Source organism: Channa argus, chromosome 4, assembly GCF_033026475.1.
Source record: "Channa argus isolate prfri chromosome 4, Channa argus male v1.0, whole genome shotgun sequence".
NCBI lineage: Eukaryota > Metazoa > Chordata > Actinopteri > Anabantiformes > Channidae > Channa > Channa argus.
Window position 1 is genome coordinate 25,329,149 of NC_090200.1, and position 121,896 is coordinate 25,451,044.

At 38.3% G+C, this 121,896-nt stretch overlaps 6 protein-coding genes across 11 annotated transcripts; 2 read left to right on the forward strand and 4 right to left on the reverse strand.

The window, feature by feature from the left end:
* The first annotated feature begins 2,476 nt into the window (after positions 1–2,476).
* Positions 2,477–33,951, forward strand: fa2h (fatty acid 2-hydroxylase). The gene is made up of 7 exons (XM_067502248.1): positions 2,477–2,898; positions 26,077–26,208; positions 30,084–30,226; positions 30,858–30,958; positions 31,133–31,305; positions 32,199–32,451; positions 32,548–33,951. The coding sequence occupies exons 1-7, from the start codon at positions 2,590–2,592 to the stop codon at positions 32,613–32,615; spliced, it is 1,179 nt and encodes a 392-aa protein (XP_067358349.1). The 5' UTR covers positions 2,477–2,589; the 3' UTR covers positions 32,616–33,951.
* Positions 33,952–36,328: 2,377 nt separating this feature from the next.
* Positions 36,329–50,069, forward strand: ano10b (anoctamin 10b). Of its 2 annotated transcripts, XM_067500793.1 has the most exons (17): positions 36,329–36,482; positions 36,574–36,622; positions 36,810–36,892; positions 37,608–37,882; positions 40,642–40,815; positions 42,381–42,518; positions 43,628–43,744; positions 43,893–44,009; positions 45,227–45,562; positions 45,754–45,936; positions 46,066–46,121; positions 46,218–46,292; positions 46,931–47,095; positions 47,173–47,364; positions 47,469–47,606; positions 47,693–47,809; positions 47,895–50,069. In XM_067500793.1, the coding sequence occupies exons 4-17, from the start codon at positions 37,615–37,617 to the stop codon at positions 47,916–47,918; spliced, it is 2,100 nt and encodes a 699-aa protein (XP_067356894.1). In that variant the 5' UTR covers positions 36,329–36,482; positions 36,574–36,622; positions 36,810–36,892; positions 37,608–37,614; the 3' UTR covers positions 47,919–50,069. The 2 variants fall into 2 exon arrangements, with proteins under 2 accessions (XP_067356894.1, XP_067356893.1); XM_067500792.1 differs by lacking the exon at positions 36,810–36,892.
* A 1,646-nt stretch (positions 50,070–51,715) lies between these two features.
* On the reverse strand, positions 51,716–65,405 carry snrkb (SNF related kinase b). The gene is made up of 5 exons (XM_067500794.1): positions 65,106–65,405; positions 63,773–64,129; positions 63,047–63,441; positions 56,428–56,569; positions 51,716–54,409 (listed from the first exon to the last, which is right to left on the reverse strand). Exons 2-5 carry the CDS (start codon positions 63,994–63,996, stop codon positions 53,368–53,370), a joined length of 1,803 nt encoding a protein of 600 aa, XP_067356895.1. The 5' UTR covers positions 63,997–64,129; positions 65,106–65,405; the 3' UTR covers positions 51,716–53,367.
* A 1,281-nt stretch (positions 65,406–66,686) lies between these two features.
* Positions 66,687–77,234, reverse strand: LOC137125414 (probable E3 ubiquitin-protein ligase HERC4). The gene is made up of 23 exons (XM_067500835.1): positions 76,955–77,234; positions 76,756–76,876; positions 76,491–76,567; positions 75,864–76,082; positions 75,687–75,778; positions 75,370–75,500; positions 73,029–73,153; positions 72,225–72,301; positions 72,018–72,139; positions 71,840–71,899; positions 71,652–71,757; positions 71,347–71,542; positions 70,499–70,659; positions 70,258–70,377; positions 70,079–70,174; positions 69,733–69,888; positions 69,499–69,639; positions 69,129–69,298; positions 68,960–69,023; positions 68,786–68,856; positions 68,481–68,664; positions 68,287–68,389; positions 66,687–67,451 (listed from the first exon to the last, which is right to left on the reverse strand). The coding sequence occupies exons 1-23, from the start codon at positions 77,169–77,171 to the stop codon at positions 67,234–67,236; spliced, it is 3,027 nt and encodes a 1,008-aa protein (XP_067356936.1). The 5' UTR covers positions 77,172–77,234; the 3' UTR covers positions 66,687–67,233.
* Positions 77,235–78,364: 1,130 nt separating this feature from the next.
* LOC137125415 (probable E3 ubiquitin-protein ligase HERC3) lies at positions 78,365–91,494 on the reverse strand. 2 transcript variants are annotated; one of them, XM_067500836.1, is made up of 24 exons: positions 91,322–91,494; positions 90,735–91,004; positions 90,534–90,645; positions 90,295–90,371; positions 89,918–90,139; positions 89,710–89,801; positions 89,288–89,418; positions 88,484–88,608; positions 88,315–88,391; positions 88,121–88,245; positions 87,914–87,973; positions 87,481–87,586; positions 87,169–87,364; positions 86,388–86,536; positions 86,143–86,259; positions 85,829–85,924; positions 85,566–85,736; positions 85,341–85,481; positions 85,057–85,223; positions 84,873–84,939; positions 84,714–84,784; positions 84,115–84,298; positions 83,886–83,988; positions 78,365–79,739 (listed from the first exon to the last, which is right to left on the reverse strand). In XM_067500836.1, the coding sequence occupies exons 2-24, from the start codon at positions 90,955–90,957 to the stop codon at positions 79,522–79,524; spliced, it is 3,030 nt and encodes a 1,009-aa protein (XP_067356937.1). In that variant the 5' UTR covers positions 90,958–91,004; positions 91,322–91,494; the 3' UTR covers positions 78,365–79,521. The 2 variants fall into 2 exon arrangements, with proteins under 2 accessions (XP_067356937.1, XP_067356938.1); XM_067500837.1 differs by lacking the exon at positions 86,143–86,259.
* Positions 91,495–97,916: 6,422 nt separating this feature from the next.
* On the reverse strand, positions 97,917–118,836 carry wt1a (WT1 transcription factor a). 4 transcript variants are annotated; one of them, XM_067502590.1, is made up of 9 exons: positions 117,884–118,836; positions 114,695–114,817; positions 113,203–113,305; positions 109,542–109,625; positions 104,293–104,392; positions 101,642–101,786; positions 100,860–100,949; positions 100,363–100,446; positions 97,917–100,034 (listed from the first exon to the last, which is right to left on the reverse strand). In XM_067502590.1, exons 1-9 carry the CDS (start codon positions 118,353–118,355, stop codon positions 99,913–99,915), a joined length of 1,323 nt encoding a protein of 440 aa, XP_067358691.1. In that variant the 5' UTR covers positions 118,356–118,836; the 3' UTR covers positions 97,917–99,912. The 4 variants fall into 4 exon arrangements, with proteins under 4 accessions (XP_067358691.1, XP_067358689.1, XP_067358693.1 ...); XM_067502588.1 differs by having other exon boundaries at positions 100,354–100,446; positions 117,884–118,835; XM_067502592.1 differs by lacking the exon at positions 109,542–109,625 and having other exon boundaries at positions 117,884–118,832.
* Between the last annotated feature and the right edge of the window lie 3,060 nt (positions 118,837–121,896).

Consider the following 121,896-nt stretch of genomic DNA (forward strand, 5'->3'; position numbering starts at 1 on the left):
TACTGGTGTTAAGTCTGTAATTTTTGGATCATGAATTAGCAATGCACTTAATTTTGTGTTGCTTTAAAAAAAAGCAAACCAACAGCCATGTGAGAACATGTGACTTAATGTTTTACCACCTTTCTCAGCTTTTACTTCTCTTTCAGGTTCACATCCACCCACAATCAACCTCCACCACTAAACATTAATTTACAATGCACTGTATTTCTTGTCCTTTTCTGCCCCCTGCTGCTTTCTACACCACCCCACCACTCTCGTAGGACTTACAAAACATTGCCTATTCTCCTATTTATATAACTAATATGGTAGTTGAGAATATTATGAAGCATTCTGTTATCTTGCGAAAGCAATTTTCTGTTTTGCAGCTAAACGCAGGAAATAGTGCGTCAAACGGGAATTTCTACACCACTTTGAGAAACTGGCAATTTTATGGAATCCTTATGTAGCACTACAGATTACACAGTAAACCACTACCGGATGTTATGCTTTTGTTTGTGGTGTGACCAAATGCAGATGTAGAAATGAGAGAAAGAGGATCTTAGTGTCTGTTACTGATAAGAGATACATTTCAACATCAGTGAAGCCTAATTTTAGATCAAGAGGAAGATTAGTAAATGTTGCAGTGACATTTTATTCAAGATTAAAGTTCTGTCATATAGGCCCATACATTGCTGTATTAGGGCCTGAATACAGACTTTTCCTCGTCACGTCACCTGTTGGGTTCTGAAAAACCACAACAGTGCTGATTACTCCTGGAAATACAGTTCAACAACAGTGAAATAACACACGAGAGTCGACTTTTGTCTTTTACTTGCACAAGGGGAGCCCGGCGTGGTCTTAGTGACTTAACACTTCACCCGAACTCAGCCAACTCCACCGGGCTCTTCCTTGTTCTCACTATTTATTGGAAAAAATCAAAGCAGATAGTGAGTTCAATGCAGAAAAACAACTCCTTGCACAAGGGGAGCCCGGCGTGGTCTTAGTGACTTAACACTTCACCCGAACTCAGCCAACTCCACCGGGCTCTTCCTTGTTCCCACTATTTATTGGAAAAAAATCAAAGCAGATAGTGAGTTCAATGCAGAAAAACAACTCCTTGCACAAGGGGAGCCCGGCGTGGTCTTAGTGACTTAACACTTCACCCGAACTCAGCCAACTCCACCGGGCTCTTCCTTGTTCCCACTATTTATTGGAAAAAAATCAAAGCAGATAGTGAGTTCAATGCAGAAAAACAACTCCTTATAAGTATAGGCCAATGTGAAATATAATCACATAATGATAATATAGCATTGCATTGTTTCCTTGACCACTGATTACTAAATTACTTTGAACAAACCCTAACATCACCTATCTCTGGTCTAAACACCAGTGTTATTAAGTGTTTTCATTTACACATCTACTTGTTTAATATTCACATAACTTTGTTTTTTACAGCACATTTACCAAGACACACAGGACGGTGCTGGTGGACAAGTGCTCTGTCCAGCTGCCTTCAGTATTACATAGGAGTTGTTGTTAAATAAAGACCTAAATGTCAGTCGTTGTGTCTGCGCGCTAATTAAACCACAAATAAATACTTCTTAGCGTGACTATCAGCATAGTCTCGTGTGTCATCTTTTGACACTCTTCACGTTATGTAGATTAGTTCTTCCGACGCAACTTGAAGGCAGCAGCCACACTATCTGACACGCTACAAAAGAAATAATCCTAACAACAAGAACAAGAAAACAATAATAAATAATAATAAATATTAAAGTTATACATTTTCTATTTAGGAAATTATTATTATTTAAATAGACTATGTCCTTACATGCGCAGTTTTGTTGTGCAGAATTTAAAACTGCCATCAAGGAAGTTGCCAAAATAAAAATGCTTTTAATTATCTTTGGTGTTGAGACTTTGCTTTACAAAAGCAAAATTTACATTCTGTTACATTTGTCTATACGTAAACATTAAATGCATCAGAGGCGTGGACCTATAGTGTGTTAATGACGAGGAAGTGATGACCGACCACATGACACCTCTTAGTCTACATGTTATGTCACCCTTCAGATCATTTCTATTATAAAACTATAAATAGTTTGAATAATTCGCTCTTGTAAGTCATTGATGTGGTTAAAAACTGTAGATATTTTCTTTTATATATCAGACTCGAGGAGGCTCTTAGGACCAACAGGTGAGTTTGGATGTAAACTGACGCTGCCTTCACAGCTTATAGGAATCAGGCCGCCTTCGTATTCTTTCGTAAAACAGCTGTGGTCTTTGGTTTAATGTTGGTAAAAGTGCTAGATTTTTTTTAAAGAACAATGCTAAAGAGAAGCAAATGTTTACACGTGTCAAGTACTGAAATATTAGTCTGTAACATCTGGATGCTGTGATATTCTCCTATTTGAATACCTCGATGTTTTTGCGAGTTTTTGAACGCCTCACTGACCCCGCCTCTCTGTTCTCTATCCTCTGGTGAACAGGTTTCAGTTTTTTTAGAGCCTCTGGGTGTCAATTGTGAAGCTGAATTCGGTGCAGTAGTTAGGTCGACGGTCCTCTGAGGAGGTGTCTGTGCTCAGTTTTTGGTTTAGGTGGAAACTTCGTATGTCCGCTGTGAGGATGTCTCCCTCCACGTCCCCCCGCTTCTTCACAGAGAGGGAGGTGGCTTGCCATACCACCAAGGACTCCTGCTGGGTGCTGCTGGGGACCAGGGTCTACGACGTGACCGCCTTCCTGCGGATGCACCCAGGCGGGGAGGCGCTGATACTGCGCCGGTCGGGCACCGACGTGAGCCGCGAGATAGAAGGACCCCCACACCGGCACTCGGAGAACGCCCGGCGATGGATGGAGCAGTACTACATCGGGGAGCTGGTCAGAAACAGCGGCACCGAGCAGACGGAGCAGGAGGAGCAGGTACGGAGCAGATACCTCTGACAACATTCAGGTTCAGAGAAAAGGACTGGAGGAGCAACACCTGTTGCCAGGTGTCCTCTGGATGGCCACTAAGTCTTTGCTTATTAAAACACAGACGTTTTTTTTGGGAATCTTTGTCCTACTTCAGTAGCTTTCTCGCAAGCCCCAGGAATAAAGAAACAATGTCTTCTAGGCAAGGCTGTGCCCCCCGTGGGAAAAGATTGGTTTCCCATTATGTATACAAACAAAATGACACAATATTCAGACCTAATTCAGATCTTCAAATAGTTTGTCTGGACGTTTCTTACGCATTTGACGCAATTTGGCAAGCAACAGCTCTGCTCATGTGTTGATATAATGGTTCTACCTTAGGGACCCCTCCCCTCACTTTCCATGGGGGACCAAAAGGTTTTCACACTAAGCTAATACGCTCCCTGGCCACTTCATTAGGTACACCTGCACAATCTACAAGGTTATAATTTCTCAGTTTTAAGGAGGAACTGTCAGAAAGGTGATAATTCTATGTGCTTATTATTGTGGTCATAGTGGGTGGTGGAGATTATTTTAAAAGGTGGTTCTAATATTTAGAATTTATTTTAAACAGGGTTTCCCAAAGAATAATTATAACCTCGTACAAGTAAAATTCATGGCAGAACTGCTGTATTGGATTGCATTATATTGTGACGTGGACCTAATCGGGTGGCCAGTGATTGCATGTTGACAGTCATGACATGCTTTGGGTTCTCAGCAAGTTTGTCTTATGGCTGCATGTGATATCAGACACAGTGACTTTGCTGAATGCCTAGTGGTTTGAGGTAGCAGAGAGCAGATAGGACACTGTTGGCTCAGGGAGTAAGAGGTTGATAATTGTCTCTCACTTGACTTTACTGGGCGTTTTCTGTGAGGAACTCGCAGGGGAAGGTGGAACTCCCTGCTCTCCTCTACCTCCTCCACCCACACCTGGCCAGTATTGATTATAGGGGAGGGACTGAGGAGTTGGGTGGAAAAAGACACTCAGGGATCAATGTAGCACTGCTGCTTGTGTAACTTTAGTGAGAACAGGATCAGGGAGGGATATGGTGCTGGCGATATGGTAGGCTTGTGGGGTAGGAGTATGGTAGGTGTTTAGTGTTGGCAATGAATGCTTTAAAGGGGGTGTGTGTGTGTGTGTGTGTGTGTGTGTGTGTGTGTGTGTGTGTGTGTGTGTGTGTGTGTGTGTGTGTGTGCGTGTGCGTGTGCGTGTGTGTGTGTGTGTGTGTGTGTGTGTGTGTGTGTGTGTGTGTGTGTGTGTGTGTGAACAAGGAAGAGAGAGAGAGAGAGAGAAACTGGTTTGTCTTGTTGTGACCAGCTACAAAGGGGACTACAAACACCATTGAAATTTATGGGGAAACTGGAAGCTTTCTGTCAGACAAATCCACGCCCAGATTCCCCTGTGTGTTTTTTTTTTTTTTTTTTAATTTTTTTCCATGTGTCAGAAATGAGACAGTTTGCATAAAACTCTTGTAGACCAGTTTGACATTTACATGGCTTGCACACTCTCACGAGTCCCTTCTAACATGCTGCATCTCTGTGCACCAAGTTTACACAGTGTCACAAATAAATGCATTTTCTCCTTTATCCTCTCTTGAGCTGTGTGCTTAAACTAGTATGTGAAGTATTCCAGCGGTTAGTTTTGATGATCACCTCAAGCACCTGGTTTCTGTAGGTTTGACAAAGTAGCTTACAAACTTAGCCTCTATTCACAGTTTGATCCGATTGTGGTTTTTCTTTCCGAGCCATTATCAGCATGTGGTCCATTGCAAAAGTGAATCACACATTCAGCATCTCACACAGGTCCAGCTCAGGTGCAGTGGAGAAAAGCTTAGGGTACTACTGATGATTTGGTGTCATTCAATTACTAACACTATCATATGATGTTGCTAAAGAATGATAATTGGTTCCTGAGAGCGAAACCTTAGTGTAATGTAACAATGGAGGTCATGAGATCAAATCCAGGCAGCTGACTGAGTCGACAGGACATTCCTGTTTTTAATGAAGTATCGGCCTTGCATAATTTGTCCTCCAGGTATGGCTGTAGAATAAATAATACACACTTTATCATCTCCTTTTCTTCAGTCCCCTAAGCACCTTTGACTAAACTGCAAATATCAAACCTAATGCATGTTTTGTTTATTATTCATTTCCCCTCTGGCTTTTGGGGGTATTTTGGCCAAGCAGGCAAAGCATAGAAACCAGGTGTATGAACATTTCTGCAGTATGACTTTGTGCATCCAACAGAAAGGTCAAGCACAAAAGTAAGGATATGTTCAAGTCTGGTGCATTAAATTAAGTTTCACTTGCTGCAATTTATTCTTTCTGTCCATAAAAGTCTTCAAGAACTTCCTTCAACTCAAATGATGCTCCAGGTGGAAGTGATGGAGGGAAAAACCACAGACACCTCCCCTTTCTACAGTTTCAGCCTTTTGACTAAACTTCCTTATTTTTATTTTTTTTTGGTTACTGTAATATCTCTGCAATGCATTTAGCAAAAGCAAAAAAGGGAATTTTATACTAAAAAGACTTAAAGAAAAAATGAACTGTTGTTCCCTGTCACTGGGCACCTGACAGCGGGTGAGACCTGAACATTCTGGGCTAAAAATACAAATCTCAGCACTTTATTTGATCCGTCCTTGTTGAAAGTCTTAAGTTAGTGAAGTGATGAGATTCATTGTGACGTGTCATTGATCACGTGTCAATAATATCCTGAGGTTATTCCCCTTTTTGCTGCACACATTTCTCCCTGAACTCTTCTGCTTTCTGGCAGTTCAGCTTTTCATTGGTTTGTGCTTGTTAAACATTTGAATGGTGTTACATTTATAGATGCTACTGCATCTGTGGATGATTTAGGGCTGCATATGCCTTTCATTATACATTCATCTGCACATAATCTTTTCTATTGAATGCTGTGGTTTGGAGTATATCACATGAGAACATAGGGGAGTTGTTTGATACATTCTAAATTTCCAGTGATTTCTTTATTTTTGACTGCCCTGTTTCTCCAATCAGCAGTTCATAAGCCAAGGATTATTGATTTATTCCTTACATGACTAATAAATGACTGGGCAATCCATGTATTTGTTGCCATAATGAACCATGTTTATTGTGGCAAAATGCCCCAGTCCTGCTTTTTGCTCCTACATTGTGAAACTAGTAACATTAATAACGTTGTGATATCATCAAGCTCCACCTGATGATAAAAGGCTAATTTGGTCTTTTTGTGGCAGTAGGTGCCAGAATATACCATAATGATGTAGTGTTCTGTTCTTTAAAAGAAGACCCCTCATCCCAAAGGTTGAAAAGCACAAGGAAAGACTTTATCTGTACTCATCTGTGTCTCAGAGGAGCCCGGTCATTCCTACAGTACCAAGTGTATGAACAGCTCAATCGACAGGCATGTTACAGGACTTGTTCAGCAGCTTTTGAGATAAACAGAAGAACATTAATGGAGAGATAAAAAGAGATGGTATCCCTGTGGATCGTATAGGAGCCAATTCATACTTTTCTTGTGTCCACGTTTGTATCCATGATGTACATTTCGTCATCTCTCCAGTCAGCTAGGGTCTGGGCAGGGCAAAAATTTGTTTGCAAGGACCGTCTGCAGCTCTAGTCCACCAGCTGTGCATGTGTCAATAACGTAGGCCAGCAACTCATTTCATGTATTAAAATTATGTAATGTTTATTTCAACATCCATAAAACCATTTATGTAAAGAACTTCTACGCAACTACTACAGTTTAGTAAAACACAACAAACAAAGCAGCGCTTCTCCTGATATTGTCAAGAGTGGCTGGGTGTTTTGCAATGAGCAACATGTTTGTATCCCCGATAGTGGTACACCCTGTCCGTCTTTAGATCGGACTTCTAGAATGTAAGGGAACAGCACTAAGGAGTTAACATACACATCCTGTGGTCAAAAGAGGGATTTTCTTTCTTTTTTATTAATCGGGAATATGAGTTAATCTCACATTGTTCTTACCTGAAAACATCAGTGGAACACCAGACAGGAAGCCCTGCGAGAACCCAAGATTTGCTGGTCCACATCCGTGCATTTGGCAGCAGATTTACAGTCAAACAACTGTGCTGCTTACACTGTCAACATATTAAACTGGTGTGTAATAAATGCTGATTGTTTCTATTCTGAACCAGTCTTTGTAAAGGATTTTTTCTTGATGAAAATCAAACCCTGGAATTGGCCCAGTTCGGTGTAAAGTAATAACTCAAATGTGTCATATATTTTAGTTATCTCTGTAACTTATGCCCCTTATTGTACATGATTTATTAGTTGTGCTAAAAAATCCAGGGACCAAAAATACACAGTGTGTGCACAAAACCCATGCAGACACCTTTCCCCCCGCATATTCTGGTGTGTGTCTGTGTATAAACACAAAATGTGCACAGCTCACACTTGCTTCAGACCATGTATACAGTCAGCTGACGGTGAAATGATAGAGAGATTATAAAATAAAAGATGTAATCTTATACTAAAGCGTTACTGTTTTCAAAATCTAGACAAATATTACTAAATGAAATTAAATCAAATGTACATTTAGATGCTTTATTATAGATTACTGTTAATTGGTTGATGGGATGGATCTTTATAATCTACTGTATTTACAGTAGTGCAGTTTATTTTTATTATTATTATTATTACTGTGACGTAGCCTATGTTGTAAAGTGTTTCAGCATGACTACTGTAAGTTAATCATTTTCTTTCAAACATGTATTAATAGTTATTAAGAAATCACAGCTTTACAGATCACAGTTCAGTTGATAAATCAGTTGTACGGGAGCTAAATATGGCCATGGTCACGTGTACTAGTGGGGAACCTAATTTCTGCAGCTAACTTAGTAATACTGCATGCTCCTTTTACTTTTCTTCACATTGACAGATCTGAGGAGTGGAGGATTCCATAAGGGCACATTTTTCTTGCTGTAGCCACTTCTTCTGTTAACATAGGCCTAAGACATCCCACCAAAACATGCTCCCTGTGTAAATGATGGCCAAAATCCACAGTCCCCCATCTGTTAAAAAACATTACAAGGTTTATCTGATGACAATAAAAAGCTTCAGCGTTTTTGCTTTTTGCTAATTTTATCTTTAGAACCAATGGATTGGATGGATGGCTTTTCGGTCCCCATTATGTCCTGCCATGCCAGGCAGGGGCCATCACAAAGAGCTTTAGGAAAAGGTGTCTCAATGGACATGAGGCTTGTGCATGTGTGCCCAGTTAACACAAACAGGCTCACATGCAATATATAAATCTAACAGAAATGTATATGTTCTTGTTTTTGACTCGGAGTTTAAGTGAATCCACAGGGAGTTTAAAGCATTTGGCTTCTGGTTTGCACTAAAGTTTTCCTGTAAGATAACCTTTATGTTGGTTTCTGACAACCACAACAGCGCTGATTACTCCTGGAAATACAGTTCAACAACAGTGAAATCACACAGGAGTCGACTTTTGTCTTTTACTTGCACAAGGGGAGCCCGTCGGGGTCTTAGTGACTTAACACTTCACCTGAACTCAGCCGACTCCACTGGGCTCTTCCTTGTTCACACTATTTATTGGAAACGGAGATTAAAGCAGATAGAGTTCAATGCCGAAAAACAACTCCTTATAAGTATAGGCCAATGTACACAAAGACCAAATGCTTTAAATGCACCAGCTGGCAAAATGTCCCATTGCATCCCATTAACATCTGAGTTAGTGAAGCATGAAAGGGCAAATAAATAGCAGTTTCAACTAATGGTTTAAATGAATGATGTGATTTATTATGTGTTAGTGATTAAAGGTTTTTTTTAGTATTTTTTTTTTTTTTAGGCTTATCCTGTGAGTTCAGGGTCACCACAGCCAATCATTGTCCGCATGTCGATTTGGCAAAGTTTTAATGCCGGATGCCCTTCCTGACGCAACCCTCCCAATTTCTACCAGGCTTGGACCAGCACTGCACAGCTGGGGATGGGAATGGGTTGTTGGGGGTTCAGTGTCTTGCCCAGAGACACTTCGACATATACGCTTCGGGACCGGGGTTTGAACCACTGACCCTGTGGTCTGTGGACAACTGCCTTACCAACTGAGCTACAGCCGTCCCCGTTAGTTACTTTGCACTTCCAGTATTTTTGTCTTGCTTGGGATTAAAAGAGAATCAACTAGTCTCATTCAAACCCCAAAACAGGTATTAGACAAAATAATGACACAGCATAATATCGGGGGCCTGGTGACTCAGCGGAGGCCAGCAGAAGGCCACAGAAGCAGAAGGCCACAGATTCAAATCCCACCCCACAAGGGTTGTCCTAGCCACCAAGGGCCAGTTTTTAATAAAACCTTCATTTTCCATTAGGCAGCTTGATTGCATCTTCCTGTTGGAGGTGTTCTACTTGGTTTCTGGAGCTTTTCTACTCAGATCCTTCCAAACCCCAGTTCATTACAATTACTTTCTGTTAAGTACCTCTCGCCATGAACACCAGAGTCATTTTCTCAGAAGGTACAAAGCCACAGAAGCTATTATAGGCTGATCATTGCTCATGTTGACCTTTTTAAATTAATTTTTATGTTTAAAATTGTTTTATTAAGTTAAGCAAGAAATTATAAATAACAGAAGTTGTTATCAGTAGACACTTCCCTGTAATTGGTGTGTGTTCACACTCATTGTGTTTTGGCAATATGGATCCTAAGGCAAATGTTCATTCATGTGGAGTCTGTCAGGGAACATTCCCTTTAGCAGTGATCATTCAGTTCAAGCGCTGGAATATATTGTCCATTTACACATATTGTCCACTACATTAGTTCCACCTGTATTATCTAATACAATCCAATACAGCAGCTCTGTTTTACAATAGAGGAATGGAGCTGAAACAGTGTTCGGAGAGGATGTGGAAGTACTATTACCAGCACTTCTTTCTTTAAACTTTCTTTATTTTTGTTTCACTGGGTTTTTTTTCTTCTTTACATGGACTTAAAATGTAAATTCATTCTAAAGGGGGCAAACAGCAGAGGCAGTCATATGTGCCCTAATGTAGAGCACAATGTAGCTAAACTGGTAAATGCTGCACATGGTGGCAATCTTAGGGAGTATAGTACACACATTGTCAGATGAGCAGAATCACAAATGAGTGATTGTGTGTGTTTGTGAGTGAATGAATGGACAAGACATAGTATGTAAGAGATTAGCAGAATGCAAGCATTTGAGTGCAGACTGGAAGCAAGTGCCACAAAAATTTTAGTGAAACTTGGAAACAGCACAAAAAGAAAAACCTTAAGCCCAGCTCAGAGAAACAGACAATGACAGAGTGTGAACCGGTAGATTGACGCTCACATTGTACTGGTTCAGGGCTGGAAAGTCGACTTTTTAGCTGCGTGGATCCTTTTCTGCTCAATGATGTGATTGTCTTTCACAAGAGGATGCAAGTAGGATGGGGAAAAGGAGACTGAGGGAGTTAAGGAAGGACTTAGAACAGTGTTAAAGTTCAGTATTAACTCCTTCTTTGTGCCAAATACTGGTGCCAATTATTTCTGGCAGCCCACTAGTTATTTATTTTTTTTATTATTTAAGAGTTGTCGTCACGGCTCTCTCTCTTTCTTTCTCTCTCGACTGTCTCATCAGTTTCCCCAACAAGCTGTTCAGATGAACTACCTCTTTTACAACTCTCGAGAGCAGCTGTGACTTTATCACCATGGTGATCCATTACCCCGCACACTGTTTACCTTTGCTACCTTAGGGACTAGTAACATGGCAATTAGCGTTAATGCGCTGGCCTCGGGTGGCTCTCCTCATTGCCACGGTAACACTTGGGAAAAGAGAGCATTAGATGGAGGGAAGTTGGATGGACCATCCATCCAGAGTGGATGGAGATGAACATATGCTTGAAAGGTGTAACTTAATAATTTCAATTTTGTGTGACTGTGTGTGGGGAAAGGTTCTCAGAGGAGTGTTTTTTTGCGCCTGCCATCCTGAGAGGGTGATTTTTACTTTTTTTATATCTCCATAAATTATATTCCAGTGCTGTGTTCATTTAGATTGGACAGTGGTGGTGTGATGTGAGGCCCTGCTAGTCTTTGCTTGTGATCCAATTTAAAAGTACAGAGAAAAATTTGAATGGAATTTTAGCTCCTGAATTGTTAAATAAACAACACTGGTATTGCAAGACAACTTTTGAAGTCATCTTGTGAGATCTGAGCTGAAACATTTATTTTCTGTACTTTTTTGATTTTAAATAGATTTTGCCACACAAATAAGCAGGAACATTTGTTTCTGTGTGCTTCAATAAATAGTAAAATTAAAATGTACAATAATAAATACTGTAGCTAAATTGTCAATTAGCCAATGGTTATTTCAGTATGTAGATCTTCTTGTTTACTTTACTGGATAGAATAAGTAGAATAGGTGTTTGCTTGTGTCTGTGTTCTGTATTTATGAAAGTGACAGTTAGGCTTATAGCCCTGGGGAACCTAAGACACATGCTCTCAGAGGTGTGTTGTCACAGAAAAAAAATACAAAAATAAGAAGAATGAGACACACCGATGAAAGGGAGGATGGGATGGAAAGAAAAGTGGGGTGGAGGAGTTCAGCCATACTGTAGTGGTGTTTACAGGACATGGACAGAGGACATGGTCACTGCTTGTGCTATGGAAGTTTTGCATACAGTACAACCAGTCTGCTGGAAATTTAGAAAATTTGTAAAACACTGTAGCTAGACAGAGCTAAAGGTAAGGCACGGTTAATGAGAAAGGAAATGAGTTTTATTCAACCTGAATTTAATTCAGTATTGAATTTGCTTATGTAATCCAACTCTGGTAAATGTTTGTGCCAAAGATGCTCAGTGAAGAGTGTCCTGACATCACACTGTGTTGAATGTTTGTTCTTGTGCACCATCTTGTGAGGATGTTCTGTCTTTCTGTTTGTGAGTTGGAGTATTCTGAAAAGCCTCAACACAGTTTCTCAGTAGAGGACCTACCTTACCTTTGCCCCATCTCCATCAAATGTAAATAATTTAAACAACTGTTTATTCAAACAAAACATATGCCCCTAATCTATCACATTTACATTATACACATTATAAATTTGAATCTGCTGAATATTGTTGAAGGAGACAGCAGTTCCCAGAAAGCTGAAGTAATGTTTACATTTATCACATTTAACACAGTGTGAACTCTGCCACTAAAAATGTGTGAATATGCATACTTGTAGGGGATCAGGATAGAGAAGTAGACCCGTCTGCCCCCCATATGATTTTTTTAAACTAATTAATTTATTGCTGACATAGAATGGATCCCCCATTAAATGCCTAAATTAGGGAAACAAAAAATTGATTTTCAAAATCAAAATACAGTGTTTTGCTTTTGTCTTCTGAATCAGATTTGGATTTTGTTAATTCTGTTGCTTTCCCATTCCTCTTTTTGCTCAGTTTTGTGGGTGGTCATGGCATGGCAGTGTTTTGTAAAATTGTCTAAAATGGTGGACAAAACATTTTTTCCTAACTGGTATCCATAAGTCTGTATCATTTGTTTCTATTTTAAGTAACAATTATGAAAAGAAATTCGAAGACTGAATGTGAAAAAAGTTACTCAGAAATCAGCTACTGGGCAGTGGGGCAGACTTGCAGTATAAACCAATTTTTTGAATAATTTGGCAGCACATTGAGTCGTTGGTATGTTACAGTAGTTTCTGAACAGAGACTCTGATTCTCTCACATATACAAACATGCAGACAGAGAGAGAGAGAGAGAGAGAGAGAGCAATCTTAATTCCTGGTCATTCAGGTTTGACTAGTTCCTAATAGTTAGTGGGGATGAGTGATCTTGTTATCTGCATCACAAAAACACACGCTCGTCACTACCCTCACTTAGCTTTTGGTTTTTATCCTTGTTACTTTTGTCTACCAGTTAAATAACATTGACCTGGATGTGTGCTCCTCAGCAGAGCCTTAATAAGGGTCCTCTGATGTCAGATTGTCCACTAAATTGGACGTAGTCAGGCAGCAGCTCCACCGTAACACCATATCAATCGTATTATGGATGTGCTGTATAGTGTCAGGCAGTGTCATGTCTATAGAGTATACCTGCCGGTTTGTTTACATTATGTCATTCACCATGTGAAAGAGCATTAGTCCACACGTTTGCAAAGGGATTTGGCAACCAAGGCTCAATTACAAATGTGTCAGAGAAGTGAAAAGGAGATTACATTCTTTTATTTACACTGTGACAGTTTCTTTGCATTAGAAATGGTTTAGTCAGATGGAAAAGGAAGCTGTCACAGGGCTTTCTTTAACCTGCTGTCTTCACTATCAACAGTCTCTACCAGCATTGGAAAGATTTTGATAACAACCACTGTGAAAATGTACTTTCTCTCATACACTCGCCATTGTACAAACGCACCTAGAAACACACACAAGCAAAGCAGAGCAGGCTCCACATGTCAGAGATGACAAGACCCTTTGATTATCTGGTGGTGTGTAGGGGTTTTTCATAATTATCCCAGTCTCACTGCATGAGTCTCATTTGGGAGCAGTTGTATATTTCATCTTTGGATAAAAACACTGTCAGGGGGAGATGTGAATGCGGCTGAGTCCAGAGAGAGGAGAGTTGTGTACATTACTGTCGTTCACAATCTAGCGGAGTGCAAGCCATGAGAGCGCTCAACCTTTACACACATTCATGTGATCTTCCTGCTGACGCTGTTGTTATCATTGTGAAACTTGAATAGTAAAGCACTGGCTTGCAAAAATAATAAAATAATAATGTGATCTATTTTTTGACTTTTTGAAGATTTGTTCATACCACTGACACATGGAACAGTTTAGCCAGGTTATTATCATGCCTGTCGCCAGTGTATTTGGCTATCAGCACATCAGTGTTTTAGTAAGAGCTGATAAGACTGAACACTGACAGGTGCAGATAGTGGTTACAAGCTGAACCCTGGTTTCCTGATCACCTCTGAAACCCAGATGAGATAATGAAACCTTTTAAGTAAATTTGGACTCTGTTAGTTGCCACTGTTGGTTTAGTGAATAAACCCTTTTCATTGAGATTTTTTTGTAAAGGTGAGAATGCAAAAACATTCAGCACTCTGAGTCTTTTCAAACTTATCAAACTTTAATCCCACTCTTTGCACACACATCCTACTAGAGAGCCGTTGCTGACACACCCTCAGAAGCACACACAATTGCCACAAAGCCCAGTTTTGTCACATGTTGAAATACACACATATAATTTTACATAATACAGATAATAGTAGATCTAATAATATTATATTATTCATAAAAACTATCCACACATTAGGTTTTATCTCATGTAGGTCTCAACACTGTTGTCCTCTCCTAATACTCCAGCTATATAGTGTATGGAGCCTGGTCTATAATGCAAACCAGTGCAAACAAATAAGATGCATTCATGTCACTGCTGTTCAATGTGCATGGATCACAGGAAGCTGCAACGGCACCTTTGCACATTAAAAGAAGCTTGGAAGATCTTTCTTGTAAAAAATAGTACTAGTTATATGCTGGGAGTGGTTTGATAGCTGATTAGTTAGAGCACATTCCACAACTACAGTGTCACAAGTTTGAGTCTGACTTGTTCTGCTACATTTTGTAGGTCATCTCTCCCCTTATGTTTTCTGTCTGCTATCCACTTGGTCCTATCTAATTAAGACAAAAAGTAGGGAAAAATTGCATACTGTAGGTTTAAGCAACTGAGGCGTGGATGCACCAAGCTGACATTCACCTGTCAGACAATAGTGGGGAGTTTGTTAACCTTTGTACAGAACTGTTGACACTAGTCATATGCATGTTCGTGGCTTTTCAGCCAATTCATCTCTTTGACTCCGTAAAAATCCCCATCAGTGCGAGAGCCCACCCTGATTGGCTCTTCATCTTAATTAATCAGTGCAGAATAAGAGAGAGAAAGAAGTGACAAATGAACTACGAGGGCACACACAGACATCTTTATTTCTCATCCTCTCCTCATCTGAACATTCAGTACGATAATAGTTTTACAATGACGCATCAGTCTAAAGTGAACAAAATGAAAGACATTTTAATTGTGGATCCAGATATTTATGGCACAGTCTGCTTTAACCTGCCCGGCATGAAACAAGAGCAGCAAATAGGAAACTTGAAACAAGTAAAACTGAAGCCTGACAAAGTCAGAGCGAATAAATATGAAATTTGTCCTGTCAGGATAGAAGTAACCATCTCAGCTCCACAGGCTGACCGTGTGGCCTTTCTTATCTCCTGTGTAACCTAGAAACCAAAGGGGTTATGACTGCTTCAGACCTGTAGAGCTGCTGACTTTGATGATTTTTTTCTATCAAGTACAGGAGGAATGATCAGCTATGCCTTACTTATCATGGAAGGTGTATGAAAGAGTAGAAACTGAAATATGGACCTAACAGCAGATTCGCACATTTGGCCAGTGTGTTAACCTAAATTAAAAAGGCAACCAAAAAAATATATTTTTACACATTTTACAGAAACTATTCTATCTAATCAATCTACTTTTCTCACTAGAAAAACTAAAATGTGGTCAGATGAATAGTTGTAGTTTGCCATGTCTGTGACTTTCTATACTTCAAAGAAGTAGGTCAACCACAAGGCAGAGATGGTTCTGTTGGTTTGTGCTAGGCAATTATAGATATATGAAACCGTCGTGCACATTCTGTTATTTTTTTGCCATGCTAATAATAGCCTCTGGATCTAGCTTTGTAGCAGGTTTCTTCAATGAATGAATAACAGTTAATTAAAATGAATTGTGATAATAGTGAATAAGACAGATTAAATAATGGGCAAATAATGGGATTGATATTAAAATAAAACTTGTATTAATCGAAACCATGAAGGTACGATGACATGCACTAAGGCTGTTGCTATCAAATACAGGAGGAATGATCAGCTATGCTGCTTTATGTACAGCATTGATTATTCCATGTACAAGAGGCAGCAGGGAGTCAAGTTACTTAAATGGTGATTAACCTGAAATGTAGGTTTTTGCAAAACACTTGCCAACAATTTACGGACAATGTAAATTGGTAATATTACTATTTTAAAGGTACTTGACCCAAAGTTAGTGTTAGTAAGTGAGATGTTTGTACGATGACAAATACTGTTGAATTTGAATTAAAGAGATGATCCTAGGTGATCAACTGCACCTCTATCCTCATGGTTTGATCAACTCTTAACTCCACAAATCAACCATGACCAAGTCTGCTTACACAGGGATACCCAGAGGGCGACTTACTCAGCCACTACTGTGCACATTATTCCTCCACCTTTAGCCCCAATACTTTCCGTATCACCAGTCATGAGCAGCTAACTAATAAAATGCAGTGAGAGAAACAAACACACCCTGAAGAGAAGGTAATCACAGCTTGAATAAGACAAGCTTCATGTTGTAATTTATTTTCAAAACACATCATGCTAATGGTTCACCTTAGAAAACATTTATTGGTTGTTTTTATTCGTTGAGCTTTACATCTTGACACACAAGAAAATAAACAAATATATGCAGAGGTCTGTTATTTTTATTCATAATGAAATATAATATAATTCTATTTCTGTGAGTATTGCTTTTGCTTGTGTTGGTTTCCTACAGATACTCTGGTTTCCTCCCACAGTCCAAAATCCTGCATGTTAGGTTAATTGGTGAATCTAAAAATTGCCAGTAGGTATGAATGTGACTTGCTTGATTTGATCCTGACATAGCCTTTCGCCCAATAACAACTGTGATAGGCTCAGGCTCCCTGTGAACCAAAGTAGGATAACCGGTTACAATTGATGAATGAATGGACAGATGTATAGAGATAAATGTGTAGTTATGTAGATACATTGTATCTATAATTATAGAAGATTTTTCCATTATGGCAGTAAAAATTGTCACAGATTTAGACATTTCCTTATCGTGATCACAACCGAACTCATTGCCCTGCTGTAATGTGTTCTATTCCTCTTCAATTGTCCACCCACATTTTCCTTCCTCCTCCCTGCTCCCCCTACACTCCCAGCAGAGGCTGAGTATAGTTTCTGTGTTGTGATGGTACCAGGGCATGTTGCCATTCCACTATAACATCCCCTTTGTGTTTAGTCTCATTTTATTATATTTCTCCTCCCACTGGAACAGAGCCCCTTATGTTTGTTTTGTAAGCTTGTTCTGCTCAGTAAAATATATATTTTTTCAATCACCATGCCCTCTTTAAACAAGGTCTCCTTGAATTAATTTTCAATTTTAAGTGTTTCCATTTAATTTTGATTCATATAATTAGAAATCTTGTTGCCTGTCAAAATCCTTGAGACAATTCTTCAGTGTCATGAGTTGAAAGTGGAATATTTAACACTTAGTCATGAATGAGTTTAGGCAGATTATTAACGGGCAATGAAGGACTTGTAATTAAAGGTTACCTTAAAAAAAGACATATTTTTGCAGGTTAAAGATTTTCATTATGATTAGTTGTAATGTTGGTGAATACTTTTAATCCTAGTATACACGCTAGAAAAGTGTAACAACATATAACATAGGAGTTTAAAAGTGTCCCTCTTCAGTATAAAACAGCCAGTGTCACTCTGAGTGTAACAATGAGCTGACGTGGGGTGAGATTAACGTCAGAAGCATAAGCGTACCACCCATTGTCTAAGCTCAGGCCTGAAGAGTGTACAAAGGCACTCACAGATCAAGGTCAGCAATCAGTTACTACGATCACCTTTTGTGCTTTTATTTTTTTAACAACTATATTAGCTTCTATTCATTCGTTTTTTGAATTTCTGGCTTCACATTTAGGTTGTAACAGTGAAAATGTGTCATGGCAGATTAGTATGGGGGTGGGGGAAGGTGAAAATGGAGATGGTGCAAGTCAAAGAGGAAAATGATGTGAGTTACTTTCAGCTCCCCAGGACACTATTGATGTGTTGCTATGGCAGCTTTTACCTGAGTGACAGCACCTGAGTTTGAATTTCAGGAACAATATAATGCAACGACATATATGAAAAAGCTGGGTGACTAAATTAAATGTGATTAATTTTATTTCTTTATTTTGGAATGATGTGAAAAATGGCTTTATCAAACAATTGACATTAGTTAGGACAATTTCCTTGGAGAAACATTACCTCTGTAATGTGGAAGCCCCAACTTGTCTTTGTGCACAGGCTTCAAATTAGGAAAGTAAAAAAGTGTGAAGTCATAGCCTTAATTACTTGTTACCATGTTACTGTGTGACTCTTCAGTGTAATAATGATGTTCAGGGACAGTATTTTATTGCATTTTATTTTCCCCTTATACAAGCATTGTTGTACAACAGCCACTGTTCCCTTTTTAACCAAACATAATGGTGGTAATAAATTTAATATGAATATCCATTGTTTAAAATTACATGATATAACCATACACTCCTCCTTGGAGAACAAATTTTTTATGAGTGTGCAAAATATAATTACATTGAAATCTAACGTGTCAAACTAATAATGTAGTTCTAATTGTAATTGTTTAGAAAGTATTTTGAGGTGTTACTTACTGAGGTAAGTTCAGTCTCTGCATCAATAAAAGTCCCCCAGCATATTTGTCACAGCTGTTCCTCTGAGGGCATACACTAGTCATATTTAGCATATAAGCAGATAATTGCATACTGAAATGTTTTATTGTGAATAATATGCTAATAATAAAACAAATAAATGACAATAAATGAGGGCTGATTAATTATGATGGAGAGTCAATAATCTGCAAAACATCACAAGAGGCTTTGAAACACATTTTTGGATTTAAAAAACGATTGGAAAATGTTACTTCAAATACTTGAAGTGAAAGATCTCAACACTCGCTCCACCACTATTAACCTGCAACCTGGATGGTAGTATGGTTGATGTTTTTTTTTTTAAATCTAAAATATGTGACTCATCCACAGTCATGCATGATTAATGCATGAGTCTGTGGCTCAAGGTATGAAGCAATTTTGAAATAAGATCTCTTTATCAGTAAATGGGTAATCTGTGTGTGCTTGTTAGAATTGATAGTGTTGGTATAGATACAGTATATTGAAATTTTTTGACAGTCACAGGCAGCCTTACTTATCATGAAAGGTGTATGAAAGAGTAGAAACTGAAATGTGGAACTAACAGCAGATTGGCACATTTGGCCAGTGTGTTAACCTAAATTAAAAAGGCAACCAAAAAATTTATATTTTTACAAATTTTACAAAAACTTTACAGAAACTATTCTATCTAATCAATCTACTTTTCTCACTAGAAAAACTAAAATGTGGTCTGATGAATAGTTGTAGTTTGCCATGTCTGTGACTTGCTAATAATAGCCTCTGGATCTAGCTGTGTAGCAGGTTTCTTCAATGAATGAATAACTGTTAATTAAAATGAATTGTGATAATAGTGAATAAAACAGATTAAATAATGGGCAAATAATGGGTTTGATATTAAAATGAAACTTGTATTAATCGAAACCATGAAGCTACGATGACATGCACTAAGGGTTGTAGGTACCAAATACAGGAGGAATGATCAGCTATGCTGCTTTATGTACAGCATTGATTATTCCATGTACAAGAGGCAGCAGGAAGTCAAGTTACTTAAATGGTGATTAACCTGAAATGTAGGTTTTTGCAAAACACTTGCCAACAATTTACGGACAATGTAAATTGGTAATATTACTATTTTAAAGGTACTTGACCCAAAGTTAGTGTTCTTATGTGAGATGTTTTTATGATGACAAATACTGAATTTGAATTAAAGAAATGACCCTAGTTGATCAACTGCACCTCTATCCTCATGGTTTGATCAACTCTTAACTCCACAAATCAACCATGACCAAGTCTGCTTACACAGAGATACCCAGAGGGCAACTTACTCAGCCACTACTATGCACATTATTCCTCCACCTTTAGCCCCAATACTTTCCGTATCAATAGTGAAAAAGACATATTAAATAATAGGATTGATATTAAAATGAAAATCGAGAAAACTAGTGTGCACATGGGAAACAAGAGTGCTGAGTGTGTTAAGGCTTATAGGTGCAACGCTGTCCATATTTATACTCTTGTATTCATCAAAACCATAAAGCTACGATGACATGCACTAACTGAGGCTGATGCTCTCTTGGTCACTCCTGGTCAAGTGATTGGCCTTCTAGATGAGAAACAGATTAATTTACAAAAAAGTCAAATAATCTGTCTGAAAAATATGTGAAAACCTCATCTATGTCTCAAAATCAAAAGCTGAAAGTTAAGATGCCAGAACATTTTATAATATGCAGAGATTGTGTCTGTCTGCTGTAAAGTGATCCACCTTCAAAGATGGACGGAACATGTGAATTACAACCACTTTGGTTAAGATTTACCCCAATTTCAAGCTTTACTAGTCAAAATTGAACAGCATTACTAAAACCACTAAGCGTTTTTGAGGACTGGAAAAAATGGCAAGTTAAAGGTTTCTTCAGGCTCCAAAGGCAAAGCTTTCCTTAAGCTATAAAAAGTGGTTTAACAGCAGAAACTGCTTCGTTTAAAGGCCTTGACCTTTTAGCCAGCAAATAATTGTGTGAAAAATTAACTGCATGATATTAATATTTATTTGGTAGGTATTGTTCACGATAGACATCATAACTTTTGCAAAAAAAAAAACAGGAAAATTTGTGAGATAAACATTTTTCATTTGTAATTTACACAACCATGTGAAATAGTATTATGTTCCTGTGTGAATACAGTGATGGTACAAACTGAACAAACGAATTAAACGTGCTCTTTTCCAGCACTGTTCTGTTGAGCATTTGTGAGCCCTGTGGCCACAGGTCCTAGTGTAGTAAAACTTTAATTTAGAAACTGCAACTAATGAATACATGTAACAATATACAGTGTACTGGAAATATCTCTTAAAAAATTTAAATTCTGTCTATACAGAAACGGAAATACACTTTACAGTATATTCTTTTCATCAACAGTACTGTATATTAATACACAGTAAGCTAGTATAAATGTTCCTTTTAGAAATTAAAGTTAATTTCTAATTAGTTTATTAAATTTGTCAAGGGGATGCACACGTTTGCACTGATATCATTTTCATTATTTTACTAAAATATACATTTTCATACACTTAATCATTTTTGTTATTTTGGATTATCCAAAATAACAAAAATAAAGCAACATTTGTACAAAATGTGCATTAACTATTACATTGCCGAAGAAAAAAAATCTTACTTTTTTTTGCCATTTCAAAATAAGAGCATGCAAACTTTTCTGTCCAACTGTATGTTGATACTGAACATATTAAATGCTTTGAAACGCTTCAAATTCCACTGGAGATCTTGCACATTCACAGTGACTGACTCACATCAAGCCACTGGGCAAAGTAATAGCAAGTTGAAGGTTTATTACAAATTAGGAAATGTTTGCATGCTAAAGACTAAACTAAGATGGTTGAGATAAAGATTTTATCTGTACAAAATAGCATGATAGCATGTGCTGGCATGACACTTGACAGAGTGAACAACACCACCGTATTTGGTTTATGGTCACACTTAAGTCAACTACACTCAAGTACTGAGAAGTGTTTGTCAATGGTTCTATGGTGATCTCCTGCTTGTTGCTGGTTTAAGAGAAGGGCTTTTTATTTAGCTAAGTGTCTGAATAAGAGAGATAAGCCAGTTTTTGTTCTTTGGCAAAAACTATTGAAAATAATCATAATGTCACTGTCCTAATTCCACCCTTGTTGAATCCAAATGAAACCAAAATACAGCGCGGTAAACCACTTGACCACACAATGCCTGTTGTTGTTTTCTTTTGTTTTTTTTATTTAGTTTTTTTAAATGAGTCTTTGCACGTATTTAATATTCCTCCTCTGAAAAACCTGGTTTAGCTTTAGCTAGTCTTACGTCATCACAAACCAATGCAAATATTGGTAGTCTTACTCAACAACAATAAACTTACTGTATTAACAACTACCACCAAATTAACTGTATGTTATTAATATTTATGTAGTAGGTATTGTTCAGCAGAGACATCTTACCTTTTGCAAAAAAACTGAAAAATTTGTGAGATAAACATTATTAATTTTTAATTTAAACTTTTAATCATCGATGCCACACAACCATGTGAAATAGTTTATGTTCCTTTGTGAATACAGTGATTGTACAAACTGAGCAAACTAATTAAACTTGCTCTTTTCCAGCACTGTTCTGTTGAGCTGTTGTGAGCCCTGTGGCTACAGGTCCTACTGTAGTTACGAGTTTGTTTCCATCGTCACCTCCTCGGAGAGGGAGTCTCTGTGTTGCACAGTGCATATGATTTGTTTTATGAGCACATTATACAATACTGTGTGTGTGTGTGTGTGTGTGTGTGTGTGTGTGTGCTCGTGTGTAAAGTTTGCACATATTTCCCAAGACTTAATCGTGAAGTATCTGTTTGCTTTGTGTGTTTGGCAAACACATTGACCGTGACATGAATGCAAAGTATGTGAGCATATTGTAAGGCTGGCAGATATTGGCATATTGTATAATGAAACTCTGCTGTATATTCTGAGCAGCTGAGATAGTGGAATAAAAATGGTGTGCATAACTTTTTTGTTTTTTTATATTTGAAACATCACTTCATGTGTGGATAGATAGATAGATAGATAGATAGATAGATAGATAGATAGATAGAAGCAGGTTGACCATGATTACAAACTCCATAGTGTGACCAAAAAGATGCTATGATATAAACTGAACGTTCCTCCAAGTAATGTCCCCTGGAGGGATTTTTCATCTAGAAGTAGAGAGATATTCTGATATCCGGAATTCAGTGAGAATTTTTATGGCATTTGCGTACATGTACTACCAAAACTAGAACCAAAAGACTCAAAATCAGTGAAGGCTTCCTTTAAGAAAAGGCCAAGTGGATTTGAATCAATGATCTCCTCATTGGTTTTTGTTTTTGTTTTCTGTGTTTGTTGTATTAATATCTGTACAGTCCACCTGCAGCCCCGGATTTTATAAAACCGTGTGGGTAACAGCTGTGTGATTATGGGCATTGGCACTACTGACAGTGTGACTTTCTGTCCTATAGTGTTAAGTGTTGGGGATGCAGGGGTGCCATCTTGTGAGGCATGCACATTAGTTACTGGCATACCTTTTGATTCGTTTGACTAAGAAGTGGTTTAATTTGTCCTATCTTCATCAAATCTGTACAGAGATAAGCACTCCTCTATTACAGCACTTTGGTGATGCTTTTCAGAATGAATATAGACAGACAAGGAGTCCTCACAACATGGTGCAATTACAAAAATTCAACACACCGTGATGGCAGTTAAACATACCAGTGTTAAGAATCCCAATAAATGATAGAGTACTTTTCTGATTTCTTTTTATATGGAGTGTTTGAGGGAGAACTAAGTTGGCCTTGTGGCTCAGTTGTAGACCATTGGGTTGGGATACAGAAGGCAGCGGGTTCAAATCCCACCCCACCAGGTGTGCCCCCACCCAGCCACCAAGGGTAACCTTGGTGCCAGTCCCAAGCCCGGACAAAAAAATGGGAGGGTTGCAGCAGGAAGGCCATCCGGTTTAAAAACGCATGCCAAATCAACTTGCAGAATATGTTCTGCTGTGGTGACCTCTGAAGGGACAAGCTGAGAGCCATTGATCGTTTTTGTTTGAGGGTGAACTAGTTTTATTTTATTTCACTGCACACCACATCCACTGTTCTACCAGTGGCTGGTTGAACACATCTCTGGCACACAATTCCATTACAGTTAATGGTCTTTTTCGTGGTTACTCCACATATTTTCTGATTGAGCTCACCACACTCATACATCATCATCACACAGTGTCTCATTTGATTTAAAAAAAAATTAAATAAGGAGTTCCTCCCATTTTGGTAAAACATTCCCAACACAGGCCACACCTCCTCCAAACACACCTCACCTGAAGAATTTAGTGAAAGCCCAGAACTGCACTCTGCTTTGTTAAGCCTCTATGAATAAAGTGGAGCAAGTTTCACCTCACTGAACGCCAGGATAACACGTTACTCCCAGGCTCACATACGCCATGGCTGTGATATGAAGGGTGTGTCTGCTCATTGCTTTTTTTATTGACATGAAATCAAGCTGCTTGCCTTGGTACCTGTGTGTGTGTGTGTGTGTGTGTGTGTGTGTGTGTGTGTGTGTGTGTGTGTGTGTGTACAGCTTAAGAAGTAGAGAGTGAGAACAATGAAAAAGAAAGTGTTTTTGTGTTGGTTATGCTACCCTTGTTTGTGTTGCTAAGTGTGATTGTTTTCATGTCATGTCTGTATCGCCAGGTAGAGCATCACCTATAACAACACTAAACAATTGACAATGCACTAAATGGACAGTGGAACATCTCTGTTTTTTTTTCTGTATTAAAAAAAATCTAACTCCCTTCTTATTATGGCAACAATAAATATTTTCTTTGAAGAAGTTTTTAATTTTTTTTTAATAATAGGGGGATAGATTGCCCCTCTAGGTGTTAAATTGCCATGGTTATGTTGAAGGTATGTGGTTAGGGCCAAAAAAAGGACCTTTTGGCAAAGGACTGAAGACTTTTTTTCTGTTCCTAACAAGTTTAAATGGCTCTTTGAGAGCTACAACTTGGTTTTAGTGTTTGGGTAATATTGATGTTGGGTTAGGGTTAAGATTTGTGATACACCGGGCATCCGGTGTGAAAACTGTGCCAAATCAACATGCAGACATTGATCTGCCATGGCGACCCTGAACTCACGGGATAAGCAGAAAGGACAAAAAAAAAAAAAAAAAAAAAAAAAAAAAAAAAAGTCATAGTTGAAAGGGAAGCAGGTAATATCATTTTTCTCTGTTTCCTTTGCTGTTTTGTGATTGCAGCACATGCAAAGAACAAGCTGGTTGCAGTTTGACTCTTTTATGTGCTATAAATGAGTAAACCCCCTGTCAGTTGTGACAGATTCAAATATCAACTCTGTTTCAATCAAAAACTCCACTTTTCAAACTGCTACTGCAAAGTAACGGGTGTCATATTTCACACTTAGTCATATCTCATCACTTGGTGCAGTAAACAGTTATTCACAGTGGTGACAAATGGAAAAGCATGCAGGTTTCCTGTTTTGAAGATGGGTTCACTTCAGGAAATTTGTACCACCACTAAGTTCATGGCCTACATGGGGAGACGTATTTACCCCAAAAATAATCTATCTCGAATGAAAAAAAGATAAATAAGACGCGGAGGAGAAATTACTCTTATAGTAATATAGAAATTAGTAATATAGAAATTGCTATATTATGTTCTTGTTAATTTTTTCCTTATGAATACAGATTCTGAGGGTACGAATGTTCAGATAAGATCAGATTAACTGCTTTTTGTAATAAAATCTATAGCAAAATTGCAGTCTTTCAATTACCTCTCTTTGTCTTGCTTATACTTTAGAACTCAAAGGAGAAATTTGATTAGGAAAACACTTGATGATCAATTGACATTTTCATAGTCGCACATAGTTAGATGATAAATAGCTTTTTTTTTTCTCTCCTCAGGTCTCTCTTTCTCTCTTGATGAGGATTGTGTAGAGCTGTTTTACAGGTCACAGCTGTAGTGATTTGCCCATATAGCTTTAGAAATCTTGACAAAAACCAATTGTAGCTGTATGTCATCAAAACAAAACTGTTGTAAACATAAAGTATGGTGGTATATGTCACAGTATATATTTGAACATGAGGTAGCTGCATTCAGCAGAGCAGCAAAGGGCAGTTATGTCAAATAATGGTCTGTGTGACTGGCATTACAAACACACACGAGGTGGGATCTGTAGATCATTGGGTGAGTTGTCCTTTGACAATACAGTCAGAGGTTCGACTCCCTAACCTTCCTACATGTCTAAACTGAACCCCAAGTAGCTGTGTGTGTGCGTGAATGGAAGAATGAGCAGCAAAATTGTAAAGCACTTTGGATGAAAGCACATGTATAAACAGACCATTTATAGACACACACTTTATAAAGTAGGTATTGTGTGTCTTTGAGAAAGCATAGTTTAAAGCAAAGCACAAATGGGTCTTTACTGTATTTCCTGTTAACCAGAAAACATAAGAAATCAAAAGTCATGACCTCTAGGGGTAAAAACTAACCCATCCATTTGTCTGTCTCTTCACAAATCTGATCATCATTGGTAACCTTGGTGTCCTTAATCCTTCTTGTCTCATTGTTCTTCAGGCTGTGAGAGAGAGAAGGAAGACCAGTGAACAGACAGAAGGAAAGATGACAGAAAAGACAACAGTTAAGAAAGTCAGTGAGGACGACGAGGACAACCCGTACAACCTCTGCAGCTCTGTGGACCTGGACAAGGTACAGCGTGTGTGTGTTTAGTCTAAGCTGGTATGTGGTGACAAGGGAAAGAGTGTGCTTCTACATACAGTGTCTCTTTGTGTGTTTGTTAAATTTGTACTGGGTTAAATGCGGTAGTCAGGAATGAGAGTGCAACCAAACGAAAAGAAAGAGTGTGTGTGGTGGTGGGGTGAGAAAGGGGGGTCAGGTGAAGAGTGAACAGTCATCAGGTTATTCACCCTCTTTAGCAGCTATGTCAGCATGCCAGGTCTTTACCACATTAACCAGTCTATCTTGTTCTCTGTGTTGCCTGGTGTCAGCGTGTTGAGTAAAATGGGATGTATGATGTGACAATATATGTTGTGTGGTGATAGAAAAAATCCATTGTTTCATATTACGCTCCATTGTTAATATCATTGCATTTTTCTTTGGGGGGGATGGATTATGCAAATCTTTGTCCTCAATTGGAGAAGAAAGTGCCAAAGCTTGTAGCCTCTGTGCCAACATTACTACCACCTACTCAATAATCATGTCTTACATTACGGAGATGATGTCCTGGAAAAAGATACTGAAGTGTGCTGCACATTTTGTGACGTGTTTGATCAAAAAAATGCAGTCGCAGAAAAATAATGACAAATAAAATAAAATAAAAATCACATTTTGGTCAAGCTTATAGTTCAAATTGTAATAGGAAATCATCCTTTCCAAGTTGCTTTATTGTGATATGTCATTATCGGGATGAGAAATGTTCATCTCATATGTCACACTTGTAAATGTTAACGCTTCAGTGTTTCTATTTTTATGCTTCATTGACTGGTAATAAAATTCATGTTTTAAACCTTGTACTTACATTTTGAGGGTTTTGCTGAGGCCTTTAAGTCTGGCTGTCAGTTGATAGTCACCCTATGGACAGATGATTAGAAAATAGGCCCCTGGACAGTGGAGAAGAAAAGAAGAGCCCCTCACCTTTTTTTTTTCTTTAGTCATTTTAAGGCAGTGGTAATTTTATTTTTTAAATGTGTTTTTGTCTCTACTTTATATCATTTTGTGCCTTTGGTCATTTTGTTTCAATTTTTTGATTTCTTTTTTTAGACATTCTGCTCATTTTGTGCTTCTTTTGCATAGTTTTAAGATGTTTTTGTTGTTGTTTTTCCACGTGACCTCTCAGGCCACTTGGCCTATGTCCGATAGGCCCTTTGGTAATACATCAGTGGGTCTCACAAAGACTTGTCCGTCTTTTCACTACTTTCAGACTTTAAGTAAGCAACTTACAGTCAAACTGGGAGAGCATTGTATAGTTACTTATCCTTTAAGGATCGCTTGAGTGAGTGGTCAGGAAATGAACAGATGTCTGAAGCAATGACAACCTACACACTTCTATACGGTTTGGATGGCAGTTTGACTGTACCACACACTTTTAGAGAGCCGTTTGAGGGTCCAAACCTGGTTTTAGCGTTAAAGTTAGAAATACTTTAGGTTGCATGTAGGGCTGGTGATAGGGATTTAGATGATTAAGAGCAAAGCAAAGTGTCTAGAGAAGTGGGAGAATGAGTGTCGTTTTTCTCTGCACCCGTCTCACACTCAGGAATGTGAGGCATCACACAAGCATGTGACCCAGTTTCTTTTGTCTTTTCTCACTTGTTAATTTTTGAATACAGAAACCAGCATCTGTATCAGAGTTCTTACCAGCAAACTTCACCTGTCACATTTTAAAAGGAACATGACTATGATCAACATCTGCTGATACTCAGAAAATACTGACTATTGGACATTGTGTTTGTCATGTGAGGTGGTGGCAGCAGTGACCTTTTTCATAAAAGAAGTGTTTCTACAGGATAGCAAGGATTTCCAACTTGTCTTAAAGTATCAGCAGTTGAATGTGGGAAGTTCCTGCAATAGTCACAAGTAAGACAACCACCCCCCTCAACATGTGATGAGAAATGTCACTTCTTTTTATTTGTAAAAATGAAGCTCTCTATGCTTGTTGATTAATAGTACTCCTCTGTCCAGCATGACCGATATATCAACAAGAATCTGATTGTACCAGGTGTCAAAAGGGGCTTCCCCAGCAAGACTGTCTCTCATTTACGTCACAGTGGATTGTCTTTTACTAAAACATGACTGTAATTGGACACACAAGGAAGTAGCAGCCTTGTCATATTATTTAATACCAAACCTGTAGTCTAGCTGCCAATGAAAGTGTATTTATCAAAAAAAACAAACTACAAGGACACATAAGACAGATCGGTATTGTATATACATTATACACCAATCAGCCACAACAATAATACTACGTGTTGGCTTATAGGTTATTGTAGACAAGACAAGACAAATTTATGATCATGGTGAATTCATGATCAACAGGTGGAGGGTGCACTGTGGGCAGGGCTGTTTACCTGTAGACCGGTCAGAGCGACCATACTGAGCCCTGTACATCATATTTAAGGGTTTTAACGGTTTTACACATCTCTTTTTACAGGTTTAGAGGAGTATTGTTGCAAAAGTGGAGAAAGTTGCATGACACATTCTGTGGCTCCAGATGCAAGGTGTATGAAGTCTGTTAAACACCTTTTAGTGGGGGGAGGGATCAGTATGTGGCAACGTTACTAGAACTACCTAGCCTGCTCAGCTCTGTTTAAGGATTGAGGCTAAAGGCTACACTAGTTGCTATGAGCACAACACACCCAAATCTCTGATCAAGCTGTTGGCAGTTGAGCTTCTTGGTAAATAATGTAGACACCAGGTTTTATTAAGAAGGAAGACCAGCCATTATCTTTTCTTTTGCTACATCAGTTGTGACCATTTTGTCCATTAAGAGTCTTACATGTTTAAGCAGTGATCTTACCCTGTACATTTTTTTGCTCATTATATTATTGCAATTACTTTAGTTGTTTGTAGTTCACAGGATTTCTTGATATGAATGCAGGATAAATAGTTTTTAATCATCTTGGACTGAGTGAACTGGGGTAATAAAGCACAGAGATGGGTTCTACGAGCCAGTGCTCTTAGGTTGATAACTCTGAACTGATATGACAGATTGCTAACCAGTCAAGGCCAGCAAACTGCCACTGCATGCTAAATTGTCGGTGTTAATGATTGTGTGCATACTGCACATGCTGCTTGGTGTGAAAGTTGAGATGAACACCAGTCATGCATAACATTATGACCACCTGTGCAATTTAATGCAATCCAATACAGTGGTGCTGCCATAAATTCTACTTTTACAAGGTTTTGGCCTCCTCATTCATTTTAAATAGGGTGGCCAAAACATTAGAACCAGCTCTTCTAATATTGCACTCCAGTATGATGCCACTACCCACTTAGACCTCAAGTGGCAGTTGAGGTCTAAGTGGGTTTCATCCTAAAAACCGAGAAATGATAACTTTGTAGAAGTAGAATTCGTAGCAGAGCCACTGTCTTGGATTGCATTAGATTGCACAGTTGGTCATAACGTTATGCATGATTGTTGTATAGTAGATAGCAGGTTCTCATGAATAGCTCTAGTCACTTCCCATAAGGTCAGCAGACATATTTAGAATAATAAATATATTTTATCAAATTTGTGACTTGACATCAGCTTCTAACCTAAACACTAATGCATATTTAAATCATAACTTGAGTTTTCCCCCACTTTACAGCTGCAGGTCTCACCGCTGTCAGTATGAGCTGCTTGTAAAGAGGCTGTAAATGTCCTCAGCCTTTGCAGGGTGTAATTTAGTTAAGACAGAAAAAACTGGCTGAAGCAATCACTAACTTCCTGATTTTACCAGCGCCTATGTGTTTCATCTGTTTTTAATTCTCTAATCCCCCCTGCTGGTGACAAACTGGTAAAACTGTTGTCCAACACTGATTCTTCAGTAAACGTTTGACTCATTTCTTCATGTTTGTCTCCACAGGATTTGGTAGATTGGAGGAAGCCCCTGGCCTGGCAAGTGGGCCATCTTGGAGAGAGATACGATGCGTGGGTTCACCAGCCAGTTGACAGACCAATCAGGTTGTTTGGAAACCCCCTCCTGGAGGCCGGCACCAAGACTTCCTGGTAAGACAAGAGGCTTTTTTATTTTGGGGGGTTTTCTTTTTGGAATTACTACTGTATGTGATAAAGCAAGACAAAAGTATATTTGTGTTTACATTTTAAACCTTAGCATACCATAAGTATATTGATGCAATCATTCAGTCATGCAGAATTGTGCGTGTGTGGGTTGTTGGGTTTTTTTTTTTTTTTTTGGTCAATAAACAAAAGTAGTGTTTGTGTTTAGACTCCTTCATAAAACATCAGCAAGATTGGGTATTGTTTGTTTACTTGCTATCAGTGTTCTTCCCTGCTTTTATGGCTCATTGCTGCATGTCTTGGCACCACAGTTGAATGGTGTGAAGCCATTGGCAGGATTTATCACCTCACTGGCACACGTGCATTGTTGTGCGTGAGATAAACGGAGCTTCACAAGATTCATATTACCACTTAAGCTAGAGAATGAATGAAATGAAAAGAGACAAATATTCATAAGAAATATAATTTTTTTAATTTGGGGAAAAATAGTGTGTTTTTCTAGCATCCAAGTACTTACAATACAAAGCTTATTCAAAAAATGTGGGTTTTCTGGCCCTTGATCATATGAAATGCTACAGTTCCCCCTTATTCTGAGTTGTAAGTAGTTTTCTTCCTACAGGTACTGGGTCCCAGTGGTGTGGCTTCCTGTTGTGTTTTATTGTAGCTGGTACTGCTACACCACCCTGGCAAAAAGCACCACCAGGATAGACCTAACTTCAGGTAACGCACAAACTCACAAGCATGCTTTTTCTTTTCATTCATGTTTTCACATTCCTTCTGTGGATATGCACACACCATTATGCATTTGCTTTCAGCATCTTCATCTCTAGTGAGTGTGGTTTTATCTCGATGTCTGTTTTTTTTTTTTTTTTTTTTTTTTTTTTTTTTTTTTAGACATGTCTATCCCGATCCATAAGTACACTTTCCCACTTTTCTTTATGATGGGCTGGTTCTTGTGGACGTTCATCGAGTATTGCATCCATCGCTTTGTCTTTCACATGAAACCACCAGCTCATAACTATTACCTCATCATGCTGCACTTCCTCCTGCATGGACAGCACCACAAGGTACAGAGATACAGTGCCAATGGGCAGGTGTCATGATCATGATCATAAAACTGAGACATCATGAACTCATATTTGTTTTGTTATATAGCGTAAAGCAGAGATATTGATTAATGAATCATTTTATATAGTTATGGAAGAGTAACTATAGAGTAACTAAAACTAATATATATGGATGTTTAAAAAAACAATATGTATTTATAAATATCTATATATTTATTATATACAGATATAATGAATGTCTACCTGAAAGCTGCCCTCTAATGGTTACAACCCAGCTTTTGAAAAAAATGTTTTGCTATTGGTTTGATCTGGTAGCACGTGACAAATTGTGGCAGCTTTCATCACTGTGTATTTATAACTGTCATTACATTGCAATTACATAGCAACAATAGTGTTCTAGCTAACGTTATGTTAGGGGTTTAATTAATCTTAAACCAGTACTATTCCTAGTGTACATGGATTCAGTTTGACATTAAAAGAGCAACTTTACCAATTTTTAACATATTTCTTATGCTTCTAGTTTGGGAGGTACCTGTACATGAATGGTATCAAACTACCCTCTGTGTTTTGAATGAAAATATTTCTCTGCCTCTGGCGGAAAAACTATGACTTGATCTGGATGACTTGTTAGTGTTAGTGATGTTATGTGGTTGATAGTTCAACCAACCACATGACATCATCTAAATTGAAAACTCCTCTAGATAATGTCAACTTGAGTTTTTTTCAAGCCAGAAGAAGAGAGGCTTTAACTCAGGGAAGACAGAGAGACAATTGAAAAACTTTATGCACATTTTTCATCTTTTTTTTGGTTTTGTTTTGTTTCACTAGCTTCTACCTGCTAATACTACACTGTTACATTTCAGTGCAAAACACAAACTTTGTCTTCTTCACAGTCCCCTTTTGATGGCTCTCGGTTGGTCTTCCCCCCTGGCCTGGCCTCGCTAGTGGTGGGAATTTTCTACTTAACCCTCCAGCACACACTGCCAGATATTATTAGCACGTCTGTGTTTGTTGGAGGACTATGCGGGTACGTCGTGTACGATATGATTCACTACTACCTGCACTATGGCTCGCCAAAGAGAGGCTCATATTTGTACAGCCTGAAGGCCTACCACGTCAAACACCACTTCGAGCACCAAAGATCTGGTGAGCACTGTAAAAGTGTAAATCTCTTGGATGTACGGGATTATCCCTGCTTCTGTCTTTAATCTAACTGATGTCACCTTTATTTTATCTGTCCAGGTTTTGGAATCACCACTACGTTCTGGGACCACCCCTTCAACACAGTCATCCCTGATGAGAAATTCTAACACAGAAATGGCTCTCCTGAAGGGTTGCAGGACTTATTAGCCACCCTGTTTAACAGCTAGCCCACATGCTATAACAACCCTAACACCTGTCGTTCAGACTCTGCAGCCATAGCTCCCATAACCCTGGAGAAACGCATGTCGACCCTTGATTCCAACAAGCAACATGTTGATTTCATCTGTTTTTTTTTTTTTTGTCGTGTGTGTTTTAACCAGTCTGCGGTCTTTTCTGTTCTATTGTTTTTAATACCCAAAACAACTTCTGCTACTGCTGCACTTTCGGCCATTACTCAATCGCCAGTCACATTTTTATGACATTAATCTGGGTGATGGGAGAGAATGAGAGGGACACAAAAGAACAGACAGATAATGTGCACATCTATGTCTTTGATTAGTATAATTTTGTTTAATTTGAAGGATTACAGTAAAAAACTGTAGATCTTGTACAAAATCAGACTTGGTTTCTAAGTATTTGCCAATTTCATCAGACACATCATGGAAATCTACTGTACAAGCTGTGAGTGGAAGAAAGGGAAAAGGAAGTGATTGATGGTAAGTGAATGTGGACAATGGAGAGGAAAGTGGGTGAGAGCAGGAGAAAACCTCTTAACTGCATCATCTCACTAGGTGAACTAACTCAGGAAAATAATTTTTAGCCTTTCTCTGCTGTTGTCGGCTGCTTTAATACCCCTTGTGTTGTCCTTAGCATCACAGCTCTCTTTCCCACTGGCTGTTATGCTGCCCAGCTACGCTGCTACACAAGCTGTTACACTGTAACAGTGTAACTGTCACCAGAAGTTCCCCTCACTGTGTCTAGATGCACTGTAGTGTTTTGAAGGTCTGGAACAATAAACATTTGGTTTCAGATATTTGAACATGAGGAAATTCATCTGTCGGTTTTGATTTAACTTATGAATTTTAAGCAAAGCTGCAAAAGTGAGATTATGCTGTAGTGCACTAATGCAATGTGCTATTGTAAAGCAGATGTTGAAATTTTTGAAACCACTGTGGAGATTTATTTTTGCAAGCCTGTTGTCATATTTCCTTCTTTTTACTTTTGTCATTAATGACTTTACAAAGATGTAAAAAGATATTTTGTAACATGCTTTGTACAAAAGAGGATAATCTGAAAAAAAAACCTGTCAAACTGAGCGGATGGAGAGTGCATCTGTGTGTGTAGGTGCATTTAGATGTAATGATAGATGGATGGCAAAGTGTTGCAGAGGGACAGAACAGAAGGTATGAGGCCAGCTTGTCAGACTTTCTGCTGTGGGGATCTTGGTCTCAAAGGTCACAGGGTCAGCTAGGTGACCAGTGTTGTGGAAACTGATTAATCCTTCCATTTGAAGCCACTGGCTTATTTGGCCCTGCAGATCCCCGCAGGATGACGATAATCATCTGACTGGACAGCAGGAGGTCTTGACAGTCAGTGGCAGATCCTCTAAATGTCTCTTTTAAACACCAGATGGCAACGTTGATAAATAAAGCAGAACAAAGATAGTTTAGACTATTTTCATATGTAATAGAGAACAGTGATAATTTTCTAACACTGCACAGCATCTCTTTTTTTTCAAATATATTTTCAATTTTATTAGTTTAAAGAAAGAGTCCCACTTATATTATGTATATACATATACATTACTTTGTAAAACAACACCTGTTGCAGATAATTTAACATTTTAAGAAAGAGATGGATAAATAAAACTGTGAAGTGATTTGCAATGCTTTTTTTTTTCTTTACATAAAGTGCAGCAATAATCAAATCTCCAGGTACTGTAAACCTTAAGTGCCTTCTGTCACCAAAACAGTTTCCAATATAATTAATTTAACAGGTTTCATTTCAGAGCCGAGCTATAACCACCTGGGCACCAAAATGTGTCATGCTTTCTACAGTTTAACCTTAATACTGTGTCTGTTGCAGCATACAGTGCAGGTTGAAAGACTGAACACAAAATTGTGACTGTATTTTGTGTAGTTTGTACCAGAAAGATGTTGCATCATAAGGAACGTTTGTCACAATTGTGGAGCTGGGGAGGACTGTACTGTTAAGTGTCCTAATATAATGTTGTGACAGCTGCTTGACAAAGTGAAATGATTCCACCAGTTGAAGTAAAGTACATTCATAGCTATTTATATGATTAAGATGAAAACAGAAGCTTGTAACTTTAATCTGGTAAGTCAATTTAGCTTGTGGTAAATTATATAGCGTAAACACAATATTTCCTAAATGTGTTTACCATTTTGTTTTAAAATATTAAGTGTCTATGCAAATGAAAACCTATTTGTAAATAAATGTCTGGATATTTCTGATGTTTGGTCTTTTTTTTTTTTTAAACAAACATACATCCACATCACTCCAACAATTATAAGGGGTGTACTATTCAGTCCCTGACACCAGTTATTTAATGTATTCTGTAAGTAGCCTATGGTGATGAGTGACTCAACTGCATTACCTAGACTTGGTTTCAAAGACTTTACATTTTGAATAGAAAGCTGGGCCTGATGTTTGGTTTTGGCTAATTGGTCAGTCATGTATCCATGAAAAATAACAAGGCAAACTGTAAAATCACATGCATTCATACACTAATTGCCTAATTCCTAAAACCACTACAAGACTGATACTGTATGTTAGGTGATTTTTCTAATATAGCATACTGTTTTGCGTGATGTCTTTTGGTTGTGTTCATCAAATATAGACTTGCAATCAACCTATTAGCATTAGTAAGCCCGCTAGTGTCAAAGAAATTTTTGATTTTGGGGCCCCAGACACATTCAGACATGGGACCTCGCTTGTGTTTTATTCTAGCTCATTCAGACGATGGTATTGCTATGAAAGACTACTTATCGTAGTTTTCCACCTGTTGTTACTTAAAATGCTCAGTGGGAAAAGTTGCTTTAAATGTGACTGCACAGTAGGCTTTATATGTCATTCAATAGGGAAGTAATTTGATTTGAAGTATTTGTCAAAACATCCTCCGGCACTAGTTTTAGTTTTTCTAGTTTAATCTTAATTTAGCATATTTACATGATAAAAATGTATTATTATCAATAAACAGAAAATACAGCTAAGGCCAAGGGGGTGTCATTAGTTTTGCAGCTATTCAGAGCAGTTAATTCAGTCCAAAGTTATTCCTCAATTTTATTTGATAAGAAGATCAAGAAAGAAAATACTAGAAAATGTAAAATAAATAAAATAAAACATGAAAAAATACATATGTGGGGAAATTCTTATTCCCAATTTACTGTTAATCATCTTATGACCCCCTGACTCCTGTCAGGACCCCCTGATTGGGAATCACACTTTGTAGCACAGATCAGTTCAGTAGCAAATACGTAGAAAAGCGTTATATAAGTGCAGACCATTTACCATTCAGAACAGTACATTGCAATAATCTTTGATGCTATTAAACATGTTTTATTGCCCAAAACACTTTTTGTTTTGCAGAGATTTACCTGGCAGCTCCTACATAGCTCTGCTGTTTGCACGAATTTGAGTGTATATGTGGTGAAGAAAATCTCTTTTTTTACATTATCATTATAATAGAACTAAGCATTTTATCCGGGTGTGAGCAGTGGATTCATTTTTTGGGTATATTAAAGGTCAACACTAGTAAAATCCGTTACCATGGAGCATGCTAAGACAACATTGACGCAAGGAAACAGAACATGGTGCAGTAGGACCCTGGAGTGCAGCAGAAACAGTGCAGCAGGGAACGGGCAGGAAGGAGGAGTCTGAATGAAAACCAAACTAGCCTCCACACCCTGCAGTCTCTGGGAAGTTCCACTGCATTCCTTCCATAAACACACATACACACACATTTACATATACACATAGAAAGAAAGCTGGGAGGAACAACACACTGAAGCTGGGTAAGTGTGTGCACATTGTGCAAATGTGCTATTACTGGTTCCCTGTTTTCTTTTCAGGCAAACTAAATAGATGATGTGTGTGTTCAAACAGGATCGCTGTAGGACTGGAGACCAGAACCTCATCATCAGCGCCTTGCCAGGTTTTGTATTTCCTGATTCATCCTTTCTTTCACCTTATATGTCTCTCTGTTGCCACTCCCTCTTTAAACACAATATTATCACAATAGGAAGTACTGAACCATTTTCACTTCACTCGCTCTGTCAGCTTTGTCCTGTTTCTGTATGTTCTCGTAAAGTTGCAATGCAGTCAAAACTCTTTTTTAAAAGTCTGCTGTTAGGGCTGCTGTTAGGTCTAACCACTGCTTCCTCCTGAGAGGCTGAAACATTCACTGTAGATTCATATCTGAAGGGTAAGTAACTGATGTTACCAGAGTGCAACTGACATATGTACTCAAATTTCTGCTTGAAAGTAGTGCATGTTCAATCTCACATGCAAATGTAAGGGTTCCATAACCTGTCTAGTGGGATTATAATATTATAGCTGGCCATGCAAATTGAAAAAAGCAATAAAAAGCATTACTTTAAGCATATGTCTATAAATTAAGTTACAAAGGTTGGTAGATACTGTAAGTTAGGGTTTATTGCTAACAAAACTATTTCCTTCCTCCCGCATTGTCATATTGTCCTCTTTTAGTGTGCAATAATTTTACCACACCACACAACACATTTACAGTAATAAGAATACAGCATTTTCAGGTGTGAGACCAGAGTGGCTTGTGAAATCTGTCAAAACAAGTCGTAGACCACCTTTGAGCATCCTTCAGTAAATGACAAAAATAGGGTTCTAACAAGCCCACAACAACACTGCAATATGCTGATGTTTAGCAGGTGTAATGTTTGTTTATTTAATATTTTATTTAATATTTTAATTTCATATGGATAACAATACTCAATGAAGAATTAAAGAATAGCCAACATTACCACAACTCTTACCTAGGAAATGCACAAATATGAGCATATGTAATTTAATTTCAATCCATCAAAACTGTGATAAGAAATTTCACAATAAATACAAATGTAAGCCTTGTTCTAGGGAAAAACTTATTTGTTAACATGTCTTCTCAGTCTCAACATGAGTAAGGCAGGAGGTGATGGAGGTGAAGGTGCTGGTGGTAGCAGCAGTGAAAAGGCTCAGCCACCAGAGGATAAGGCTCCAGAGAGGAAAGCCCAGGGCAAAGCGGGTGCTACTACAATTGGACCAGGCTGGACTAAAGTCAGCTGCCCTTGCTGTATGTCTGAGCAGATCGAGCCATTGGTTGTGGTGAAGCTAGGACAGAAGGTCCGACCTGAGACAAAGAGGTGGCTCATCAGACTGATAGGAGCTCCACAGAAAGATGGAGGTAAGGGCTCAGTGATGGTGATTAGTGATGATACAGTAGATGATCAACTCTCCCTCTCAGTCGATTGCAACAAGGAAAAACATGCAGATCAAACTTTTATGAGCGGTTCTCTTTTCTCTCTCATATCAAACTTTAGTCTTTTCCAAGAAGGTCTCCAGCATTCAAACATTTGATTGTATTTGCATTTACATGGAAGTTGGCAATTTAGAAAAACGTAGTTAAATGATTCCTATGTAAATGAATTGTAAGCTAGGAGTAAGACAGAAAACATAATGAAATGTGTTTTGTGCAGCTACTGTATAGGCTGTAGCTCAGTTAGGAAAGGCAGTCGTCCACAGGGTCAGTGGTTCGATCCCTGGCCCTGGCTATATGTCGAAGTGTCTCTGGGCAAGACACTGAACCCCTAACAGCCCATTCCCCTCCCCAGTGCTGGTCCAAGTGAGGAGGTCAGTCAGGAAGGGCATCCGGCTTAAAAACTGTGCCAAATCAACATGCGGACAATGATCCGCTGTGGCGACCCTGAACTCACGGGATAAGCCGAAAGGACAAAAAAAACAACAAAAAAAAACAAAAAACTGTATATTCATATCCTTATCTATTCTATTTTTAGCATAAGAAAACGAAAAAAATAAAAAATAAAACTAATAGATTGCAATTTTATTTAAATGTATTATTCTTCAGACTCTGATCTCTGGAAATTTTTTAGATCAGCAGTTGATGTTTTAATTTTTATTGGCAGGCCAGTCAACGCTTGTAGAATATTAACATTAGGTTTAATGGTACAACCATAAAACATGGAGTCTGGGTTTTGAATACGAAATATATGAGTGAACATGTAATTTGCATGTAGGAGAAATACAAAATATATAGATATGATACTGTGTTATAGTGTGTTCCATGGTATTGGCAACCACAAGAGGAAGTACTGTATAACCTACTGTTTGATTCTGAAACATTTTCACCATTATTATTTACATTCACGATTAACAATAATATTAAAAATGTATTTGTAAGCATAACTTAACACCTCAGTTAGCTAATATAAGCTACTTTATGCTAATATTTTTTTAACAAACAAACAAAAATAATATTAAGCAAACTTTATACTTACATTGCAAACTGAAACAACCAAAGTAAATAAATATTTGTTCCTATTGTATGGGTTCGCTAATGCTAGCTAATGTAATTGGTTATTTAATTTTTTTTAAAGGCTTCCAGTGAAATCAGTTCTGATATCTTCAGCTCTGTTTGGAGATTATTCCAAGCAGAGGGGGCTGGAAAACTGAATGCTCACTTCCCCATTTCAGTCTGAACACGAGCAACAGTGAGTCGATGAAAGTCAAGCCAACGTAAAGCATAATGGCTTTTGGTTTTTTGTAAAAGAGAGCATAAATATAATGGTACCAAGCCAAGAAGATCCTTATAAATCAGCATCATCCTGTGAATATACCTTCGTATGCTCAAAGAAGGCGACTCAGCTTTCAAGTAAAAAGCCCAGATACTTGTAACTGAAAATTAAGAGAGAAGAGAGAAGAAAAGAGCAACAAAAGCAACAACAAAACAGCGGGCAGGTTGGTAGGACCAGTAGCTGCACACTGAAAAACACAAAGCTCCAAAGCTGGGGACACCTGCAGAAAGGGACAGAGAAAGGGAGACAGAGAAGGAGAAGGACAACAATGGGAGAAAGAACAGACAAAGTTAATATCATACAGTGGTGACGTGGGGTGAGAGGCTCAGTACATCGGGGGGTGGGTCCCCCAGCAGTCTAAGCCTATAGCAGCATAACTATAACTAACTATATGCTTTATTAAAGAGGAAGGTTTTAAGCTTAGACTTAAAAGTAGAGAGGGTGTCTGCTTCCCAAATAAGAACTGGGAGCTGGTTCCACAGGAGAGGAGCTTGATAACTAAAGGCTCTGCCTCCCATTCTACATTTTGAAATTTTGGGAGCCACAAGTAGGCCTGCATTCTGAGATTGGAGTTGTCTTCTGGCATAATATGGTGCTATGAGGTCTTCTATATATGATGGAGCCTGAACATTCAGAGCTTTAGATGTAAGGAGCAGGGTTTTAAATTCTTTTCTAAATTTAATCAGAAGCCAATGGAGAGAAGCTAGTGAAGGTGAAATATGATCTCTCCTGCTAGTTCCAGTCAGAACTCTTACTGCAGCATTTTGGATTAATTGCAGGCTCTTTAGGGAGTAACTGAGGCATCCTGAAAGTAGGGAATTACAGTAGTCCAACCTAGAGGTAACAAATGCATAGACTAGGTTTTCAGCATCACTTTGAGACAGGATGCTCCTACTTTTGGTGAAGTTCCGGAGGTGGAAGAAAGCTGTTCTTGAGATTTGTTTTATATGTGAGGTAAAGGACATAACCTGGTCCAAAATTCCAATGTTCCTTGCAGTAGTACTGGAGGCCAGAGTTATGCCATCTAGAGTAACGATATGGTTGGACGGCTTATTTCTAAGATTTTTTTAGTACAAATACTATGACATCAGTTCTGTCTGAGTTTAGAAGTAGGACATCTAGGCCTTTATGTCTTGTAGGCATGCTTGAAGTTTGATTAATTTCTGTTTTTGTTTGGTTTCATAGATAGATATACTGTAGCTGGGTGTCATCAGCATAACAATGGACATTTTAGGGTGTGTCTTAAAAGAAAAATTTCACAAGCCTTAAAACAGCTTTTGGTCACTTCTGTGCACTAATTACATACTAGCCTCTGTCAATACTCCCTCTCTGCTCCATTGTTTCTCACCAGGTGCTGCATTACTAGCCCACCCAGGTGAGGATGCCACTGGTGACATAATCGTAGTCGCTGCCCCTTGCTGTGCCTTATTGCGAGCCACCGAAGAGTTGGGTCTGTGTAAACCTTATCACAACGGGGACATAGCGGCTTTCTCCTACAATGACAGAGACAACTTTAAAAATTCAGGTAAAGCAGAGGAGCTTGAATGTACTTATACATACACTTAATATGACAGAGGCAAGATACTGGATTAGTGCTTCAACATTTTAAACATTAGTGCATCAAAACCCGATGAGCATATATGGGTTTGAAGAACAAGAACAGGTTTACTTATTGGTTTTTAATTTAAAAATTCCTCTCCTCAGTGCAATTCTTCATTTAATAGTTTTAAATATTTGATTTTGTCCTTATGGTCTTACGGTACCATCCTGCTGAAAATCCATAAAACCTTAAACGTTTCCTCATTAACACTGGCTGCTATATTGCTTTTATGTATTCGAAAAGCATTATAGCATTGTATTGTTTTAACAATCTGTCTCGAAATTTAGTTACCTTTTTGGATAAACTGAAGGATTACTACTGCTTCACCCACTCTGAAACAAATATGTAAATAAAATAGTTTGCTTTGCAGTCTATTATGTATCACTGTGTGAATCTTGCAAACAATTATATTGTATATATTTTTTGATATATTATGCCTGTTTAAACTTTTTTAGTTAATTAAAAATGAAGGACTTCAAAGTTCATACATAAACTAATGTCATTTAAATAATATATAACATAGGAGCATTACATCCTAACATATATTTTACGCTTACTTGGCAGTGTTCAAACACTGCTTGTTATTTTCATTATTGGATGAGTTAACTCTGTTTTAACAGAAATGGCTCAGTTATAAAATGATCCGACATAGTAATTCTGTCATGTGAAAGCAGTTGTTGCCTATGAAGGAGACACAGTGTTCCAGCAGAAACATTTGGGTGTTGAGTTGTAGTAAGTGTCGTCTTGGTCTTAAATTGTAATTTTTTTGTTCTGGGATGTCTGGCGTATTCCCCCACCATGCGGGGAAATTTAAGAAATTGGTGTTTGTGCTTGAATTCTTTGTGACATTTTCCAATGCAACAAAGCAACTTTTTGGAGCTACTTGAAAATGTGTCTTTTTGAGGAGAGTCACTTGGGTCCACATTTGAAGTAAGCATTTTTGGGTGTGTCTGAACAAGGATATGCAGTATTTGATTGAACACCTTTTTTGTGGAACACTGTATACAGGTAGGGCAGCCTTCGGTATTCTGTTACTTAGACTGGCTTCTCCTGCTGCCCCACCCAACGTTGCAAAAGTTACCTGTGTTGTCCCTGTCCAACCTGTAGTCGCCTTTTAGAGTCTGTGTGACTTCAGACTGACACAGCAACAAAAATAACTTTCTCTACATTTAGAAGGAGTGAAAATATTGTTGCAGGCAACTTTAATCTAAAAACAAGTGGTGGAAAAAATTACCTACAGTGTATAAGCTTAAGAGTACAAGGTATAATTCTGCATTCAAAACTTTACTTTAGTACAAAGGTATTAACATCAAAATGTACTACAAGTAAAATTATTAATTATTGCCAAGTACAATAAAACTATACTAAAAGTATCAATATTATTATAGAATTTTAGATTTCATAACAATTCCTCTTAGATTATCGGATCATAACTACTGATGCAATCAAATCAATACTTATGTATCTGTGTCTATTTATGTGCATGACAGACAACATGGAGATGTTCCTGACACTGGCAGAGCGACAGTACATAGTGAAGTATGAGCTGGACGCTTTGAGGGCGCAGAGGGACCAGAGAATACCTGGCCTGCCTGACAGCTACTTACTGAAAAGCAGAGACAGCATCTGTGAGTACTGTATGAAGGAAAAGGATTTTGCAACACACAAACAAAAAAAAAATAATCAAATCACTAATTACTGGAGTAATGTGATGAAAATTTACCAGGGGGGGATTTTTGTTTTTGTATTTGTTGTAAATTTTAAATTTTGGCCTTGGGATAAAATTTGAGACAGTCACACAAACAACCTCAGCAGCTGAAGATCACCATTATAAAGGATAAGGCTGGTATGATTCTCGCTTTTGCTTAGGGTCAACAAATCCCATGAAATGACTTTTCTGTGTTTGTCTGTCTCCTTCTGACTTCCATGTCTGCAGCACTCAGCCCCAAGCTCATTTGTTCACACTGAAGGCACCAGGTCTCCTATGTTTAGCTTTGTCTGTAAAATAAAAGTTTTAGTAATTTCTTAATACTGTAGTACTGGGTACTTTACAGTATTTAATATTAATTTATCAAATATGTGTAAATGGTGCATTTGTTCTAAGGATAATTTATTTTTTTTACTGTTACTGATGCTGTCAGTGCCTGGTGTGAAGTTAAACTTACAGTACTTTACAGCACTGACAGCATTACAGAGATTTTCAGTGCTGAAAGTTCTTAAATGAGGCTTGACCTTCTATGCATTCAGGGGGTTTTAATTATTTCTGCATGATTAGTACATTTTTCAACATTCTTATTTAATATAAATTTGATAGTGTGAGCTCTGCAGAGCATAATGAAGCGTAACAGGTGGTAGAGCAGCATTATGTTGCTGGGAGACAGAGGGCATGTTGGAGTAGAGTGGATGGGTTTTAAGTTCCATTGTAATGTTGGCTAAAGTTTCAAATTGTAGCTTTTATGTGTCTTTAGTAGTTTTTTAATAACAATATTTTTATAATAAATACCATTTACATATTTGTTTGCGATATCCATCTCAACTTTTTTGTTCAGTATACTGTTGTACTATGTGTATGAGGGATCTTAGTCGTGCCTCTCTTCTCACGTTCAGTCATCAAATATCACAACATCAGTATCTTTGTGTGTGTGGCAGATACAGTATGCGTGCCTAAGTAAATGTGCATTGGTCATTGCATGTTGTCAAGTCACTCTGGTTTGTGTTATGTTGCGTGTTGTTGCAGGGCAGAAACTTGGGTCATTTGGCGTAATCGTGGACACGTTTCCCCTCCACAACCCGAGCAAACTGAAGAGTCTCTGCAAAGCCTGGTACTCTGGGAATCAGCTGAGTCAGCCATTGGGTGGGTGGAAACAAACACACACACACACACAGAAAGAGAGACAGAGAAACTGATGCAAATTTTAGTTTTATCCTTGTGTCAGTCCTTAGAAGAATTCGTATTCACACCCTGTATATACTCACATGAGACGCCTATGCTGTTTATCCAGATTCAGTCAATGAGTATTTTGGAACCTCTGTGGGGTTCTACTTCAGCTTCCTTGATTTCTACACCTGGTCTCTGCTCCCACCAGCAATACTAGGCCTGTCCCTCATGTTCTACTCAGGTAAGGTGTGGACATGTATTATTTATATTTATAATATATTTGTATTATGCATTTAACTTATGACATTTACTATGACTTCAAAAAAAAAAAAAAAACCTCAGTATGAGGTTTTAAAACTATGCAATCACACACCTGCTCACACTTGGTAAGTACTGTATCCTGAACGATGTTTTAAACTGTTGAATGCACACAATATGTTAGTACTGTAGTGTTAGTAGTACACAACCAACAGCACACTGTGTTCTCCTGGTGCTGGTGCTTTACAATGCTCAGACAGGACCAAATAAGTGCTACTGACATTGTAACGTAGAGTGCATTCCTTGTTAGACATTAGAAAGGAATAATCCTTCTTATCTACGGAGGACAAGAGGTTGTAATGATTTAATTAAATCCTGTTAAGTTGAGATAATAAGATAATTAGCAACAGTGTCACTAACCTAATAACTCATAATCTCTAAATAAAAGATAAAATATAATTTCTACATGCACTGGCACAGCTGGCATACTTATCCATCACCACTAGAAGGGGTAAAAATCCTGTAAGAGGTGGTGCTAGAATAAAACATATTTAGTTTAAGTGCAAGCTGAGTAACGTAAGCAATCGGATCAAAGCGAAGCTAACATTTGCATGTTATGTGCAGACATGCTAACATGTTAAAATTATGTAAAATAACTACAATAATAAACTGTATTGTGAGTTAGACCATGTCACACAACTCCTCTTCAGCCAACCATGCTTAATTCACGATATATTTAGGCTAGTTTACAAAAGCCAGGTGGTGTGTTAGGATAATTCAATTTCTTTAAACAATCAACATATAATTCACATTTAAAAAATGTTTTACAAAACACTCGATTTACTCCCAATAAATAGTTTCCTAATCACACAAATATCTTAAAGTTACAAATGGGATGAAAGTAATCTACCATCAGTTTTTGACCACTGGAGTCTCTGAATCTCTGTACCAAATTTAATGCCAATGTATTAAATCTGTCCTGCTACAACCTAATTAAAATGTTGTCCGTCAAAATGTCAGGCCTTAAATTATAATTGTGGTTAAAAATCTGAACGTTATGTTATAAATTCAGTGTGATCTGGGCAGATGGGATGGGATGCTCAGCCCTATTTCTAACACAATACTCTACATCTTCAGTGCAGTGAACGTACCAGAAAGTCAAAAACTATCCTGACACAATGTTTGTCTTGCTTATCACAGGTGAGGCTCAGAAGGAGATGGAGTCAGTCTCTGGCTCACAGGCCACAACTGTTGATGATGAGTCACAATCAATGTTCAGTGGTCATATGGTACAGGCTGTGTTCAGCATGATCTGGTCCACGGTGTTCATGGAGCTGTGGAAACGTCGCAGCTCGACCCTGTCCTGCCGCTGGGGGACCCTGAACCTCACGGAGCGCTTCTCAGAGCCCCGGCCTGGTTTCCACGGTGAACTCGGTGTCAACCCAGTGACGGGGCGAATGGAGCCACTCTTTCCTGGATGGCAGAGGGACCTGCGTATGGCATTGGTGTCAGTCCCACTTGTCGGGCTGTTTCATGGTAGGACTTCAGTTGATTTTTGAACCAAGTGCGTTTATCACTCAGTTACTGAGCTAAAGAGTAATTAGATATTTAGTGCTCTGTCTGTTAAACACACGAGAGCGAGCTCTGTGCTTCAAAATAGCAAAACTTCTTCCCCGGCCTTGCTTCCCTCCTCACCTTTCCCATGCTTGTCACGTCTTCTCTTGCAGGGTTGGTGGTACTGGGGATGGTTTGTTTCTACTGGGGGGAGACCCAGGTAAAACAGATACACAAAGAATGGAACTCCCTGGTCTCTCAGCCTTTGCTCTACCTGCCCTCTATGATTCACATCGTCTACACAAACATGTTAGCAACGGTTTACAGGACAGTGGCACAGTCTCTGACTGAATATGGTGAGTGAGATAGAGGGAGTGTCTCAGAGAGAGAAAAGTCACGGGAATCATCAACTTATTCAATGAAATGACCAAGATTACATCTTATAATTCTGGTAGAAGTAATGACTTCTCATTGTGTGCCCTTAGAGAACCACAGGGAGGAGTCAGCCTTCGAGAACCATCTGACAGCCAAAGTCTTGGTGGTTAGTTTGTCCTCTGTTCTCCTCTTAAACCGTAACCTCGTACGTTCACTTAATCCAGCTCACTCATTTACCAAGTTGTTTTGTTTCTTCTCCCAGTTCACCTTTTTCAACAACTTTGCTGTGCTCTTCCACATTGCCTTTTTCAAGCAGGATGTGCCTTTGCTTCGTAAGGTAATGAACTGATGCTACAGTTCCCCTACTGGTCTCAGTAAAATGACCTTAAAAGTGTCTCAGTATTGCTCTTCTATAAACTATGTCACAGCATGTTAATTCTTGGGGGACATAGGGGCCATCTTGTGTCTATATGGTCAGTTTACCTGTGCCTGCTACATTGGTGAAAATGGGACACCTGCATCTTTTGTTTGGATAAAAGTGGTTTTATTTACTCAAATCCGATGGAGATGGGAAGAGATGAAGTGGAAGAAAATGGACACCACCTGGTTAAATGTAATCACAAGAATAAGCAATGATATAAAAAGGAAAACAAGAACTACATGAACAGTTTTCCAGTGGCATAGTTGAATATCTACACACTCCTCTACTGACGTACTGTGGCAATGCTTTTCTGAATCATTACAGAAAGTCAAAGCACAGTCTCTAACTCGCCTACACAAAGGCAGGAGAAATCTCACAAGATGGCTCCCAAAAACCAAAAATTCAACTTGGTGTGACATCAACTTCAACTACAATTAGTAAAGTACAATTAGTAGTAAAGATTGAGGGTCTGTCCCTTTTTGTTTGCATGCAAAGTGTGACCAAATGACAGAATCACTATTGAAGCACACATTACTCTCTCTGTCCACCTGAAGCGTCTGGCCTCTTTGCTGATAGTGTCCCAGCTGGTGAACCAGCTGACAGAGGTGGTCGTTCCCTACCTAGTAGATCGGTTCCTCAGCGCCCCCCTTAGGGCAGAAACTGAAGATGACCCACAGGAGGACAAATTTAGGAACCAAGGCAGTCTGCCTGCTTTCCCTGTATGTATTTAAGAATCGCTTAGACCACAAAGACAAACCTTTTGACCGCACATAATGACAAACTTCTCTGTTCACAGGGTCTGTTTGCAGAGTACATTGAGCTCCTTGTGCAGTTTGGGTATTTGAGTCTTTTCTCTTGCGTGTATCCACTTACTGCCGTGCTGCTGCTCATTAACAACATAACCGAGATCCGAACCGATGCTTATAAGATCTGCAACCTCTTCCGCAAACCCTTCTGCCCTCCAGTGGCTAACATGGGTGTGTGGCAGGTCAGCGTCCAGCACAACACACAAATGAGAACCGCCCGCTGTGTCACACTTTACCAGTTACGAGTGAACAGCTCGTGTCATTGTCCTGTTGTCTGTGTGTTCAGCTCGCTTTCGAGGTCCTGAGTTTTGTCTCTGTTGTGTCCAACTGCTGGCTGCTGCTGCTGTCACCACAGTTACAAGAAGTGTATCAGGAGAGCAAGATGAGCAGTGTAAACATCTTGGTGTTGGCGGTTTTGGTGGAGGTAAGGAGCACAGTGGAGAGCTCATCGATGAGAGACACATGCAAAATAAATACATCTGTGTGCATTTTACCTCTGTGTTTGTGCAGCACGTGCTCATCGTAGTTAAGGTCATTTTGGCCTTCCTGATCCCTGATGAACCAGATTGGGTTCGGATAAAAAGAGAGCGCATTGAGTACACATCCATGCAAGCACTGAAACATCAGGTTAAGCCTCGCCACTATTAATTTCACCTGTTAGCATTTTGGTGTTTTCCATCATCCGTGTAACTTAACTTTTCTTCTTTTCCAGAAGCTGCATTCTGAAGAGTCCTGACTGTGTTTTAAGTTTTTAGGTGGTGCTTTATTTCACCCTGTGCTGGGCTGCTACAAGCAGATATTATAGTACCATCTACAGTGTTGTAAGGACCTGAGAAGTAGAAAGGCTCTCTAGTAGGGCCACAGTGCGTACTTCCCCAATTTATTATTATTACACATACACTGTAAGTGCAGTACTTTTCGCCAATATTAGACACCAAATGGAATGTATTGTCTCCCCTCAAAAGATTATGTTATACTTAACAAGGTTTACACAGGGATTGTTCAGATGTAATGAGGGAAAGCTGAGGAGCTCCTAGAAGATTAGTGCGGTTACAGTGCGAACAGCTACAGAACTGACAGGATACTGACATATTTAATAATACTTGTACCGGCAAAGACAGATGTTTCAGATTTTTCTCTGAAGAAGAACCACTTCATTATTTGCTACGGGTAGTGTTCAGGGTTGACAAAGAGAAAACAGTATCATCACTGGAGTGTTTTTTTAATTGTAATGATTGAACTTTTATTTATCCACAAAAAGCAAACAATGTAATAGATTTAAAAGTTGGCACGATACCTATATCAGCTTGTATGATAAAAAAATGTCAGTATTGCTGATGTCATTTCAAAAAGCCTTTGCTCCTTTGCTAAATGTTTAAAGAAGTGGGAAATATTCTTAGCCATTTGATTTATATGTGTATTTAAACATGGATAAAACTGAAAACAAGAAAGCACCTAGGCAGGCTCCGCCATAAAGTCACAGAATTTGACTATACCCACACCTCTAAGGCCCACTAAATATCATGCATAAAGAACATGTTATGGTTTATAGGGTTTAAATGGTGGACCATATCATCACCATGTAAAATATATGTTAATAATGAGCTAAAGAGATGCTGTTACAGTAGGGTTTTTGACCAGGTTCGTGACCTTAACACAGAACCACACTTAGTGTTACGCTTTGTTTCAGTCTTCACTAAGTGCGCCAGCTGCTGGCTATAGCTACATAGTTATTCTCAAAGAAAAAAATAATCGTATTTCTCTATTTTGTTTTTTATTATGAAGAAAAAGAAGTGTTTTAAATGGAGAAACACAATGTGTATTACTGTACATGTGCTTTATCTAGAATAAAGGGGGTTTTTAGTGTTGCTGACATGTCTAAACTTCATGTTATTTATTTCTATTCGTGCTCCATTGATGATACTGTCCTAACACACTAAGGCTATAGGAAAATACTTAACATCAAATATAATCAGTTTAACAAGCTTAATAGGTTTAATATGTGCCAAGATTAACGATGAGGATTGAAAGTGATGGGAAACAGCCAAAGAACCATTATGTTCTATGCATTACAAATATACATATCATTTGTGGTTTTGACTTTTTACTCACTTGTCAATCAGTTGTGGACCTGTAAGAATGACTGCTTGAGTTCACAGTGCGGCAATCAGTAATTCACCTTACTGTCTTAATGCTTTTAATCATAGTGTTACTGCACTGTTGACGCTTTCCTGCTGTGCAATTTGGTTTAATTTAATAATTGTGCAGATGAAGTCGCCAGGGAAGTCCAAATGCTGAACAGTGGTGTATTAATGTTACACAGGTTACTGTTTTTAGGAGTTAGTAATATGCTTTTCAGCCACCAGGAGGCAATACACACATTACTAACAGTCATAAGTAATGGTGGCTGCAGACATTCAGCAAGGATGCAGATGCTTCCTCATTTGCAATTGTACATTTTTATCCCTTACAATAGTCATTAACATGTGTGCAGCAGGTATTAGTAACATAATGGGGACATGAATCTGACACTCATTTATGGAGAATTGGCTTAAGTAAAATGTCTAATTTCAATGTGATTATTTCGTTTAAGATTAGGGTATGTTGGGGGTTAGTTTAGGGTTCGTATTGGATATGGTTAGGGTTAGAATAAGTCTCAAGGAAATGTAATGTCCCTTGAAGATATGGAAACGAGTCTCTCTCTGTGTGTGTGTGTGTGTGTGTGTGTGTGTGTGTGTGTGTGTGAGAGAGTGTGTGTGTGTGAGAGAGAGAAAGAGAGAGAGAGAGAGAGAGAGAGAGAGAGAGGTCCCATGATCAGGATTTCAGATAAAAAATAAAGGTAATGCTATGTTTGCTGGTTATTGTAAAATAAATACACAGATGCGTTGGTGTGTGTTGGTTTGTGTTCTTCAGATTTTCTTTAGAACATTGTAATAAGGATTTTTAGCATTATATTACATTTTATACACCAAACAATATAATTTGTGGCATAATTGATCCATCCACACATCCATTATCTTTAACTGCTCATCCCGTCCAGTATCCTGTTGCAGGAGGCTGGAGCCTATCCCAGCTTTCATTTCTGTACAGGTCACCAGCCTGTCTCAAGGCCAACACATACACAGACAGAGTCATAGCGTTAGTCAGTAGGAGGAAACAGGATTAGCCAGAGGAAACCTAGGCAATCATGGGAAGAGCATAAAAACTCCACACAGAGAGCCCTCAGCACCACCACCCCACCACCATGCTGCTGGCATAATTGATATAAAATAATAGTTTCACTATACAAGTTATGCATATAAACTTATAAATATGCATTGTGATAAATTAAACCACTGAACAGTAAACAATATAGTGTAAGCCATTAACCAAGTACCCCACTAAAACGCTGCTTTGACTTGTTGCTTTATTTTAAATAAAAATGTAAACACATTTTTACAGTACTAAAGTAAAAGTACTTTGATTTGGCGTCGGTGTTTATGCCTGATGCCCTTACCGCCACAACCCTCCCATATATCCAGGCTCAAGACAGGCACCAAGGTGGCCCTTGGTGGCTCGGCACGTCCACACTAAGAGATTTAAATTTTGTTATTTGAATATGTCCTCATTTTCAATTAGATTCCTGCAACAAAAGTCAGGACAGGGGCAACACAGGAGTGGAAAAGCTGTATAAAAACAACACAACACCAACTGCCAATCGATCAGTATCATGACTGGGTAAAAAAGCAGCATTCCAGAGATTCTGAGTTTCTGAAGTAGCAGGATGAGGTTTTACCACTGAAACTCACTGTCAGTGAACACAGTTTGTCGCTGCATCTACAAATGTACGTTAAAACTCAACAAAGAAAAGAAGCAACTATATATAAAAAAGATCTGGTTTTGTAGCAACATATGGCCCATGGCATAAACTGCCCTTTCAGCAGTCCAGACCTGTCACCTATTGATTTGGTGCAATATGAAAATAACAAAGGAGGCCCTGTGCTATTGAGCAGCACAACATACATCGAATGGGAAGAAAAACTGCTTTCAGAATCAAATCAACTGGTCTCCTCAGTTCTCAAACTCTGACAAAGTGTTGTTTAAATAAAAAGTTGATCCAACACAGTACCAAATTTGTCAGTTCCAACTTTTTGTTGTTGTGTTGCTGGCATAAAATATAAAATAAGCAAATGTTTCAGAAATGTGACAAAGGGCCAAACCAGACATCACCAATATCGTGTGGAAGGCAGTTGCTCAGTTAGCTGTTCAGTAATCACACTTTGCAAACTGACTCCTCACATGTTGAAGTGTCTTTGGACAAGACACTGTACACCCAAGTGCTCCTGATGGTAGATCGATCGGTGTGTCTGTGAATGGGTGAATAAGAACCAAACTGTGAAGCGCTTTAGAATTAAGTGACAGGCAAATAAATGTTTTATTTTACAAAGTTTATTAGGAGTTATATTTTCTCTAAAGTGTGGTGAAGTAGATGTTCAAGTACAGTATGACAGCACACTCCACTGGTCTTTGCAAAATTATCACACTGGACACATGTTGTTCACTGAATTCATTTTAATAAATAAATACAGAAAAATAACTTCATGGCTCCATAGAGACGTGGTCCTAGTTACAATGCAGGTCAGCAGATACACAGACACACTTAGGTGAGACAGGTTGCAATCACACAGGAAAAAACAATGGGATTATATCCCTCTTTTGCACAGATTTTACGCTTCCACAGCTAATGAGATTGGAGTAATTACTCAGATTTCATGTGACATCCATTCCCTATATGGGAAAGAAGCATCCGATAACACAAGTTAAAAATCCAACTTTCATGTAGCTGCAGTTAAGCTCTGTTTACCAAACCATAATAGGAAGACAAAACTTGTACAGCTTTGTACTTCTGTTACTTTACACTTGCTTTGAGAAAATCCAGAAACACAGAAGCATTATTTGGTAAAAGAAACCCGTGTAGAGAGACTCCTCAGCTACACATCTTTTATGTGGTCTGAATGACGAAAAAGCAATCTAGCAATCAATCCCAGGATACTGCTACCAGCTACAGTAGTTATAATGTGTGCAATTCATCATTCGGTGGGTTGCTCAAGATACAGTTACACAGGAATGTCCTCTCAGATCCAAGACACATGGAGGTATATTGTGATAAATAACACTAATAACATGCACAAAGTCATTTATCTCTTTAGAGAATTCATATCTTCGTCACGTCATAAAAAATGAAAAGTTCAGTAGAATTAAAAAGAATAAGTTCAAATACCATGGAAGATCTGCATCACGCTCCATGATCCAATAAACAGTATCATACAGTGTATTAGTCATCATACCAATAAGACTTTAGGATTAGGAGAACAGAAAATCATAGCATCTCTTCATTTTAAGCCATTTCTACAGTATCAGATAATATCCTATTATATTTGTAACAGTCTGAGTCTTTCTTTAAGAGAACTTATATTACAAGCTTTTAAACAAACATGAGAATAAGGTTGTGCAAAGTAACAAGGAAACATGCTACACTGTAGCAGAAGCTGGTTTACTCTAATTTGTATATCATAAAATATGAAATTATGGATCTACCTAGTGCACATGCAAGGACGCTCTAACCTTTAACGCTTTTTACAGTCAGAACAAAAAACAAAACAAAAAATGACAAAGTGGCCATGACCAGTATGAAACCCTTTTGATCACTGTAGGCACCTTTTGAACGAACGAAATAGACAAAATAGCTTATTTAATAAAAACGGTTGATCTCTCACTTCCTTCTTTATTCTCCTGCTGTCTGGCACAGATGACTTCTGGATTAGCTACAGGTTAAACACAGTCTAGTCATTGTTACTCTATGGTTGATTCTGTACACAGCAGCAAGAGGTTCTACTTAAAGCCCAACTACTGTGCTGTGCACCATCTTTAGTGTAACATAATGTTGATTACTTGAGCACAAAGCTAGAGTGTTAGTAGGTATGAAACTGTACACACCGCACCCTGTACACTTTGTGTTTGCATGCTGAGGGCCTTTGTTGTCACACCTCTAGGTCTCTGCAGCAAAAGGCTCAGCAGGAAGCTGAATGCTTTGCCACTTCCCATGGTTTTGTGCTCAGTAGACAGCCACCTGCCGACTGCTACACAGCCTGCATGTCCCGAGTGAGTGAGCAGCGCGTCACACATAGCACCCAGGCTGCTTTCACTTAGAGCACATGGCAGCAGTTGTACTGAGCCAGCGGGAGGATCTTAGGCTTGTTGTGTGTTGGTATGTTAAAGGCAAGAGCTTTCTCACACAGAGGGAACTGAAAGAGTCTGTCGCGCAGCTTAATGCTGTGCCGTTTACCCTGCTCCACCCTGGGAAAAGCCTCGTCCCGCGTCCCCAGTGTATTGTGGGGTTGAGATCTGTCTGTCAAGAGGTCATCTGTTCTCCCTTCCCCAGTTTTTTCTTCTTGCTTTCCTTCTCTGTCTGCATCCTTACTTTTCAGGCTGAATGTGACAGAGGCTGCAGGAAAGGATGGAGGGTGTTTGTTGATGTTGTTGTTGGGTTCATCCTCTTCTTCCTCTGCAGTTGTGAGGTCTGGCTGACCCTGACAGCACGGGACCACCAAATCAGGCAGAGACAGGGATTGAACCTCAGTATTGTGACTGACTGGCTTGTCTCCATAACTGACTGGTTGGTCTGAAATCACAAACCCACTGTTTTCTTGCTCTTTTTCCATCCCTCTCTCCACATTGTTACCCACCGCCTCCTCTTCCTCTTCCATTATCACCACTAAGGCTTCTTTTCTTTCTTCTGAATCATTTGGTTCTTTAAGCTTCTCCTTAGCTTCTTTACATGATTTTGCCATATTATCTCCCTGTTTTACCAAAATGCCCTCCCCTTCCTCCTCCTCTTCCTCCTCCTCGTCCTCATCTTCTTCTTCTTCCTCACAGATCTGCTGTAGTGCTGGCAGGTTCTTGGGAACTGAAGGCTCCTCAACTGGAGGTGGACGGAGGGTAAAGCTTAGACCTGGCTGCCAGGTCCCACTGAAACCCTGGTGAACTGGGGGCCTTGCAGCAAGCAGGTCCCCACATTCTGGCATACCACAGCGCGGAGAGCTAGGAGACAGGGCCCCTGAGAGCCAGTGTGGTGGGGCCTCTGGACTGAGCAATGCATTTTCCAACCCCTGCAGCCAGCCGTGGGCCTCGATCTCCTTTAGTGAGGCGCGGCGAGACGGATCCTTCTGGAGCATCCGGGAGATAAGACTAATAGGAAAAATGAGAGAAGGATTTCTTGTTTTATTTATAGTTTATAGCAGTTTGCTTGCTTCACATTTTAGTCATTAGCCATTACATAAACTGATCTGAGTGGGACCTTAGAGCTGATCTACCTCCATGAAGGACAATTTAACCAATTTATAATTTTCTTCCTGTGTTTCTTATTGGAAGAGTACGTGTATATGAATAATGTTAATCTCCCATCTGCCTTCTCTTAATTAAAATGTATCTACTTCTAGATGAAAAGCTCCTTTTGATTCTGTCACATGGAAGAGCGAAACAACTAACATTATAATATCTATAGTATTAGCAACCAGATGATCATCAAGGCAGAAAAATTCACACAGATAATTTTATCCAGGGGAGTTTTTTAGCAAAAAGAAAAAAAAAAGGGATACCTGAACACATGGGAGGCAGGGGGAAGTTTAAAAGAACCATAAGATGCAACAACAAATCTGCGAAGTTGCCTTTTAACAACCAACATCAATAAAATTGCTTGGCGTTTCTAAGCTTTTCTAATATCTTAAATGGTCTCTGTCCTATCATGCTGGTTTTCTAAAATCAAATAAACTGTTATGTGACTGAAGGCTAAGTCATATGACAAGTGCTTGGTCAGATGTTGCAGGATGAGTTTACAGCTGTTGACAATCTGACAAACAACTTGGTTGAGGGCATTTTTTCCCTGTCACTTTCTCCCACAATAGAAATGAAATGAATGTGAGTGTAGTGAGTTTTTAAGAAGATACTGGATACAGACACAGTTGTTGGTTTAAACATGCAACTACTTCTCTTATTTTTGTTTTATGGTGCAATATGTACTTTATTAACCAATTTGCCAACATTACTAAACCACCAATTTCATTTTACTGAGTGTACAGTGTATGCTCATATTCTATTTTTGTCTGGAGTAGGCTTTGAATACATTCACTGCTTTTGAACATATTCCTGTAATGGTTAGGCCCTTCATAGTCATTAGTGAGCAAATAAAATTACCCAGAGTTTTTAAATTGTGACTTCACCAATTTTCAACTTGCTTTCTATGGCTTTAGTTTAGAATGTAAATGTTCATTAATTCTTTTAAGCGTCCCCCTGACTTCCCTATATTAAAATATTTCTCTTTTTGCTGAAAAATTACATCACCCAGAGGAGTTTGTCTTCATTAGGAGTTCAGATGATATCATCAGGGGGAGCTCTGAAAAAGCAGGTTGACCATGATTACAAACTCCATAGAGGAAGAACGTAATCTATAATAATAATCTAAACTGAAGGTTCCTTTCAAGTGATGTCATCTGGAGGCATTTTTCAGCTAGAAGGAAATAGATATTTTGATTCCGGGAAGTGAGGTTTAAGGGCATTTATGTACATGTACTACCCAAACCAGAATCAAAAGAAGCAAGTTCAAAATCCGTGAACGCATACTTTGAGTTTTACATTTGGTGGCAACATCATTCACTGACCAATTGTGCAGTGTTTGTGCACCAGTCTACCATTGTTTACTCTCCAGGACTGTGAGCTGTGGACAGGCTGAGATGTGTGTATGTTGGATTAGAGGTGCGAGCGGTGAAGGTTAAGTGAGAAGACACAAGCACGAGGGAGTGCATTTGAGTGCCCCTGACAAGTCTGAAATACGATTTAAAGTTAGCAGCCACAGATATTTTTATAGAAAAAGGAACAAGCCAACATTTTGTACTTTGGATAACGCTCTTGTTGATGCCAGCAAAGTGTTCACTGTTTTAGCAAGAACTGTATCAGCAGCAACTAGGACACTAAAATTATCCACTGAATCGCACACTAATAAGATTATGTTACGGTTAGCAGCTAGCTAAAACAGGGCGACTTGCCAACAGGAAAAAAACACTGGGAGAGGATAAGCCTTTGAATGAGAAATACATTTACAATAAAGAAATCAAACATGCAAAAGTACTATAAAAAGAGTCACTTTACAGATAACTATTTTTGAAGATGATGTCAAGGAACATTTAGTTTGTGTGTGCGATTAAACTCACTCTCTGCAGTCATCTGAAACATGTTCAGGGATTGAGTAGCGACAGTCCAGGATCATGACAAGAGTCTCGCTGTCATTAGTTTCCTGGAAGGGAGGGACTCCACACACCAGCATGTATAGGATCACCCCCAGAGACCAGATATCTGGAACACAGACACACAAAACAGCCTAAAATTTTGCCTTAAATAGCAAATCACCTCAGGCCTCAAATAGTAGAAAATCCCTCAGCTCTCTGATCATATTTAGAGTTCTGTGAGCTTTGTGGTTCATGAGGGATATTAAAAATAGTTGGGCTTGATGGGGTGGAAATCTGATTCTGTCCAACAAATCTACATAAAAAGGATCAACTTTTGATCAAGGTTAAAATACCAACCTTATTTATTGATACCAGCCATAAAATTTACTTTGCCTCCTCCTCTGAGGCCACATGCCTGACAAAGAAGTCAGGCATGTGGCTGAGAAATTGGCTGAGCAACAGAGCAATCTTAATGGGGAGTCTGAGATAATGCTACATAAGGATGATTAGGATGTTCTTCAGAGAACTGAACAATATAAGAGGAAAGTGCGTGAGCAACAGCTGGATGTCCGGTTTTACATGTCCAAAGTGTGGGGCCTATGACTGCAGATGGGTGAACTAAGGACTCACACATTACACATCACACACACACACACACACTTTTCCTGGTGCTGATCAACAGTGCTGACAGTGTATTCTTTTTCTCCTCCTCCCTTTCCTTCCTTCCCCTTCTCTCCCCCAAATCTTGTCTTCGTGCAGACTCAGTGAGTAGCCTGAACCAGGCAAGAACATTGTAGAACACTCACACACACGAGAGCTAAGGGTTAAAAGCCATAACAAACAAAGGGCCTTTTGTGGTGTGCTATTCTGAGAATGATCTTGCTTTTAATTTTATTTATCTCCTTGTGTTTCTCCCAAACACTGGAAATAAGAACACTGCACATTTCATTAGCCCTTATGTAACATTAGAAACACGATCTATGAACACCATTAATGATCTATGATCTTAATGATTGTTTATTCATAATAACTTTAGTTTTTAACTGAACACACAATTTTGTATTTTCCCTTCGCTGCTGGTCTTGTCTTTTTTTTTTTAGCTCAGATCAGAGCAGTGTGTGTGAGTTTTATGTGATATGTATTATTTGAGACTGCTGAATAAAGCAAAATATTGCTATTTTCGTCTCACACAACCCTATTTGATCTAGAAAAAAAATGCCATCCATTAAAGTGACACATGACAGTTCAATATGCAGTTTCAGGATGTGCATAATGACTGCATTGCAGAAATCTGGATTACATCTGGATTATAAATACCCTTATGAAGAGATTATAAGACATTAATGAGGAATAATGTTCACTTGTATCAACAAAATGGCATAAAAAGTGTTGTAAAACTCTAAATACACTTTTCCATGATAATATTCTAAGTAGATCAGATATTCTATGGCTAAACACAACAGGTTCATTCAGATCCATATCTATCCAAGTCTAATGTGTGTTTACCATTCAGCCATTGTCCCACATAACATTCATGTTGGTCCAAACAACAGCCCTCAGTCCTTCCCATGCAGTGTATGCTCACATATACACTCACACACATGCCTGTTTCTGTCTAGAGATTTGTTATGCAAGAGGGTGGAGAAGTCAGAGTTCTGGGAGTGTACTTTTCTCTGTTCACTGGAGAATATCAAACTTTCTTACCAGACATCGTTGTCCTGCTACACACACACACACACACACACACACACACAGTTTATAGGCTGAATATGAATTTTAAAAACAGCTGAACAACCCGGTTCTGTAGCTGCTCTCTTTAATGCTGGACATTTAAAGTCCAATAATGTCATCAAGGGTTAACAAAGTGGCCCTATTCCACAGGGTTCTCTAACTTTAGACAAAAAAATGCAGACCATATTTGCCCACATTTGGACAATGAAGCCAAAATAACCAAGCATCCACTGTGTGGTGGTCACTTTTTAAATGGTGCATTCAGGTTATAAGTCACTGATATACTGTACATGAACTGGACCGATTACAAAGTCATTTTCTCTTGATCTTCACAAATCTCATTACTGATATGATTATCCTCCAAGTCTGCTATAATGATTCTAGTGAAGCTGTGTTTGCATGCAGAGAGATATTTTTAAACATATTTAGGCATCATGGTCCCTAAATTAATTATTTATGGGAACTCTTTTTACAGCATGAGTAATACTAACCACAACAAGTAAACTGACGTGTGGTGGCATGCCAGTTTTAAAAATTAACGTTAGAATGAAGTTAAAATAAAGTTAGAATCATTGACATGGACAGTTTTATGTTCTCTTTATTGTCTTTAATATTAGGACATGTTGTCCACAGAGAAGTCTTTCATAATGAGTGTTGTGCAATATTACCCCAAAGTGATTCAGTTGCTAACAGAGATAATTATCATTTCCACCACACAGTGGTGGTTTGCTGGATCCCAGCGTTTCCAAGTTGGAAAACAAGTAATCCTCTATTTTTATTTAGAGAAATATGTGGTGTATATGATGTGGTGGCCAGCAAAAGAGGAGGCATGGAAAGTCATTAACAAAATCATGGTCTGTGGTTTAATACAACAGCACATCAAACAACTCTGACTCAACCTAACTGCCTGACTTACTTTGAATCGCAAATCTAAGGAATGCTTTTTAAGTCAAGCAACTGACAACAAAACACAACTTATTGTTGTAGGGCTTTAGAAATCAGATTTTCTACCATCAAATAAAAATTTGGTTGCATTAAAAAAATAGCTAAAATGTATCCAAATAGTTAAGTCAGTTGAATAAACCAAACTTGAATTAAATAAACATACTTATTTCCCTTGATATGGTTAATGAGCTTTAAGGTAATTTCTGTCCATTACACAATCTATTACAACCACATACAATGCTATTTACACCTCAATGGGTAAATATAAGTGTGTAAATGACACCCAGCTAGGCTTAGACTATCTGTCAAATGCATGAGTTCCTCCTCCTGCACAGAGCATACGTGACAAATTTCTTCCCTTCGTATCTCTCATTTTACATGCCTTTCTTTCCAAGCTCAACTTCACACTCACTAATTAATTAATAAACTAATTGTTCACGGTCTTATATTTGGATTTACTGCAGACCGAGAACATTCACACAAATTTATAACTATAATTTAAGCCTCCTTAATCTATTACAAACCAGCTTGAACCAGGTCAATTTTCTAAAAGTACAGTGCTTTTCACATAAATATCACAAAATAATGAAACAAGGACAACATAAAAATGTATTATTAGCAGGTCAGCATGTACTACAGCAGTAGTAAGGATGATGCACTGATAATAAATACATTTACTGTGTATGTGAAGCTAACAAGAAGCCAAACATTAGTACTTAAAATTTTACTTTACACACATATATGCACACATGTGCACAGATAGTGTCACTGTAGTTTATCTTTGTCAAAGGCAAGAGGACCTATGTACCTTCCTGTCTCTCCTGTACATCATAAGACTTGCTTCAAACACACAAAACCACCACAGCTTGAACAAAGACTACCAGCATTGAAGAAACGAAAGTGAATTTAACAGTAGTCTGTTTATATGAGACGGAAATATCAGAGACCTTGAGCAGTCTATCTGCATGTAGAGATGGGTTTATGATTCATTTTACTAGGCTGAGATCATTTAGGGACGTCTCTTATTCATTACAGTTCAGGATCATCTCAAACACACACACGCATGTTGCTGGAGTTTCCCACAACGATGTCCCTGAACTAAAATTTGTCCACACAACCACAACAGAAAGGTGCACGTATCTAGTTATAGGTGTGTACGTTGGGGGATGATAGAATACATTTGTATCAGAGCAATGACATAATCATGATAACCAGACAATTAATCATAATAAAAGGTAAAATAAAACAGAAGTACACTTCACTTTAAGTGAAGTGGAAAACCATTCTAGAGGGGGTAATAATAAAACACAAACGGATTAAAATAAACCCTTCATGAGGAGGATTTAAAAACAGGAACTAACAAGAAGAAGAACTAACGCAACTCAGAAGTCATGCTGAACTTATGGATGCATGTTAACAGTGTGTCCTCATCGCCAATGCTCTTTGTTCACATGCAGTACCCTTGGTTAACATAGAAACTATCCCCTTTAAGACCATTCATAACAGTGTAATATAAAAAAAGAAATTCAAGATCTTTGTAAATAACCCTTGACTCATCCTTGCCATGTGCAGCCTTTTTTTCTAAACTAAAACAAACACAGTTGATATTCTTCTAGAAGAACAGCCATTAAATGCTGTTCACAAGAACTGTATTCTGTGCAAATGCATTTGTAGTCACCGGAATAAATAGCACCCATCCTTTCCAAATTCCAGCTTAGTGGATAAAACCACAGACCTTCCTTAAGCGGACATGTTGCGTCCCCTGTCCAGGGACCATATGCCTCAGCTTTCCTCCTGTATGTACACTGCATCCAAAAAGTATTTACAACTTTTTCCACATTTTGTTATGTTACTGCCTTATTCCAAAATGGATTAAATTCATCATTTTCCATTATATTCTACAAACAATACCCCATGATGACAATGTGAAATAAGTTTGTTTGAAATCACATGCACATAAGTATTCACTGCCTTTGCTCAATACCTTTTTAGTATGATGCTACAAGCTTGGCACACCTGTTTTTGGGCAGTTTCTCCAATTCTTCTTTGCAGAACCTAAAGCTCCATCAGGTTGGATGGCTGTGCACTGTGCATCAGTGCACATCCATTTTCAGATCTCTATAGAGATCTTCAATCTGGTTCAAGTCTAGGCTTAGACTGACCCAGACATTCACAGAGTTGTCGCATAGCCACTCCTTTGTTATCTTGGCTGTGTGGTTAGGGTTGTTGTCCAGGTGAACAGGTTTTCTTCAAGGATGTCTCTGTATATTGTTGCATTTATCTTTACCTCGATCCTGACTAGTCTTCCAGTTCCTGCTGCTGAAAGACATCCCCCACAGCATGATGCTGCCACCACCATGCTTTACTGTAGGGATGGTATTGGCCAGGTGGTGAGCGGTGCCTGGTTTCCTCCACGCATGATGCTTGGCAATGAGGCCAGAGTTCAATCTTTGTTTCATCATACCAGAGAATTTTGTTTCTCATGCTCTGAGAGTCCTTCAGGTGCCTTTTACTGTGGAGTAGTTTCCGTCTGGCCACTCTACGTGGTGGAGTGCTGCAGAGATGGTTGTTCTTCTGGAAGGTTCTCCTCTCTCCATAGAGAAATGCTGGAGCTCTTTCAGAGTGACCATCGGGTTCTTTCACATTGTCATTATAGGTATTGTTTGTAGAATTTTGAAGAAAATAATGTATTTAATCCATTTTGGAATAAGGCTGTATAAAGTGAAACCCACAATCTGGTTCCTTACCTTTAATAACTTCAGTGCAGGCCAACCTTTCTACTAAAGACAAACAGCACGGCACTTTCTTTCTGCTTGCTATGCAGGGTGAGAGCCCAGTGGTGAGCTGCAGTGTTAGGTTCCATTGTAAAACGTGTCCAGTTGGCTCATGACTGTCTGCCTTGCTTAGACTGACCCAGATACAGACACTAATCCTTTACACACACACACACACACACACACACACACACACACACACACACACACACACACACACACACACACAAGCAAGGTCACACAGACCAAAGACCGCATGTACTGAGATATAGGAAAAGATACAAGAAGCTACACATGAGCTCATGCAGACAAAAAAAGTGCAAAAATTCAATTCTGCTCAATGACTTTATTATATGAATTATTTGTCATGATAGAAGTTTGTTGTAGGTGTGCCAAAGATGATCACACACTTTTATTGTCTTACGTCCTCTACGGATCACATAATGTGACCAAAGCTCCAGAGCAGCTACTAAATGGATGATCCAGTAAAACTACCTTGTCAACTCTTTCTTATGCTATGTTTAAGGTTACAAATGAACTCCACACCCAGCAGCAACAAGCAGTCAACATCTACATTTCCATGACAACTGACAAAACCCCTATTTAGGAGCCAGTAACGTGATAGAAAAAGCTCTAGAACAGCTATACACGGACCTTAAAGTGTGATTGCTCTGATCAGGGTCGAAAACAATGAAGCATTTTAGCATTTAATATGGTTTTAAATTCAATAAGCTTTCTAAATTAAAACTTTTAAATACAGATCTCAAAACAGAATGACTTGGTTGCTGCAGATAACCTTTGGCCACGATACCAGTGGATGAAAGTCAGTTATGTCAGCATAAGCAGCACTTCTAGAACACTGGAAGCCAACACATACTTTACTTATTTAGGGCAGTGGTTCCCAACTCCGTTATCGCATAATCCTTTAGACCAAGGGACCCCTTATCACTTGTTACACTACCAAATGTAATCGGAGTGACTTTTTTCCCCTTCTATCCTCAAAATGGTATCACAGGCCATTAGTTCAAGAGTAAATACACTATGTTTTGACACAGATAAATACTGCTAAAATAAACTGATGTAACATATTCCCACAGTTTGGGATGGCTGATGTAGCCCAACAGTTTTAACGCTCTTTGTCAAAAATTTCTTACCAACAGCTGGAGCATCATATTCTTCTCCCAGCAGAATCTCTGGAGCGGAGTAGGCCAACGACCCACAACTGGTGGCCAACATTGTCCCAGGTTGGAATAAGTTGCTGAACCCAAAGTCTGTCAGTTTAACTGCCCCCTGCTGGGGAAAGAACACTACATTCTCTGGCTTCAGGTCCCGGTGCACCACATGGAGCTGGTGGCAGTAAGCCACGGCCCGCACTATCTGGACAAAATGACGCTTGGCAGTGCCTTCAGCCACACCTCCCTCATGGCGGACGATGTAGTCATAGAGGTCGCCCCCCTCAGCCAGCTCCATCACCAGGTAGAGGGTGGTGGGCGTGTCAATGACCTCAAAGAGGCGAACCACGTTGGGATGCTGCACCAGTCTCATGCACCTGAAAAATGATTAGTAACGTTGGTGAAGTAATCATTTCATGAAGTAAGCCAACGACGTAATAACTTAGGCTTTTTATAGAATTTTAAATAAGGATGCCTTAAATGGTTTTTCACCTTCAGGGCATTAACGTTTTGACAGCAGCATCCTTATTATTTCCCATTTCTGGCTCAGATAAGACTCAAAAGGATCACACACACTATCTAAAATAATATGTCAGTTTGAAAACCTAAAAATATAGCTGATGATAAAGTGCTTTTGTTTTCAACCATTTCTTAAACCTTAATAAAACCGTAAAAACTCTATTTTTTAAAAGTAGTAATAGTCCATACCTCACTTCCTGTAAGAGGTGGCTGGTTGCCATAACATCAAGTTTTGTCTTATCAATCATCTTGACAGCCACCAGTTGCCCAGTGTTGACTTGACGTGCCAGTTTAACCACTGCAAAGTGGCCCCTGCCCAATGTACGACCCAGATGGTACAGTCCGCTGAGATCTGAGCGACCGGGGCTACATCTGGCATCCTGGGCTGCGGTTATGTCTCCAGAGGAGTCCATGTTGAAAACAAAGGGGGAGGGATTGAGCTGGAGGGCTTAAGTAGGTATAAAAGAGGGATTGTTGTTAAAGTTGTCAGGGACCAAGGGAGGAAGCGGTGCTAGCTACCAGTGTTCCTCAATTGTGGGGAGTTGCCTAGCAGGACAAAGAAAAGACAAAACAATGAGAGTTAATGACAATAACTTTGGTCTTTGTCTTAAAGAGCTTTAGATGAAGTCCTTTGTGGCTACTGCCTGATCTCTTTAAAAACTGCACCTAATACAAATTGGCATTTCATTTGATTTGACAAAGGTAGAGAAGACAGAACAAGTTTCAATGAAGTAGTGAAGACTAGATTACAATGTGTAATTGTTAGAGTATAAAGAGAGCAGTAGACGATAAAATAATCTTTTATTGCTTGAGATGTTGTTGGGCTTTGTTTGGCTCCATCTCAAACACCCATCCAGCACAAATGGCATGCCAAATCAATACTGTAACAGGAAACCATAATGCATGTTTGTGTGTGCGTGCACATGAGTGTGTGTTTGTGTACCATTAGTTTGGCTAAAAGGGTCAGAAGGTGGCACTGGACTTAATGATGTCATCATTGTATCTTCCTCAAGGGTAACAAGTTCAGCAATCATCGTCATCCTCATTATTCTTGCAATGATGACTGTCAGCTTTATAGTTGTCTTATCACTTTTCATCCATTTTTAGCGTCAGTGAACAGAATCATCACTTATTCATCACTACGGTATTATGGCAGTATTATTGTTAATACTAACAAGAGCAGCTGTTACTAAAGCCCCAGTCGCAGCTTCACTGAGCTAAGTGGACACTAGCAGGCCTCGCTGCATTAAAACACGCTGATATGCTTGGATTTACACTTTCATCTGATCCAAAACACAGTGCAATCCTGCCACGGGCTGGCACGCACACTTGTGTTAAGGCCAGCTGTTCTCTACTTGGCCTCAACTGCAGTCCCGAGTTGTCAAATGCGCATGTTGTCATCTTACTGCTCAACATTTCCACACAAAACAACAAACACCACAAACAGCACCAACGGGACATAACGCCGCTAATGGAGCAGCCAGGCAGCTCTGAAGATACAGTAACCTCGGTGCTAACTTACCATTGTTATGCAGATATCCCGTAGCAGAGAACGGTCCAGTCTTTCCGTCACTCCACGAGCTCACACTTAATGTCACAGCTAAATTTACACGTAGAAAATGACAGCGCCGCCTTCTCGTTTGCTTTTAAAATACTCCATGTTGACTGTCCATGTGTGGGAATACTTTTCTCATAACTGCCTGCCTCAGTTCATTCCAGAGGCTCGAGCTGTGTGACCGCGCACCCACCGCTACAGGACGGGAACATCTCGTGCTCGCGCGTTCACATAATAATATTCGCCTGCGCCCGTGTGTCCAGCCTTCTTCTGACGTCAATACATTCCAACTCGCTCCCGCGGTGCAGCGGCAGCCCTCGGCCGCGAGCCTCTTGTACGCAGCCGAGGAAGGAAAGCGAGTGAATGACTGCGTCTGGGGCCAAGTAATTATGTAACTGACGAATGTATTTTTTTTCTCTGAATACCAGGCTTTAATAAGCTGCAACGCTGTATACTTAATAACTTGGATTCCTTACACGCTTCAGTTGTAATTCACACACACGATTGGCGCACCCCAGCGGAAATGAGAACTTAGTGAAAAAAGTTGCTTCCATTTATAACCCAAGTGTGTTTTTAGTAACTGGAATGTCCTGAGGAAAATTCTCATGGCATTTCTGTAAGCTAGCTTCTCCTTAGGGAGTTTATGTGTGTGAATAGTATTCACCATTGATGTCATCATTAAAGGGTTTATTTTATATTACTCTCTTTCCATTAACACCTATTTTATTTAATGTCACGCGTGCCATCGCATCACACTGACACACTTGAACGACGTCATTTTTTTAACTTCCTTTCTTTAAATGTAGATGTCTTGTATTTGTAAACTGTAAAGCTGCACTATAGTCTGCTTGGTGATCTAATCCCAGCTGCTCTTTGTTTCATTTTAGCAGTCATCCAGCAGAATAGTGGGGCCATCTAGTGGTGTTTTCGTTCCTTTTCTTCCTTTCAACATTATATCTACCTGCGCCTTGCACACTTCTGCCAACATATATTACACACAAGGAATAAAGTTTGGATTTATTTAACTTTCTCTCTCACACACACATACACGCACACGTTTTTAGACCTACTTATTATGATTCCATTAATTGGATTGATCACTTAACTGGATTTATTCATTCCTTTAGAGGATCACTTGAAAGAAGTCAACATTTCTTCCTTCAGTACCTTAGCAGGATTTTCTCCTCACTGGCTCTGGAATCATCCGCTGCCTCCCTTTAAATGTCACTGTTAGACACGAGTTATTGTTAAAGTTCGATTTTGTTTTACTTATTCCATTTGAGCAAGCGATGTGGGCCTTTTGCATTCCGAGACTGTTACACTATGCTCTAGTTATAGGCCTAATCATCTGGTAAAGACGTATAGTATTCAAAATAATTTAGCGCCATCAGGTGGTAAAACGTGGCACACAGCAATACAGCGTTCAGTAGTTTCTAATCTATCTTATATTAAGTAGGTTTTTACACTGACATGTATTGTTTGACAGCCATACTTCCATAGTAAATACTTCGATTCCTTGTACTCATCAATTACACACATACACACATATAAGCTTTGCTTTGTTTAATTTCAGAACCCACCAATATTATTGAAATAAAAGTACAAAAATATTATCATCAAAATATATTTAAAGCGCATAAGCTCAGAGTGTAGAATACCAGTTTACATTTATGTATATTACAATATTGGATTATAATAATTGGTGTACAAACAAAATGTACAACCCAGTCATAAAAAACAATGGCACCAGATAATGCAACTTAAATAAAGGTTGAACATTGCTCAAGTGTAATTAACATAAAGCCTTTACTAAACTGACTGTACTAACATTATTTTTATTCCACCCCAATTTCTCTTTTCAGTGTATAATAAAATACTGCTGAATCACAAGCTGTAAACTAAAGAATTACATAAAGTTTATTATAGTATTATACTGGATTGCATTAGATATAGCATCATTTAAATTATAAATTACATGTAATGAATTCACATTTTTTTGCCTATTTAAACTTAAACTGAGGTAGTGCTACCAAATAAGGCTCACACTTTCCCAGAACACAGTCCACAGGCCTGTCCTGTAGCTGACGATCCACCATCACATCAAGAATCCTTTGTTTGGTATCAGAGCCTGCGTCAGTCTGCTCCGCATGATCTTCTTGGTGGAATACAAGGGCAGGTCCAGAATCGAGTGACACGTCAAAGACTCGGGGAAGTGCTGATCATAGGAGCCACTCTGAATTTGCTTAACTCTAACCTCCATCTGGATCTGCTCTATACCAAGAATAGGAACCCTTCTAAAACCGGTCAGGAACCCTAAAGGGTACCAGTAAAGGAGGAAAGTAATAAGTTACTTTTGTCTGTTACCTTCTTTGTGCATCTCTACTTCATATAGTATCTTAGTTTGAATAGATGAATGGATATTTAACAACAAAAGATAATACAATATTTAACACTTTTCTTAGTCAATCACTCACAGAAATGACTTTAATATTGACAATGGTCCTGCTTTAACAAATGTGAAAATAACAGGAAAATGAACCTGTTGCTTAGGTTCGGCTCTATTATTGTTATTTCACTGCTAGAGTTACAAGGTGCAGCTTTTTTTAACAGAAGAATCCTTCAAAATATCTTAATATTGAGAGGTACTGTCTAAGGCTTCTTTGGCTCAGACTCAGGACTGAGAGCAGTGGTAAGTTATTCCCATCAGAAATTTTTAAGTGAGGCTCACACTTGTAACAAATCAGAGAAGGCCAGTTCCCTATGATAAAATTATAATTGTGTATGGAGTTACAGCTTTCAGTTTTTAGAGGTTTCATAGTGGTAGAACTTAATACTAGGTTTTCTTTAGTTTGATTTTTTTTTCCTTTGTTTGGTTATTAATTGTGTGTCAGAATGGACATCTTAGGTTTTACTCATATTTACAGTGAGGCAAATCTACCTATAAGGACAAATAAAGTAAACTGAGCCTAAAAACACACTGCCTGAATGATCTAATAGATCTTGAGCCATTGTTTTGAGTACAAAACATAGGAACTACAAAGGAGTATCTTGCCTAGATTAAGTTAAATCTAATAATTTTAAAAGCATAATATAAATAGAAATATACGAAAAACCTATTTTATATTATTTATTAATATACATTACTTACAAAGGAAATCTTTCTTTTGTTCTTCAGCTAGATCCTCAAAAACCTCCCAGAACATCTGTATGGTTGGGTGCCCAACATGGTACTCCCACTGATAAAGTGCGTTCTACATTAGGTACAATTAAAAAAGTCCAGTGAAAAATATGAAAATATGGACAATCAGAAGATATAACATGGAACTTTTGCTTCGAATGTACCTGTTTCAGCTTTGCCCAGTCATAGATTTCTTTGCCCACCAGCACTCCCTGCAGCTCTTTTGGATGGAACAGCTTCACCAAATCCTGGTCACACACCTGGAAGAAGCCTCGACTGAACTCCTTAAACACCACCTCCACTGATGTGTTGAATGCGTAATTCACGTAAGCGTCTACAAACTCCTTCCTGTTTAACAGATTCAAGTTTCAACTCTTTTCTCTAAACTCTTCAACATTTTTCTGAGTCAGCACTGATCTGAATACATGGTGGATCTATAAATTAGATTTTAATAACTCTTTAGTCCTACTTATTTTGACTCGTCACTGGCTTCTCAGGATTTTGGGGATCAAGGTCAACATCTGTCCCATCCCAGCTGATCTGTTAAATAAAGAATGAGAAGACATTACTGATATCACTGAAATTATTACGCTGGGATAAAAATAAATAAGACAAATCATATTTGGTTAATTAAACCCCCAACCAAAAAACACATGTCCAAGTTCTCTAGGATGTCATCTTCATAGTCCAAGATGCACTTTAGACTCCTTGGAAGAGAAAAATCTTTAGATTACCATGTCAGTGTTAATAATATTTCATGATCCTAGGCATCACAATGTGAAACCACAAATATGTACAGTATACACACTCACTCTCCAACACTTGGACTGAACTCCATCACATCCTCAAGTGTGGGTTTTATGTTGAGCAGTTTCTTGAACAGAACCAGAGGTAAGGGTAAATTTATAATGCACTCGTTGTACAAGGCCAATCCACACAGAAGCCCAAACAGGAAGAAGTTTGTTCTGTCCTCTGCTGGTGCCTGTGCGATTAAAATGAGAAACAAAAGTCTCTAGAAAATAGTCTGAAATACTGATTAAGTCTATGATGTTTTACAGTTTGTAAACAACAAGCGATATTCTTTATTGCTTTTTATCACAAGCAGGAAATCCAGTAAATATCACAAATCTTGAGTCTGTGGTTGGATTGCATTTTCCAGTATGTGGTCAAAGTCTTACTTACTCTGGAGGAGAACCATGCCAATGTGTTAGAATCATTAAACATGAACATCCCAGACTCAGCAGACACCATCTCTTGAAACAGGTGGTGAAAAAAGTCTCTTTTGTAGACATCTGTAACCTTTAGGTCCTCATCAAAATAGACCTAAGAGGGTAAAAAAGGTGTAATTCTCCCTGTTCAATAGATGATCAGATGAAAATAATTAGAAAATATTTGGACAACGCTTTAAGTAATTACCACGAGTGGCTTCTTGTAATCACTAAGATGAGCAGCAGCCAACTGTTGAAATGTCCCTTCCAAAAGAGATGCTCGCTTCAGCTTCAGTTCAAAGAAAGGGGATCCACAGCAGGCAACCCATCCTAATGGTGGCATAAAAGTCTGCTGATGTTCTATCTATAATACAATTCACATATATTATTTTTATATTATTACTTATCATAATTTAATCCATTCTTAATATTGATATGTAAAGCTTTAAAATTAAATTTCTTTCTAAATGTGACAGGACACCCAGTTTGATACATAAAAAACAATAATACATTGATTAAAACTGACTTACTGAAGTGTTTCAGACTTAAGTTACCTGAGTCCATTTAGAATTCATATCAAATGTCATTTTCTTTGATTTCAGATCCATCAGAAATGGGAATTGTAGGATGAGTGGCTGCTCATTTATATCCTGAAAATAAAAGCAGACCAGTATTTCACTTTTACCAAAAACAAAAGGAGAAACAAAAGAGTGTTGGAAGAAAAATATTTTACCATGCTTTGTGTCTTATGTAAGCGCCATAGATTTAGATCCTCCCTAAGAAGTTCTTGGTTAATTCCCAAGGAGTATGCTTTTTCAGGGATTCTCTGACGTCCTGTAATCCTGTTATTGGCCTGTCGAACATATATTTAGAATGGTTGGATGGTTGAAAAAAAAAAGTTTTTGTAGAAAATATCTTTAGGATTACGTGTGTCCGGAAATTCAGAGGAGCAAAAAAGGACGAATGATACTAACATGGTACATATGTTGGAGGACTAGCAGCAGGTTCTTTACTCCAGAGATGACTTCAGAGTTGCGAGGAACAGGCTCTGAGGACAGGATCCCTGAAAGGGCCTGTTTCCACACCTGAACATATTTAACCATGGTGGAGGCTGAAAGTGAGGACCACCAGCCCTCTGAAGAATACAACATGGAGGTTTTCAAAACATTAAAGTCACAGAGCAAATGATTTACAAAAGTCAATAAAATATAAATGAGATTGATTAGAATCAGTAAATAATACAATTGCGTTTAAATTAACAAAATTTATAAAAACAAAGTCCCAATATAGAGATGATGTTTAGTTATTCCATTTACTAATATGTCTGCATATAAAATGCATTTTACCTTTAAATTAATTTTAAAGACATCAGTCCATTCCAGGATCTGTGTCGGATTGTGACATCTAAAAACAATTATTACACATTTATTCTAAAATTTTAATTAAATTAATTAAAAATGCATTTATTTTAGTGCTTAAATTTAAATGCACACTTTAATCAATAATTTATATTTTCATTTAAAAATGATTTATCTTATTAAATGATTCTAAACTGATAAAGTCTTTATGTATTTTAGTACACTGCACACCCCACACAATTATACTACTTACTATATTTAATGTAAATTATGTGTGTCAAAATAAAAAATCTCACCTGCAGGCATTTGTTTCATTTTAAGTTGTACAACAGTATTAATGCTAAACAGACTGTGCCTGTATGTAGATAAGACCTGCTCTGGATGATGACCCACTATACTTTCTAATTATAGAGTGGATTTTATTGGGATTTTTGAACAACTAATTGAGTTATTTCTGACTGTACCTAAGATCTGGAGGCTTTCAGCCGATAGTCTTTGCACAGCAGCAGCAAAAGCCACAGCGAGCTTTGTGCTTGGTTGTCGATGGTGTTTCTGTATCATGTGCAGAAGTTCATTAAGAAGCAGGTAGAATCTCAGTCCCTCCATTCCCACTGGATTCGTATTATGAGAGGAAAGCAGCTGAAGAACAGCCGTTTCAACCTAATACAAAACATAACTTAATGAGCAAACAATTACTAAAATATTTTGGAATTAAAATTCTCACTTTTTCTTGTTAATTACTATCATCAAATATCAAATATTTCAGTACCTCTTTCAAAACTTTCTTGTTCATCACCAGTTCCTTGAATTTCTTTTTTGCAAATAACAAGTCCAAGCCAGAGTACTTTGATGAAGTCTGGAAATGTTTATCCTTGCTGTGAATGGAAAAGTACTACATGTAAGGTAAATCAGCAGATAGGAAGAAGTGATGATCATACATAGAACCTCAGTGTTTACCGATGGTCCAGGAAGCTTCGATTCACACAGGATGCAGAGGAAAACCTCCTGTGGATTTCCCTGTTATGGATACACAACACAATAATAGATACAGTTTTGATATTGCTGTAAACAAATAACAGTACTAAAACACTGAACAATTGTGATTATGAAAAGAAATGTTCTTCATTATACCCACACTTTTTTTTCTTCCCAAGATGATTCTGAATCGTTTTCAAAAATCCAGTGGTTAATCATATTATCTATGGAGTACTGTGTTACATTATTCGTTGTGTCAGTATTTGGTCTTGTGTGATCATCCTGTGAAAGAAACAAATAAATAATTGTGGTAAAGGTATCATTTAAACTCCCACAAGATCTGTACTATATGTATTTGGGTTGGTACCTCATTAGATGTATATTTTGCAAAAGAGCAGTTCTCTGCTGCATAGATGTTCCCAATTTGTTGAGTATCAGTGTTGTCTGCAAAAATAAGTACAATAAACATGATTTTTATACCAATTTAACCATGCCATCATTAGTTGTTCCATACTCTTACACAATCTTACACATTCCAAATATTCAGGGTAAGCTCTTGGAGTGATTTCAGATTTAGAATTTCTCCTTGTGCCACATGTGCTGTACATTAAGATTCCACTTCAGACCCATTAATAATAGTTATTATAAAGGCAACAAATAGAGACCCCACTGACATGGATGGATTACTGTCTGTGCCAACTGAATACAAAAACACAAAATAAGGCACAAAACAACTCATACCAAAATGTAAATGGCCAAAAACAGACACAAAAGAGACATAACAAGAGACAAAACAACAAATGTAAGTTACCACCACAAGACTCAGAACAAAGTTAAGGGGAGGGGATGCCCTAGTTGTTCCCAGGGACCCTTTGTCTTATAATCCATCCATGCTTCATGGTATCAACACCTTGTTTGCCTGTAGTTCAATCTCTAGCCTTTTCCATCACTGCTTCGATGATTCAGAACTTTACCCCTCACTGTCAGGACCTCTATCTTAACTTTTAAATCCCCGCTAAATACCCACATTTTTCACAATAATGTTAAATTATTCATAGTGAATTTGTTTTATTTTGGCTGCTAGTTGTTTTCTAATTTACTTTTGTTTTTGAACATATTGATCTGTTCATCATTCAGTTCAGTTATTTACGTAGGTACAGTATGTAGTTACCCTGTAGCAGTTGAACACGTAGAGGCACAGAAGGATGGGTGGCCTCTCTGTGTCCCAGCTGCCCCTGCTCTCCACACCCAAAGGAGTAGATCCTCTTGGAGTCTGTTAGCACTAATGTGTGATATCTGATTGAGAAACAGCATGATGCAGAGATTATTTTAATATAAACAAAGATACCAATTCAGCAGGTTTTAGCTAATTTTAAACACTTAATTGTAATCAGTGCAACTGCAAGGGGACACAAGCCAGTGTCTTCTTGTGCCAGTCCCAAGTCTGGATAAATGCAGAGGGCTGTGTCAGGAAGGCATAAAACACAAATTAAACATGCAAATCATGACTTCCACACCGAATCGGACTTCCATAACGGATCTGTCGGGTGACCGCCACCGGCGCTGTTGACCTACAGGGTCCCAATGGAAATTGGGCTACTGTTTGTTGCAGAAGGAGAGGAAGAAGGCGTGTTTGAAGGCAGAGAGAGAAGAGGAAAGCTAAGAGTGTAGGACTAACAATAGTGATTTTGAATGTTGGGACTATGACAGGGAAAGCGAGAGGGTTGGTTGACATGATGCGGAGAAGGAAGGTGGATATACTGTGTGTCCAGGAGACCAGGTGGAAAGGTAGCAAGGCTAGAAGCTTAGGAGCAGGGTTCAAGTTGTTCTACCATTGGTCAGATAGGAAAAGAAATGGAGTAGGAGTTATCCTGAAAGAGGAGTTTGTGAGTAACGTTCTAGAGGTGAAAAGAATTATCAGACAGAGTGATGAGACTGAAGCTGGAAATTCAAGGCGTGATGTTTAATGTTGTTAGTGGTTATGCCCCACAGGTAGGATGTCAGTTAGAAGAGAAGGAGAAATTCTGGAGTGAATACTGTAGATGAAGTGATGCAGAGCAGAGGTGAGAGAGTTGTGATTCAGAGTTTGCTGTTGACTAGTTTGTTTGATTAGATATTGGAGAGTGAGAGGATTATTAAAAACAAGGGAGATGTGCAGAGCTATAGTAACTACAGAGGAATAAAGCTGATGAGCCATACAATGATGTTGTGGGAAAGAGTAGTGGAAGCTAGGCTAAGGCAGATATGAGCATTTGTGAGCAGCAATATATTTTAAAGCCTAGAAAGAGACAACAGATGCAGTATTTGCTGTGAGGATGCTGATGGAGAAGTAAAGAGAAGGTCATAGGGAGTTGCATTGTGTCTTCATAGATGTAGAGAAAGTGTATGACAGGGTTCCGAGAGAGGAGCTGTGGTATTGTATGAGGAATCTGGAGTGGGAGAGAAGTATGTTAGAATGGTGCAGGACATGTATGAGAGCTGTAAGACCGTGGTGAGTTGTGCTGTAGGTGTGACAGAGGAGTTCAAGGTGGAGGTGGGTCTGCATCAAGGATCGGCTCTGAGCCCCTTCTTGTTTGCACTGGTGATGGACAGGCTGACAGATGAGGTTAGACAGGAATCTCTGTGGACTATGATGTTTGCAGATGACATTGTAATCTTTAGCGGTGAAAAAGGTGCAGGACTTTTAAACTTAGGGTCAACAGTTTAGAGCAATGGAGAGTGTGGAAAAGAGGTCAAGAGGCGAATGCAAGCAGGTTGGAACGGGTGGAGAAAAGTATCAGGTGTGTTTTGTGATGAAAGAATATTAGCGAGAATGAAAGGAAAGGTGTTCAAAACGGTGGTGAGACCAGCGATGTTGTTCTGCTTAGAGACAGTAGCACTGAAGAAAAGACAGGAGCCAGAGCTGGAGGTAGCAGAGCTTAAGATGTTGAGGTTCTGATTGGGAGTGACGAGGATGGACAGGATCAGGAATGAGTACATCAGAGGTTAAGTTCATGTTAGATGTTTTGGAGATAAAGTCAGAGAGGACAGGTTGAGGTGGTTTGGACATGTTCAGAGGAAATAATATATTGGGTGCTGAGGTTGGAGCTGCCAAACAGGAGGTCTAGAGGAAGACCAAAGACAAGATTTATGGATTTAATGAAAGAGGATATGAAGTTAGTTGGTGTGAGAGAAGAGGATGCAGAGCACATTGTTAGATGGAGGTAGATGATTTGCTTTGGTGACCCCTGAAAGGGAACAGCCCAAAGGAAAGAAGAAACACTTAATTGTAATCAAATTATAAATCCCAACCAGAAAGAGACAGTCACAGGCTACATCTTTTTTGTGATTGTTCTCAACTGCAACCATGACAGAACGTCTTCTATAATGTTAAGATTTTTTGTTCAGTAACATCAGCTATGCAAAGTGGCCCTAACAAGTCACAACATACTGAAATCATATGGCATCAGCATCAGCAATGAGCTGAATTGGTTCAGTATTATGTTTAGAATAAGTGTATTAGTGTACTACACCTTCCACATGCAATCTTGGTGACCTTTGCCCCCCACAGCTCTGCAACAAGCCGAGGACGCAGTTCATCACGGTATGAGTTGTGTCCAAGCTGACCATATCGACCAGAACCAAAGGTAAACACCACACCATGCTGAGAGAGCAAACCACACAACAGCTGTACCACTTAGACTAGATTTTTTTTTTATAGGATACAGTACCTGTGAATTAAGAAGCCACTTTGTCACTGGACAGTAATGTATAGTAATAATTGATGTTTGTTTGCTATTCGGTGACTGGTTCATAAAAGTGATACATTACATTTTCTGTTTGGACAGACCTTTGTCAAAATGGCAGTGTGGGCCTTTCCACAGGAAATGTGATCTGTTTTCTTCGTGTTCAGGAAATTAACTGAAGCAGGTGTAGTCCTGTCTATAGAAAAAAGATTATAAAAATCTGATTTACAGATTACTGAACAATATATTACATTCAGTATATGTAAATGTAAAACATATACCTGTTGTGTCTCCCAGCCCGAGTTGTCCACAGTCATTTCTGCCCCAGCCAAACACTCCTCCAGACACAGAGAGGGCGAAGCTCTGCTCTCCCCCAGCAGCAATCTGGACCAGGGGGACATCTGACAGAGACCGGAGGTGTTGGGGTGAACTAATATGAGTCCTCTTTTCCAGACCCAGCTGGCCCCTGGAGCCCTGGCCCCATGTGAACACCTGACCATCTGTGAAAAAATATCCAACACTGTTCTGAAACCCTGACGTGTTTAAATTAGGCATTATTGCCATGATTTATTAGTTATCACTTGTCCCTAATTTAAGACATTACTGGACTTTGAGTCCACTTTTACTACCATGTGTCAACACTGGGTGAAGTTTATTATCCTTCCTACACTAAACAGTTACCACTTGGACTTATGGCAGATAAACCTGAATACTGTTGGGGAGAGAAGCAGGTCTACACTACAGCAGGAAAATACAAAATATATACACTCTGTATAGGTGCAGTCTTCTCAGGGTTGAGTATTATTTTAAATTTTTGCTAATGACTTCTATGAAGAGTAACTTGTATTTAAAAATCTCCCTTTCAGCTTTTTAACATTTGCAGCAGTTCACTGGACACATATTTGTACCTTTGGTCAGAGCGATTGAATGCTGGCTTCCACAAGCAACCTGAGAAACTGGTATATGGCACAAAGCTTTTGGAGTGCTGAAACAACACAAACCAGCAGAACGTAATCACTTCGATAAACAACAGTGGTTAGGATGCACGCAAGTGCAAATTTTTAAAAAAGGCAAAACAATCACCCCCCAAAAATTGAGAAATAAACAAAATCACATAATCCAAAATATGGCAATGTGCACTCAGCTGCAAAACTTTAAACTGTCTCTCCATACCTTGGAGTGAAAAAATGTTTAGTTGTATCCACACAGAAAACTGTGCCTGTCTCAGACAACAGTATGACTGTCTCGTCAAGACAGCTCACAGCCTGAATCTTCTTTTGACACCCCACAAACTCTGAAAGAAGACAGCACCTGATGAGTGAAAAAGAAACATTTCTTTCACCACATGAGTGAAATTAAGACTAACGCTTACTTTGTTTTCCTCTGACTCTTCTCCCATCCTTGGACTCATAAGTGCGAATAATAAACGCGTCTCCATTAGTTTTGATAAAAGACAGCACGTTGTGACCTGCTGACAGATCCCTGATCTGGTAGCTGAGGTTTAAAAAGTGAACTCCATCAGCTGTTGAGGGTTGCGTACAGGCTTTCAAACGAAAGCCTTGCTGACAGTTCTCTCCCCACGTAAACATTTCGAAAAGTGGCTCTGGAAGACTGACAGCTGCTTTTTATAACTCAGCTCTATTAGTCAGAAACGAAACTCTATTGCCTCACTGTGCGAACTCTTCAGTGAGGAAAGGAAAACAAAACTAAGGAAGGCGTGGCGTAAAGAAAGTCACGTGCGATGTGAATCAGCAGCGGGACATTTATTACCTTTGTGGTGAAAGGAAAACAAAAATGAAAGTGGTGTTAAAATGACGTGCCATTTCATTACATAGACATGTGCGCTAATTACCAGGTGAAGAGCAGATTGAGCAAAACATAAGAGATTCTTAGCAAAGTGTATGCGTACTTTACTTAGTGTTTCTGTTTATGCTTATACGATGCACTACGTAACTTCACCTGAATTTGAGCTTAAGCATGTACACAACGAATAAATCATGAACAAATCATTAGTAATTTTCCATTGCAGACAACAACAACCTCAAAGTCTAAAGTGAGTTTTTAGTAAAATAAATTCTGTGTTTTAGCTCTATATACTGCACAGTAGTTCAAAATTTGCTCCATCTTAACCAACTACAGCAGTAAAATGCTGCTTTGACATTAAATTATTATGACTAACAATTCAAAAAATATATATATATATAATGTATTATAATACGCACACCGATCATGAGTCAGTTCTTTAAGGTGTAATTTTAGTTTTTTCTCAAAGATACCTACATACAAAATATTTTAAGTAACATTCAGTAACATTGCAGGACTTAAAATCTCAATTCATAGTTTCTGGCTTTGCTTTTTGTAGAATCATTACAATATGATATAATGATTATAATGACGAATATTTAATGTAAGTAAAATACAGAGCCATAAGTAAAAACACTGAAAAACTTTATTCGTTTTTCTCATTTAAAAAAGTGCAGCTCTATTGTCCCCTATTAATGCTCTGTTTAAACATTTGTTGGGTTTTCCCATATCTGTATAGGCTTTACTTTACATGGTAAAGTGCTTTAAGATGACTATGTTGTGAATTGGTGCTATATAAATAAAGTTGAATTGATTTGAATTTGAACTAAATATGCACAATCAATCATTTAATCAATCAATTTATATAAATACATTCTCTTAATTAACATTTTACACAGCCTGGAAATGTTTTTTTGTGCGTTATATATTTTATATTATTTAATGAGTTGATTTTGTCAAAAATCATACATATTTGCAGTTCTGTAAAGGAAACATTTATTTATTTTTAGAACAACATATCTTACATATTTTACAGTGCATTGCAAAAGTATTCATACCCCTTGAACTTTTTGACGTTTTGTCACCTTACAACCACAAGCATGAATGTGTTTCATTGGGATTTTATGTAATAGACCAACACAAATCGGTACATAATTGTGAGGTTAAAGGAAAATGATAAATGGTTTTCAAAATTTTTTACAAATAAATATCTGAAAAGTGTGGTGTGCATGTGGTGTATTCCCCTTTACTCTGATACCTCTAAAATCCAGTGGAACCAATTTGCCTTCAAAAGTCACCTATTTAGAGTCCACCTGTGTGTCATTCAAGCTCAATATAAATACAGCTGCTCTGTGAAGCCCTCAGAGGTTTGTTAGAGAACATTACTAAAGTCCAAGCAAAACGCCACACAGGTCAGGGATAAAGTTTAAAGTAGAGTCAGGTTATTAAAAAAATAAATAAAATATTCCAAGCTTTGAAGATCTCACGGAGCAATTCACAATCTATCATCCATAAATGGAGAGGGTATGGCACAACTGCAAACCTACAAAGACAGGTGCACCTAAGCTGACAGGCCAGGGAAGGATAGCATTAATCAGAGAAGCAGCCAAGAGACCCATGGTAACTCTGGAGGAGCTGCAGAGATCCACAGCTCAGGTGGGAGAATGTGTCCACAGTACAACTATTAGTCGTGCACTCCACAAATCTGGACATTATGGAAGAGTGGCAAGAAAAAAAACATTGTTGAAAGAAAGTCATAAAAAGTCCCATTTGCAGTTTGCAAATCCCCACCATCCCCACCGTGAAACATGGTGGTGGCAGCATCATGTTGTGGGGATGCTCTACTTCAGCAGGGGCAGGGAAGCTGATCAGATGAGTTAAGGCTGGGGCAGAAGTTCACCTTCCAACAGGACAACAATCCTTAAACATACAGCCAGAGCTTCAATGGAACGGTTTAGATCAAAGTATAAATGTATGTATAAACCCTGATTTAAAATGTGTATAACTTTATATCAGGGTTTTCACACAGAAGAATGTTACAGAATTTGAAACACTTCCTAATGGTAACACAAAAATCAGTAGCTACAAAAGGGTCAACATTTTAATAATGATCTACTGTTAAGTACAGTCACACTATCACTTGTAGTTTCTTCTGTTGTTGCTCAGGGCCTCTGTCAGCTTGGTTTGCATGACCTCCTTGGTTGAATAATGGGGAAGCTCCAAGATTGAGTAACATGTGTGCGTCTCTGGGTAGTACCGGTCGTAGGACTGGTCCTGGACCTGTTTCATTTGGATCGTTATCTTGATGTTTTTCATGCCGAGAACAGGGACCCGGTCAAAACCTGTTACAAACCCTAATGAAGGGGAAAAGTAATCTATGTCAATCAATACATGTCATCATCAGTGCTAAACTTTTATAAGCAAATGCAATTACAAGTTAAACATCATATAATGAGTAGGTGCACAGATACTGCACACATGGCTTCAACCACAAGTCTCCGCACACGGACTCTTCTACGTAGACAATTTCAATCTTTTCTGGGATCGTCCTCAGTACTTCAAGCAAGATGGACTGCACCCGAACTTTCTGGGATCACGGATGTTGACTGAGAACATTGTCCACAGCATCTCAGTCTCCGGAGACTGACTGACCATTGAAAACACCTGTGGCTCTGATGTGCTCACCTCTCCTGCATCCTCCGCTCCAACACCCGACAACATCCACAGGTATAAACAGTCCGAGATATTTATAGAATCTGACGTTACCAGCAGACAAAATGCAGCTGTTATGGACTCTAATTTTTCACACAGGGAATATTATTATTTTGCTGAATGTTATGATCTTAACCACACTGCTATTTGCCCCATAGAGACTATGTCTGCTCCACGACCAATTAAACTTTTTAAACCAACAATGAACACAAGGGGAGTTAATCATAAAAATCTAATACAAGTTAAGACTAATGCTCATACTGAACCAACACCCAAAACTATTAAATGTGGATTATTAAATATTAGATCTCTCTCTTCTAAATCTCTGTTAGTAAATGACTTAATAAATGATCATCAAATTGATTTACTTTGTCTCACTGAAACCTGGTTGCAGCAGGAAGAATATGTCAGTTTAAATGAGTCAACCCCCCCAAGTCATATTAATTATCATGTTCCTAGATGCACAGGCCGAGGTGGAGGAGTAGCAGCAATATTTCACTCTAGCTTATCAATAATTCCTAGACCTAAACATAGTTATAACTCATTTGAGAGTCTTACTCTTAGCCTTTCACACGCAAACTGGAAAACTCAAAAACCACTATTATTTGTTATCATGTACCGTCCTCCAGTCCCTTATTCAGAGTTTTTGATAGAATTTTCTGATTTTCTATCTGATTTAGTGCTTAGTACAGATAAAGTCATTATAGTGGGTGACTTTAACATCCATGTAGATGCTGACAGTAACTGCCTGAGCACTGCGTTTAATTCATTACTAGATTCAATTGGTTTTTCCCAAAATGTAAATAAACCCACTCACTGTTTTAGTCACACATTGGACCTTGTACTTACATATGGCATTGAAACTGATAATTTAATAGTATTTCCTCATAATTCTCTTCTGTCTGACCATTTTCTAATAACATTTGAATTTACAATAACGGACTATACAGCAGTTAGGAAAAAATTCCACTACAGCAGATGTTTATCTGAAAATGCTGTGAATATTTTTAAAGAAATTATCTCTTCATCTTTTTCACCACCATGTGTCAATACTATGGTGAGTAGCCATCTTACTCCTGTACAAATTGATTACTTAGTTGACGATTCTGCAGCCTCATTGCGTATGATACTAGATACAGTTGCCCCTCTGAAAAAAAAGGCAGTGAATCAGAGGAGCCGACCTCCATGGTACAATTCACAAATGCACAGCTTAAAGCAGGCGTCACGAAAATTAGAGAGGAAGTGGCGTTCCACTAATTTAGAAGAATCCCGGTTAGCCTGGAAAAACAGTTTAAAAATGTACAAAAAAGCTCTCCGTGATGCCAGAACAGCATATTATTCCGCACTAATAGAGGAAAACAAGAACAACCCCCGGTTTCTGTTCAGCACTGTAGCCAGGCTGACTAAGAGCCATAGTTCTGTTGAGCCTAGTATACCCTTAACTTTGAGCAGCAATGACTTTATGACTTTCTTTACTGATAAAATTGCAGCCATTAGGGAAAAGATTCACCAGATCCTCCCTACAAATATTACAGATAGATCTTCATGTACAACAGCTCTAGAATCCTCAATAAGGCCCCAATCCATCTTAGACTGTTTTTCACCCATAGATCTCACTGAGCTAAGTTCAACTATCGCCTCCTCAAAACTAACATGTCTTTTAGACCCTGTTCCAACCAAATTGCTTAAAGATGTTCTACCTTTAATAGACACTTTCATATTAGATTTGATTAACCTATCTTTAGAAACTGGCTATGTACCAAAGGCTTATAAAGTTGCTGTAATCAAACCATTACTTAAAAAACCCTGTCTTGATCCAGGTGATTTAGCCAACTATAGACCAATATCAAATCTCCCGTTTATCTCTAAAATCCTGGAAAAAGTAGTTGCAAAACAATTATGTGATCACCTTTACAGGAATAATTTGTATGAAGACTTTCAGTCAGGATATAGAGCTCATCACAGTACAGAAACAGCACTGGTAAAAGTCTCCAATGATCTTCTCCTCGCTTCAGATAACGGACTTGTGTCCGTACTCGTCTTACTAGACCTTAGTGCCGCATTTGACACCATTGACCACAACATTTTATTACAGAGACTAGAACATGGATTTGGGATTAAAGGAACCACATTACATTGGTTTAAATCTTATCTGTCAGACAGATTCCAACTTGTTCATGTTAATGATGACTCTTCTTTATGCACCAAAGTTAGCTATGGAGTTCCACAGGGCTCTGTGTTAGGACCAATACTTTTTAATCTGTACATGTCACCTTTAGGCAAAATTATTAGGAAACATTCCATAAACTTCCACTGCTATGCAGATGATACCCAGCTCTATTTATCTGTGAAACCAGAAGATACTAACCAATTAGTCAAACTTGAAGCATGTCTAAAAGACATAAAGACCTGGATGTCCTACAATTTCCTACTTCTAAATTCAGACAAAACTGAAATCATCCTCTTTGGGCCTAAAAACATGAGAAATATGCCGTATAACAATATAGTTACTTTAGATGACATAACTTTGGCCTCCAGTACTGCGGTGAGGAACCTTGGAGTTATTTTTGACCAGGATTTGGCATTTACGTCACATATAAGACAAATCTCTAGAACAGCCTTCTTCCACCTACGGAACATTGCTAAAATTAGAAGCATCCTGTCTCAAAGTGATGCCGAAAAACTGGTCCATGCATTTGTTACTTCTAGGTTGGACTACTGTAATTCCCTACTTCTGGGGTGTCCTAATAACTCCCTAAAAAGCCTTCAATTAATCCAAAATGCTGCAGCAAGAGTGCTGACTGGATTAGGAAAGAGAGATCATATTTCACCTTCACTAGCTTCTCTTCATTGGCTTCCCATAAAATCTAGAATAGAGTTCAAAACCCTCCTCCTTACATACAAAGCTCTTAATGGTCAAGCTCCATCATATTTAAAAGATCTCATAGTTCTGTATCGCCCGATTAGACCACTTCGATCCCAAAATACAGGCCTACTTGTGGTTCCCAGAGTTTGCAAAAGTAGAATGGGAGGCAGAGCCTTTAGCTATCAAGCTCCTCTCCTGTGGAACCAGCTTCCAATCCAAATTCGGGGAGCAGACACCCTCTCTACTTTTAAGACTAGGCTTAAAACCTTCCTTTTTGATAAAGCTTATAGTTAAACTGCTCACTCAACCTGAACTAGCTTTTCTCTATACATTTACTTGTCACCACTGTATACCATTAATTCTATATCCTACAACCTGTACGATGCTTTGTTGTTGCTTTTTTGTTGTTTTGTTGTTGCTTTTTTGTTGTTTTGTTGTTGCTTTTCTTGTTGTTTTGTTGTTGCTTTTTGTTGCTCTTTTCTTTTCTTTCTCCACTTTCCACTCACCCCAACCGGTCAAGGCAGATGGCCACCCACCCTGAGCCTGGTTCTGCTGGAGGTTTCTCCCATTAAAGGGAGTTTTTCCTCTCCACTGTTGCCTAGGGCTTGCTCAAGGGGGATTTGTTGGGTTGCTTCTACATACTTGTGTAGTCTGGACTTTATTCTGTAAAGTGCCTTGAGATGACTTTGTTGTAAATTGGCGCTATATAAATAAAGTTGAATTGAATTGAATTGAATACTAAGTATACAGAACAGAAAAAAAAACCCATTCATGACCCATCAGCAGACAGCTCTGGGTGAGCATTTCTATATAACTTAAATAATCCAATGATTAGTTGGCTTCTCTTGATTCAGTGCAGATAAAGCAGGTGTGGTCTAGCAATTAGCAATATAATTTGTGTTAAAATGAGTGAAATACTTACAGAGGAGAGTTTTCTTCTGTTCTTCACTTAGGTCATCAAATACCTCCCAAAACATCTGTATGATCGGATGGTCGACGTGATACTCGCCCTCATAAACTGTGTTCTGATTACAGTGAAACAGACTGTTACAATCATTTTGTGTTGCTCAAATCAATTACATTAGGATGTCATCAATCATTTGTGGTTGAAGAGATACGAAGAACATGTGGAGCTCTTGTTTGGAATGTACCTCTTTCAGCTTTGCCCAGTCATGGAAGTCTTTGCCCACCAGCACTCCCTGTAGCTCCTCTGGCTGGAACAGCTTCACCAGATTCTGGTCGCACACCTGGAAGAAGCCTCGCTCGAACTCTCGAAACACCCCCTCCACTGATGTATTGAAGGCATGATTCACGTAAGCATCTACAAACTCTTTCCTGTTCAGATTAGGATTTATTTCAGCAAAGCAAATCTGTAAACCATTTGTATCTAGAATTTCAAAAAAGACTGATTAAAAATTTTGGCAAATTATGGCAAACCATGTACAATTACTAATAAAACATAGGGGTCAAAGGTCACTGTTGGTAAAGGTGGAGCAGACTTTAACCACTTTCTGAGCTGACAGTTGGTCAACCCATAATGGTATAATCAGAAATTATTAGTTCTTTTGATTTTTCTAAAAAACATATTTTTACTTTTTATAAACAAACAGCTTTAAAATGAGCTGGTAGTATTACATTTGTCGCTGATTGGTATATATAAAGCTGTCTTGCCCTTATCAAAAAATCAAATACTACAACACACAAATAAATCAAATTTCGGCTGAGTAATAAAATCTTTTATTGTCCTTACTTATTTTGCCCTGTCACTGGTTTTTCAGGATTTTTAGGGTCTAGGTCAATCTTTCTTCCATCCCAGTCAATCTGTTAAGAAAGAAACATATTTTGATAGTGAAAAAGAGAAGAAATAGGATAAATAAATTAAGTTATTGACCACGTGTAAAACACCTACTAAAAAATCTATGGCCAGGATTTCTATAACATCATCTTCGTAGTATTCCAAGATCTCCTGTAGACTCCTTGAAATATAAGAAAAGCATTAATATACGAGTTTATCATCAAAGATGCTGTACAATGTTTACATTGCTCTGCAAAATCAGCATCTAACCCTACAGGTTTTTATGATTTCTATCTACCTTCCAACACGTGGACTGAACTCTATCATATCCTCCAGTGACGGTTTTCCACCGAGCAGCTTCTTGAACAGAGCCAGTGGAAAGGGTAAGTGTATGATGCACTGGTTGTACAAGGCCAATCCACACAGAACCCCAAACAGGAAGTACAGCTTGTGGTTCTGCATTGCCTGGTGTTGATGTAAAGAAAATACATCAGAATCAGAATTCCATTGTGCTGCATATATTGTCTAAATTTTAGATAAAATCTTTCATGAGACTAAGATGACTGAGACCTAAGGTCTTACATTTGAGGGGAACCATGCCAGTGTCTGAGAGTCATTGAACATAAACATCTCAGATTCTCCTGACATCAGCTCATAAAAGACTTCATGAAACAGGTCCTTGACATAGACATTATCCACTGTAGGATTTCCATCAAAGTACACCTACAGTAAAAGGAAAAGGATTAAAACTAAACTTTGTAGTGAGATTGTAGTGATCAGAATTTCAGATTATAGGGGCTTGTGTACCACAAGTGGCTTTTTGTAGTCACTGTGATTAGCGGCAGCCAGTTGTTCAAAGGTGTCTTCCAAAATTGATGCTCGCTTCAGGTCCAGTTCAAATGGACGTTGGAGATTCCATAGCGGAAACAAGTCCACACCATACAACAAATTCCAAAAGAATTGACCTAATTGTTCAGCCTAGAAAGAAGACAAAGATTATTTGACATTTTTTGTTTTGTGTTACCTTCCTGTCAACTCTGCAGTATTTTGTGTGTAATGGCTTCAGTTACCTTTCTGAATTGAGCATACGCATCAAAAACAAGCTGCTTGGTTGCCAGATCCATCACCATTGGAAAGCTACAAAGGATGAGTGGCTCAGGAACTCTCTAAAAGGAAAAAAAGCTTACAGCTCTATTAAGTTTCACACTACATGATTATGACATAAATATTGAGGATCACAGTGTTTTGGTGCTTTTTGCATAAAAAGACAGAAACAAAGGCAGACAGAATGAGGGAAGACTAACAGAATTCGGAGGTGGATTCAAATGCACATCATAGCACAAGCACATGGTTTCAGATCAATAAATAATTAGATTATTTTTACCCTGTGTTGTGACTGGAAATGCCAAAGAAGCAGATCTTCAAGAAGAAAGATTTTGTCAATCGACAAATGAAAATCACTGTTTGGCAGCCGATGAGGTTCTGCAACCCTGCTGTTGGCCTTTAAAACAAGTGTTTTAATTATTAGATGAAAGGTTCAGCAAAGTTAAAAGCTTTGTTCTGTGGCAACACTGTGCAGGATTAGTAGTTTATGATTTACAGATAATACAAGTAACAGCTGACACTAACATTGTACATGTACTGGAGGACTAGAAGCAGGTTTCTGACTCTGGAGCTGCGAGGAACAGGTTTAGAGGACAGGATCACAGAGAGGGCCTGCTTCCACACTTTGACATATTTAGCAATGGTAGAGGTTGACAGTGAGGTCCACCAGTCCCCTGAGAAAGACAATGTAGACATTTTCAAAACTTAATGATAAGATAAAAATTTTCATGATCATGAGTGTGAAAGGTTGTCTGTTTCTCTACACGTCAGCCCTGAGGGAGACTGGTGACATGTACTTTATGTACATGTGCAGCAGGACACTAGGAACGTTGATTGGATCTAACCGCTCACGGTGGCTGCTCGATATTTAAAACACATATGGAAATTACCATTCTGCTGTCATGTAGTTGCACTAGAGCACTGTTTAAGGATTGTGTGACAGCTTTACAATAAAGATCTGACCAATATTTTTGCCTGTTGAAGGCTTTTAGGAAGGAGGAAGTATTGCATTTGTCTTAGCAGGACCCGATGATGTAAAGATGGAACAGTTGTGCATTAGACATGAGTGAGATGAATTGCATGCATGCATGCATTGTTTGTGTCTGTGACTCCTTTGTTCTTACAGAGCCAATCTGAATCCACCACAGCAATGGCAGACTAAGCCAGTACTGCTAAAGACTTTATAGTGAAGTAATTACCAAAAAATTTAGACAGTAAATGGAATCAAAACAGGTTTGAATTAATGAAAACTGTAACTTGAATGCATCGTTTTAAAAGAAGATCCTAATGTTGATGTTAAATGTACCTATGACCTGAAGGCTTTCAGCAGACAAGCTTAGCACAGCAGCAGCGATGGCGTCAGTAAGCTCTGTGCTGTGTCGCCGTTTGTGTTGCTGGATCACGTGCAAAAGCTCATTGAGAAGCAGGTGGATCCTCAGCCCCTCCACGCCCGTCGGTTTTCTATTAAGGGAATGAAGCAAGTCCAGGACAGCAGCTTCAACCTGTTAGCGTGATAAAGAGTGCACTTGCTATGAATTGGTTTGAAATTACTTACTCATTTTAACAGTAACACAGGTATTTAAAAGACAATTCTGACAGGACAAAGTCTTGTACACACCTCCGCCAAAACATTCTCCTTCTTTACCAGTTTCTTGAAAGAAAGACGTGCAAGTGAAAGGTTCAAGCCAGAGTACTTTGGTGAGGTTTGGAAGTGTTTATCTTTCCTAAGAAGACAAAGAAAAAGACTGAGACCCTGTATTTAGGCACAGCTTTCAGCTTGCTAAAATTCACATTATATTAGCATTTCAGTGTTTAGTAAAATACAGTAAAAGTCAGTAGTATTATGAATAACAATAAATAATGGAACAAATATGAAGTCAGGGAAATGGGAACCATGAATGTCCCAAACTCCAACGCAACCCACAAAAAAGTTTGTGGGTTGTACCTGTGTCAACAACATCAATATTAGCCATCCCTTCAGCCATGTTGATAGCAAGGCCAAAAATAAATGCTATAAGTTGATAGATAAAAACAAGTTGTTCTATGTTTACCTTTGCTCAAGGAAGCTTTTATTCACACATGATGCAGAGGAAAACATTCTGTAGATTTCCCTGTGAAAAGTTCACATTTTTAGTTCATCGGCATAAGAAAAGAGCAGTAAAAAAACAAATGAATAAATATAGTGATAAAACATCAACCTACTCAAACAGGTAATTAAAAGTTGAGAATTTTACAGACTGCAAAAACGTTATACTTACTGCCTTATCTTTTTCCATGACTTTGAATCACATGGAGAGGTCCATTTGTCAATCAGTTTGTCATCAACACAACAATGTTGCGTCCCATTATGGACATTTTCAGTGTTTGTGTGCTCATCAGTGTCCTGCAAAAGAAACACGTTGAGTGGATGTTTACATAACTGTCGCTGTACAGTATGAGTTAGTGTTGTTACCTCATTAGACATGCATGTTGCAAATGAACAGTTTCCTCCTGCAAAGATGTTGCAGATTTTCAAATCATTATCGTTTCCTAAAACGATAAGAAGTAAGTTAAAAAAGTGTTTCTCTCTTTTATACCTAAGTTGCATGCTCATTAGTTAATTCATTCACACAACATGTTACCTTGTGGCAGTTGAACGAGTAGTGGCACTGATGGATGAGACTCGTCTCCGCGTCCCAGTTGTCCCTGATCCATGGACCCAAAGGAGTAGATGCTCTTGGACTCTGTCATCACTAATGTGTGATGTCTGATCGATAAAACAGTGTAACACAAACAATCTATCATTTGAGAGATAGAGATACTTTGTTCCACTACTTTTCTTTTTGTAGTTTTCCTCTGACCTCTCACAATACTTGGTAAAGTGAATTTCTTTTTGAAGCAAAATTACAGTATCTAGTGGTAAATGTTGAGTTTGAAGACGTAGAAAGAAAAAATAGACATTTCACTCTCCCTTCACTCTCACTCTACCTTACAGTATGAAAAAGCAGCAAAAGTACAGATTTTAAAAGGAAAACAATATTTCTACACATTTGTAAAGTGCAAACAAAAATATATCTAAAATTTTCAATAAAAATAAGAGAAATAGATATGTGGTTAATTCATAGTAATACTAGAGTACAAGTACACAAGTCTCTCAAAACTGGGAAAAGCACATACATTCTTAGAAAATCTCTCCATGAAGATGTGACAAATGTTTGTGTACCAAACAAAAAAAAGAAAGTTACAACTTTAAGTAAATAGGCCTCACAAATTTGGCAAACCTTATTTACAGAAACAGCTTTTAACCATTGTTCTTGCATGTTTTTTACATGCAACTAAAGAGCAGCTAAAATTGGGTAACAATCTAAATTGCTTGATTAATCCTTTGACGATAGAAAGGCAAACAGGTCCAGAAGTACTGCAGTGCAGAGAAAGGTGTACTATACCGTCCACATGCAATCTTGGTGACCTTTGACCCCCACAGCTCCGCAACAACCCGAGGACGTAGTTCATCACAGTATGAGTTGTGTCCAAGCTGACCACATTGACCAGAGCCAAAGGTAAACACCACACCATGCTGAGGAAAAGCAACCACACAATTATAATTTAGTGACTATTTTTCTACTTTACATTTACATGTTTCCTCTGTCAGCTGTGTGAGTCACTCTTTTCTTTTTCAACAAATACATTAATGCTGCTTTAAGTGCATGCATGGCAACTATACCGTAAATAATAGATCAAAAATCAACGGTTTTCGGCTTTTACCTTCAGGGCTTGTGAGTTGTTCCTCAGTAAATATAAAGTGGGGAAGCAGAATAAATGCTTCTTGTACTCTATTGTAAAATATTACCAGCTCTTTTTGACAAACCTTTGTCAACGTGGCTGTGTGGTCCTTCCCACAGGAAATGTGAACTGTTTTCTTCATGTTCAAACAATGAACAGGAGTTGGTGTGTCTCTGTCTACAGAAAAGAAATGAACATCTAAGGATTCATTGGAACATATTTGTTTTATAAATAATTCAAATAACACCACTTCATTGTTGTTGCTTGGGAAAAATCTTTTACAAATGCTGTACCGGTTGTGTCTCCCAGCCCAAGCTGTCCACAGTCATTTCTGCCCCAGCCAAACACTCCTCCAGACACAGAGAGGGCGAAGCTCTGCTCTCCGCCTGCAGCGATCTGAACAAGGGGGACATCTGACAAAGACCGGAGGTGTTGGGGGGAACTGGTGTCAGTCCTTTTCTTTCCCAGACCTAGCTGGCCCCTGGAGTCCTGGCCCCATATGTACACCTGACCATCTGTGGGGACATGGCTTTAGACTTGTTTTTTTTTCCCAACTTAAGATTAAGAACATCTTTTATCACAGGTCATGTTTAAAAGCATAAGTGACATCCCAAGCCTTTTATTTGCCAAGAGATGGAAGATGAGGGGCCAGGTGGTGACTTTACTGTACCTTTTGTCATGGCGACTGAATGCTGGCTCCCACAAGCAAGCTGAGAAACTGGTATGTTACACAAAATGTCCAGGGGCCTGGGAGAACAGGAAACATAACTCATATGCAGTAATCAAAGTAAAGATTTAATACAGTCCATTGTTCAGCAACTGTAACAAAAATGAAACATGATTTTAAAATCAGTGACATGCTGCAACAGTTCACAGGTTTTGTTGCACACAGTGGATGGATCAACTTACCTTGGTGTGTGAGATGTGTCCACACATAAGACGGTGCCTCTCTCAGACAGCAGTGTGACTGTTTCATCACCGCAGCTCACAGCCCCAATCTTCTCTTTACATTTCACAAACTCTGAAAGAAGACAGCAGGGGACAGAAGCTACAGCTGCTTACATGTCATCATTATCGCAAAAGGGTTAAAAAACAAAAAATAATGCTCACTCTGTTTCCCCCTGACTCTTTTTCCGTCTTTGCTCTCATGTGTGCGAATGATGAAGGAGTTGCCATTAGTTTTCACGAATGCCAGCACATTGTATCCTGCTGACAGGTCCCTGATGTTATAACCAAGGTTTAAATATTGGACTCCAGCTTCTGCTCCACTGTCGCCACTGAAGCCGTCTTTAAACCAGAAGCCCCGCTGACAGTCCTCTCCCCATGAAAACATCTTGTTACAGTGGCTCCTCTGAGCAGCAGCTGGGTGTTTCACATCAGCTGTTTTTCAGTCAGAAACGAAACTTAGCAGAGAGAGGCAAAATCTAAACACTGAAACGAAAACTAGCGGAATGAAATGAAAGGAAAACCCAGCGGCTTCCCACTGACTCAGCGAAGCTTTTTTTTTGTCTCAACAGGAAAAATAACATTATTATTATTATATAGACTGTGTCAGCGTTTTTTTAATGACACCATCATTTACTAGCTGCACAGATGCGTGGCTTTTCTGGCCCGTAACGTTAGTCGTAACGTTAACGTACGTTACACAGCTTAACCTGTTGGCTAACTGCCGCACAAAAAGAACTGAAATTAATTACCTGGAGGCGTTTAACACACAAGGCAGATATCAGTAAAACTCATTCCCTTCTTCTTTCAAAATTTTAAGAAAACCCAAAGGCTCTTTTAACCATCTGGATAAACATTATTGCTTCCATTGCACGAAAAAAAAGTAGATTTAAACACGTTTCTTGAGTTGCGTTTCTGTAGTCAGCGCGCCGCCATCTTTGTTTTGAGTCGGAAAGAGACATCGCAACTCGGGAAACTACTTAAATATATAATTTTAGTAATTTAGTTTAGTAAATATTTTAATATGCGGATGGTTAGAAGAGACATTGAGGATTGTAAGGATACAGAAAAAAATATTGTATGTGATTTAAACGACCTGTTTGACTTTTTCAAACATCGCGGATTGATTAACTTTTGCACCATGTACCAGTGGTTAAAAAAAATGGTTAAATTTATGAATTTATTACTTACCAAAAAGATCTACTTTTCGATTTGTTTCGTTTTACATACATCCGTCCAATTTTATAATATACGTTTTCCAATTTTGGAAACAATCGAAATACAAACATATCTTTTTGTTAAACGGGCATAAATAATAAAAATGACTGATTACTAAATTACCTCCAGCTGCTGGTTGACTGGCATGGCTCAAATATGCCTACAATATAAAGAGAGCAGAAACGTGTGTGCACATCAGGACCAAAACAAGAATTTGAATGATTCAAGTTGGAAGGAACATGAGCTTGAACTTGACTCACTGCTCTATCACATTTCAGGAGACTGACAGACATCAGCCACAAGGTGGAGGTAGAGACTGGATCTATCTCCAGAGCAGGGTATTGAATCCAGTGGGTCCAGACACAAATATTACGTTTATGCTTTAGAGGAGTTTGTATTTTAAAACATTACAATAACAAACTGTGTATACATTTCTGAAGCAATTGTAATTTTTTCTTTGTAATTATAATTTTTTCTTTGTAATTATACAAATATATATATATATATATATATATATATATATATATATATATATATATATATATATATATATATATATATATATATATATATATATATATATAAACTTCCAGGACATCATCTTTGCAGCAGGAAACTAAAAGCCCTTATGGGAAATGGAGTCTTCAGCCTGACAAAATGCTTGCACCAATGGGAAAATAGTGACTACCAGTGTTGAAATGTTGAAATTATTTCAACAATATGTTCAGATCATTTGATAATGACACATTAAGGTTTGATGCAAAGGTCTCCTGTTTTTCAAAGTAGCCAAAGAGAGAGATGGGAGAGGGAAGAGGTGGGTGGGCAGCAGGAGAGACAACATCCTGGCGACAGGATGACATGAAACATAAAATACTGCCTGATACCCCCCCCCCCATACAGACAGACACAAACACACACACATGCACACATGAAACAAATCACAGGTGAGTGGATGTCAGTACGAGCAGCTGGTGTGTGGCTATGTTCATCATGTGCACATAATTTTAAACTATCTTTAAATTGTCTGAATCTCTCGGATCCCTGCAATGTATCACCCCAGCTGCACAAGTGATCCTCACAGTACGCTGTCTCTGTTTGCTTTCATCTGTCAGAGCACTTACAACAGATGAGCTCACACACAGTTTTAATGCAACGTCACGCAAAATACATGCATTGATAGGCCTGGTTATGATGTTTTAGTTGTAAATGAATGATTTCACTTTTACCTCATGTTGAAGAAAGGATCAGTGCACATTCATGGTGAACAAACCCACACAGGTAATTTGAATTATTTGTACTGATAAGACTTTTTTTCAGAACTGTGTGTGTGTGTACAGTTGAGCAGTTTAATTTATAAATCCCTTATAAATAATTTTTGGCCTAAGCAACTGTAAAATATCTTTATGTAAAGTTTTAAAGGATTTTGGGGGGCAGGTTAAGATACTGCTGTTTTCCATAAAATAATGTGAAATAAGAATGCTTTCAATTTCAAAGAAAATGTATTTTACTTCAAAATATTTTTATATAATTTAAATTTCATTTGTGTTCTAAGGTTTAGTTTTGCCTGTTGGTGAACTGAGTGTGTGGAGCTTGCTGTGGTTGTAATTTAAACAGGCTACCTGCCTGTCGTTGCTTAATTTATTTACAGGCTCTCATAGGCAAATATGTAATGTTAGATTTTAAATAAAGTGTTTATTTGTCCATCAGCCCTAAAAACAAATATAAGATGTAAAGTGATGCAAATAGACTTTCAACTACATTAAAGATAAAAAGCTTGTAATACTAAGGCTTATACTAGACCCACATATCAGAAGTTCTGTGTACTGTATCTCATCTAATAATAATAATAACAAAACAAGCACATTTCTTACTCAATTTCTTGGAGTTCCCTTGATGTTTTCTTGGCTGTAGTGAGGAGGATAACCATGTTGGAAGTGTTTCTTCCATCCATCTCCCACTCCTTTCATCCACCACTGCCAGAAACTGTCAGAGCTTCAGCTCAGTCTGGGCTGGATGCACGGCGCCTCCTTCCTGTTTTGTGCCATAGAGCAATAAAACAGATTTCGCTCCAAATCCTACCAGGGGGCACAAAATGTAAAACACAGAGCAGGAAAGAGGCTGCCCTGTTGTCTCTTAATGATGTTGATTACGTGCTAATAATGCTGACATAAGGTTGCTAAAATCACCATTAAGACTTGGCTCAAACTGTGCTCATGTCGCAATTTTTATCCTCTTGAAACAACTTTGACAGTAAGTAAAGGAATGCAGCCTTTTGAGAAACAAACTGCACTGAGCACTTCCAGCTCCGTGTGTGTGTGTGTGTGTGTGTGTGCTCAGCGTCAGCATAATGAGTTGTGCTGAGCAGTACCAGGACCTGAACATCCACAGTATCATCTCCACTTCAACAAATCCCAGAACAACATGACCGCAGAGGATGTGTCTGTCTTTTTTTTCTATGTTGTCCTTTTCCTTCTACTCCCTATTTTTCTCTGTCCTGCTCTATTGCAGTTTATCTGTGTATTTGGCTCTTTCTTTCTTTTTTTTTCTTTGGACACCGGTAGAAATTTGATTACAATTACTCCACTTATATCATCACATATAAAATATAATTGGGGATAGAGATATATTAAATGTGGGATATTATCATCCATATAGTGCTAACACCATGGCTGGATTAGCTCTCTAGGGGGCAAAATTACTTTATTAAAGCTTTATGGCCTACAGCACTGAGCACTTTGCCCCCTCAATGTTCTTATGTATGCAGCCTATCACATAAATGAGACAACAGTACCATATTTGGGAGATGTGAAATGTAAGTCTTATTTTTATTTTTTTTTGTCTTGTAAATAATGTGATTCTGGTGTAGAGGTGATAAAACTGTTTCAGTTTGATGTGTTTAGGTTTTTTAACTTGGGCCAATAGACTGTCTCCTTAGCAGACATTTTGACATGTTACAGTATAACGAGCTCAGGTAGACCAATAAAATTGCCGATATGCTTGATCTGTGTGCTGGAATTACTTTTTTTGCAGCAGACATTTGGACATAACATAGGAGCAAAAACTCTATTCCATTTAATAACATTAATTATGGCCACTTAAGACACATGGTGCTATGGTGGGTGACATTTATCTACATAGTAAATCTCACAGGTGGTGGAGTTGCATTAAATATATAATTTAGAGTCGACAAAGTCTTTGTAGGGAATTGGTCAGAGTGGGTGGTGACAGAACACACAACACTCAATGTTGTTTCAGTATTTTAACCCACCCCACAATCTTTCCCTAGCCCTCTTGTTTTTGTGCGTGAAAACCTCACCATAAGCGTGTATGATGTAATACTTCTGAGCCTGCTACTGTGTGGAGCGGGTACTGCCCCAAGGTGCTTGAATCATCGAATAGCAGCCATTGAATGGTGGGATAACAGCAGAAGCAGGTGGCAATTCATACTTGAAGGTTCCAATTTGCACAGATCTTTAGTCTTTGACAGCATGGAAGAACTACACACCTTAAGACTCAGGTAGAATGTGTCTGGTTGGTAACAACAAAAGAGGGATTCCTGGCAGGAAACAGATTCACAAATGCCAAGCAAATTACATTTCTCATAAATTATTCTGTCATAAATATACACAAGCACTGGCAGCTTTGCACTGTGGATGCGCATTATAATGTGTGCTGAAAAGAACAAAAAAGATTTTAAAAAAGACAAGAGTTAGTGTGAGATAATGGATGGTGAGATGTGGACAACAGCACTCAGCCTAGAGAGGGAGTTTGGACAAATTGGATAAGGCTTTTTGCTGGAATATTATAAATGGGAGGTAAATTAACCATTAAAAATAAAGGCAAATTTAGGTAGAGCTGTTTATTAATGGAAGGATCCATCTATTTCAGTTGTGTCATCACTGGCTGCCGATGTCAGTCACAATTATCACAACATATTAAAAAATGAAAACTACTGACAGTAATTGGCTGTGAAGATCTCAGACCAAAGTCTTCTTTAGACATCACACACTGCATGAGTTTCTCTGCTGACTATCAGTCCTGACTGAGCCACACTGGAACGGACCAAGTTCAGCTTGATCCGATCAGTCATCAACACCAAATTAAATTCATAATTCACTTAACAGTTCTTAGGTATGTGCACATTGTAATGAGACTGCATGGTCATGCAAGAAGTGAGCTGATGCCACCAAACTCAGTGTAGCAGTTTGTGTGTGATTAAGGTGTAAGATGTCAAGCAAAAAGCAACTCAATCCAGCTGTGGAGCCACACAGAAACATACAGTATCTATGAAGCTGCACTTGACACAAACTACTTCAACCTAAAATATATTCAGCGCTGTGCAAACTAATTTATTGTTGCTAGGGGGCATAATAACTCCAACAACTGGTCTCATGCATTATTAATAATGTATAGCAGAAAGTTGGCAAAATTTGACTATTTACATGAGACACTGAGCAAAATTATTCTGCCAGGGACTTTCCGTCTGCCTGACTAATGCAAGCAGAATAATTATTGGCCTTCTAGCTTCGATTTGGTCTAAGCCTGGTCTTAAAAACATTGACTTTCTAGCAGTTAGACATCTCACGTTCATCAAGCTGGGAAGGTAGCACAGTTCAGCTCAGTTCATATGGCCCTTAATGGGACTCATTCATTACTTTAGACTTTCTGAAGCAGAGTAACCTACTCCAGACCTACTATGATCAGCTAAGCTGTAAAGAATGGCTATTTGCTGTATCTCACAGCCTCCAGATGTAATTGATTCTTCTCCTCAGTACTTTGCTAGAAGAATAATCCAAGTTTTTCTATCTGCAACTAGAACATTTACATTGATATAGTGACTAATGTGACTACTGAAAGTGGACAAAACTACAGTTACACTGACCAGCTATCATGCTTCAAAGGGCCTTCAGCGGCATGAGGCAAAAACAGATATGAAATACTGAAACACACAGAGATGCACGCACACACTGAGCAGAGAAAGAAAGAGAGAGATGAAAGATATAGGCCCTGTCCGACAGCTGAGATATAGCACAAAAGCCCTGGGGAGTTTCAGGGGATTTCCACACAGGGAATCGGACACATTGTCTGATTTACACTAACACTTTGGCTAAACTTATGATAAAAGTTCACAAAAGAAACACTGCCGTATCTGTCTTGATCCATCTCTGCCTCCATATGTCTCTGTCTGTGGTTTTTGCTCTGCTCCTTTCTCCAACTTTCTCCATAACATTCTGCAAATTGTTGTTTTTAAGTGTGCGACTTCTGCTGACTGCTATTTCTCATAGGCTATTTTCTATGTAAAGAAGCAAATTATATCGTCATAGGTTATGGTGAAGCTTAAGGGTCATAACAATGGCGTTGATGAAGGGACAATGGAGTTTAACAAAGAAGAAAAAGCTAATTGTGCGCATGGGGGTTGACAGAATGGAAGAGAGTTGGAGAGAGGCTGAAAGAAAACACATTCATTTTTATCTGCTTTTACGGTGCTTTTTTTTTTTACTGAGAGGCCAGCCAAGGAATGCAATGAGGAATCTGGTCTGAGATAAAGAGAGGAAAGTTAATGGTACTGTACAGAGTGTGTGTGTGTGTGTGTGTGTGAGGGGGGAAGCGGGGGGACGGTTTGATTGTGCAACTGTTTGGGTTTTTTAAAGGTTAGGTCTTTGTTCCTCAGTCTCTGTCACTCACAATAATAATAATTAATAATGTTTCACTTAGGTTTTGGAAGGACAAAGTTCTGTTTTAGTCATAACCAGGGCAGGATAAGCTGTATGCCCCCCTCCCATTATGAACTACTAAAGGAAACATTGGTCAGGGTCAATTGATGTACTGGTAGAATTTGCACATATATCATTACAAAACCTTTATGTTATCTCTATATCACACCATACTGGAATGTATATTTCACATAGCGATTACACTATAATGAAATTTAATGAGTCCAATAGATTTTCATGGACATAACTTTACAGCATTTGAAAAGGAGCTGGTATTTTAAATGTCATTATTGACCTACTTGAGCTTTAAAGTGCAAATAATATAATATTGACTAATAAATAATATGTTATCTTAATATTACAAAGCAACAATGAAAACCAGAAATGAATAAATAAAGACCACTGACACAAACTGTTACTGTATCAAAACAGTACAATACATTTACACAGAGAGAAACTGTTTTCAATAATCACACACTTTGGAGTACAAAATGTTTCACTGACATTTGCTGTTTTATGACTCAAATATTAGCACACATCAAAGAAAAGAAGAAGAAAAAAAGAAAGTATAAACAGTTCCTGGATCTATCTGAGGAAAGTCTAAAATATATCAGTTAAGTTACATGTTTTTTCCCATGGAAAGTGTTTGGTTTCCATGGTGAAGAAATATTATTTACACCTTGACTATAATGTCCTGGCCACAGAGCCAGTGTGACCCAGCAGACATATTTTAGAGTTTGCAGTGTCTGAAACACTGCCAAAGTCCAGCAATATTTACACACCACAGAGACATCAGAGTGTGAGTGCTGAGCACTGCTACAAAAAAGTAATACAACAGTAAAGGCCTGTTTGTGTTTAAAACATATGTTTTATGCTGACCAGACAAAACACCAAAAGCTTACATTACAAGCAAGGCCTAGGGTTTCAGATTGTTTACTCAATTTGGTGTTTTAAAATTAAAATCAGAGCTATTTTTGTGAAAACTATAGCTTAGGGAAAGGCACAGACGGCTGTCGCACATGTGAGCACAACAGAGACTGATCGACACCTCTCATCCCAAAATATCATTCCAGTGAAAGCAATTTTTGTCCATGACATTGTAATAAATTAGCCATCCCAAAGTAGTTCAACATAAGAGATATTTACAACAGCTGACAAGGTGCAAAGCTGTAAGAGCACAGATGTAGCGGAACATGGAGTCTGACCTCTCTGTACACATGGTGGTGAGGAGGAGCAAGACAACAGACAATAACTCAGAATGAATGATGAAAGATGACCATGTTTTTGTTTGATTATTCAGGAGTGTATTGAAGTGCATCCACCTTGAACATGATGACCTTATGAAGTATCTGTAGATCAAATTGGGTTTATATGCATTTTTATATTTACAACCACCAAACAGCTTTTTATTCCACAAAAAGAAAAAGAATTCACTAGTGATGCTTTGTTCAGTTGTGAATTCAGGAGCTGATTGACTCACTAGTGAAATGATAGCTCAAAATCAGTGAATATGTCTGGCAATATTGAATATGTTCTGCACTATCAACAAATCTCATGAAAAGACCAAATCTAGCATGAACTAATCCTAAAAATTAGTTTTGTGTGAGTAGTCATAGCCTTACAGAAATAATTCATTTGTGCAACAGAGCCACATTGCTGTCAGATCATATAGCAATAATAATACACTGGGTGACATGTTCCAAACAAATTAGTTCTTTTTTAGGAACCGTACAGTTCCCAGCTGCTTCAGGAAAAGATTTAACCTTTTTTGAAAGATACTATGCTTGAAAAGCTAAAAGACACATTTACATCTTACATCAACATGTCCTGTAGTGAGGCCATGCTGTTTAAGGTACTGGTTGGATTATGAAGGTTTATCAGATGTCAAAATGATGCAAAGCAGCTTAAAATATTACGGGGGTAGTTTTTACAATACATTTTTACAGATTATAAAGTAAACAGTCGAAATATAAAGTCTACCAGGAATGTGTGCTTTCGTGCATTTAATTTTTTAAAAGCTGGGCCCCCCACTCTCTGACAACATTGTGGTCCTTTTCAACTGAAAAAGAGGGATGCGCTTCTTGATTTTTGTATTTTTATGGGATTTGTTGCCAATAGCGAAAATAGAGAATATTGCCAGCCTTTTACTTTAAATTTAGGACCCAAAGACAGTATTTTTTAATGTTTAGACAGATTTGCACATTGACGTAAACTGCAGATTGTGGTATCCTTTGCTTTATGATATACACCATTTAATCATTTTCATAAGTGGTCCATTAAAACTTCAATGGAGCCTACAGAAGCTGGTTTAGCAGGTGCAAAGATGGTAAATGGGACTGAAATAACTAGAGATAATAAATATTAAGCAATGTAACCCAGATGTTTCCGTTTAAACTGGGCTGGCAGAATGTTCAGATAGCCAGCTGGAGCTTGGTGAGGTTCCTCTGGTGCATGTTGTGGTGTCGCACCAGCTCATCACTCCGGGCAAACTTCTTCTGGCAGTTTGGCCACCGGCAGTTAAAGGGCTTCTCACCTGAGAGAGGTGTGTAGAGTGAACGGAGGATGGTTGGAAGAAGACATGGATAAGGATGGTACAGTGATGATAGGAAGAGAAGGGAGAATTAGGAGGACAGGAGGGATTTGACATGAAAGAAATATTAGAATATTATGCTGATCATAAGTATGGAAAGTTTAAGTGAACTTCATATGGTTTATTAATGTACTTCATTATAGCGCAAATTTGGTAATAAAAATATCATGTAACACTACACTGTAAAATTACTTTTAATCATTGCAACAATACATATCATCGAATGAATGAAGAATAAATGGAAAAATAAAAGTTTACGCACTTGTTTTACCTGTATGAGTCCGGGTGTGTGTCTTAAGGTGGTCAGACCGAGAGAACTTTCTCTGACACGTCTCGCATTCGAAGGGTTTAACTCCTACACACATATACAGTATGCATGCACGCACAAACCCAAGTTCATACACACACACACACACACACACACACACACACACACACGTACAAAAAACACATGTTCAACATCACACAGACATACACGCACACACACAGAGGGAGATAGAAAAATACAGTAGAGCAGAGGTTTGCAGGGAAGCCATTCCAAAGTGTAGCCAGCCTTTACTAACTTTATCTGGGGGAGGGGCAGGGCGGGGTCATTGTAGTGCACTGCTGTACATAAAGTGCAAACTGTGCACTTTAAAAGACATCGTCCACATAAATGGCTGTCATGCAAACAGCAGAAGGAGGGCAAGTACGAGGAATAAAGGAAGAAGTTGAAATGATTGGATAAAAATAAAGACAGATAGGCAGAGCGAGTAAAAGTAATCAAACCTGTGTGTCTCCTCTGGTGTCTTTTGAGCTGGTCAGAACGAGAAAACCTCCGCCCACAGTCTATGAACTCACACTGATAAGGTTTTTCCCCTGAATGAAGATGAAAGATGGGACATGGAAGTCAAATTCAGTTTGAAATTAGTTTATCACTTATTACCGTTTACACAAACATACGCATGTTATGTATAACCATCTGCAGGTTGAATTTCATCAACAAAAATAGCTGAACTTCTTTTAATTGGAGAGGAAAAATAGTAATATGCTGTGTGTACAGCCACTCAAATGAATCAGCAATCATCTAACTGTAAAGTCAGATGTTACAACTGCTTAAAATGTGTCAGCTTTTGTGTTCTTCTGTGATAGTATAAATACTGGACTTGATGACAGGTCAAGGCTGTTGGTAGTTTATAGACACATTATGAAAATCCACAAAAAAGACAATGATTGAAAAAAATGCTATTACGTTTTTTTTAATTACATTTAGGCCTATTAAATATACAGAATAAACTACAAATTATGTACATACTGTATACAGCGTTGGGTGTGTGCATATTTGATGTCTCATTTGACTGGAAATGTAATTGTGATTTCATTTCATTCCAAAGTATTTTCTGACATTTGCAAATAATCGCATTGATGGCAATGAAAGCACCTCATGGAGCTTAACTTTAATATTTTGATTGAAACAGGCGAGAGAAACTGTGCCTGTGGGAAATGAATGTTGGTTAGTAGAAACACTGGCACTAATTTACCGAACATTTGTCCATTTCAATCGGTTTCACCTGTGTGTTTGCGACTGTGCATCTGCAGATGAGACAGCTTAAAGTAGCGTTTATTGCATCCTGGGTATGCACACATGAACGGACGCTTCTCACTGCTTTCTGACCGCACAATGGCTGGAGTAATGCTGGGCACTCGCCTGACATCCTGCAAACACACACACACACACTTTTATTTAAATGCAAACGACTCAATGCAGAATTAACTAAAACACTCCCTGGACATCAAATAATTGAACCAGTAAAATGTAATTTAGAAAACAGGCAATGAAATCTGTCATGTGTTTAAATAAGTGCATGTGATTTGTCTGCCTCATGGACATCATTATAATAAAATGGATATATATTCATCAAAGGTGAATTAGCAGTAAAATTAACCCAGACTGGCTGTAACCCAAAGGGAGATGTTAGTCAAGCCTTTTAGACAGACCCCCTTCCAGATCAACCCATTACAGCCCTACTGTTCGTTGCAGACACTGCTGGAGAAGAACAACAGGAAATGACACATGGTGGTACAAAAAAGGTAAAACATTGGATTTTATTTTCCGTCAGTCAAAACACCACTTCAAAGACGCAATGCAAAACTAAATTGGAATGCCACTGATACACACCATAAAAACAAGAACTATAAAAGTCTAAAACTATAAGTTGCGTAACCAGCTAGGTGCTTTAGTACTATGAGCATCAAAACAAAGAGACGAAGTTAAAAAGAGCAGCAAAGCTTAGTGTAACCGGTTAATTGAGGGTTAACTGAATGCTTTGATTCTAAAGATATTTCTCAGAAAAAAAGAAAACTCTGAAGAGACAACACACCATCTTGTTCTGTGGTTGTCAACAGGAGTTAGCCAACATTGCTGAGACTGTCTCTTCATTTTGATGCTGGGGAATTTATTTGGCTACAGTATATAGCATGTTTAAGTCTATTAACCTAACCAAGGGCAGAGACTTGTTGGGAATATTTCCAGTCATCACTGTTTTACCAAAATGGGAAAATATTCCCATGGTCTACTTTAATGAATGAGAGGCCTGTAAAACTTTTGACATGACACTTGGAACTGCAAAAGACAGTGTTTTTATATTATGATTTCTATCAAAGTCTTATTTTTTTGTGAAACTATTACAGATTCTAGAAAAAGTACTTCTTTGTAGTGTCATGATCATATATGGTCAAAGGGCCACTTTGGAACACATGGCCTGCAGGGAAAATAGTAGTGTAACAAACACTTGGGCAAGAAAATTGTATTTATTTATTTATTTTATTTTTGGTTACAATTCTTAGACAAATCTTGTTAAGGTAAGTGGCTAAATTGGGTAGCTATTAAGAGATGGTGGCAGGGAGGGAGTTGAAGAAAAGTGACTTTATAAAATAAAAAATGAAATTAGGAAAACAATAGTAGCATTAGCAAAAATGCCATTCTGAAAGCTTTGCAAATATATATTTTGAAGGCAAAAAAAAACAGATATTATGAGATTTTGGATTATATAAATTAATGAATAATAACACTAATAATCATTTATAAATTGATTAATTTATATACATTAAATTGAATCAATTTATTTAGTTATAATTACTTTTCAGTTTATTTCATGGAAAACACTCTGGAACGTAACTCTATGCCTGGCTGTCAAGAGTGATCTTTGCTCCAAGGGTTAATTGTTATTTACAGAGATGAAAAAAATTTGACTGAACATTCAGTGATCTGTTATGTAATTCTTGACATTTCATCAAGTTGTGTAATAATTTTTATTAGTCCTAATCGAAAATTAATGACAAATAAAATTCCATGGCTGTTAACTGTATTTCCTCTGGCAGTAGCTAAGTATTATTGCAATGCCTACAATAAAAAAAATTGGAGCAAAGCACTACCTCTGTTACTTTTTAGCAGAAATTATAGTCTGAAGAGCTTGTTTATCCATTTCAAGAGAAAAGGAGCATAGACAGGAAAAAAGCCCGGTGAATGATGAAACACGCCTCAGAAATCAGAAAGAAAAATTTTTAAAAGTTCTGCATTAGACTAAGAGCACGTCTGGAGAATCTCTGCTCCCTGTCCTTTAGAGCCACTGACAGACAATAATTAAAATCGAATGATTTATTAACATGCTGATCCTTGTATGGAAAGTCTATCTTTACCCAGTGTAACCCTGTGTGTGTGTGTGTGTGTGTGTGTGTGTGTGTGTGTGTGTGTGTGTGTGTGTGTGTGTGTGTGTGTGTGTGTGTGTGTGTGTGTGTGTGTCCTGCTAATGGATTTGTGGAAAAAGATTCCTCCTGGCTTTTGGACCTTCACTTAAAAAATCTCTGTGCAGGTGTGCGTGCAATGTGCATGTGTCTTTGTGCATGTGTAGGCATTTGTGTGCTTATAAATTTTAAACTCTGCTGGATATCAGTATTTCTTATTGATATAGCCTCGTCATTGCATCATGTCATCATCACTGATCACCTTTAGTCAACTCATTTAAAAAATATGTTGTTTTCTGTCTCATTAATTTTTCTTTTAGCCTTTGTTCTGATTTTCATCCATGTGTGCACATTCTGATTTTGAATGTTTAGTGAAGCAGGTGTATAAAAGTGTCTAGACAGAGGATTTTTGTGACCCCACAGTGCCAGAAAACAAATAAAGAAATAACAGTAGGTGCAGCAACAGTGTGAGACCTACCTGTATGCCCCTAAAGACTCCATGTGTGTGTATGCGGTACTGTGTGCTGCAGCTGTACACCATGGGGGTGCTGGGGTCACTGTCGTAGCCTGCTGCATGGCTGCCAACACAGAAAGAGAGAGATATGAGTGGTGACAATGGTTCATTCAGAGAGAAAATCAATACACAGTTTTCAACAGCTGTCACTTTTATTTTATGATCACGTAATCTCTGTGATGACAAAGTTGAATATGTTGATTGCTGCCACATTGCATAAATGTAAAGGATAATGGTCTCATTACCAAGGTGCACGTTTGATACAGCGTAATAAACACTGGCAGAGAATTAACTGCTGTTTGACTCCATGAAAGCCATGAAGGTATCATTGTTCATGGAGTGACATGGAGAAGCTGGCATGCATTATGTGCATGTGAAGGTGACTTCATAAAGCCACAAACTGTGTGCATGTTTGCAGATGTCTACAATGTGTTATTGTGATACTCTGCAATATTTGTACACTTTTAGCAGTTATAGCCCCACAGTAGTGTCAGTCCACCACTCACATCAAGACTAAAACCTTAGAAATGCTGTCGGATGACTGCAATGAAATTGGGTGTAGGTACTGTATATACATTCATAGTTCCCAGAGGATGAGTTCTAAAGAGACCTGGTAAATGTGAGCCTGTTAACAGTGTCATTGTGAGCATCTTAGCCTGCTGACATCAGTATCAAGAATCATAGACAGTATTACAAAGTTATTAGCATGACTGAAGCAAAAAAGGGTCATCAAATGTTGTTTTTGGGTAATGTCCAGTCAATAAGCAAATAGTACTTTTTAACCTACTCTACCAATTGTTAAATTACTGTTTTGTTTTTTTTGTAACAAAGAGTCCAAAACCCTAATGCTATTCAATATAAAATGATGCAAAATAGATGAAAAAGTAGTAAACATTCGGTTTGACAGACTGAAACCAAGCCCATCTTTTAGTGTTGGGCTTGAAAAAGGACATAAATATGTCAACTACTAAAATATGGAAAGGTGATCAAATTGTTATTTAATAATAAAAAGAATTAATCAAAAGACTATTTCATTACAGTATACAACACAAATAATGTTCAGTACTGTGTAAGACTTAAAAAGCAGAACAAAACCCCCTCTGTGTGACTCAGCAACTGGTGTTGCCTCTCGTATCTTCTTATGATAAAACACACTGAAACAGAAAGCTCTTGTCTATGAAATGTGTTATATTTTAGTCTGTCTAACCAAACGAGGAGGATGGGAGTTTGCATCCTGTGAAGCAATGTACAGTATACGACCGGCCAGTCATAAGGTGCTCTTTGTCTGCCTCTCTTTTCCCAAGTACAGGATTAGAGACGTGGAGATTACGTCAGTGGTAGACACATTGTTAATCATATTGTCTGCTCCATTACATAAGTTCATTCATCCAGTTATCTTTTTAGTAGCTTAGTTTTTAATGCCAGGCATGTACAAGTTAAGACACTACACAGGACTAACCACAGAGTGCAAACTAGACTCTACAATAAACTCAGCTAAATGTAAAAAAAAAAAAAAAAAAAACACACACACACACACACAACAACATTTAAAATAGTGCGGAAAAAACCTAACAAACACATTGTATAAAAAATATTATAATGTGCACTGTTAACTATTCAGCAGAGAACAAAGACTTTAGTGCTTATTTACTTGCCAAGAATTAAATGAGAAGCTTGATAGGACTCCCAGGTGTCCGATAGCTACTGGACTGTTGCTAGTTAGCTTAGCATAAACACTGTACAAGTATAAAATATTTACTGGTATTTCTTGATTGCTCAAAGTCTGCAATCGAGTGAATTATGAGTGAAACACAGATTAAAACGCTGTGGCTTTAAAAAATATGCAAATATAAAACATGCAAAGCCTCAAAAAATAAATATAGGCCACTTGTTTTTTTTAGTATAACTATAAATTGGAGTATTCTAATTATGAATTATGTGGTAGCTAAACATTAAAACGGTTATATTTATTAAGCTACCAAAAATACCAAAGCAACCAAAAATATAAACTAATGTAACATTATCCACAGAAACAGCACTGAAGCAGGTGATGTGATGTTTTAGTTTTTAGCGGTAACATTAAAAATGGAACTATCTGCTCTTCCTCTCCAAGCTCAACTCCCCTACACTTCCTCTTCCTCATCTCCCACTCCTTGCCCCATTCTTCTTTATCTCTACTGACTCCCCTCATCCTTATGGTGCTTCTCTTCCTCCTCATTCATGCTACTCCCTCACACCTCATCTTCCCATAGCTGCTCCCCCTCATTGACAGAGAAAGTACAACTAGAGACAGACGGACCTTCAAATAGAGCAACAGCAACTTGGCCTCATCTGACCAGTGAGCAATGAAAGGCAATGGAATGCCACAATATACTTTTAACATTCTCTTATGAAAAGGAAAATCCTTTATTACTTTGAATTAAATCACAAAGCCTGACAGCCACATCTGTACACACGTGTGCACAACCAAGCCCAGCACACTACTTCTTCACAATGCAGCAATACACCGAAAAACATAGACATTCTTTTTTGCTACTACTTCTATGTGCACATACATACACAACTCTGTCAGACACACACAAACTTGTACACACATACATGCCCACGCACACACGTACACACATACATGAATCTGTTAACTATGATGAATGCCTGTTGGCTGGGAGGGAAAGGTATTTGTGAGTCAACACAGACGCTGACTAGTGTGCAGCTATGCAGGTCACAATGACATACAGCACATAGTACTGAATGCTTTACTACTGAACAATGGATGTTGATACTTCAGTGATTATTCTGGTCTGGTTTCTAATGTATTTTTGTACTGTTCTATGGAGATGGACCATGTCCATCCTCTAATAATATTTTTTATTTTACTATTTCAATATATTTCCTTCGCATCTTTATTACCATCTATGGATGTTATGTTTAAACTAGAAAAAGCATTTCGAAAAAGAAAATGCACTGTGAATGCTCCAGCACTGGTAGGATTTTCCAAGCAAAGCTGAAAAAAGCTGAACTGTTTTTACTGAAAGAGCTGAAATGGTTGCTTTTGCTGAAAGCTGAATTGAAGCTGAACTATTTAAAAATACCTGAAAGTTTAGCTTTTGGTAAAATACCTGAAATGTTTACTACAAAAATGTAAAAAAAAAAGAAAAAGAAAGAAAGTAATCAGAATTGAAGGTTAACTGTTTTGCCTCGAGTAGATGTAACATGAAATAGTAGCATTAAAATCCTAACTGAAGAAATTTAATAGCTGAGTGTAAAGTTTAAGTCAAACACCAAAAGTAGAATTTATAAACTACTATGACCATTTCAAAAAATCATGTTAAAGCTGAAATCTCAGTAGGTCAAGGTATCCAGAACCATTTATATCTCGATGTTGAGTAAACTGAAGATATTGTAATGATTGTCCAATCAGTGACCTATTACTGCAGGTAGACTAAACCTGAAACTCATTTTACATTTAAATTCTAAAAAATTTAAAAAGTATCAAAAAGGCTTTTCTTTTAAAAGTGTGTTTCCTGTCTCTCGCTGTGTGCATGTGTGTGCGTCAGTGTGTGTGTGGTTGTGTGTGTGTCCATTGTAGGTAGACTTCAGAACAAACTCATTTTACTATTTAAATGCGAAAAAAAAAATAGTCAAAAAGGCTTTTATTTTCTAAGTGTGTGTGTGTGTGAGTGTTTCTCCACTGTGTATCATATGGTAGAAAAACACAAGCCTGTTTGGACACAGCTTTGAGGCTGATCACATGACCTGATTTAACGGTATTAGTTACTATAGCAACACGAGCAATTAATCTGCTGAGTCACTAACATTTACTGAAGGCAGGTTACGAAGTGCGTAGTATTAGTCCTATTAACAAAATAAAAAAAACTGTGAGGGGCAGAAAGCTTCACTGAACAATTTGAAGATACTGAATAAAATGAAGGCAGGGCTGTGAAACAGCCCCCATTTGTGATCTGGACCTCTGTTATAATGGGCCCCAATGGGAGTTTCAGATGGCCAAATACTGAAAGAACCATCCTTTGTGTCACTACGAGAGTTACATTACCTGATAGAAGACAAAGATACCTACGGTTTAAATTATAATTAGTTGAGACAAGATGAAAGTTGACTAAAGAAATAAAATTGATAAAAGTTGAAGCTAGAACTTCAAGAGTGTGTGGATGTCACCAATAATGGAGAGAAAAAAAATAAAAATTCACCACAAAATACCTCAAATTAAAACTGCAATTATTCAAAGGCTGTAAAGATATTAAAAAGCAGAACACAAGGCTGATAGCTGAAAGTCTTGTGATTTGCTAAAAGTTTGAATGGTCTCTTTAGGCTGAAGTAGGACAAAGCTGAAGAGAAGCTGAAGAGTCTCCCCATTCATTTAAATGACAAACAATTGCCAAGAAAAGATGAATATTTTAAAAAGTATAAAAGGTATTAAACACAGAAGAATTAAATCACAAGGCACAGAAGAAGAAGAACAACAAGAAGAACAAGCTGAAAGATTAGGATGACATACTGTGAATGCTTTTCACAGTAGATAAATTAACAAAATATATGTAAATGTGGAGAGGTGCTGCCATTGAACAGCCAGGGAGCAGTGACAAGGTGTAATTTCCTTCTAAGGGTTTTTTGAGCAAGGCTTGTTCTTTTAACCATGCTTGACTGGTACAGTCATATTTGTAGCTTCTTATTTATTGGGACTTGTTAAGAATAATACCTGAAGAGCTAGGGAGGGCATGCCAGAGCAAGGGCAATGGAGGGCAGGAAGGAAAATAGGGGATTGGTTTAAGTGCCATGTTACCACCACTTGAGTACAAAACTTTTTTTTTTTGAAAGTCAAATCTGGTTGAGAACAGTTGTATTTATTTGGGCGTTATTTCTAATGCACTTGAACTTCTCATTGAAACAGTTAACAAGCACTTTGACATAGCCAGTTGCATAGCTGGAGCTATATTTTTGACTTTTGCAATCTGTAAATAATTTTGGGTTAATCTGTATTTTATTCAAGTTCTTTAGAGGTTATCATCTCAAAATGTACAACTTTAGCAAAGTCCAGTGGGCGTAAACATGAGAAAAAGCCCAACTTTTTAAAACTCTGCATCTGCCATTGCTGGGCCACAGTGTGACCTACTCTTTGTCCACCACCACCATTGCCTTATACAACAGACACTTGACTGGTTGCTGCTGGTTGAAGAGAGCAATGGATGAGTTCCTACCTCTTTATGGTCGATGCCAGTGTATTGACTGGGTTCCATGCCACACACTCCAACTGAGAGGTCATTTGATATAAATTTTCTCCGCTGTGGAGGAAAGACAAAACGTAGAAGAGAAGCTTATGAGCTGTGCAATGCACTTTCATTTACTACGACAGGGTTGTTCCCTTTTGTTGTCCTCCATAGAAGCACACTAACAACATGTACACAGACACTCACACACACACAAGGAAGGTTGAGCTGGTGGTAAAAAATGCACCTCATACAGAAAAAAGTAAAATTTTCCCTCAACAACCAACTTTCATTAAACACAGCAGACGCCAAAATCATTATTCAGACCTGCCATGAGATTAAATGCACGGCCACAGACACCCACACATGCACGCACACTGCCGATTTATAGCTTTCACCCGCTAACACCACAGCCCCTCTATCACAACACCTGCAGGCTTGCAGCAATCTGGACGGGGTAGATGTGGTGCCTGGTACCCTGCTCATTACACAGCTATTACTTTACAGTTCAGTGGGGGCACGCAGCCAATAGAACACTAATGGTATTTCTTCTGAAATTACTGTTGGAATGGAGGATGAGCATGAGATTTAAAGTATTGATCCATGACATTTTCAAATAAATAAGCATCTTTTTCTGTTCTTTTTCTTTGACTGACTGATTGAACCCATCACTGATTCAGCCATGAGTTCATCCATTTAATAAAATTCCTCTGTATTAACTTACTAAACACCATGTGTGGTGCAGTACACCTTTCTTATGAAAGTCCTCTGACTCACACAATGCCGGCAGTAGTAAGAGCAAATTCTTTTGAAAAAAAAAATTAAAATGGTTGGTTCACTATAACATGGATAAACCAACAACCAGAAAAGTATGACACCGTTGAGCTGACGTTTAACCACTTTACACACATCTTTCAACCAATACACTCGAGGTCAAGCCATTTGTTCATTTTGCCAAAAAAAAAAAAGTTTTACAAAAACAATATCTTGTTACTAGATAATTCACAGATTTAACTGTCAACACTTTTCACATTGAGATTTATTTTTTCGGCAAGATGCAGTGTTTGCAGTGTTTATTTATTCAGACTTCTTCTTCGCTAATCCTGTCTGGGTGCCACTAGAGCCTTTTTACTAAGATAAATCAATAAGTGATTTCTTTCTCATTGAAAGCTAACAAAAACAAACTAAACACAATACAGACATATTGCACATTTTAGGGAGGTGAATTCTGCTTTTATCCCTATTTTTGGTGGTGACAAGTTGTCCTCATCTGGTTGCACAAATTCTATTTTTAATTTCTGTTGTATTATCACCTCATTATTTCTGTGCTATTACACTTGAAGCGCTGTTTTCGTTAAGCTGTAATTTGAGTTTAACACCATGGGTGCTCTTTAAATGACCTCAAGAAGTTGAAGGTTGTGTTTGTTGCTGGACAGGTAGCATTAAGTAAATGAAGCTTTATTTGGAGCTTTGCCTGGCATGGCCGAACAATGAATATGAATATGCAGTTGCAAAATCTATACTATCCAGAAGAAGTCACAAAATTCCAGTTAAGCTAGATTCCTGCTTTATATGGAAGGAGTTGCGTAACCCAGTGCATCCCACAGATCCATCATAATTGCCTGGTGCGTGCCTCATGACCTTTGAACCTGCATTGCATGAGCATGAACCTCCTTTCTGGAAACTTGCTCATTGGTTGGAGAGAACTCCAGTGCAACTACTTCCTCCTCCACCTTCTTCTAAAATACATAGGCATTAAGATACCCACTGTGGAAATCTGTAGAGGATTTACAGACCAAAAATGTAGTTTTAACTACAAGTTCAAGATATACAAGTTCTGACTAAAGTTTCCAAGAACAACATGAACGAAACTGGGGTTCACATTGTTTTTGTGGTGGACGATGTGCACTCACCCACAAATCTGCCCGATTTCCTCATGAAGATCAAAGTTCAATGTACTGTATTTTCTGACACTTTTCGATCATGACCAGTGTCAAACTTTTCCCACCATCAGTGGATCTTAATCTTGTTGCTTACTGGTGTATCTGTTTGCCAATAGTGGTTTAATGTTCGCCGCACTTATTATAGTGTTGAATAGGTGACATTTTTCCAAACATAAACTTACAAAATGTTTTTTATACAAAATGTACAAAAAAACTTGCACCACAGCAATGATTCAGAATAAAGTTCGTTTCAATCCACACTGTCCATCTGATTTTTTCTAGGCATCTCTAACTGTTTCTTGCTTTGATAACACAGTGTGTGCTAGCCTGTGCGTATGTGTGTGTACATGTGTGTGTGTCATTTTTAATTAATAAGACCTAAGTATGTTTTTATTTGATACTGTTCCAGGGGGCCAAGCTGATGACCTGCAGAGTAAATACAGTCCTGTTGGTACCAGGCTGCAAGATTAGACAACTGACTCAACTCATATGAGTTTTCCCAGCCAAGTGTGTGTTTGTATGCATTTACTCTTAGTGTGTGTGTGAGTGTGTGTGTGTGTGTTATGCACATTGAGGAGCTATCAGTTATGTTTATGATGAAGTAGACCTTTAGAGGGTCCATGTCTTTTTCTCTCCCTCTTTCTCTCTCTCTCACGCACAAACATTAGTACCCATCCCTCCTGTGGTATTTACAGTGGATTCCTTCAGTTCCTCCATCGATGGAAAACAGTGCCTGTGGCATGTGAAGAATGTTTCATTTACAAACATGACAACAAGCAAACAGTTTGGACGGTTTGCTGTGAGAAGGTATATCCTCTTAAAATGTAATTTTCTTATTAAAACCTGCACAAGATGCATGAATACTTTTCTGAGACGTGTAGTGTAGTTTAGTGCAGCTGCAGCTGAGCTGGACAGTTCGCAGTTTCCTTGAGAGAGACCTAAAAAACGAACTCAGGCAGGCAGGTGTGAATCTACTTTGTAGCCAGGCATTAGAGACTGCCCAACATTTTGTAGCTGGATTAGAATGTTTCCTCGTTTTCCGATAGACAGCAAGTGAAGTTCATACGTTTTACAAATTGAGCGACACTTCTTTGGAACGTGTGGTGGCAATGTGTGGGAGGAGTAGGAAGTAAATGAGGGGTTAATACATGGTTAAACAGGGTGTGGCTGGAAGTGAGCTGGTCAGGGTGAGGCAGAAGAACGAGGATACTTTGACAATTATACTTTAATGAAAATTAAATCTATAAAACAAATATCCAAAATATTTCCTTCAGAATTGCCATTATTTCTTTACTTCCTTTACTGGTGCCATGACGTTCGTAGGTGCAATTTGCACCAGAAATCTACTAATCAGCATCAGAAAGTACAACTTTCTTCATTTCACACATAACAATTTAAAAAGCAGCCACAGGAAGAACAAAAACCAGAAAGGAAGAACAAAAGGAGAAGCAAAAAGGAAGTTGCAATGGCAGACAGACCTGTCCTGAAGGTGAACATCCTGTTCAAAACTGCATCCTGCTACCTTTTACAGAGTTACTGCTGTTTGACACGGAACAACCAACAATGGTTTCTGAAACCTTTCCAGCTTTAGATGTTTCTGTTTGTTTTAAAAATACATTTTGAAGAGAGCGTGTGTGCTATGCATGCAAAGCAACTGACTGTAAATGCATACGTGTGTGCGTGTGTGTGTGTGTGTTTGTGTGTGTTACCTGTTGTATGGGTTTCTCAGCAGCAGAGCCTGGCTACCAGTACAGCTGTCTGAAGGTGTGTGGCATCCATAGACAGGAGGAGGTACAGGGTATTGCTGCTCACCTGTGGTGCATGAACACACAACACACAGACACATACACACTGTTACATAAAGTAATATACATGCAAATTTGTTTGCATGTCTACTCACCTAAAAAGTCTGAAAATGAAGGTAAACTTGTTCACTGCACATGAATTAAAACTTCCTCTCTAATAAATCTCTTCTGACCTCAACGCTCTCTTGCCCTCTCCTATTTTCCTCCACTTTTCATCATTGTCATCTACAAATAAAGAGTCTTAGTTTCTTGTTGCTCTTTCTGAGAAGCAGCATAGTGAATGGCTCCCTCGACATTTTTCCCTCTCAGCTCCCATTCTCCCCCAGTTATCTTTGCCGTAAAAATGGGCAGAAATTTACAGCTGCAGCTTTGTAAAAAACAGGCATTTAAATATTTACCAATAATATGTGCAGAGGTGGGATTTAAAGGACAGGTGGGTGGATGAAAGAGGGGAGGAAACGAGAGAGTAAGTAAATCAGGATGTGGCTGATTTATGCCTCTGACAGGCAAGGTTAGTATGGAGACATCAGAATAAGGGACAAGACACTCCCTGGGTGAGGGCCATGGAGCTGCCATACACATGCAGCTGTGCACTCACACAGTGGCTTTAAGTACCTACAAAGATCATTTTGTTTTCTTATGGAAAGTTGTTTTTTTATAAGAAAAGTGACTACTGGAAAGATAAAAATAGATGCTCATTCATTTCCTGATTTTTTTATGAGTAGCCACAGGAAACCCCCCTAAAGCAGGGAATGTCAGGGTAATTTGTAAAACTTTTTTTCTGTGTTACATGCAAACCCAAATAATTTTACTTTGGTCAGAGGAGAACAGTGTTTGGTCAATACCAACATCAGATTTGATAGTTCAAAAATTATTATGCTGTAGAAATTGAATGGAAATCTGCCAACGACCAACTAGCGAAACCAAGAAGGCTATATAGCTAAAGCTAAGTGGCAACACTAGTTTAAAAGTATTACATAAATGTACAATACCAAATTTAATATAAATAATAATCAAATACACACAAGCCTGCAATTATTAAATGGAAATAATTAAAATTAAGTTAATTTTCTTACAATGTTACCCTGATATTGGCTCAATATGATCCAGTTAATTATGCAGGTTTACCCCTAAAATCTGTCACACAGGTTTCTGGCCAACTAAAACGCATTAAACAATTTTCTTGATGTTCATAGCTTAAACGCTATTTTAGTGGTAAAAAGAAGCAAAAAATAGTATCTGAAAAGAGACTCACAACAGGTTCATGCTCAAAGAACGAAAATCCACCCAGATATCTATGAAATAGTCCATTTACATAAAGAAACAGGAAATATGTAAAACACATTCAAATACAGAGTATACAATGGAGGCATACTCAGACAGGACACAGACTCACCCACAGTGTTCTGCTGAGTCAAAGCGTCCTCGTGTTTGAACGAGTGGTTGGAGAACTGGGAGCTGTGGTGCGTAGGAGTGTGACCGTAATTACTGGCTCCATCGAACGCAACCGTGCTGTAGCCTACAATGCACAAACAAAAAGCATGAAACACACGGTCACAGCACATGGTGAACTGCAGGAAGGTAATTTTCAAATGTTCAAAAATGTGATCAGTGATCACCTTTAATTTCTTTAACACTCAAATCAACACTTACTTTATACATGTTCTATTTACTGTTTACCAACAGCTGCAATGACGCTGTACTGTTTTATTTCATATTCTGCCTCATTTGAAGTAGCTATTAACACCCAACACAACTATTATAATGTTGTATTATAATGTATTTTTTTATTGTTGCTTATCATTGCTCAAATTTTGCAACAATATAACAATGGAGTAATTTACCTAATACCTCTATCTACTTATCTATCTACTTATCTATCTAGATTAATAAATAGATAGATATAACATATTTGGAAATTAGTCCATATTGCCAACTTTATAGATTTATAATATATTTACTGTTGATAATGTAAAAGCAAAGGATACTCGACAGACGTAACACATTAAGATCACTTTTAACAGGATTTATGAGTACATAACCAGGTACTACCTACACAGCACACAACCACACACACCCACAACCACACACACACACACACACACACGGTCTGATACACTGTTGTTGTGAGGAGACTTGATCTGCGCCTGACACCCCAAACCAGACGTGACTCATGACCTAGGCTGACCTAAAGGCCAAGACACAGTCTCATAAATCACCCACCCGTACAGACACACACACACACACACACACACACACACAGAGAGAGAGAGAGAGAGACAGAGAGAGAGACACTATCACTCACTATCTCTCACTTTCATATACATGCTTCATTAATTAAAAAGCAGCACTTTCACTGACTTTACGCTGTGAATCGGTGGGTGAGGAGGACTCATTAAACCTCATCATTTATCTTCCACTCACCTCTGCCTGACTCCTCTCTTGTATGTGTGTGTGTGCATATTTGTGTGTATGTAGAGTGATGCTTTTGTTGCCTTGAAGTCCAGCCCTGAGGTGACAAGCAGTGAGGTCAGTTTGTATTCAACTGGAAAACCCAAAGTCTGGAAATACTCTAAGTCGTTTTTTTACTGCTTAAAAAAACTGTAATTCTGTTACAAACTTAAGAACTTTTTATATCTTGCATTCCCTTATAATTATTTATATTTTGTCGTGATAGAGTATTTGTGATCTTATTAGAATATGCTTTTACTGTCAGTTGTTGCTCGCCAAAGACTAGGTGACTGTTAAAGTCAATTTCAAGCATAATATTTAAACCTAAGATGCACTGAAATTAGCAGGTTATTTTAAATAGGTTATCATGTCTTCCTAATAAACATAATCACATATAGAAAATATTAAGCTATTAAACAAATGTAAAAAAAATATCAAATGTTTGTTTGTTTTTGTTTTGTTTTGTTTTGTTTGGGGGGGGGGGGTCCAGTACATTTGGAACAGTTTGGGCTACAGTAAAAATTGAATATGAAGAAGAATAAAAGCAATGATCTTAGTGAACATTCTTTTCACTAAGGACTTTTGAGGTGACGAAATGTTCCCTGTGTGACCCTGCTCTGCTATCAGCTCTACTTTGTGATCTGACTTCTTCTGTTAGTTTGTTTGTCTGTGCTCATCCAGCCACAGCAGGGCAGGGGGACAGATACAACAGGTTAGAGGTCAGCTCAGCTCTTTGATTATCATGTTATTCCTAAATTATCTGCTTGATAAGCATGTTGCTACTAATTAATCTGGTGTGTAACCACTAACAGATTCATTATCATACATGGAAAACACCGGGGTTTGGGTTCAGTGTACTCAGATGTATCATAGGAATCTTGTTATTGACCCTTAACAAATTTGAACTCATAGTAATAACTTTTTTGTATTCCAAATTCTTTAGCAATAGAATAATGAATAATTAGGATAGAAGAAGAAAAAAGCTAAATCCAATGAATTTACAGTATAACTTTATGTTAGAGATGCATTGATGATAAAAACAAATCAAAAAACAACAATGTGTGTTTAGTTTAAACACAGTGAATTGAACAAATTGGGTGTGTGTTTTCAAGTTATAATAATATGTAATGTGATGAATATAACATAAATATTTGTTCACCAGGATAAATTGTCTGGCATTACCATACATCCAAGATATTGATGTACTCTAGCAATTTATTTCTTCTGACATTGTAAAAAAAGAAACACAGAGAATGATTGCCAAAAGTTGCCGTGCAAATTTTAGATGTTGCACTTCGTTTGACAGCATTGTGGTAGAGCGCTTTTGCATCAGCAGCTGAGGCCCTGTGGTTATGTAAAAGCAGCACCTTGTCACCGACAATTCTCCTGTTCTGCTCCTGCTGATCTAATAGAATCAACTTTGGTGTGAATTTAAAAAATACATTAAAAATAAATACTACATCATAAGAATGAAGATATAACAAAAGCACCTGAATATACATGAACTTTTCATTACTGCAAAAAGAAGTTATTTATAGTTGTAAAACTCAATTTTGCCCATGGCTCTCATCCTATAAGTCAAGTACGTTTTACAAACATCCACTAAACTAAATAAATTATTTATACTCAGACCTGCTAAGAAACAGTTGGAAAGATGGGTATTTGACAATGTCTTTGTAAAACTGGAATCGCCTTTATTTTCTGGTCCTGGATGTTCTCAGTGCTTTTCTTAGTGTGATTTCTCAATCACCTCTATCTGCTGGTCATTTTTTTTATTCCCTTGTTTTTTAAATGTTCTGTGACGCAGTGCGAATAAAATAAACTGAGGCCTCCAGGTACCTGAGACAACACACCAGCCAGTTTAAACCATGGTAGATTTTCCTTCAGCTCACTTTTACAAGTGTAAAATATTTTTATGTAACCAATTTAACATCAGACAGGTGAATAGCTTAACTCCTACAAATTAAAGATAAGTAATACAGATCTACAGCATTTCTCAGCCCTTTTTTGACACTTACTTTTATTCGTTCTTGAACAACATGTTTGACAGAGTTCAAGTTTCTGAGGGAAACTGGCTCTTAAAAGTCTGGTAATGACACACACAGACATACACATCCTTTTTCTTAAGTCTTACCTGTCTGGTTGCGGGCTGCCTGCTGTGTGTCCATGCAGTTAGTCAGGTATGGCGTGTTGCTGAACATCCTGCTGGGCGGCTGGTGATGGTGTGGGGCAGTTACAGATGGCGGCTGGCTGGGTGGTGGTGCTGGAGGTGGTGGAGCCCCGAATGCTGCCCCGTACCTACAGGCCCCTGTACCTGTAAACTGCCCTGAGAAGTGGACGGTGAAGGCGCTAAGGCCACAGTGGGGGTCAGTGTCATGGTGGTGGGGGTCACTGGTGGCCCCCCAGCTGGGCTCCTGTTTGATGAAGGAGTGTGGCCCCAGGGAGGTGTGGGGGGCAGCCAAGGAGGAGTAAGGGGAGGCGGTATGGAAGTCCAGAACGGGAGCCCACTGAGGAGCTGTGCTGACAGGTAAGGCAGGGCAGCCGGGACTGGGGCCGGCCGGGACCGGGGGGAGCAGAGAGTTCAGGTCACGAACATCTGAACCCATCGTGGTCCAGGGGAGAAAAGGTGGACAAAGATAGGCTATTTTTAAATCTTATGTGCCTCACTGTACGGTTCCTCCTGTCTACCTCCAAACCCAAAACACTCTATTAATCCCTGGGAGTCTAGAGAGTTTTCCTCTTACTGTAAAAATAATGGGTTCTTCTTCTCTTTCACTGTTTTTCTTGAATTGAGTCGTTGCCCATCAGTAGTCTCCGACACCACACGGCCGCCCTGAAAATTCCTCAAGTCAGAAGACAGAAGTTCATGGCAACTCAGTAAAGTCACGGTGGTCAACTTTTCTCAGCTCCAGCTCAGGGAGAAGAAAATAAAAGAGACATTAAACATAAATTAAACAGTTTCCATCCACAACAGCAGTAAAAGAATGTTTGGCTCAGAGAGATGGAGTCCATTCAAAGACGACAGAGGATTCTGCTAAGAGCTTTCTCTGTGAATGGAGAAAGAGGAGTGGAGGAGTGAGGAGGAGTAGCTCTCTTTTCCCTCCATGCTGTCTTTGTGTGTCTGAGGAGAGTAGGGGGTGGAGTCAGGAGGTGATGAGGGACAGGAGCCCTCTGACTTCATTCATTTACTGTATGGTGAAAAGTGCACATACAAAAACACACATGCACACACACAAACACACACGCATACACAAAAAGGATAATAAATCACATTTCTGACGTCATTGACTGTAACATAAATAGACATATCTTTGGTTAACGTGAAGAAAACGAACATTCTCATGTAATGTATTTTATCTTATTGAGAAAATTTCATTGTCGTTTTAAAAATACTGGTTTGTTTCATGAAGCTGAGGAGCTAAACATGTACTGCTGACAGACTAATCACTGATGCTGGTTATTTATGTTTGTTCATTCTCAAATTCAAATAAACACACACCTAAATACGTTGCGGCCTTACTATAATTTTTAATTAACCACAACATAACATATTTAAGAGTTTTCTCAGCGCAGATACAGATACATCCTAAAATACACCTGGACACAAACAGTGGTAAGAGGAGGAGGCCTGGTCAGGCGCAGCAATGCAATTTATAAAGAAGATAAATTAAATCATCTTCAACCACCCCAAAAAAAAAAAAAAGTGGACATTTTATGCTGTTCCAAAATTAAGCTGTTCTGTAAATAATATATGTAACCTACTTATTTATCTTTATTGATTTTAACGGTTAAAAACGTCTGGTGGAAATTGTCAACCTGCGGAACTATGAACACCAACTATAATAAGAGTTGCCATTATTCAGTTGTTTTATGTTTTTTATTTTTTATTTATTGAAATACAGTAAATATCAGACATTTAAAAATTCTATTTAAAAAGCCAGCGGTTCGTTTATTTACAGTTGTTTGAAACTGTACTTTATTTTACTTTAGGAAATAAATCGTTATTCACTCATTTATAATAAAACAGTGGCATATTAGACATATTTTATAATAATACTAATATTATTATATAATGCCTATTTATAGAGACGGAGGTTTTTCTACTTTTCCCACCTCACTCGCTTCTTTGTTCGTTATCGCGATGATAAATGTGCGCACATGTGCGGCGGGGAAAAGTCCGTTTGGCTTACAGTCTCTCTCAGTTGGTCGGAATGACTTTGTGGCTCAAGAGAGTATAACGACTGGTTTAATGCAAATTTTTTCTTTTTCCAGCTGCGATGTACTGAATAAAAAAGATACTGGCAGACTTTGACCTGCAGGCAGTTCACATTAAAAACAGCAGCTTTTTCTGACTATTTTGCAGCTGGCGAATTCCTGTTGCTGAACAGCTGCAGGACAAAAAGGAATTATTTATAAACCATAACCTTACTGTGTAACATTATAGAATAATTATAATAAAATAACCAATTACTATGCCCACTGTCCAGTACATTATAGTCCATTATTTCTAAAAGCCTGAACAAAACTACCAGAGCTGAAACTTCTAACATATCGGCTGCTGGGTCATTTTCACTTGTTAAAGAGAGAAGCTCCGGTTCTGGTCTTCTGCAGCTATTACAGCCTGGGCTGAGCGATGGGGAGCAGGCTGCAGACCTGCTTCAGAGGCTGACCTAAGGACCAGAAGAGAAAGAGGGACACAAATACAACACCAAAATCTGAAGGGGCTTTTACTTGTTTCTCTTGTGTCGCTAAAAGTCGCTAAGAAATTATTTAATCAAAACCACATCAGTGGAAACAGCCAGTGAACGAATGAGATATTTTAGAGATAGAATTAGGCATAAAAAATATTATCGTCAACCTGCTCAGAGACTGCAGATAAAAACCAGGCTCATTAGCATCACATTGATATATAATTGGAGCAGAGAAGAGGCCAACTGAGACAAAATGCTGTTATTGTGAGTGACTAGTGTGACATAAGCTGTATGTGTGCAGTATGAGGCCTTAAGCCTGACAAAAGTTTGCTCCTCTGCTCCAAAACCAGTGATGTAATGTTTGTTTGTGTAAAGGGATATTTTGAAGCTGAGAATTTGAATTACTGTGTGTTAGCATCTTGTCAGCCAGAACATCCAAATTTGGGCAAATGAGAATTTGCTGAGTTGCTCAGCATGACTGTGTTAAATTGCAATCATGTCCCCGAAAACACTTTGCATTAAAAGCTATGTATTAATACATATCCACTTTCTAATTAACCAAGACAACATGAAAAGTAAAATCAGCCCAAAATCATCATGGAAAAAATTTAATCTATCTTACCTATCTAATCTATCTATCTAAATTTCAATTGAATAAAAATTGATTTAAAAAAAAGAAATTTCAGTACACCTGTTTCAATTTATGCAAAGAAAGAAATGCAAATTCTATAAATTAATTGAATTTTTTTTAAATTATGCTTGGCTAATATATAATATTAACAAAGCAAAGTGTGATTGAAACTGCAATGTACTGCATAAACATGAACATCAGGTGTGTGTGGAGCAATGGAAAGACTATTCCAGGGAATACACAGAAATGTCATAATATCATATTTCAGTAGTTCAGGTTTGACACTTTTAGTTATATCAGATCATTCATCTTTCTTCTTCTTGTACAATGATTAAAAGCAGAATAAACATCGTCATGCTCCCAACTTCTAAAATTCACATAACAGGAGTACATGGAAAAGTGCAAAAATGAATTCTTTTTTTACATTTTTGTTGTTTTACTTGACATATTGTCTAAAGAGGATTTGGATGTGGAAGAAAGGGTTTTTGGTGGGGTCATTGCCCATAGTGGTCAACTGTGACCTTCATACTCTTATTTTAAATGTCACTACACTCTCTGTACATTGAAGGTGAATCATGAAGTCTAAACTGTCTAATAGTTAATATCAGTATCAACTACATACTGTTGTTTTCTTTGATGTTTTTATTTACATCAAAAATGACATTTAATAACTGATTTGTCTCAAAAACAATTATACAATTGTGTCGGGTTGTTCTTTCACTTTTTGTGTTCATATCTTCCTCGCACACTAATCAGTGTTTCACCCTCTGCGCATTTGAATGTGTGTTGGCGTGTCCCTGAGTGAAGCCAAAGCTACTGATCTAA

What these genes read in the sequence shown, in the direction of transcription:
- fa2h (XM_067502248.1), top strand. Translation starts at nt 2,590, where the DNA reads ATGTCCGCTGTGAGGATGTCTCCCTCCACGTCCCCCCGCTTCTTCACA. An exon ending in GCTCTGTGGACCTGGACAAG is followed by an intron (nt 26,209 to 30,083) that starts GTACAGCGTGTG and finishes TTGTCTCCACAG; the next exon opens with GATTTGGTAGATTGGAGGAA. An exon ending in TGCATGGACAGCACCACAAG is followed by an intron (nt 31,306 to 32,198) that starts GTACAGAGATAC and finishes TCTTCTTCACAG; the next exon opens with TCCCCTTTTGATGGCTCTCG.
- ano10b (XM_067500793.1), top strand. Translation starts at nt 37,615, where the DNA reads ATGAGTAAGGCAGGAGGTGATGGAGGTGAAGGTGCTGGTGGTAGCAGC. An exon ending in TCAGCTGAGTCAGCCATTGG is followed by an intron (nt 43,745 to 43,892) that starts GTGGGTGGAAAC and finishes CTGTTTATCCAG; the next exon opens with ATTCAGTCAATGAGTATTTT. An exon ending in ACAGTCTCTGACTGAATATG is followed by an intron (nt 45,937 to 46,065) that starts GTGAGTGAGATA and finishes GTGTGCCCTTAG; the next exon opens with AGAACCACAGGGAGGAGTCA.
- snrkb (XM_067500794.1), bottom strand. Translation starts at nt 63,996, where the DNA reads ATGGACTCCTCTGGAGACATAACCGCAGCCCAGGATGCCAGATGTAGC. An exon ending in CACCTCTTACAGGAAGTGAG is followed by an intron (nt 63,442 to 63,772) that starts GTATGGACTATT and finishes ATCATTTTTCAG; the next exon opens with GTGCATGAGACTGGTGCAGC. An exon ending in ATATGATGCTCCAGCTGTTG is followed by an intron (nt 56,570 to 63,046) that starts GTAAGAAATTTT and finishes TCTGTGTTCCAG; the next exon opens with ATATCTGGTCTCTGGGGGTG.
- LOC137125414 (XM_067500835.1), bottom strand. Translation starts at nt 77,171, where the DNA reads ATGTTTACGTGGGGAGAGAACTGTCAGCAAGGCTTTCGTTTGAAAGCC. An exon ending in ACTTGGACATGTGTTTTTTG is followed by an intron (nt 68,857 to 68,959) that starts GTTGGGGGTTTA and finishes TTTATTTAACAG; the next exon opens with ATCAGCTGGGATGGGACAGA. An exon ending in ACTGGGCAAAGCTGAAACAG is followed by an intron (nt 68,390 to 68,480) that starts GTACATTCGAAG and finishes TACCTAATGTAG; the next exon opens with AACGCACTTTATCAGTGGGA.
- LOC137125415 (XM_067500836.1), bottom strand. Translation starts at nt 90,957, where the DNA reads ATGTTTTCATGGGGAGAGGACTGTCAGCGGGGCTTCTGGTTTAAAGAC. An exon ending in ACCAAGATTGCATGTGGACG is followed by an intron (nt 88,609 to 89,287) that starts GTATAGTACACC and finishes TTTATCGATCAG; the next exon opens with ACATCACACATTAGTGATGA. An exon ending in ACTACAAAAAGCCACTTGTG is followed by an intron (nt 85,482 to 85,565) that starts GTACACAAGCCC and finishes CTTTTACTGTAG; the next exon opens with GTGTACTTTGATGGAAATCC.
- wt1a (XM_067502588.1), bottom strand. Translation starts at nt 118,355, where the DNA reads ATGGGTTCAGATGTTCGTGACCTGAACTCTCTGCTCCCCCCGGTCCCG. An exon ending in ACACCAGAGGAGACACACAG is followed by an intron (nt 100,447 to 100,859) that starts GTTTGATTACTT and finishes ATATGTGTGTAG; the next exon opens with GAGTTAAACCCTTCGAATGC. An exon ending in GACTCATACAGGTAAAACAA is followed by an intron (nt 100,035 to 100,353) that starts GTGCGTAAACTT and finishes CACCTCTCTCAG; the next exon opens with GTGAGAAGCCCTTTAACTGC.